Source organism: Tamandua tetradactyla, chromosome 14 (genome assembly GCF_023851605.1).
Source record: "Tamandua tetradactyla isolate mTamTet1 chromosome 14, mTamTet1.pri, whole genome shotgun sequence".
Classification (NCBI taxonomy): Eukaryota; Metazoa; Chordata; class Mammalia; order Pilosa; family Myrmecophagidae; genus Tamandua; species Tamandua tetradactyla.
The window spans coordinates 59,626,649-59,756,203 of record NC_135340.1 but is presented as its reverse complement, the minus strand read 5'-3'; the positions used below and the strand labels follow the sequence as shown (position 1 = coordinate 59,756,203).

The 129,555-nt window shown below is 40.1% G+C and overlaps 2 protein-coding genes, 2 long non-coding RNA genes and 2 pseudogenes across 13 annotated transcripts; 4 read left to right on the top strand and 2 right to left on the bottom strand.

Moving 5' to 3' along the window:
* The first annotated feature begins 4,703 nt into the window (after nucleotides 1–4,703).
* LOC143655133 (uncharacterized) lies at nucleotides 4,704–19,014 on the top strand. The gene is made up of 4 exons (XR_013162057.1): nucleotides 4,704–5,121; nucleotides 15,182–15,243; nucleotides 17,675–17,750; nucleotides 18,626–19,014. It is a non-coding gene; the product is annotated as an uncharacterized LOC143655133 (long non-coding RNA).
* Nucleotides 19,015–33,165: 14,151 nt separating this feature from the next.
* Nucleotides 33,166–74,634, bottom strand: COXFA4L3 (cytochrome c oxidase associated subunit FA4L3). 7 transcript variants are annotated; one of them, XR_013162382.1, is made up of 8 exons: nucleotides 73,950–74,001; nucleotides 72,968–73,028; nucleotides 70,670–70,721; nucleotides 55,872–56,008; nucleotides 55,179–55,220; nucleotides 52,132–52,297; nucleotides 51,222–51,380; nucleotides 33,166–33,515 (listed from the first exon to the last, which is right to left on the bottom strand). XR_013162382.1 is itself a non-coding variant. In XM_077127767.1 (5 exons), the coding sequence occupies exons 2-5, from the start codon at nucleotides 74,257–74,259 to the stop codon at nucleotides 64,253–64,255; spliced, it is 228 nt and encodes a 75-aa protein (XP_076983882.1). In that variant the 5' UTR covers nucleotides 74,260–74,285; nucleotides 74,427–74,634; the 3' UTR covers nucleotides 64,169–64,252. The 7 variants fall into 7 exon arrangements, 3 of the variants coding, with proteins under 3 accessions (XP_076983879.1, XP_076983882.1, XP_076983880.1); XR_013162383.1 differs by lacking the exons at nucleotides 33,166–33,515; nucleotides 51,222–51,380; nucleotides 52,132–52,297; nucleotides 70,670–70,721 and adding exons at nucleotides 59,479–59,606; nucleotides 64,169–64,297; nucleotides 74,224–74,285; nucleotides 74,427–74,633 and having other exon boundaries at nucleotides 73,950–74,035; XR_013162380.1 differs by having other exon boundaries at nucleotides 55,179–56,008.
* LOC143656059 (uncharacterized) lies at nucleotides 36,066–85,126 on the top strand. Its single transcript, XR_013162384.1, has 3 exons — nucleotides 36,066–36,512; nucleotides 70,378–70,478; nucleotides 84,578–85,126. It is a non-coding gene; the product is annotated as an uncharacterized LOC143656059 (long non-coding RNA).
* Nucleotides 64,646–68,799, top strand: LOC143656512 (stress-induced-phosphoprotein 1 pseudogene; annotated as a pseudogene).
* AFG2B (AAA ATPase AFG2B) lies at nucleotides 78,732–99,240 on the bottom strand. Of its 4 annotated transcripts, XM_077127761.1 has the most exons (8): nucleotides 98,112–99,240; nucleotides 93,268–93,453; nucleotides 88,146–88,304; nucleotides 85,238–85,447; nucleotides 84,503–84,727; nucleotides 82,425–82,559; nucleotides 81,540–81,665; nucleotides 78,732–79,775 (listed from the first exon to the last, which is right to left on the bottom strand). In XM_077127761.1, exons 1-8 carry the CDS (start codon nucleotides 99,204–99,206, stop codon nucleotides 79,608–79,610), a joined length of 2,304 nt encoding a protein of 767 aa, XP_076983876.1. In that variant the 5' UTR covers nucleotides 99,207–99,240; the 3' UTR covers nucleotides 78,732–79,607. The 4 variants fall into 4 exon arrangements, 3 of the variants coding, with proteins under 3 accessions (XP_076983876.1, XP_076983877.1, XP_076983878.1); XM_077127762.1 differs by lacking the exon at nucleotides 85,238–85,447; XR_013162379.1 differs by lacking the exon at nucleotides 78,732–79,775 and having other exon boundaries at nucleotides 81,555–81,665; nucleotides 82,425–82,513.
* Nucleotides 99,241–118,469: 19,229 nt separating this feature from the next.
* On the top strand, nucleotides 118,470–120,953 carry LOC143655459 (eukaryotic translation initiation factor 4 gamma 2 pseudogene; annotated as a pseudogene).
* The last annotated feature ends 8,602 nt before the right edge of the window (nucleotides 120,954–129,555 follow it).

Genomic DNA, 129,555 nt, shown 5'->3' with positions numbered 1-129,555 from the left:
CCTACGGGAAGATTCTCCCACGTCAAGACAGTTTTATTCCCCCATTTGCTTCACTCTTACCAGTAGCACAACTTGGGCATTTCTGTGTCTGGTAAATCTGAGGGTCATATGAGTCACCAAAGATTCTTCCCCTTCCTTGATCTTTTTCCTTCTTCTATTCCCATTTGGGTATGGGGCAGAAACATACGGAAGGAGTAGAAAGTTCTCAAATATTCCCCATGAATGATGTGTTCTATCTAGCATTCATAAGCAAAGCAGTTTTGCACATAGAACACTGTCATCACCAGACTCAATTAAAAATACTTTTCAACCTGAAAGCTTGCATCAGTCACTTGATTTTTGAGTTTTTAATTTTTTTTAAGTTATCACCAAAAATGTAGGAAGTAAAAATGTTTGCCTGTTGAGTACCTTATGTAGTTTTCTGTCAGTTGGGAACTCACAGAAAAAAAATTATCTTGAAGACTTCCTCTTGGTATAAAATCAACAATAACCTCCTAAATAAGTTGAAAACTTGGTTGTCAGACTTTTAGAATAATCTTCTTAAGTTTTCCTGTTATCTAGGAAAAGACTATGTTTGAAAAGAGTAATAAAATATGGTTGTATGTAAGTTATACTAATAAATACTGAAATGTTACATGTTATCACTAATATACCTCACTGTACTTCTACCTTGATGAATCCTTTCTTCAGTCCATGTCAGTTGGTAAGATAAACTCCACTTTGGGGCAGTATCCTTCCAAGCTATTTTTTATGCTAAACAAGTATTTACTATAGCAGAATAATATTCTTTTGGTTATATTTCAACTCCAATTTTGATCTATCCTATTAGCTGTAAACTATGAAATAGGCTAAGCATTTCATAGAAGCCATATGGCTGAATATAATCTCTACGTGAATCATGTGTTTAAGATTAAGAGGTTTAAAAATCTAACCTCAGTGGCATACCACCAAAAATCTCATCATATTTTCAAGCAGCATTCTGGCTTAACAGGCACTTGTGACCTTTACACAGCACAGCAATCTGTAAAGTTTGGCTCATGGGTATTCCCTAATAAACCTGAATATGATATCTATTATTTACTAAATATCTTCAGTAGTCTCCTATTCTGGACTTTTGTGTTCTGGTTTGGCTTTCAAAGTCCTGTTGTCTGTGTTTCACTTGCCAGTTTTTGAATATTGATTTGTGAGTTTTTTGTTTTGTTTTTTAACATTTTTGTTCACATTAACAAAATGCTGATGCAATGAGGAAAAAATGTGTGTGGGTTGGTTCTTCCCCAAAATATTTTGAGCTATTTCTTAGTAAGAGAGTAGGGTTGGGTATCCCTAGAGCAAAAGGGACCATGTCTGTTCCCTTAACTCTTAACTAGAATTTGGAGCTCTGACCTCACCCCGCTCCATCATCTTTCCCACATTTCCCTTCCAGAGGAAACCAGCTAACAGCTTAGATATTAGAGAGATATGTGCCTCTAAGCAGAGATCACACTGAGTGTTTGGCCTTAGTCGGGAATTGAAGAAAAACTGGAATGAAAGTTTCCTGGTTAATCTATCATATTCACCTTTAAAGGCTACAGGGAAAAGCCTGGTTCCAATAGGCTCTTAATCAGCATACAGCTTGACTGGAGTTTCAGTATTATCAGAATACAAGCCCATTACATCCTCTCTCTGCTTCTTGATGTAAGAATATTTTCCAAAGTCCAGGATATTTTTAAAACCCCTAACAATAAAAAATGTTATATGATTTACAATGTTTTAGCCATTTACATATATTTGATTCCAGTAGCAGTTCTCATATTTAAGATAAATATGAGAAATTCAGACATCTCAGAGTTGGCTCTCATCTTTACGATACTATGATATTGAAACTACTTTCAAATGCCATCCATTTTATAGTCATTTAACCACGAATTGATCTTCGAAGGCCACTGTCCTGCCATTATTATGGAATAGAACACAAAATTTCTATGCATTTTTTTAAACAGCTTTCTTGAGATATAATTCACATCACACAATTCACCAATTTAAAATGTACAACTCAGTGGATTTTAGTATATTCAGTTATGTGCAATTATCACCATAGTCAATTTTGCAACATTCCATCACCTCAAAAAGAAATCCTGTACCTTTCAGCTACCACCTCCCATCACTCCTTCCAGCCCTAAGCAATAACGAATTCACTTTCTATCTCTACAGCTTTATACATTCTGGGCATTTCTATACATTGAATCATATAATATGTATTTTTTTGTGACTGGCTTCTTTCACTCAGCATAATGTTTTCAAGGTTCGTCCATGCCGTGGCATGTGTCAAGTGTTCATTTCTTGGCATGGGCAGGCTCCAGGAATCAAACCTGGATCTCCGGCATGGCAGGCGAGAATTCTGCCACTTGAGCCACCATTGCTCACCCAAGTCTTCATCTCTTTTTATTGCCAAATAATGTTGTGTTGTTATCTGTTCATCAGGTGATGGACATTTGAGCGTTTTTCACCTTTTGGCTATTATGAATAATGCTGCTATAAACATTCAAGCATAAGTTTTTATGTGGACATATGTTTTCATTTATCTTGGCTACATACCTAGCTTTTGAATTGCTAGGTACTGTGGATGTTTAAAACGAAATGAAACAATGTTTTGTTTTAGGAGGGCATTTTGGGCCATATCACACTCATCTGATGGTTCAAAAAACCTATCTGTAGGATAAAGTCCATCTTCTTGGTAATGACACTGATCTGGTCATTAGAAGGAAAGCCAGAGGATGAAGCACGAGACTGTGTAACATAGTGAACCCTCTTCAGGGTGAAAATTTTCTAGAATTGACTGCGGTGGTGAATGCACAATTCTGTGACTATATGGGAAGACACTGACTGTATATTTTAGATAGAATATCTGGTATCTGAATTTTTTTTAATAAAACTACTTAAAAAAATTACATCTAGATTTTAGACCACAGATAGATAGAAGTAACAGAAGTATAATAGGTTAGGAGCACTCAACATTATATAAATATAATACATGCTTGTTTAAAATGTAGCCAAAATTTACTCTGCTCCTTGATTGGGTTGTTGGTTTTTTGAGCACCGAATCAGGCCTCAGCTGCGGGTTCCTCTCGTTATTCCCAGTCCTTACAGGCCTGACTGAGGTGGGTTGGAATCCAAGCCTCAGATGCTGAGCTCCTCTCGGGATTCCCTCTGTCGTCAGCCACTGCATTGCTGCCAAGATGGGGCACTTCTCTGTCCACACCTGGCCTTGTTTGTGAAGGGGAAGTCAGTTCCATGGAACAGCCCCATACTATGGCACCCACTAGTCACAGCAGTCCCCAAATCTTGGGAGAGGAGTCCAGTTGATACCTGGGTTCCAAAACAAATAGGTGCTTCCATTTTGAAACCACACAGAGCAGGCTGCCTGGGTTGCCATCCTGACCCTTCCCTAGGAGCAAGACCTTGCCAGAGTTACTGAATTTCTCTGTGCCTCCATTTCTTCTTCTGAAAGATGGGGATAATAATTTTCCCTAACTCGTGTGACTTTTATGAAGATTAAATAAGCTGTGTAAAGGAAAGTTGCGAAGACACAAAACTCAAGTCAGTTAGTGTTATTATAATTGAGTTAATGTTTTATGTACACATTACTGCTTATTTTTTACTTGACTAATTGAGCATTACCAGTCTTGCAGCTTCCCGAACAAGCCAAACTTTTTATCCTTTGCTCCTTTGCCTCTTTCTTTGCTTGGAAGATCTTTCTCTCCACTTTTTTACCTGGCTCAGCCTAGCTCATCCTTAAAGACCCTTCACAGGTATCATCTCCAAGAATTGTTCCTTGCCCTCCCTATCCGAATAAGAACCCTCACTGTGCTCACCAGGGATAGTCATCTCTCTTAATATCCACCAGCCCTTCAAGGCAGGACCTAGGTTTTCTTTTTACTCTCCAGTATGAGAGACACAGGAGAGTTGCTGAATGTTCCCATGGTTGGAAATCATTCATTCATTAAATATCTATCTATGCACAGATTTTTTTTTTTATTGCAGGACTCTAAGAACTCCCACAGACAAAGCTTTAGCCTCTTTTCTATAATATAACTGAAACTCTATCAAAAAACTAACTGATCTTCTGTAAAAATATTCCAGATTGGCCACCTCCCAATTACAAATAATTAGGTTTTTTTTTTTGTTTTTTTTTTTTTTTTTTGCCATTCTATTGTTCTATCAATCCAGCTGCTTCTGGATGATGGGAATTAGGTTTTTATACTTACTGCATGTGTTATTATACTACACATACAGCTATGCAGTATCTGGGGTGGGCAGAGGTTTACTCTCTCTGTTTTAAGATTACCAAAAAAAAAAAAAAAAGGACACTTTTCTAAAATACCCCAGGAAATTACATAATTAATTGCAACTCAATTGGTGAAAACAACCAGCAGTTATTATCACTTCGAGAACATGATAATCTCTTTTGGAGCCCAGTGGCAGCACAGAGCTGGCTCCTGTTGGTTCTAGCTGGCTGATAACAGCTTGCTTATACGTTTTCATAAGAGATTCTTTCTTTTTAAAAAATGAATAAAGTAAGGCGACTATTTTCAGCTTGAAATTGGGAAGCCACTGATGCTCCTTTCAAAGTAGTGATGGATTTTAAGTCAGCAATCTTTATTCTCACTGTTCAAACATTTAACCAATGTACACAAAGGGCACTGTCCGAGGAGTCAGAAGAACTCTAGTTCCGGTCCCGGTCTGGCTGTGCGCATGCTAAGGGCAACCCCAGAGTGTTAAGCATTGTGCATGCCAGGCACTGTTCTAAAAGCTTTTCTGGTGTTAACTCACTGAATCCTACTAAACAGTGTTACCTGTTAGCTGATATCATCACCCCCTTTAGAGACAAGGACGCTCGCCCAAGGTTAGCTAGTAAGTGGCGGAGGAGGAAATCAAATCCAGACACTCAGGTTACAGCAATGCCCGCTTTTAGCCTTGATGACGGTGTTAGAGTGGGAAACACCTTATCAGTTACCTAGTGCAGTACTGCGCATGCTCTCAGAGAGCCTCTGGCTAGTCTGGGGCCGCCGCCCTGAGCCACTGCAAGTATTGTCTGCATGAGCAACCGTGCAGGTGGGAATGCACGTGAGTGAGGAGGGAACGGTAAGAATGTGCTTGCTCTGGTAATAACTGCCCAACTGGATGAACAGGTTGCTTTAACGCCTGTCCCCACCTCTCCAATGCCTGAGGCTCTTGGACTGTTTTTTACTAAAAAAGACCCTGGGTTGGGACCAAGGTGGGGGTGGGGTGTGTGGCAACAGCAGCTATGCTTTTACCGCCCTGCTCTTGTATACTTTGATGCTGAAACACTAAGGAGAGACACGTGGTGCAATGGATAGGAGAGGGGGTAGATCTACCTGTAGGAGGTTCAAGTTCAGCTCTGTAAATTAATAATAGCTGTATGATCCTGGCAAGTGCCTAAATCTCTCTGAGCCTCCTTTTCTTCAACTGTAAAAGAGAATAATTCCCTGGATCTCATAGGTTGTTTTAGGGTTTAACTAAAATTTTGTACGTAGAAGTCTAGTACAGTGTTGATGCTCAATAAATTGGCACCTCTTTCCTCCTTCCCTAACCCCATGATGAGAAATTGGGAGGGTCTCTGCAATCTCTAGTTAACCAGGCTAATTCAGGTAGATTATCTTATTCAGGAATAATCTAAGAATGGAAAGCAAGTAATTGTTATCAGAGGCTTTATGGCAGGTCATTTCATACATGTAAGCTCTTAAGTGGGGAAGAACTGACCCCGAGTTTGAATCCAGGCTCAGTGACTGTGACCTTGGATAAATTACTTGGCTTCTTTGGGCTCAGTTTTTTTATTGGTAAAGAGGATCACAATATTACCTGTGATCTCACAAAGTCTTGTGATAAATAAAATAATGCATGCAAAGCACCCGGCAAATGCTACATGCTCGGTAAACGGTGGCTACAGCTATAAGCGTTCCTATTGTGGCTTCCTGAGCTTCCCTGCCTTCACTAGATGCTTCCCTGACACCCTATAAATAGGTTCAAAATCATGGACTTGAATATACAAGTAAGATGCAGAGTCTGTTTCATAAGTGAGTCACTCATAATCATTCCAGTACAGAACACACCATCAGCTCCAAGATGACATCTATCACAGTCCCCTCCCTCTCCCTTCCATCCAATTCCTGCCCTTGGGGCTGCTTGTGGGGTATTGGTAATGCATACAGAGGCAGAATCCGATGAGTCACCAGCAAAAGGACTCAGTCCTAAAAATTCTAGGAAGCTTCTTGTTTCAATACGCCCACACCCACCAAGTGATCACCTAAAAATAGTTTTTTCTCTAGAGAGACCTAACTAGAGATGTATCTATATTGTGTCACAGTGAGATAATGTTTCCATGAGTTGAATCTCTCCCTAGTGTGCCACCACCATGTCCCCAGGACAGGTAGAACTGGGATCAGCACAGTGTCTGGCCCTGCCCCACCATCCCCTCCACAGTAAATACCACCACCACCCATGCCTAAAGTACCAGATTCACCAACAACTACACCCCTATCCGCCATACCCACCACTGTATTGGGTACTCATTTTTATAGTTTGCATCAGCAGGAAAGGGAGAATGCCAATCCCTCATCTTTGGGGTTAGGGGTTTGCTCTAATCCCAAGCCCCTCCTGGGGCCACCCCAACAGGCTAAGTAGACTTGAACTACTCAACTTTGTAATCACATTGGATACTGCCTCCCATTCCCCAGTGGAACCCAATGCCAAGTATACCCATCACCCAACCAAACTGAGTCCACTAGACTCTAAGCACCTTAGGTCAGTGTTCGCATCCATCTTTCTCCATCTCATCCTTAGTCTCTAGCACAATGCATGGCACAAAGTAAACTTCAGTAAACTTTGGCTGAATGGATGATGAATGAATGAATTCAGATTTTAGAGAAGCAGTGGAAGTCTCTCACTGGTACAGAATCACAGCAGTAATGGATAGTCTAGAACTGCACTTTTCGATATTACAGCCATCAGCCATATTTGGCTATTTGAATTAATTTAAATTAAACAAATGTATAAAGTTAAATATACTCCATTTCATTCCTAGGTAATTGCCTAACAAGAGAAGTAAAACCATGTATCCATACAAAGACTTGTATATGAATATTCTTAACTGCTTTATTCATAATGACTAAAAGCTGGGAAAAAATGTTCATCAACAGATGAATGGATAAACAAATTGTGGTAAATTCATACATTGAGATACTACTGGGCAACAAAAAGGAATGGACTATTGACGCACACAACATCGTGGATGAATCTTAATTCTGCTGTGTGAAAGAAGCCAGATAAACAGGAGTCTATACTGTATGTTTTGGTTTGCTAGAGCTGCCAGAATGCAATATACCAGAAATGGGTATAATGCATTCTGGCAGCTTTAGCAAGCCAAAGGGATTTGTTAGGTTACAAATCTATAGTTCTAAGGCCATTAAAATGTCTGAATTAAAGCATCAAGAGGAAGATACCTTCTCTAAGGAAAGGCTGCTGGCATACAAGTTTCCTCTGTCGCATGGAAAGGCCCAGGGTGATGTTTGCTGGTGCTTCTCTCTTGGATTCTGGTTTCAAAATGGCTCTCCCAGCTACAGTGGGTCCTTCTTGTTTCTCCTGGGGTATTTTCTTTCTCTGGTTCTCTCTCTCCTTGAGCTCTTTTAAAGGATGCCAGTATAGGATTAAGACCCACCTTGAAAGGGCTGGGCCACATCTCCATAGCAGCAACCTAATCAAAATGTCCCACCCACAGTAGGTCTGCACCCACAGGGATGAATTAAAATAACATAGGCTTTTCTGGGGTACATAACAAATTCAAACCAGCAAAGCCTCTGGACCTCAAAAAGGTATGTTCTTCCATATGCAAAATACATGAATTCCATCACAATATCACAAAAGCCTTAAACCATTTAAGTAACCATAAATAAGTATGGAGCCCTATCACAACCAGTTACAGGCATGGTCTATCCAAAGGCAAAATTCTCCTCTGGCTGTGGATTTGGGAAATTCACAAGAAGTTATCTGCTTCCAATATACAAAGGAACGACAGTCATAAGATAAATATTCCCATTTCCATGGGGACGAATTGGAAGGGAAACAGGGGTAAAAGTTCCCAAACAGTTCTGAAAACCTGAAGGGCAAACTCCATTAGATTTCAAAGTCTGAGAGTCATCTATAGAAGAACATTTTATCCACAGGGCTTGAGAAAGCAGCAGCCCCTCTTCAAGAGCTTGCACAGAGGCTCTGCTCTCTCCAAACAGCTGGTGTGAGGGTTCCAGTGTCTCCAAGCATTGGAGACACCACCTTGTCCTCAGGCATCTGGATGGTAGCCAGACTCTCTGCCATCTTCAGAACACACGCACAACAGTGGGATGGTGGCCAGGCTCTCCCCCATCTCTGGGGAAAGTGCTCCACCCTCTCTGAGGCCCGGGGCAGCAGCATGCTTCCTAAACAATGGGGTGGCCTACCTCCCCTCAATTCTCCAGGCATCTGAGAGCCCTGGGGTGGTAACAGTCTCCCTGAGAGCAGGGCAGAAGGCCCACCTTCTGCAAACTCACCCCTTCCACATGCATGGGTGGATTTACTCTTTTGCACTGAGTTTTCTTGGCTCCAGACCTCAACTTCCATGGTTCTGCCTTTAAGGTAATTTCCCTTCAATCTGTGCCTTTTAGTCCAAACTGGCAGTGGGTCCATTTATACAGATCCGGCAACAAACTCGTCAGTTTCCCATGCAGCAAACAGAAGTCCCAGCCATCAGCAATAGGGCTTTCCAAAAATCCCTTCTGGGTAACTGCATTTCCAGTTCTGACTCCCACTGACATGGCTGACTGGTTCTTCCATGTTCACTTAAATCCTCACATGGGGCACTAGCTTCTGAGGTCTCACTTTCTGGAAGCCCAAAATTATCCAGACCATCAGTTTCTGGTTGGTTTGTACCCAAGAATTCAGTTCTCAGCTTATCCCTTTCCTCTCACATTTTACTCTAAGCTACAAGGAGAAGTCAGGCTTTATTTTCCACACTTAAATTGGAAATTTCTTCAGCTAAGTATCTCAGCTTATCACTTTCAAATTCTTCTTTCCATCCAACACCAGGACTCAATTTTGCCAAATTCTCTGTCACTTTAAAACAAGAGTCACCTTCCTTCCAGTTTACAACACATTAATCATTTCTGTCTAAGGCTTCATTAGAAGTCCATATTTTATAGTCCATATTTCTACCAACAGTCTCTTCAAAGCAATCTAGGCCTTTCCTATCAAGCATCTCACAATTCTTCCAGAATCTTCCCCTTATCCATTTATAAAGCCATCCCAGCATTTTTTGGTATTTGCAAAGCAGCCCCCAACTTCTCTAGAACCAAAATCTGTTTCAGTTTGCTAAAGCTGCTGGAATGCAATATACCAGGAATGGGTTGGCTTTTACAAAGGGGATGTATTAGGTTACAAGTTTACAGTTCTGAAGCCATGGAAATGTCTGAATTAAGGCATCAAGAGGGAGACAGTTTTTCTAAGGAAAGACTGTGGCTTTCAGCGTTCCTCTGTCACATGGGAAGGTACATGGCAAAGTTTGCTGGTCCTTCTCTCCTGGATTCTGGTTTCAAAACGTCTCTCTCAGCTTCTGTGGGTCCTTCTTGCTTCTCCTGGGGCATTTTCTTTATCTTTTAACTCCTCCCAGGGCATTTTCTTTCTCTGCTTCTCTCTCTCTCTGTGAGCTCTTAAAGGACTCCAGGAAAGGATTAAGACCCACCTTGAATGGGGTGGGTCATATCTCCATGGAAACAACCTAATCCAAAGGTCCCACCCACAACAGTTCTGCAGCCACAGGGATGGATAAAAGAACATAGGCTTTTCTGGGGGTGCATAACAGATTCAAACCAGCACACTGTATGATTCCATTTATATAAAATTCTTAAAAATGCAAACTGTTCCATAGTGACTGAAAGCAGATCGCTGGTTGCCTAGGGATGTGGGGAGGGGCTCAGGGAAGGGAAGGAGGAGGCGATTATAAAGGTGAAGGAGGAAATGATGGGAGGTGATGAATATGTTTACTGCCTTGATTATAGCCATGGTTTCATGGGTGTGTATATGCACGTGTGTGTGTATATATATGTGTGTATATATATATATACCAAAACTTATGAATTATTTCCTTTAAATAAGTGTAGTGCATTCTATGTCAATTATAACTCAAAAAAAGTAAAAAAATAAATAAATAAAATTAAAAATTCAGTTCCTAAGTCATCTGAGCCACATCTCCAATGCAGATATGGAGCATTCCCATCATTGTAGAATGCACTATTGGACAGCCTTGCTCTAGAATCACAGAAAAGCAGAGTCTCGGGGCCTCAGAGTCCATCTGCACAACCTGCCACCAAAGCATGAATCAGTTCCAAAAGACCTGGGCTGCCACTGTGCCCTCCCAAGTGCACAGGCCAGGGCTGGCGGAGCTGAGCCGCACCGACCCCCACCCCACCCCCACCACACAGGGCTTGCCAGCCTGCTCTTCCCTCTGTGCCCCACCTGCCTCCTCCTCAACCATCCCTTTTCAACCTTCCCTCCCCTGGAATCCCTTCCCTTACACCCTAAGTACCTTAAATCCCTCCCAAGATAAAACAACAACCTAAGCCTCCATCCATCCTGAGTCTGCCTCTGGCTACTGCCCCTTGGTCTGTCCCTCCCTTCGTGGGAAAGATCCTTAAAAGCATGTAGCTTGTCTCTCTCTACTTCCTCTCCTCCCTTTTCCCCCTAAATTTAATACTTTGGATTTCACTGCCTCTGCTTGATCAAAATATCCCAGCTGAAATTACCCTTGTTTTGTCAAGTAGCAAAGCCAGTAAATGTGTTTCACCTTTTGAAGTTACCAGATTTTTAAATCCTTTCATTTTAAATATATAAACCTTCACATGGTTCAAAAAATTAAAGCAATATAAAAAGATATACGTGAAAATAAAAGATAAAAGTGAAGACGTCACTCTCCTACCACCTCCACTCTTCTCACTGCCTGTCCCCCAATATGTAATCACTTGTACTAGCATCTCAGGTGTCTCCTTCCAGAGTTTACTGGAAGTTTACTTCCTCCCCCTCCCGTCCCCACCCCTGCACACACACCCAGAGGAGTGCACCCAGACACTGTCCTGCCCTTTGGTCTTCCACTTAAGAGTATTATCTCAGTGACCTTTCCACGCAGTGCCCGGATCGCGCCCTTAGTCTCCTGTTTAGCTGAGTTCTCACTGGCTCTGCAGGTTTTGATCCTGGTAACCTGTCTCTGCTGGAGACTCACCTCCTTGGTTCTGGGCCCACACTCTCTCCTGGTTCTCCTCTCACCTCCTGACACCTCCTTCACTTATTTCTCGTGCCCCTGCTCAGGCTGGGAAAGCTCCTACATTTCTGGCTTCACCCCCCAGCGAAGCAAGAATTAAAGGTGGGGCGAACTGAGGAGCAGAAGGAATGAGACTCTTTCCACCAAGGAGGAGCCATCTGCCCCCACAGCTGCCACTGTGGCCAGTTTTCCCTTCACGAGAACCTGACAGAGGAGAACCTCAGCAATACAAAGCATGTCACTGTTCTTAAAAGAGAACTTCGGTTCACACCTTCCACTTTTCTGGGCATGCTCACATCCCCTTTACCCACAAGGTTTTGAGAAGCGGAGCCTTTGCTTTTTCTGCTAATCTGAACTATGAAGGTAAATAGCTACAGACAAAAGAACCACGGGAGAAGAGATCATCCACAAATGCGGCAGGTGGTGGATACCGCCAGGAGCACAGGGCAGCAGCTGCGGCGGCAGCGGAGGCACCCTGACCAGCCTCTATCTGGAGCAGCCTCAGTTTCTTCATCTGCACAATGGGCTGCTGTTGAGTAAAGCCCAGAGCAAAATGGACAATGCAACTGACACATAGTAAGTTTTCAATAATGTCCAATGTCCACTACACAATTGCCCCCTCCTTGCCTAAGACTGGCTGTCCAGGTGGCATCCTCATGTCAGAGACGGGTCCAGGGAATCTCAGAGTTTCCAGTGACTTGGCACACTCTTTTCTTGCTGTGCCTTTTGCTGGCCGGCAGCTGCCTAGGGAAACTGAGGCTCAAGGCACCGCTTCATCTCAGCAAGAATTAAAGGTGGGGCGAACTGAGAGTTCTTGTCCCTTTTGGATCCAATTCACCAAACATTATTCATCATAAAGACCCAGCTTAGAAATATAAACCAATGAAGCAAAACAAGTATGTGAGGAATCCCAAATTATAGAGAAAATTAAATTCAATGAATGAGGGCGACAAAACCACAGAAAGAGGAATTATATTTAATAAATTTCGCTAAAGAATATGGATAAATTGATTAGGAAAAATGAAAGTAGATTCATGTCTTTCACTTCATGCTGTCATGAGTTCCAAAACAGCACATTCTATGGAATGTCATAAAAGGTTAATAGGTGATGCAAAGAGTTTTGCTCAAATACATTGGACAAAATCTGCATACTATGTCCTTCTGAAAATGCACGATGTGCATTTGTCTCTTTTGTTCATAACTGTATTCCCAGCCCTTACGATGCCTTATAGTAGACATCCTAAATAAAATAATTACATTTTGTTCAGTGAATAAATTACCATATTAAAGGTCCAATAAGTGTTGTAATTAAGGAAACTTTCATTTTTGTATAATTCATTGTTTTCCAAATTTATTTGACCATGGAATCCTTTCAGAAAATATATTAATGTCCAGAGAAATGAGGAATCCAGCTTAGGAAATACTGTTTAGAAGGAAACATATTTATCCCAACGCAGGAAGGAATATTTATATTACTATTAGAGCAATAGAAAAAAATTTTAGAGTAAAAAATGGAAAGACTTGACCACAGGAACATTCAAGTATATATTAAAAGAAAATAATAAAAACTAAGCTAAAAAGGAAACCTCTAGAATGGGGGAAATTGTGACAACTATGACATAAAAAATTTAGTAATAAAAACTATGAAGATCAAAAACAGATCTATAAAGAGAATGAAGAATCTTGACTGGACAAATGATCAGAGGATGTGTTGGCCAGGGAATCTATGTAAGGGGATGTTATTGTGAAACATTTTAGAAGAAAATGTTTAGTTCCGCCAATAATTTTTGAAAAATGCAAATTTTGTTTTTAATGCAAAATTTTGCAAATGTTAAATCAGCAAGTTCCCAAAAGCCTATTTTAAGAATCTACCATTGGAAGGCTTCCAGGAAGCAGGCAATTTGATGCTATAAAGTTTTGGGGGGTGTGCTGGGGTGCTATATATTGGTAGTTTTTCTGGAGGTCAATCTATCCAAGTTTCTAACGTAGTAGAAACCCCTGTCCTTTAACCAAATTGTTCCGCTGGTGGAAATTTCCCCTACAGAAATAATTCAAAGAAAAAAAAAAGTCAAAAGAAAATGTTTATGTAGGGCAAGAATTCCCAAGGCGAAAAGAGGGAAGCACACCCCCTCGTGGAGAGAATTTGAATTATTTGGAAATTTTTTGCAAACTTGGTACCGCCTCCCGCCCCGTTCCCCAGAGTTTCCGACGTCTTCTCCAGGCTCCCTTGCCTATGTTTTCCTCCTGAGAATCCCCCTTTATCCTTCCACCTTTAACTTTTATTTTAAAACTTTAAAATTGAAATCGAAAATGTGTTTTTTAAGTGCTTAAACCAAAGATAAGTTCGAGAAATACATCACCCGTCCTCCAAGCCCTTCTTATGCCGGTCCCAGGCTCTGCCTTTATCACTCACCATTATCTTGACTTTTAACAACACCGCAGCATGCTTTGCCTATTTGTTTTTTGTTGTTGTCGTTTTGTTTTGTTTGTTTACCTTTACATAAATACTATCATACAGTATGCATTATTTCATGCTGGACTTCTTTCACTCAATATTATGTTCATAAAATCCATGCATGTTGTGGTTGTGTGCAGCTGCAGTTCTTTTTTTTTCCTTTTTTTTTTTTTTTTTTTTGCTGTTCGATATTTCACTGCGTTAATATGATACAATTTCTCTATCCAGCCTATTCTCGGTGGACATTTGAATTGTTTCCGGTATTTGGCTATTCCAATAATACTGTTATAAACAAAAGGTGATAAACACTTTTTGGTGTACATGTGCGCACATTTTTGTTGGGCACATACCAAGGAGTCAAGTTATTATGTCCTAGGGTTTGCCTATGTTGCTGAATAATTTTCCAAAGTGGTTGTACCAATTTGCACTCCCACCAGCAGTGCATGAGAAGAGCCGATGCCCTACATTTTTTAAAACTTGGCACGCTCAGCCTTTTCGTATTAACCGTTCTGGTGGGTGTAAATGGTATCTCATTGTGGTCAATTTGAATTTCCGCGATTATTAGTGAAGATACGCCCCCTAGTGGGTGAATTCTGAATTATCTGGGAGTTTTCTTTCAGAGTCAACAGGCAGCCCCTATGGCTGGCTGCATCTTCCTGTGCCTCCCCCCCACCCAAGTTCATTGTCCATTTGGAAATCTTCTTTTATGAAGCACCCCCTTTCAATCTCTTGCTCATTCTTCTATTTTGTTTTTAATAGTTGCTTGTAAGAGTTCTCTATAGATTTTTACTCAAAACCTTTGTCAGTTACATGTATTTTTTTTTTTTTTACTTTTTATAAAGCTTTATTTGTAATTGCCCCAAACCTGAGACAACCAAAATGTCCTCCAATAAGTGAATGGTTAAACAAACCGTGGTACATTCAAACAAGTGGAACATTACTCAACAACGAAAAGCAACAAACTATTGATAACGCGCCACAGCTTTGATGGATCTCAAAGGCCTTATGCAAAATGAAAAAGCCAATCCCGGAGAGTCACACTCTGCGTGGTTCCATTTTATATAGTGGCAAAATCATGGAGATGCAAAACAAAATAGCGGCAGCCAGGTCTTAGGGATGAGGAGAGGGAGGGGATAGTGGATGTGATCATAAAAGGGTTGTGTAAAGGGGGAGCTCTTTGGGGCGATGGTTACACAAATTCACGCCCAGTTACATGTATTTATACATACACCTTTTCGTCTTAGTTTTCAAAATTCAGCTAATTTTCACCTGTACAAACAGGAGGCCCAATGCCAATTGAACTCTTTTTTCAATGCACTGCAGTTTCAGTCACTCTTCAACGCATTTCAATGCTAACAGATTTTAAAATTTTTTATCCATTTTTTTAGGAAATGAAGGGGAGGACAGAAAGAGAAAGAACTAGAGAGGAAAGGAGGAGACAGGGAGAAGGGTAGAAGGAGAGGGGAGGAGGGAGAGTAATGCGGAAAGAAGAGCGCCGAGTTCCCCATCTGTTCCCCAAATCTTCATCCACATCATGACCAAAAGCAACCTGTGCGGGTTTAACGTTGTCATGTTCAGAAACTACCAGTAGAGGGCGCCGTAGCCTGGCCCTTGAGCTGTCCATAAGCCGTGCTGGAATTTCAACTTAACAAGTAAGCCATGCAAAAGAGCGAGAACTTAAACTTTAAACCATTAGGAGCATTTAGAATACAACTATAACTGGATTTCTTGGTGGGCGCAACGCATTAATCCCTTTGGGAAAACTGACCACTTAAAATAAACGAGTAAAAAGGTTTTATCACAAGGCTAAGGCAGGGAAGGGGGGGGGGAGCGGTGATTTCCCTTGATGCAGTCAGTTGACCAGGATGGAAATACCTGTGGGAGGTACCGGGCAGGTAAATTAATAAAGAAGTCACCACGCATGGCATTTGGGCACCGTTTGGCCGTCAGGACGGGCACGGATGTGCACAACATCTGAGAGGAAGTTTCCGCGATTTTGCCCGGGGGGGAGGGATAGCCCAGAGGCCAGGTCGGCCAGAGCAGCCTGCCCCCGTCAGGTGTCCTCTCTCTGCTCCTCATGGGTGCTTCCTGGCCCCAGAGCTCACGCAGGGCCCCCCCACCCCCACTCGTGTTTGCTTGGGTTTTTTTTTTATTTGTATGCTGTATGGCAGAGTCACATTTCATTATTTTTCCATGTGAATCCCGCTATTGCAGCACCGACTGTTGAATTTTTGTTTGCTTGGGTTTTTTGTTTGCTTGCTTGTTTTTGGGGGGAGGTGCATGGACAGGGAATTGAACCCAGGTCTCCCGCATGGCAGGCGACAACTCTACCATGGAACCCTTGCATTGTCCCCGACCCCCACCCCAATTTCGTTACATGCAAGCCTTCCATCCTCCCTCCTCTGCAGCCACCTCCCCCCATGAATATATTAATGAATGAATGAGGAGGGCGCAAATGCTGACCCCCTAGGGAGAACAGTAGAGACCTACAAATGAAGGAGATTCCTTCCAGGTGAGCACCGGAGGGACCTGGTAGGCCAAGGAGGCTTTGATGGGCAGTGATTATGAGAGAGAGAGAAGCACCTTTAGCTGAGGGACACACCTAAACCAGGGTCTGAGGCACATTTGGGATGTGGCGAGGTGACTCCTTTTTTCCGGTCTTCCTAAGCTCCCATCAGGAGACGGCAGGTCAGACATTGCAAGTAGGGCATCCAGCAACACAGGACATCATGTCAGATTCAACTCATTTCCTGGGGTAGCCGGGACAGGTGTTCACCGCTGTGTCCCCAAGGTCTGACGCCGAGACTGGCACGGCACACTCAGAATCTGTGGGGTGGGTTCATCGGTGCTTTTCGTTCTCACTGTTGAGCAATGACTACAGACTGAGCTGCAATCCCCAGGCTCTCTTCTGCCCCACCTCCGTTCCCACCCAGTGCAGCCCTCCCTTTGCAGTGCGTGGAACCACAGCGGCTCAGCAAGAAGCTTCAGCTGTCAGCTCTCCTTTGTTTTCTTCATTGGGGATGATTGGGCAAGGCTGATTTCTGAGCAATGGAAATTCCAACCCTCACAGGATTTCACACTTTGAAGCGGGGAGGATATTGCACCATTAAAACCTCCTGACTCTGGGGGCTGCCAGAGGCGAACAGAGGCTGGGGCCTGGGCAGGTGCGGGCCCCTGGGTCCATGGGGAAAGTACACGTAGGCTCTGTTCCTCATAGGTCCAGCTATAAATGGGAATGCCAAGGCCTGCTGCCCGCCACCTGCCTCCCAACCAATGGTGCCCACCAGGCCTGGGCAGGGAGAGGGGGGTGACAGGATGCCAGGAGGGAGCACACACCTGGCCACAGCATTGCTGTTGTAGCCTGGGTAAATGGTGCCTCTAAACTTTGGAGGTTGAAGTCTCCCTCTTATCTCCAGGCCCAGATGATGCTCAGTGGCTTACTGGAGCCATTTCATCCTGCTTGTGAGTTCATGCTGATTGTTAACGTTTCAGGAATTTTGTAAACCAGTGGTTAAGCACAGCCATTATTTTAAAATCAAGTCATAAAAACTTATGAGGAAATAAATAATAAAAGCAAAGGTAATAAATAGGCAAAGGTCATCCCTTTGTACTTATTTTATTACATTTTGCAATTAGGTAGCCTGTATGGTGGAAACACTATATGCTGTTGTGTCTTTGTGTCTCTTCCTACCCCACCTTTTGTGCATCGTGCTGGTAGCCTGAGATTGGCCACAGTAGGAGTACAAAGCGGGGCTTTGGGCCCTGAATGTGTGTTGTTAAATATTTTCCAGCACACGACTGCCCCTCGTCCACAGTGGCAGGAAAAAGGACCAGCCCTGGGTTTTCTACCCAGCTGCTGTCAGCTCTGGGACTTTTTGCAGGCACCAGAGCTTCAGGCCGGAGCCAGACCAGTGGAAGATGTGAGAAGCAAGGGGGAAGCAGGGAGGAAGCAGACGGGTAAGGAGACATCGTACTCAGGAAACCAGGGAAACACGCTTGACCCTACCCGGGGCACTGATGGGAAGAGCCTGATTCATTCGTTGGGGTCGCCTGTCGGTGGGCAGGATGGATCCAGGGGCAGAACTTCAGGGAAGGAAAGCTGGGGGGAGGGGGCGGGGGGGGGGAAGGGTAGCAAGGCTAGTTCGCAGAAATGAAATAAGTTAAATGACTACATTGAGGAGAAAGTACAGCCAGCAGGGAGATGTTGTGAAGACACAGAGAGGGAAGCCACAGGATTTTGCATTCTCATGACCGCAAAAGGGAGGTGAGCCAAGAACATGGCAGAAGTTGAACCCCAGAGAGCTGAGACGTCGGTAAAGGCTCCACAATGCTGTCCACAGCTCCACTCAGCTGATGGCATAACAGCGAGGACGGTGGTGGGGATGCAGCAGCTAGTCCACAGGAGTCCTGAAGGTGGCAGCCCCAGGTGCTCCTCTGACCTTTCCTTCAACGCTGGTTTTCTCCAGGTCACCCTCAGCCCTCCTGTCCATGACCTGCCACACTTTCACTCTGTGTCTTCTCATCACACGTACAGCTTCTAGCATCTTCGGTCGCTGGAGACACCACATTAATATCTCAAACTAGATGTTCCACAGCCACTCCATTTGAGCATGACCAAATTCATCACCTTGTCCTCTAAACCTGCTCCTTCCTTCCAGGATTCCTTCCCATCTAAGCAAGGGGTGCAGCTGCCATAGCTAGAAGCTGGGGCATCCTCGGGGGTGCCTGCTTCCCCTCACTTCCTACCTCCAGTCTCTCAACAAACTCAACAAATTCAGGTCTGTCATCTGGCACTATGTGAAATGGACATGGGTTTTGGATTTGGCCCTCAGGTGGCTGGCAGGTGACTGTGTCCCATCAAGGAGGAAATGAGACAGGACTGAGGAATGAGCCTCTCCCACTCCTCCCAAGGGCCTAGGAGGTGGAAAAGCAAACCAGGGAGCATTCCTGGGAGAGATGGGCATTGCACTGGGGTTGTGCCCCTTTTACCGACAATCCATCAGCGAAGACTTCCTGAACAGCGGGTAAGAGCATCATGTCTTTTTAATCTCTGTCAAATTTGCATAATCCTCCCATCTCCACAAGTACCACTTGAGTTTCAGTCACCACCCTCTGCTACCTGGACTCTCCGGCTCCAAACATACTCGAAAACAAAGTCAAAACGGGTTTCCAAAGCTGACTATGTCACTCGCCTATTTCGAAACTTCCGTGGCTCCCTATTGTCCTTACAATAAATGTTCAAACTTAATAGCATGGCTTCACAGCTCTTTCTGATCTCACTCACAGAAACATGAGACTTATTTCTCATTTACTCACTCACGTAATACCAATTTAATTGAACACTTACTATGCACTGGGTGTTGGGCTGCTTTCCAGGCCCCTGGAGTAAACAGAATGTACATCCTTCCCCCTCCTGGAGTTTGTGATCTAGCGGGGGGGTGGGGGAGATATTAAACAAATATTTGTACAAGTAATTGTAATTATGATGGGTGCGAGAAAAGCAACATTTCCCTGCTTTGATCACAACAAACTACTTGCAGTTCCTGGCCATTGCCTATGGCTTCCTGAAACGCCCTCTCCCCTTCAGTTGACTAAACTCTCTGGTCCTCCAGGAGCTCAAGACGCACAGATCCTCTAAGGTCCTGGGGGTTGCCTGGAATCTCCACACCTGTGAGAATGAAGCACCTGTGAACTCACGAGACCAGCACAGGGTTTGACCCAGTAAATGTTTGTTGTGCGAATGACTGAGAGTTCCTCTTACTCCTCATGTGAGCATTGGCATTTTACAAAACGTAGTCACACAATTGTTTACCTTGATGTCACATATTCGGAAAAAGTTGGTGCTCAGTGCTGTGAAAGGTACAGGGAAATGTTGCTTGAAACAAGGATGCTTCTGAACCCAAGGGCTTTCTGGTTACTGTGACTGAGCATGCGTGGAGGTGGGGGATGAGGGGGTCTCCAGGAGGCTGCAGGCTGGTAGGGGGCGAGGGGCCCGGGCCACCCAGCCTCATGCAGTCTTTGCTGCGGCCCCATCTGCCCTCCAGGTGCTTGGCCAGGGACCTGGCTGCATCCCCACTGTCACCAGCACCCTGCCCCACGTGCCACATGCCTGCCACCAGACTTAGCTCCTGCGGGCTACACGCTACTGGTAGGGAGAGGGGTGGCTAGGAAAAGAGGGGAGCCCCCAAGGGGACTGGGGCAGCTGCAGGCAGCATCCTAGCACTTCTCCAGCGCAGCCAGGTGGGGTTTCTCTGGTCCTCTCTGTGGGTCTAGGGGAGGGACTCCAGCCCCCTCCCCACCCCCACCTGCCGCAGCCTGCAGAACTGGCAGGGCCCTGAGGCTGAGGCCCCCTCTGAAAAGGCTCCTTCCCCTCTAGAAGAGGCTTATGTTCTGTTTGGGAGTCTCCACTCTTGGTAATTTACACATAGAATCCCACATTGCTCCCCTGAGCTTCCTACTTCCTTGGTATGAACTTTAGGAAGTTGGGAGATCACCTGGTCTACCCCTTCATTTAACAGATGAGGAAACTGAGGTCCCAAGAGGGGAGCGAAGTACCCAAGGTCTCACAGCAGGTGGAGGAAGAGCCAGGATTTAAAATGAACAGGCAGAAAAAGCAGGTCTGCTGCCTGCCAGCCAGCCAGGGCCCCTCCCACTGAGCTCTGAGGCCCGACCTGTTTCTCAGAGGCTCCCTGACTTTACCAGCTGGTTGCAGCCCAGAAGTTAGGCCTCCGAGAAATGAAACTCACAGGGATCAATCTACCCACACCCACAGCTCCTCCACACCCACTCTCCTCCGGCTGCCCTACTGACCCAGAACTGGAGGCAAAACTTGAGCCAACCTATAGGCCCTCGTCCCAGGCAGGGACCCCGAGAAGGAACAGCCAAGCAGACCCACCTGCTGCTGCTGCTCCCCAGGATAGCAGAGACTGCCAAGATGGCCTGCCAGAACCAGCGCAGGTGTCTTCTGTTTACCTTCCCAGCTTGCAAACCTGAGGGGACCCGCCCTGGCTGGCAGGATGAAGTCCCATCCCCTTTGACCAGCCCTCCAGGCTCTCCCACTCCATCCACAGCCTCCTTCCAGCCTCATCCCCCAGCACACGGCCCTGTGCTCTTTCCTGCCACATCACACAGTCCTAGGGCTGCACCTCACGTCACGGGCCTCTTGGCTTTGCAACCGCTGTTCCCTCTGCCTCAAATGCCCTTCCCTGCTTCTCCACCCGGGAAGCGCCTTCTCACTGTTAAGAGAGGGATAGCAATTTTGTCTTTATTTTCACGTTCTTAGAGCCCAGCACAAAGCCCAGCACATAGCTGACATCTGAGAAAGGAATAAATTCCCAAACAACGTCAATATGTGGACTTCAGGTTTATTCCAGGAATAAACAAGTCTTATAAACAAGGAAGCAAGTCTGAGCATTACAATTCAGTTATTCAACACACATTTACGGAGCATCTGTGAAATGTAAAGCCCTGAGGTAGACACAGACTCTGCCCTCAAGGAGTTTACATTTTGGAGGTACAAACAAGGCAGGGGAAAATATGAGTTATATTTTAAAAAGCAACTCGCACTTACTGAACACCATATGCTTTACCTCGATAACTTTGCCTATTTTTCTCATTTTAAAGATGAGGAAATTAAGACTTCCAGAGGATAAGAGACTTGTGACAGCACATCTAGTATGTGCTAAAGGCAGGATTCAAACCTAGGCAGTCCCAGCTACCAGAGCGCAATGTTTTAGCAGGATCAGTAATAGGTGGGGAACAATTAACTTGGGCTTGGGAAGTGGGGAGGCATCACCGGGGCAGGAGATGTGAGCTGTGTCTTGTTTCTGCAGTTAGAGGAGCTGGGCAGCAGGCCCCAAGCTGCAGAAAGAGCTGGTGGAAGATGGTTTTTTTGTTGTTTTTTTTTTTAGTTAGTGTTTCTCAACCTTGGTTACCCAATGCAAATACCTGGAGAGCTTAAAATAAGAACTGATGCCTGAAACCCACCCCAAGAGAGTCTGAGCATTGCTCTGGGGTGCTGCCTCAGTATCAGGGGGCTCCAATGTGTGACCAGCGCTGAGAAGAACTGCTCTAAATGGGGAGACCTGGTGTCAAGTGTGGGGCGTGGAACGCACCTGCAGTTGAGATGCTCTCTGGAGTAGCAGGGTCCTGTCTGCGGAGACGGCAGAGCTTTCCTGTCCCCCGGAGAGGGGCCCCAGTCAGTCTGGGCAGGTCTTGTGCCTCCTCCCTTGCATTCGCTCTGCGTCTCACCAGATGGGAACTTCCGGTGGCCTGGAGTTGCCAAAGACTCCTTGCTGGGGAAATTCCATGGTTTCCATGCGAGTGGGCATGGGTTCCTGCCAATACCACCAGCTCGCCCTACGGAACAGCCAAGATCTGCGGGGCACAATGAAGGCAGTTGATGTGCGGACCCTGGGTGGGTGGTTACTGGGCTGCAGACCTGACACGGACTGGGAGGGACTCAGAAAACACCCCACACCCCTCAGATCCCAAGAGGCAGGCTCCAAGGGGCAAGGGCAGGCTGACTGCCGCCCTCAGCAGCCGCTGGATCCCACACGCCCCAGGCTCTGGGAGAACAGAGAGGCTGCCCCAGGCCAGCAAGTCCAGGCTGCGTGGCTGCAGTCGGCAGAAGCTGGATTTCCCCTTCTCGGACCTGGGGAGTGACTCAGGTATGAGTACTGAAAGCAGACAGTGACCTCAGCTCCCTCGCCAACTGGGGAGGCTGACCTCGCCCCGGGGCCCCCAAGGCGGGGGAGGTTGGCAGTCTGGGGAGGTGGCGGGTGTACATAGGACACTTCCCCTCATTAGCAGGCTGCTCCTGAACCTCGTGTTCCTCAAAACTGTTGTGTCAAAAGAGCTAATGTTCAATTCGGTGCATAAAGGAGAGCCCCTTAGCACCTGCTGTCACTATGGGCCTTAGGCAGCCTGCCAGCGCCCCACCCCCACCCCACCCCACCCCCAGCCAGAGCCTTAGAAGGGGTCTCAGGGCGGGGGGGTGGGAAAGGGAGCTTGCTGGGGAGTGTGAAGTCAGCACTGGAGACAAAAGGCCTCTTTCCACTAGGATAGGGGACTCCCCACCCAGCCACCCAGAAAGGAGTCACCTGGGGACAGGTGTCGCCACCCTTTCAGGGATGGAGAATCTTTCTGCTAGCTAAACTGTCCTAACGCTCTGCCCTTTCCCTTAGGAAAGCTTCTTTCCGACTAACCTGATCCTCCCAGCTGCACTCTGACAAACAAATAGGTGGGAGATGAGCTCCCAGGAGCTGTTTCTCTTGCTCTTTTGTGAAGAGTTATTCCACTCTTACAACTGTAGAAAAATGGATCTCATCCATCTGAAACTTGCCCTCATTTTAGGGAATACACCCGGAAGCACTGGAAGACAATGCGGTATGTGTCCGCTTAGGTTCCCAATCGGTTCAGAAAAAAAATTCGTAGATGCTCTAGATCTAGACCTACAGCGCTATCTACTGATCAATCTATAGAGAGAGTGGGAATGATATAAAGAAAATATGGTAACATTAATGGTTGGAAATCTGTGTGAGGGATATGGAAGTTCTTTGAACTATTTTCAATTTCTTTGTAACTTTGAAATTATTTCAAAATAAAATATTTATATGATAAAAAATTTCAAGCTATTTCTATCTCTCTGAACTTACTCCTGATCCTCATTAATCAATTTTACAGTCATAATTCTCATGCATATTCTATATTATATCCTGCTTTCTTCAGTTAACCTTTCAAATACACATTTCCATATGTCAGGGCCCTTCACGTCTTTTTCTTTTTTCTTTCTTTTTGCATGGGCAGGCAGCGGAAACCGATCCCAGGTCTCCAGCATGGCAGGCGAGAACTCTGCCTGCTGAGCCACCATGGCCCAGCCACGTCCTTTTCATTTTTAATGGATGCCTCATGTTTCATTTTATTATTGCTTTGTGCATTTGTGTTATAGTTCCGTTCATTAAAGTGTTCCCTTTCATTAGATACTACCTTGTTTCCTTAAGGAAAAATTGTTGTTATTATAAATAACACACATATTTTCTTTTGGAATATTTCCTATGGCAATGTGTCTGAAAGTCTGGATACATATTTCCAGGTTGTTCTTGAGAAAAGTTGAACTAACTTAAAGTGCTGTAGAAATATATAATTTATACCTATTTCTCTATAGCTTTGCCAGCACAAGTTTTCATATTTTTAAATTATTTTCAGTAACTGAATGGGTGAGTAGTGTGGCTTAAAGAAACCTGAGTAGAGAGGCTTAAAAAAAATGGATGACAGAGTGATTTGAACAGTGAATAAAAAAGTATTTGCAAAGTCCCCTTTGGGGAATGGTGAGAAAGGGGGAAAACTCAACTTCCCCAAGTTCAATTCTTGATATTCTCACAAGCAGTGTGGACAACCAAAGTTATAGGCTGAGCCCCCAATCTTGGGGTGTGTTCATATGAAACTTAACCCCACAAAGGATAGGTCAAGCCTACTTAAAATTAGGCCTAACAGTCACCCACCAAGAGAACCTCTTTTGTTGCTCAGATGTGGCCTCTCTCTACAGCCAACACAACAAGCAAACTCAACACCCTCCCCCTGTCTACATGGGACATGACTCCCAGGGGTGTGGATCTTCCTGGCAGCGTGGGACAGAAATCCTGGAATGAGCTGAGACTCAGCATCAAGGGATTGAGAAAACCCCCAGAATGAGCTGAGTCTCAGCATCAAGGGATTGAGAAAACCTTCTCGACCAAAAGGGGGAAGAGTGAAATGAGACAAAATAAAGTGTCAATGGCTGAAAGATTCCAAACAGAGTCAAGAGGTTATCCTGGAGGTTATTCTTATGCATTAAATAGATATCACCTTGTTACTCAAGAGGTAATGGAGAGGCTGGAGGGAAGTGCCTGAAAATGTGGAGCTGTGTTCCAGTAGCCATGTTTTTTGAAGATGAGTATATAATGATATAGCTTTCACAATGTGGCTGTGTAATTGTGAAAACCTTGTGTCTGATGCTCCTTTTATCTACCTTATCAACAGATGAGTAAAACGTATGGAATAAAGATGAATAATAGGGAGAACAAATGTTAAAATAAATTTAGATTGAAATGCTGGTGATTGGTGAGGGAGAGGGGTAGGGGTGTGGTATGTATGAATTTTTTTCTGTTTTCTTTTTATTTCTTTTTCAGAATAGATGCAAATGTTCTGAGAAATGATCATGATGATGAATATGCAATTATGTGATGAAATTGTGAATTTCTGATTATATATGTAGAACGGAATGAGCAAAAGTTAGAATGTTTGTGTTTGTTTGGTGTTTTTTGGCATTTGAAAAAAAAATTTTAATTAATTTAAAAAATGGGTGTGTGGCTTAAAACTCCATCATTGAATAGAGGGCCCACCTGCCTATTAGATTATGAGCTCCCTCTGGAACACAGTTTATAATAGAAGTGGGAGAAAGGGGGTTTGATGTGCAAACCGAAGGCTTCCCTGAACTCCAGGCAGGGACTCTTGCCTATGCTCCCACAATTCCGTGTCCTTTTCCTCCAGAAAATTCATTATAGCTGTCATTTCATGTGCATCTGAGAAATTAATTTATTTCTTCCCTCATAAGACTGGCGCCCCATGAGCTGTAATTCAATCCCTGTTAGATCCCTGGCACCTGGCATGTGCCTGATCTATAGTAGATGCTTGTTTTTCTTTAATAAATTAATATTTTAAAAGCTTCAGATTAAATAAAGATTAATTAGGGTATGAGTCTTTGCAAAAGGATTCATCCCTGGATTTAAAAATTGAGGAAATAGGATGGGCCACGGTGGCTCAGCAGGCAGTTCTCACCTGCCATGCCGGAGACCCGGGTTCGATTCCCGGTGCCCGCCCACGCAAAAAAATAAAAATAAAAATTGAGGAAATAGCTAAGGGGCACATCATTACCATGTACTGTGTGAGGTAAATGTAGGGAGGGGTGAACAAAATAAAGAAAACAGGGTCTTTGCTCTCAAAAAAAGTGAGACCCACCCATCTGCAGTGGCTGCCTCGTTATCCCTTGACGGGATGCTGCAGGAGGCAGGTGGGGCAGTTTCTCACACGGTCACAGTGCGGTGAGGCCGTAGGGGACAACCTCGCGCCCGAGATGAGCAGAGCAGGCCTGGCCACCCCAAGTGACGGCCCCGCCTGGCTAGACTGTCCGTGAATCCATTTAGACTTAGAACTAGAGACCTGGGAAGTCTCCACCCTGGGAGAGCTTTTGGAGCTGGCCTAGGAAGTCTCTGCTCATCCTGGACCCCCATACATGAATCCCAGCTCTGATGAGGACAGGACCCTGCGTTCAGGACCAAGTGCTGGACCCCTCTGCAGCTGAGAAACCCGGGCAAGGACGGCACCTACCTCGCGGGCTGGGGTGGGGGTTCAACAAAACAATGTAGGCTGGGTGCAAAGAAAGGTGCCCGGCCAGCGCCCAGTGAGCCAGCTAAGGGATTTCTCCGACGGCCACCCAGAAGCCTGCACCTCCTGACTACCCCGTCCTCAAGGTCACGCTTGGAAAGCTTTGAGACGCAAGTTTTCCAGTCAAAGAGGAAACAGATTTTTTACTTTTTATGCAAAGCAGTTTAAACCGAAACTGACCTCCCCGTGACCGTAGGAGGTTGTTTTGGGGAGGGAGGGCGGGCGGAGGCACACCCGGCTTGCCAGCACTGCAGGGCCCGCGGCGCCCTGAGGGGGCGCCCTCCTCAGGACCAGCTCCTTCCTAGGCAAAGGGCTGCCGGGGACGGAGCAGGCGGGACCCTCCCCATGGTCAGCAGAGGACCTGGCCAAGCTGAAGCAAGGCCTGGTGGAGGGGCCCAAGGCCAGTGGGCGGGGCACGCAGCTCATACCGCCCACCAGCAACCAGGAAAGGGATGGCTGCTTACTTTCCCCTTGGGTGCTTTTTTGGGGGGTGGGGGTGGGGGAATGCCGGGGGTGCGGTGCATGGTCCAAGAATCGAACCCTGGTCTCCTGCATGGAAGGCGAGCATTCTGAACCACCCGTACACCCTCCCCTCTAATTTTTTTTTTTTTGCCTCTGAAGCTGCCCCTTACCCCTTTTCCGGCCCCTTAAAAACTCATAAAATACTCCCAGGGGTGTGGACCTTCCTGGCAACGTGGGACAGAAATCCTAGAATGAGCTGAGATTCAGCACCAGGGGATTGGGAAAAACCCTAGAATGAGCAGAGACTTAGCATCAAAGAATTGAGTAAACCTTCTGGACCAAAAGGGTTTTGGAAGAGTGAAATCAGACAAAGTGTCAATGGCTGAGAGATTCCAAACAGAGTGGAGAGGTTATCCTGGAGGTTATTCTTACACATTAAGTAGATATCACCTTGTTATTCAAGATGTAATGGAGAGGCTGGAGGGAACTGCCTGAAAATGTAGAGCTGTGTTCCAGGAGCCATGTTTCTTGATGATGATTGAATAATGATATAGCTCTCACAGTGTGACTATTTCACTATTGTGAAAACCTTGTTTCTGATGCTCCTTTTATCTACCTTATCAACAGATGTGTAGAACATATGGAATAAAAATAAATAATAGGGAGAAAAATGCTAAAATTAAAAAAAAAATGCTAAAATTAAAAAAAAACTCATAAATTTACGATCCCTGGATAAGTGCTGTCTCTTTCACCGTGGCTTCTTTGGCGCTTTCTGCACAGTTCTCCTTTCTCTGGTGACTGGCTTCCTTCCTGTGTCTACTGTCTCAGTAGCTTGCATCACGAGTGACCTTATGATGGCCACCTCACCCTGGCTTTTCTTCTTTTGTGTGCACCACTGACTGTAACTCAGACGAGAGAGAGAGAGAGAGAGAGAGAGAGAGAGAGAGAGAGAGAGTGAAGGACCTCGCAAACCTACTCAGACCAGGCTTTTGAGGAGGGGGCTGGAAATGCTGCAAGTCCCCTAAGATCTAACCTCATGCCCATCTGATCCTTTTTTCCTTCCTGCTGGGCAAACAGCTTTGCCTTTTGTATGTAGAGATGTCTCCTGCATCATCACAAATCATCCCCTACTCCATGGTTTATAGCATAAACTCTATGTTCAGCTTCCCATGCTTTGCCCTCCTCAGAAAAGTCCCTTCTCTCCCAACATACTACATCCAACACATGCGTACTGGCTTTCAGACTAGTGACCCAGCCCTGTATTTTGAAGGCTTTACATTGAAATTTATGTGTTCTAGAAACACAAAATTTCTTTGTTCAAACTTTAGCCATGGATAAGAATAACCTGAAATGGTTTTGTGTTAAAACTCTGAGATTCCTGGACCTCACTCACAGAGACATATTTAGCATCTTGGGTGTGGGCCAAGAATTTGCATCACTCCCAGGTGACACTGAAGCTGCCAGTCACTTTAAGGAGGAAGGTACTGGAATCTTCAGTCCTCACCCCGAGGTAAAGAATGTCTCAAGCTTAAAGTTGAAAAGGAACCATGGGGGCGGGGGGAAATAAGGGAAAGAAATATCTCAGTTAAAACATTTCTAAATATTGATCGACCACACAGCTTTACCTCTTGAGATGAATTCCCTTTGCAAAATGAGGTTCTGAGGGACTTAGGGAATTTGATTGGCACAGATCTTGATTGGCAGAGCCTGGACTCAGGTGCCCACCTGCCCACCTCCTCCAGCCCACTGCATTAACTGTGAAGCTGAATTAGTTAAGGTTTTATTGTCAGTGGCAGAACCACCCCCAATGGTCTGATGTGGGTGGCCAGTAACGTCATCTCTGCATACAAACGCTGATGCTCACAGATGCACTTTCCTCTACCCACAGGCTTGATAAATCCACCCTTCCTCAGATTAGGGTGCTGAGGTCAGGAGTCTGGGAACAGGTGGCCTGGGAAGCCTGGCCGGGAGAGGTGTTCCCACCCTCAGGACGAGTCTTGGTAACTACTTGGGAATTCTCACCTAATGTTATCAGGAGCAGGGAGTTCGAGTGCAATCGTTAGCGAAAGTATGGTCCCTGGATGTTGGTTGTCTCTTGTTTCTTAGTAATGAAAAAACTCTGAAATCCTTTGCACTGAGGAATGCACAACTACGTGATGATACGGTGAACCACTGATTGTACACTTTGGATGAACTGTATGGTGTGTGAGTGCACCTCTCAATAAAACTGATGAAAGAAAGAAAAAGAATAATTGTGATCCCTGGATCAGCAGCATCAGCATCTCTTTGGAACTTGCTAGAAATGCAGATTCTCAGGCTCCACCCAAGCCCGACTGAAGCTTTGTAACTTTGGCTGTGGGGCCCAGAAATCTGCATTTTCACGTGCTGTCCAGGCAACTCTGATGCACAGCCAGCGTTTAGAATCACTGTTTTAGTGAGAGGATTAGCAGATCCCTAGGGTGGTGTGAAGATCTGGAAGGATGTGGTTTGGTGATGCGGAGGGTTCCCTGCTCTCCAGGTAAGGTTTGACATATTCCAGTGGAAGAGGAGTTGGTGAAGCATACGTAAATCCTGGGAAGCCAGCGATCACCTTTGCCACCTCACCTGGTTGCAGTCTTGCCCTCGAAAGGATTTATTGCAGGAAAATCTCATTGCTACAGTAATTCTTGTACTCTGCCTGGGTCTCCTCTAGGACCGGTAATATTTGCATCACGTTGACACTAGGTAAACCCAGTGTCCTGACTCTGCTCCCCAGGTCTCCCACAGCAGATCCCAGGAAGCCTATTTGCTGTCCCTGTAGGGACAGACAGGAATACAAGCCCTGGCCCAAGTGGTCCTGATGTGTTTCTATTTTTTTTTTAATTTACTTATTTTTTCTTTATGATACATAACCACATACAAACACAAACATTCTTATCATACTATCATTCCGTTCTTGCTATATAATCAGTAACTCACACTATCATCACATGGTTGTATATTCAACATCACGATCATTTCTTAGAACTTGATGTGTATCTTAATGGCGTTTAGCAACTTTCAATTTCCTCTTTCAGGAGAAAAGGCAAATCAGATGTTAGAACATTGGGGAGGGAGTTACTTATATGGTGGAAATAATTGTGCCAGTCTCTGTTATTTTTTGAGGTGAGGCAGCAAGTAGATGTAGGGCAGGTATTTTTTTCCTTTTTCAGAGATAAAATTCACATGCCATATTATTCACCCTTTAAACATGTACAATTTGGTGGGTTTTAAGTATAGTCATAAGATTGGGCAGCCATCATCAATACTATCCATACCCATTAACAGACACTCCCCATTCCCCATTCCACCAGCCCATGCTGACCAATTTATTTCGGTCTTTATGGATTTGCCTCTTCTAGCCATCTCATGTAAATGGAATCATATTTGTCTTTTTGTGACTGGCTTCTTTCACTCAGTACAATGTGTTCAAGGTTCAACCATGTTGTAGCATTTATCAATGCTTCCTTCCTTTTTTATGGCTGAATAAATAATCCATTGTATGGCTAGACAATATTTTATTTGTTCAACACGTGGGTTGTTTTCACTTTCTGGCCATTATGAATAATACTGCAATGAACATTTGTGCATGAATTTTTGTGTAGATATTTGTTTTCACTTCCTGTGGGTGCATAACTAGGAGTGGAATTGTTGGGTCAGATGGTAACTATGTTTACCTTTCTGAGGAACTGTCAAACTATATACCAAAGTGGCCAAACCATTTTACATTTCCATCAGCAATGTCCGAGGAGTCCAGTTTCTCCACATCCTGACCAATACTGGAAGATTCTTAAAGAAAAATTACTTGAGCGGATATATTAGTTTGCAAGCTACCAGGATGCGATATACCAGAACTGGAATGGCTTTTAAAACATAAAATTTAATAAGTTACAAGAATACAGTTCTAAGGAAATGAAAGCATCCAAATTAAGGTGCCCAACAAGAGGCTATCTTTACTAAAGAAAGGCTAAAGGATCTAGGACACCTCTGTCAGCTGGGAAGTCATGTGACTGGCATCTGCTGGTTCCTTGCTTCAGGGCTCTGTTGCTTTCAGCCTCTGTTCCTGTGGGGGTTCCTCACTTTGCTTCTCAGGGGCTGGCTTTCATCTCTTGGCTTCCCTTGGCTCTCTCCAGGTTCTTGCTTGCTTAACATCTCATGACGACGTCTGCTAGGCTCCAAGCATCTCCAAACATCCATGTCTCTGTTCTCCAAGTTTTGGCATCTGTGTCAGCTCTGCTCTGAAGTTTCTGTTGTCACTGTCATTTCTGTCAGTTCTAACCTCTTTCCAAAATGTTTCCTCTTTTAAAGGACTCCAGTAAACTAATCAAGCCCCACCTGGGATGGGTGGAGTCACATCTCCATCTAATCAAAAGGTCACACCCACAATTGGGAGCGCCACACCTCTGTGGAGATAATCTAATCAAAAGTTTCCACCCACCAGTATTGAATCAGGATTAAAAGAAAAAGCTGCCCCCGCACCCCGCAAGATTGAATCAGGATTAAAACATGGCTTTTCTGGGGTACATAATATTTGCAAACCAGCACAGTGGACTTCCTTAGTTATGTAAAGGTAGGTACCTGTGGTCTTGGGGAAAACAACTGCAGGATCTTGAGGGATGAGATAGCAAAATTTGCTCGAGGACCAACTTTCCTCTTAGGAAAAAAGGATATGAAAATCAAACACTTTCTTTTTTGAGATGCAATAGTAATAGGACCGCTTTGGTTGAATTGAGATGATCCCAGCCAAGGCACATTGAGAGAAGACCTGGAGGGTCCCAAATAGAGTCCCCATGTGGAGCTAGATGGTGATGCAGACCTGGGTTACGTGTGCAAGGTTTCCAGGTGGCATGAGGCTGAGACTAGAAGCGTCATCAGGTCTATCCCCCACACTTGGGGTCCTGCTTTGAGAAGTGTGTCCATGAGTGTAAGCTAAGAGCCAACACCTTGAAAACCCAGATCGATGCCCCACATAGAAAGGGCTTCTCCAGAGGCATGGGGCTGGTGTGGCAGACCCTAAATGGATCAGACTTTCTTGTACTTTCTCTCTGCAGAACTGGGTAACCCACAAATTCTTGGAACATTCAAGGCAAAATTTCAGCAGATGAGGCTGAAATTTAAATGGAAGATCACAAGGTGTGTAACTGCTTGAATGCCTTAACCTGATGACCCACAACAAACCAAACATAATTACTTTTGAATGAGCCTCTCTTTACAGGAAATGGGAGGCCAAACCAAGAATAAGTGTTATTAAATAGGCTCCAGGCAGCCAGCCGGGTACATCCAGCAGGGCTTTATGGCAGGCTGTGAGTTATGTCTGGCTCCCTGCCCTTGGTATGCCTGGAAGGGCTAGAACAGTATTTCTTAAACTTGAGAAGCAAACAAGGCCAACAGATTCTCCTGGACCTCTGGGAGAAATCCAAAGCCTGGGCTGGAGGTAAAAATTTCTTTGATATCTTGGTTCTTCTGAAAAATCCATAGTTTGCCCTCTACTCCATGGTATATGCATTTTACATATAATATAAAAAAGAATGAGCCACCCCCCCCCCACCAAACCCACCGCAGATACATGAATAAAACTGGCACTCGAAGAAATCGTGGCACCTTTATCCCACATACATCAAGCAGGCCACTGGCTCTCCCTCCACCACTCCACTTCCAGCGTGTGCAGCTAGGGGTGGGGAACCTGCCATTACCAGAGCTGACCTGGACCCTGTACAAAAAGACTAAGTGACTCAGTCTCACTGTGTGGCCTTATGACAAGGCCTTCTGTGGGAACAGGGCCTGGACTCAGCAAATGCAGCCCCCTCCCTTCTAGCGCATCAGCCTACAGAGAGAGGAACTGTTATGGCCAACACCCTTGTCCCCAGACCTTCTAAACAGGCACTACAAAGGCCTCCCTTATTTTGCCTCATAAGAAAAGAAGTTATGCAGACTTTCAAGATAACTTTTAACTTTAGCAACAACAACTTTTGGGGTTTTTTTTCTTTTAAAATAGATTTTTAGGGTGCATAGGTGGTTCAGTGGTAGAAATGTTCCTTGCCTTCCATGTGGGAGATCCAGGTTTGATTTCCGGATTATGTACCCCCTCCCTTCAAAAAAAAAGATTTTTAAAATGTAACCCAGGATAATAATTACAAATGCTTTACACAGTAATTCCAAGTAGTGAAAGGTAATTTCCTTAAAAAAAAAAAAAAAGCAAACAGTCCATACTATGTTTTTTTTTTTTTTTTTTTTTTTTTTTTTTTTTAGGAAGGAAGGGAAGGAAAGACAGAGAGAAGGAAGGGAGGAAGAAAGGGAAACATCTTTAAACATTTTCTTGTTTTTATTGTATTTTGTTTGTTTGTTTGTTTTTTACATGGGCTGGGGCCGGGAATCGAACCGAGGTCCTCCGGCATGGCAGGCAAGCACTTTGCCCGCTGAGCCACCGCGGCCCGCCCCCATACTATGTTTTGCTGCTTTATACACCCGAATGATTTATTTTATATATTAGTCAGTTGCAATATTAGCCTATACAATTTAAAACCACTCATAATTTGTCTCAAAGGCAGAGGGAACTTCGTAATGATGTACTTTCACATTAACCAGATGACAAAACATAAGAAACTTAGGAGCATGCCAACAATTCAAAATAAAACTTATAGCACAAGCACTCTGAAGTCAGCTACTTAGTGTAACTTTCACAGTTAATGATGCCTGTACATGTCTTATTTCATCAAAGGCCATCCAGTGTTTCTCTGATGCAGAAGCATACACATTTAGGCTCCAAATGCTGTGTTCTGGTTGTAATATGCATGACAGACCCTCAATCAGAAAAATCTTCTGAAAGAAAATAAATACAAAAGCAGTCAGGAATGAGTGCATTTACAAGCATGTAAATAAGGCCTTCAAAATGTGAAATCTCACATTTCTCAGAGAAGGGGTTAAGAGGCTGAAAGATATATCTGTGAGGGTAAGGATGCTGGAGGTTGGCATGTTCACATCGCAAGAGCTCTCTCTCTTCTATCTCGCAAGAGGAGGAGGAGGAGGAGGAGGAAGTGGGGGAGGGGGAAGGGAAGGGTGGGGGGAGGGGAGGGGGAAGAAGGACTGGGCAGAACTAGACCATCTCAATCCAATCCTTGGGAAATCCAGAAGGGGAAAGAAAGACCTCAAACAATGAGGTCAGGAGCAAAACACCAAAACCAAACCAGAACAACAGAAAAAAAAAAAAAAAAAAAAAACAAAGGAAAAGAGAAAAGTAGTAAATACAAGGAGAACCAAAGAGGAGAAATCACATGCTGGAAAAAAAAGTTTACTCTACTCATGACAAAACTAACAGAACATAAAAGCAAAAACCAAGACCATTATTCAAATTAAGATTGCTTAAGCAAGTGTAGAAACTTGAAAGAAACACAATATTAAAATGTTTTTGAAAAATCATCACTATGAATTTTATAAATAAAGACATTAATTTTATATACTTCAAACATTTTCTAATCTATCAGGAACACATTTGATGCTATCCTGTAAATTTAAAAATCTAATAAGCTCTTCTGTCCAATGCTTTCATTTGTAGCAGCACCAGGCATACCTTTCTCTGTTCATGCATGATGCTGAGAACCAGTTCAGAAATACTTCACATAGTATGGCTAACTATTGCAACATATTTTTTAAAAAATACAATCACTGAACATACTGTGTAGTTCTTCTGCAAAAACTTTAGAATAAGTAGAGAATTTTCATAAGTAAAGGGGTTCAAAGAATGTCATATTGGTATTCTGTCATTTTATCACTTCCCCATAATACATATTTTAGCAAACTTAATTTACAGTTTTGTCATCAAGGTCAGAGCTCTAGGATATGAATATGAATATATTCATATTCATATGAATATGAATATTTTGAGGATATGAATTAATAGAAACAGCTAAGTAAGCTAAGAAAATCCTGGGACATGGAAGGTTGAAGTCCATTTGCATGCACAATTTTAGCAAAATATTCATTGTTTTTCAAATTATAGTTGTGAGAGCTGAGCCAGAGGAACAAGCAAGGAGGGACTTTTCGGCACTCCTCTGGGAACTTTACAAACTAGCATTTCTCACCTTCCAGCAGCAGCCTCCTTATATAAATTCCCTTATTCAAGCTTCACAGTTACATTATTGAGATAAACTCCCTCGCTGGATGTCTGCCCTCCAGCAGTTACAACCTTGCAGAACTAAGGCAGTGTTTTCACCAGTGGAAAACCACCAAACTCTGGAGGACCCACTTGTGAGAAACCCACCTAGCCCAGCCTGGGACTTTAGAGGGGTTCCTCCCTATCCCCCAACCCTCCACATGGGGGGATTGGGTTCCCCCTTCCACCCATCCTGGGTGAAGAGCTATTCTCAAATCCATCCATCTCATCCCTCTCTCCCTCCTTGATCAAGCTCGCCCTTGTCTCTGTCCTACTTGCAATGTCTCTCTTATCTGGTGGCATCCTCAATTTTGAGCACTGTGGAGAGAGGCCCTCACTGTCTGCCCCCTGCTTCCACCCATCCCGGGGACAAGGTGCAGAGATGCTATCACAACACCACTGAATTTAGAACATCTCAACCCTGCCATTGATTAACCTCGCACACAACACTGGTCACAGCCAATTTCCTGGGTGAGTGTCAATCCTGTTGGGGAACTCTGCAGGACTGGTCCTCTCCTTACTCAGCCTATACTCTGCAGGTTACTTCCCTCCTCTTCCTCTTTCACAGGCTCCTTCAGGCCCACCCCCCTAATCTCATCACCACACAAAGCACACCCTTTCTCCCTCTCAGTCCTAGGGCAAACGAAGCAATGCCTCGGGTCCTTCTTAGCCAACCCTACCAAATTCATTAAAGAATTCCAATACCTGACTCAACCCTATAGTTAAACCTGTCAGGACACCTATGTAATCCTTACTGCATCTACCACCCTAGGGGAAAAAAGGCAAGTCCTAGCTACAGCCACAGCATGAGCTGATAGCCTCCATGCCCCAAACCCTACCCATTCTGGCAGGCCCCATAGCAATTCCTTCCATGCCTCTGGACTTGACCTATCAACCCCAGTCTCTGGACCTTGTGAAAATGGCCCGTTTTTTTACTTGCTTAATTGAAGGTATGAAAAAGACCGCCCTCAAGGCAGTTAAGTATAATAAAGCTCAGGAAATAACCCAAGGACCCAATAAAAACCTGACAGCCTTCACAAGTCTCCTTACAGAAGCAGCACTCAAATATAATAATCTAAATCCCAACTCAAAAGCTGACAGTCTATATCTTCACACTCACTTCATATTTCAGTCCGCCCCTAATATTAAAAGGAAAACTTCAAAAGCTAGAGGACAGCCCCAGACTCCACAGTGGGACTTAATGAAGGCAATCTTCTGGGTACTTAGCAATAGAGAGGATGAACAGAAACAGGAGGAAGAACAAAAAGAGCAGGTACTAGAGAAAAAAATCAGGCCAAATTCCTAATGCCAGCCACTGCCCTGCAAAGAGGTCAGCCGGAAAGGAAAGGGACTAACCTCATCAGAGCCGCCCGCACCCACGGACCTTGTTACAGATGTTGCAAAAGGAACCCTGGGCCAAGGCCTGTCCTAGCCGACCCTGCCTTAAATGCAGGAAGGACACTGGGCCAAAGCCTGTGCTAATCCCGACCTCCGCTGGGACCCTGTCCTCTGTGCAAGCAGATTGGTTGGGCATTGGAGGGTGGCTTGCTCGTTGGTCTCTAACTGAGGGATAAAACAACCTCCCCAGACGCACATCCCAGCGGCAGACCCAGAGCAAAATTTTGCTGTTGCCGACCTTCTCGGACTTGCCACGGACAGCTAACCAGGTGGGTTCAGAAGCCCCAACGCTTCCCATCACCGCGGCCGAACCCAGGTAACAGCGCCTATAGCAGGTGAGCCAATCTCTTTTCTCTCAGTCGCTGGAGCCACGTACCCCGTGTTACCAAAATTTGCCAAGCCTGTCTCTCCTTCCTCCATCTCTATTGCTAAAATAAATAGAATACATTCCAAACCCAGCACTATCCCTTCCCTAACTTGCATTTTAAACCAGTACACTTTTACTCATCCCTTTTTAATAATACCCCCTGCCCTGTTCCCCTACTCAGTAGGGTTACACTGTTACACGCGGTCCTGCGTCTCCCACCCGTAACTCCAAGCAGCCAGAGTTACAGGCAGCCACGGTCCTGCTGCTCTCCTTAAAAACCTCCTGTCCTTCCTCTCCCCCAAACCTCCCCCTTCCGCTTTTCACAGCCGGTATAAATCCCCACCAAAATAAATTAAATTTTAATACACAATTCGTGAGTTTATTTAACAATTCTGTTTTAGCAAACTGCAGAATTAATGCTAATGTAGCCAAGTTATGAAACCAAGGTTTAAATTGTGCTGAATTAACTGGAGAAATGGAACCATGTATGTTACAACATTCCTCTAATCTCTATACTTGCATTCTACTTCCACAAGCTAACTTTTCAGTTCTCTATGCACAGCACACATGTATCATAAATAATAATGTAACTAAATTGGCCATGATGGAATTAATTGTCCCCTGCTCTAAATGTCTGTAGCATTTAGAGATCTTTTAGTAGCAGGGTAAAGTATTTTATTTATCCCCTAATCATGTGAAAAATGTTTCTCTCTCTTAAATACCCAAATCCTTCCTTTACCTAATGTTTGTTTCATTAAATTCCTTGTAAATATAATTAAAAATTTGTTAAAAGCTTCTCATGTTATATTACTAATACTAATCATCATTAATATGATTCCTTATTCTACTCTGTAACTGCACAAAAATACTGAAACACTATAATTCACCCTAGCCTAATTATTACTATGATTTTAATTATATTATTATTTATAATTGTTACTTGTACCAAAAATATATGCAAAATATATTTGACAATGACCCCCAAAGTGTTAACAAATTTACAGCAAACATTTCAGATTCTAAAGCCGATTGAAGGGTTAAAAAGGAAAAATCTCCAATGTCCCTGCAGTGACCTTGTAACTATGTGATTAAAGGCTGTTTATGCACATTCCTTGTTGGAGAATCAGTTCTTCTCCCAGGCAGGGGTGTACTTGATAAAAATATTTAAGTTCCAGAAAATATCCTTGGGAGCCTAACTCCCTCCCTGGTATTAAGTACTGGAGGACAGTCACATAGGATATTGGCAATCTGCCGCCTTTATTCCAAAATGGTATTTAAGAGCCTAAGAATGAGTCTTTAAATTTCAATAGCATCTTGTAATTAAATTCATTTTGTAAGAGAAGTCACAAATAAAATGAGGTGCCTTGTATTCAAGCTTTAAAAAAAATTATATAATAATCAAAAAACTTTGAAAAAGTGAAAATTCCTGTTAAAAATTATAAAATTACTTTTCAAAAATGCATTGTCTAAAATGTTTCAAGTATTTGACATTATTCTGACAAGTTTGATTTTAATGGTAATTGTATGTGGAGAAATGCTTATTTGAAAGCAGTTTCTAAAATCATTTTAAGTATAAAAGATATAAAAAAAGTGTTTTTATTAAAAAGAAAAAAAGAGCAGCTTTATCCTAAGATAAAATAAATGGTTGTTACAGAATAAGGGAAATGTAGGACAAAGCCTGAACAGATAAAGTAAGATGCCAAAGATTTGTGAAAAAGGAAATTATGGTCAAAGTTGGGGTTAAAAAAATTGATGGGTTTATCTATAAAATTTTCAAAAACTTTAGTAACCAATAATATACTGATGCAAGAGCAAAATTTAATTTTCTGTCTGTTAAAGTGACAGAGTTTTTGTAGACTGTTACTCTAGTTTAGTAAAAAGTTATAAAAGTCTTTTCTAAGTGATCAATGTAAAAAGCAGAGTGTCTGTGTTTTATCAAAATAACTTCTTGTACTTTATGTTGACTTTATCATGTCCAAGGCTGTGTAAGATAAATGAATCATCTCACTGTTTGAAAAGGCTGTTTTTTTCCTCAGCTTTAGTTAATTTAAGTAAGTCACCAAATATTGTTTCAAACTCAACAACTGTTAGCATTTTGCTTTCTCAAAGTCGAACCCTGAAAGAATATAATTGTATTCCAAACAGTTGCAAGAAATTTCTTCTTTAATTTTAAAAAAATGAAGTGCTAAAAATAAAGTTCATTTCATATGTTTTGGGTTGCATTAAAAAAAATGTGTAAAAATGTTATAAGGGGGTGTGAGGGTAGCGCAGTGGTAGAATTCTCGCCTGCCATGCAGGAGACTGGGAAGTGATTCCTGGCCCATGTATTCCCCAGCCCCCCACCCCCCAGAAAAACAAGCAAACAAACAAACGAAAAACCAAACAAAAGCAAAAACTCAACAAGTGGTGCAGCAATAAGGGGGTACTCACATGGAAAAAGAATAAAAAGTGACCCTCCCCTCCCCATATAGCATACAAAGAAAAAAAAGTTATAAAAATTAAGACATTTTCTAACCTTCGTCACTAACTAACATACTTAATATTACACAACAGTATAATGTTGCTAAGTGTATTTCAGTTTAACCAGACCTTCTCGGTTCTGCCTACAGAAATCAGATAACAGAACAGCATCAAGGACACCCTGTGGCCCAGTGAATCATCGACTTCCTCTTTTTCATCTGGGAAATCTGGTTACTGGGTAGCCTACAGGACTTCAGCCCTAAAAAATTTCAGTCCCATACTTTCATCCTTTCAACATGTGTCATAAATCTACTTCCTTACACACCGCTCCCTCTGTCATCCTCTTCCTTTTTCTCTCCCTACCTCGTCTTTACCCTTTGTGTTATGCTGCCACACCGATCTGGCAACTGTCATCATCCTAACACCTCAAATCCACACTCCACCTCATACAAAAACTTCTTTAAAAAGGTAAATTTGTCACTTGCTTATAACTGCTGGCTCTGTCTCTCTGTCTTTCAGCATCAGCATACCGTCCCTATCCCTTTCTCTCTGGAGTGCCACCCAAGCAAAGACATCCTTCCCGATTCCCACACCTATCTCCTATCAGTAGGCCCATCCTTCTGCCCCTCCCAACTTCCCTCCCATTAATACTCCTTTTCCTATCTCTAGGACCCTATGCTTTCAAACTCTTTACCCAATTTCTGCAAAGAACTGTTAAATCTATAACTCAAACCCAAATCAATCATGTTCTCCTTGTCCAACATTCCGGGTATCAGCGTCTCAGTAACACTGGTGAACAATATAACCAGTTAAAACCAAATCTCCACTCCCCCTGTGAGGAGGTAAACAAGACCACCCCATCCGGTGCCCTCCAACAGCAGGAAGTAGCCAAATCTGACTCCTTCACACACACACCCCCTTCCACCACACCACCTCCACCTCTTCCCAACCTCCCCTAATTTTTCTTTATATAATCAAAGAGGCTGGAATATGTGAGAGCTGAGCCAGAGGAAGAAGCAAGGACAGATTTGTTGGAACTCCTCTGGGAACTTTCCACACTGACATTGCTCACCCTCCAGCAGCAGCCTCCTGGTGATAAACTCCCTTGTTCAACCTTCACGGTTACATTATTGGGATAAACTCCCTCTCTCGAAATCTGCCCTCCGGCAGTTATAACCTTGCAGAAGTAAGGCAGGAAAGCCACCAAGCTCTCAAGGACCCACCTGTGAAAAACCAACCTAACCCAGCCCAGGACTTTAAATAGTATGTTTCCACATTTTAACTAGGAGGAAAACTTAAGCCATGGAATCACACCATAAAAATATACACACACATATTAGAAACATTTATCTCTTTAATAAATCTAATTAAAAACTTACAAAGATGGTTTCATTTGACTACCAAATTATAAATGAAGCAATACCAAATCCTTAACTTGGCTACAAATTCTACAGTCAAATTACTTTGATTTCACTACTACAAATACTACTTCTCTTACTCCTTTACCAATTTTTTTAAAGCATTACAAAGAAATGACAGAATGGTACTGAATAATATTATATAGAATTTATATATATATATATAATTCTACAAAAGGTAAACAACTAGCACTCAGAGCAATCTTATGAAAATTATTTATTCGGCTGCAAATTGAAATGGTAAAAATTCATCTTTTTAACCTACTGCTTCAGAAAACAAAAGGAACAAGTATGTATTCTCCGGATGGGATCAAGTGATGCTTTTCCCTCTTCCCAAAGCCTTTTCATTTTTAAACTCCTGTTAGTTTCAGGAACATTTAAAATTAAAACAATTAAAAAATGGTGACATTGTCTCAATGAAAAGCCTCTCCATTTATATTTCAAAAGTTTCAAACAGTGTCAATAAACTGGCAAGTACAAAAAAATGAAATACATGTTTTTTAAAAGGCTTTTTGTACTGCATTTAGTAGTAAGCAGGCTGCTAGAGTGTCTCGGGAGAGGTCAAAGGCATTAGGGAAGGGGGAAAAGGAGCTCACTCGTCATTTCCATGTGCATGCAACAAGCAGGAAACAGCAAAATTACACAGTTAACTGTACTCAGCTGTGCTTTCTGTCAGCAGAAGATACATTTATTGAATTTTGGAGATTTGGAATATTTGAACATAGGGAAGGGTTTGAGTTTTCCAACTGAGAACTCCTATTGACTTGGTTACCCTTATCGTTCAAGATATCAGGACGCCTCCAATTGTCCATATAATTAGCTTCCTGCAATGATACACAGCCATCATCTCCCATCTCCTCAAGACGCTAGTGCTGTTCCCTTAGATTCCAGCTTACTCTCCAGACCTGAGAATTATGATTATCAGACTGAGCCACTATATGGATCTCGAATTTTGTTGACCCGCCAGAGGAAGTAAGTTCTTTTCTCATAGGTTTTAAAGTAAAAATTCTCACTTTTTTCGGTTGCATCAGCCAGAATATGAAAAGCCTTCCCAGATTTGGAGCAAACACAGTAGTATCAGTGATGGGTAAGAAGAGTTCCTGCTTTTGCATACTTCCTGGTGTTTTCATTATATTAAAAAATCTGCACCTTGGGCATTGCATTTTGCCCTGGTCATGAGAGCAGGTCTCCATGCGGCGTCCGCAGGAGTCGAAAGCCCCATGGTGAGTGGGTGCCGGGTGACCCACCGCGACGCTGCGCGCCACGGACATCATCCCCGCCAGGTCTGCGCTGCTCGCGCTGGCCCTGGTGTCCCCCACGCCCTCCAGTATGGGGTTTTTATTTTAAACTTACTATTTTGATGGGATTTATTGGAAAAGTAATACATGGTCAGAGAGGGGGAAATTACTTTAAAGGGTGTGAAGTTGAAAGTAAAGAATTGGCTTCTGCTTCTGGGAAGGTGGATAGCATACTCTTTCCTTTTCCTCCTGCTAAGTACAACAAAGAACCCTGGATGTCGCAGGTAAAACAGATATCTGAAAGGTAGAGAGAAGAATGCAGACTGCCCAAAAAACCTCAGACCTGAGGAATACATGGTGGCAGGCCCCCTAGGTTTTCGTTTTGCCTTGTATATCCTAGACTAGGTGTGGGAGATGGTGGCCACCCAGAAGCTATAGTGCAGACAACATAAAGAACAAAGGCCTGCTCTCTCCTGCCAAAGGACCAGGAAAGGGGCAGCAGAGGAAGACAGAAAATTTATGGAAAATAACCACTCTACTGAGGTGGATAACACAGAAAAGGCTGTGTTCCCTCCCCCCACCCCCACTCCCACTCATGCTAGCAAAGCCAGAGTGGGGAGCCATGACTTCTCCCCTCTACAGGCTGTGATAACCCAGCCTGTGTACCCCAGAACAACATGTTCTTAAATTTAATTCATTCCTGTGAGTGTGAACCCATTGTAAGTAGGACCTTTGGATGAGGTTACTTAGTTAAGGTGTGACCCAATTCAATTAGGGTGGGTCTTAATTCTATGACTGGAGTCCTTTATAAAAGGGATGAAATCTGGATAGATAGAAAGCCACAGAGGGGGCAGCTAGAAGCAGAACATCAACTGGTCCTGGAAGAGAAAGGAGAGACTGGGACAGGCCGCTGTGCTGGTTTGAAAGGATGTATGCCCCCTAGAAAAGCGATGTTTTCATCAAAATCCCATTTCATAAAAGTAGAATAATCCTTGTTCAATACTGTATGTTTGAAACTATGCTTGGATTGTCTCCCTGGATGGTGTAATTTAGTCAAGAGTGGTTGTTAAACTAGATTAGGTGACGACATGTCTCCACCCATTTGGGTGGTCTTGATTGGTTTACTGGAGTCCTATAAAAGTGGAAACATTTTGGAGAAAGAGATTCAGAGACAGCAGAGCAGAATGACATAGCCATGAGAGCAGAGAGTCCACAAGCCAGTGACCTTTGGAGATGAAGAAGGAAAACACCTCCAAGGGAGCTTCATGAAATAGGAAACCAGGAGAGAAAGTAGCAGATGATGCCATGCTCGCCATGTGCCCTTCCAGCTGAGAGAGAAACTGTGAGTGTGTTCACCATGTGCCCTTCCAGATGAGAGAGAAACTCTGAACGTCATCGGCATTCTTGAACCAAGGTATCTTTCCCTGGATGCCTTAAATTGGACATTTCTATAGACTTGCTTTAACTGGGACATTTTCTTGGCCTTAGAACTGTAAACTAGCAACTCATTAAATTCCCCCTTTTAAAAGCTGCTCTGTTTCTGGTATATTGCATCCCAGCAGCTAATAAACTAGAACAGCCACCATGTGGACTATCACATTAACAGAGGAGCCCGGGGCCAAGGATGGCCAGCAGTCAGCTCCAGGGTGCCAGTCTTCAGGGAGAAAGGTTACCTGGACGATGCCTTGGTTTGGATTTCTCCAAGCCTCAAAAGCTAATAAATTCCTATCCTTTGAGCCAACCTATTTCATGGTATTTTCTTGAGCAGTAAGGAAAGTAAAGTAGTGTCTGATCCCTAATAACATACACTACCTGATCTGAACAACAGAGAGAAAATGAAACTGAAACCTACAGATTTCAAGAAGATCAAGCAAATTCCAAACAGAATAAACCCAAAGATATCCACAGTACAACACACCAAATCAAACTTCTGAAAATTAAAGACAAAGAAAAAATCTTGAAAGCAGTGACAGAAATGACATCTTATATATAGGGGGGGAAATAATTCAAATTAAAAAGCTTTTCATCAGAAACCAAGGAGTCCAGAGATATATGTTACAAGTACTGAAAGAAAGGAACTGTCAACCCAGAGACATCTATCCAATGAAAGTATTTCTTAAGGTATGAAGGAGAAATCAAGACGTTCTCAGATGAAGAAAAACTAAGAATCTGTCACTAGCAGATATATCCTAAAAGAATGGCAAAAGAAGATCTCTGAACATAAAGGAAATGATGAGAGGACTGTTGGAACCCCAGTGTGCTGGTTTGAAAGGATTATGAACCCTAGAGAAGCCGCGTTTTAATTCTGATCCATCTGGTGGAGGCAGCAGCTTCTTTTAATCCCTATTCAGCACGGTAGGTTGGAAACTTGATTAGATCATCACCACGGAGATGTGACTCGCCCAATTGTGGGTTTTAACCTTTGATTAGAGGGAGATGGGACTGCACCCATTCCAGGTGGGTCTTGTTTATTGAAATCCGTTAAAAGAGGAAAACATTTTGGAGAGAGAGCCTCAGAGCCACAGGAGAGCCGTGAGAACCATGCGAGTCCACGCAGCCAGAGACCTTTGGGTATGAAGAAGGAAAACACCCCCAGGAGAGCTTCAATGAATAAGAGAAAGCTAGCAGATGTCACTGTGTTCACCATGTGCCTTTCCAGTTGAGAGAGAAACTGGAATGAGGGTAATCTCTTGGACATTTTTATAGACTTGCATCAATTGGGACATTTTCACAGCCTTAGAACTGTCAACCTGCAACTTAATAAATTCCCCCTTTTAATAGCCGTTCTGTTTCTGATATATCGCATTCTGGCAGCTAGCAAGCTAGAACACTCAGAAAGGAAGAAAAAAAAATGCAGTAAAGCAAAATAGGGGTAAATACAATAGATTATCCTTCTCCTGAGTTTTTTTTTGAACGAATACACCAAACATGTTAGCATATATTTTCTTTTTAGTTTAAGTAATGACAAAGACCCAGTTTACCAGCTTTACATTTTATAAAGCTAAGCTTAACATTACATATTTAAATAATTGTCAGAATTTGCTAAGTTGCTAGCATTCATGCATGACTAGAAAACATCCTTAGTTTATATTAAATATTTATATTAAACCAGAAATGTATCACCATTACAGTACACCATAGTGTATTAATATCTTTCGCTACCAAATACTGAAAAAAAGTGAAATTATTTTTGTAGACGATTCATCCTGGCAATGTTAACTTCACAGCAGACTGAAACTACTTGGCTCACATTTCAAACACAATAGAAAGAGCAAGATCCACGCTGGTGTTAGTGTACAATTTTGTCTTAGTGTTACTAAAGAATCACGGTTCACCTTGGATTAAGTTTAATAAAGAAGCAAAGTGCAGGCAGAAATATACAAAAATTTTAAAGACAAAAAGGAAAAAGTGGTCCTATTAAAATAGTCCCAACAATAAACTCAAAAGTCTATGACAAATAGGTGCTTCAATGAGCTGTTAATAAATACTTTAGGTTAGGTGCAGTTATACTGAAAGTAGTGTTCGTGTGAAGTCTTCAAAAAAATATTCCTGTTAATCCTCAAATGGTTCTCATTATACTTTAGCATTTCTGTTAAACGTGTTGTTCTAGTTTGTTAGCTGCCGGAATGCAACACACCAGAGACGGATTGGCTTTTAATAAAAGGGGATTTATTTTGTTGGTTCTTCAGAGGAAAGGCAGCTAACTTTCCACTGAGGTTCTTTCTTACGTGGAAGGCACAGGATGGTCTCTGCTGGTCTTCTCTCCAGGCCCCTGGGTTCCAACAACTTTCCCCAGGGTGATTTCTTTCTCCATCTCCAAGGGCCCAGGCTGAGCTGCAAGTGCTGAGATGAGGAATGCCAAGCTGCTAGGCTGTGCTACGTTGTGATCTCTCATTTAAGCACCAGCCAATTAAGTCAAACGTCACTCATTGCAGCAGACACGCCTCCTAGCCGACTGCAGATGTAATTGGCAACAGATGAGGTTCATGTACCGTTGGCTTATGTCCGCAGCAACAAGATTAGGTATGCTCACCTGGCCAAGTTGACAACTGAATCTAACTAACACACGTGTCCATTGAATTAATTGTTATCCAAGCGTAATGGCTGCTCCTTATCATTTATTGTTAAGGACTTTAACTGGCCATCTTCTTCAACTTCCACTCTTTGTTAACCATTCTCAGTAATCCTCTGTGTAGAGATTTTTCTGCCATTACCTATTTTAGTTGAAGTTGATAAAAAATTGAAGTTGCTCATTGAATTAGTTTGCTAGCTGCCGGAAAGCGATACACCAAACCTGAAACAGCTTTTAAAAAGTGGAATTTAATAAGTTACAAGTTTATAGCCTATAAAATTGTCCAAACTTAGGCATCAACATGAAGTTATCTTCACTCAAGAAAGGTCAATGGGTCAGGACCCCTCTGTCAGCTGGGTGGTCACATGGCTGGCATCTGCTGGACCCTTGCTCCTGGGCTCCATTGCCTTCAGCCTCTGCTCCTGTGAGGGGTCCTCATATTGCTTTTCCAGGACTGGCTTTCATCCTTTGGCTTCCCTTGGCTCTCTCCAGGTTCTGGCTTGCTTAAAATCTCATGGTGATGTCTGCTGGGCTCCAACCATCTCCAAACATCCGTATCTCTGTTCTCTGAAGCAACTGTTCTCCAAGCATCTACATTTGCTCTCTCTGTTCACTCTGAGGCTTCTTTCATTTCTGTAAGCTCTTTTGTTGCTCTCTCCAAAATCTTCCACTTTTAAAGGATTCCAGTAAACTACTCAAGACCCGCCTGGAATGGGTGGAGTATATCTCCATCTACTGAAAGGTGACACCCACATTTGGACATGTCATATCTCCATGGAGATAATCTTTTCAAAAGTTTCCAGCCTACAGATCAATGAAAAGGAATGGTAAGGGGTTGTGTTAGTTAGATTCAGTTGTCAACTTGGCCAAGTGAGCATACCTAGTCTTGCTGCTGCGGTTTGCAAATACCAGACATGTTGGAACGGTGTTTTGGATGGCTAAGGGGAAGACTTTGGAGGAACTGTGAGGAGATTGATGATGAAGTCCTGGAGTGTTTGAAGAGACTGTTGGTGTAAATGGAACTACTACCAATCTTGACAAAGGAGAACACAAAAGGGAAAAAATTGGAGTTTGCAGAGTGAGAACCATGGAAGCTCAGGTCTGAAGCCAAGAAACCTCGGCCAGGAGAGTGGACCCACCCATCTACAGGGAGAGGGTGAGTTTACCCTGAAGGGCGAGGATGAGTCTCCCCTCTCGTTGCAGTGGAGGAGTTGTGTAGCCTCAGGCCTTGGAAAAGGCGTAGCACACTCCTTGGGAGACTGGGAGAGCCTGGCTGCCACCATGTGGAGGGGCTGAGCGTGTGCCCCAGAAATGGCAGAGAGCCGAGGGGGTGGCCCTGATGCCTGGAGAGAGGGGAGCCCAGAGGTGGTCTCCTTGATGTTCCCTGAGGTTGATTTGGAAAGAGGCGGGCCACTGCATAGGCTCTCGGAAAGGGTGGGATTGCCACTTTCTACAGCCAAAGGATAAATGACTTTCAGACTTTGAAATCCAATGGTGTTTGCCTGCAGGTTTTCCTTCCAGTTTCTCCCTATGGATCTGGTGTTTATCCTCCTTTGCATATTGGCATCAGATAACTTGTTTTGAGATTCACAGGCCCACAGCAAGAAGAGAAGTTTTTGCACCTGTTTAAGGTGATGCTTGAAGTTGCCAGTGACAAGGGGTGGACATGTGTCAGATTCAGTTGTCAACTTGGCCAGGTGAGCATACCTAGTCTTGTTGCTGCGGACATAAGCCAATGGTACATGAGCCTCATCTGTTGCTAATTACATCTGCAGTCGGCTAGGAGGCGTGTCTGCTGCAGTGAGTGATGTTTGACTTAATTGGCTGGTGCTTAAATGAGAGATTGCAATGTAGCACTGCTAAGCAGCTCGGCATTCCTTATCTTAGCACTCACAGTTCAGCCCAGGCCTTTGGAGATGCAGAAAGAAGTCACGCTGGGGAAAGTTGTTGGAACCCAGGGGCCTGGAGAGAAGACCAGCAGAGACCATCCTGTGCCTTTCACATAAGAAAGAACCTCTGTGGAAAGTTAGCTGCCTTTCCTCTGAAGAACCAATAAAATAAATCCCCTTTTATTAAAAGCCAATCCATCTCTGGTGTGTTGCATTCCGGCAGCTAGCAAACTAGAACAGGGGTATAGAAAAGAAGTAGGGACACAAAGGCTAAAATATATTGGGTAGATGGAAATGCTAACAGTCAATGAGAGGGAGGGGTAAGGGATATGGTATGTATGAATTTTTTTCTTTTTTCTTTTTATTTCTTTTTCTGAATTGATGCAAATGTTCTAAGAAATGATCATGGTGATGATATTGTGAGTTTTTGATTATATACCAGGAATGGAATGATCATATGGTAAGAATGTTCGTGTTTGTATGTTGTTATGTTTTTTAAAAAAATAAAAATTAAAAAAAAGAGTTTCTAACCTCCAGTATTGAATCAGGATTAAAAGAAATGACCACTCCCACAAGAATGGATCAGGATTAAAACACGGCTTTTCTGGGGTGCATAATATTTTCAAACGAGCACACCCATCCTACTACCACCAAAGGATGCTGAAGAAAATGAAGTAAGGTTCCCATGCTTCAATGAGCCAAATGAAGCAAATCCTAGGTCAAAAGAAGAAAATCTACCTCCAAAAGATGGAAACTGACTGAAGGCAGAGAAAAAACATCCTGTGCCCATTTCTGATTAAAACTTCACAAATAGGTCTAAGAAAAGTCAAATGAAAATGGGTCCTTTCCACCAACAATTCTCCGGAGATATCATCTAGATTACGGGATGTAACGTCAAACTCAAATAGACCGTCAAAATGACTTCCACCCCACCACCACCATTTAATCCTTCTTTGCCATATTTGTCATAGATGTCCCATTTTTTAGCCTCTGATAACACCTCATATGCTTCAGCTACTTGTTTGAATTTTCTCTCTGAGTCTTCTTTATTCTCAAGCTTTTTATTAGGGTGCCACTTGAGTGCTAATTTACAATATGCCTTTTCAATATCCTCGGGTGAGGCAGGTCTCTGCATGCTAGAACTTCATAGTAACCCATCATGTTTTAATAGATTGTTGGAACAGGTCCTGAGGAGGGACAGCCAGCGACAGGAAGGAGGAGAGGCTGGGCGGAGGGGCCCATGGTCTCCTCTCAGCTTTGAAAATTGTTTAACAATTGGATTAAAAATCACAGCAACGTCTGATGTGGCTCCAAATGTATGTAGAGGAAGTATTTAAGACAATTATATTATAAATGGGGAAAGGTAATGGGGTGTAGAGGAAAGTCATTTTTTTCTACATTTCACTCAAACTGGTAAAATTATACCAGTAAGCTGTGACAAGATACACTGAAAAACATTATAGATAAATCAAAATTAATTCTAAAAAACTTTCAAATAACCCACAGGAAGGCAGGAAAAAGAAAACAAGAGAAACAAAAAAATGTAGAGGCAAAAACAAAAGTAAGATGGCAGTCTTAAGCGCTAACATATGAATAATTACATTAAATATAAATGACCTAGGAAACTTATGGGGAAGATGGACTCAGTCCTCCCACCGAAACCACTATTGGACAGGCAGGAACTGTCCAAAATGACTCCTAAACAACTCTGCCTTTGCTAGGTATAATCGATATACTAATAATTTAACCTATAATTTATTGTAAAAATCAGTGCCTCTCATAAAGCTTATTTTATAGTCTAACACTTCCCTGTTAAAATGAAATTATCTTAAAGCTGTATTGAGGACGGAAAAAGCTGTATCGGGGGCCTGTTTGATTCTTGAAATCTGAATTGGGATGGCAAAGAGAATTAATATAAGTAGTTTTAAAATACAAGAAAAAGTAAAAGTTGCATTGTTTTGCTCAGTTTGAAAAAAAAAATCAATATAATTACTATAAAAAATGCCTGTGCGACCTATGTGGCTATGGAATTTTTTCCTAGAAAGTGTTTGCAGGTTACTTATGGGGGATAGAAGATATTTTGCTTCCAATATAAGGATTTAATACCTAGATTAATCTAGGTTTTCATTAAAGGAATTCAAAAATTACTTGCATGAATTGAATAAACCTCTCTATATCATTGATCTGTTTAATAGAGTCTCTGATACAGCTGTGTGATACCCTCCTTCACTATGTTTAAATTCTAGGCCACAAAAATTAAGGACATCATTTCCATACCTAATCCAATATTAACTGCTTGATTCCTCCTTGTGCATCTTGGCTTTGAGCTCAACTTCCTGAAATAATGTAACCAACTCTTAATTACTTATGTTAATAGAAGGATAACACAGGTCAGTCAGATCCTGGATAAGTGAACAGAACACCAAAGATGAAAGGTTTTTCCTCTTGCTGTGATCTACTTCCCAGGTCCATTATGGCAAAGTCTTTAAGGCAGAAAGGGCAGGAACAGCTTAAGATGGAGAAAAATCCAATAGCATTCCATCTTTCTGCCCTTGCCCACTGAACTTTGCAGGCTTGCCCTTATATCCTAACAGTCTGTTCTCTAAGCTGCCTGAGAGTCATTCTCTGGCACAGATACTGATGTATACACTGACTCATATGGCTCGCAAATCATTGAAAATTGGTTTTGGTTTAAGCAATTGCTGTAATGGCTCAGGTGGCTAGACCAGCAGATGGGATGCACGCAAAGCTGAGCAAGACACCCGAGCCACTGCACTTCCTTAGACCCCACATGGCACCTCCCTTTCTCTGGGACCTGTGAGTAACACACTCTCTTTTCCACGTACTATGGGCTCAGTTTTCCTTTGTATCACACCTGACATTCACTGAGACTCAATTTTTTTTTAATAATTAAAAAAAAAATTTTTTTTAGTCGACATGCCAAAACAACATACAAACACGAACGTTCTTAACATACAAACACGAACATTCCATACATGGTGTACAATCAATGGCTCACAATGTCATCACATAGTTGTATATTCATCACCATGATCATTTTTTAGAACATCTGCATCTCTCCAGAAAAGGAAATAAAAAGAAAAAACTCATACATACCATACCCTTTACCCCTCCCTCTCATTGACCACTAACTAGTATTTCCATCCACCCAATATATTTTAACCTTCGTTCCCCCTATTTTTTTTCTATACCCCTTACCACTCCCTTTCATTGATCACTAGTATTTCCATGTACTCACTTTGTTTTAACATTTATTCCCCCATTATTTATTTATTTTTAATCCATATTTTTTTACTTATCTGACCATACCGTAGATAAAAGGAGCATTAGACACAAGGTTTTCACAATTGCACAGTCACATTGCAACAGCTATATCATTATGCATTCATCTTCAAGAAACATGCCACTGGAACACAGATCTACAGTTTCAGGCACTTCCCTCTAGCGTCTCTAATACACCGTAAACTAAAAAGGGGATATCTATATAATGCGTAAGAATAACCTCCAGGATACCTTCTCGACTCTGTTTGAAATCTCTCAGCCACTGACACTTTATTTTGTCTCATTTCTCCCCTCTTTCTCTCCGTCTGCTCTGAAATCCTTAGCATGTTGATTTTTCCTTTCATGCTTGGCATCTCAAGGGTTTAAGAATCTGCTGCACTTGGGTACCATCTGCAAATTCCAGGCAGAAATAAAGGAATAAAGAAGCAGTCTCAGCTACCTATGTACTTTTTTAATCAGGAAAGTAAGCGTTTTCCCAGAAGGCACAAAAAAGACTTTCTCTTACATTTCACTGGCCATAATTCAGAAATATGAACACCCCTTGCCACAAAGAAAGAAGGGAAATTGAGTCTGTATAACTGGAGGCAGGCAAGAGAAAAGGAAAACAGGGAGACTGTTAGCCAAGAATTCTGGAGTAGGGTGGGCCACAGTGGCTTGGGTGGGCCATGGTGGCTCAGCAGGCAGACTTCTCGCCTGCCATGCCGGAGACCCAGGTTGGATTTCTAATGCCTGCCCATGCAAAAAAAAAAAAAAAAAATTCTGGAGTATCTACTACATTGATTGTTTTTTCCTGTTACAAATCAACTAATAATGAGGAGGAGATATAACATGGTTAAACTTCAAGAGAGAAGATCTAGAAATGTTGACTTGAAGTCTAATCCAAACAGTTTGATTATTTGTTTGTTTGACCTGATTTGACAATATGGCAAACAGATTGGTTATAAATATAACCCTGTTATAAAGAAAGACATCCCCTTATTTGGTATAAACATACACTTCCTTTCATGTTAATGCAATGCCTGCCCATTTTCACAATCTAACCTTTTCTATAAAATCTGTTGACACCAAAAACAAACAAAAAAACACCCAAAAATGAAATAGCTGTAACTTGGAAACAGATTGCGTAATGTTAGCTAGATACCTGGAAATATGGATTCTCATTTCTAGTCCTTTGTTTCTGTCACATGCATTTAATTAATATTACTCCTGGGATTTTAATCTATATGAACCATCCACTTAATTAGTAATGAAAGTTCTTATCATAGTTGTGTCTTTTTTTTTTTTGCCTGTAAAATTTCTGTACATTTCTGAAAAGAGAGTGTGCTGAATATAAGTATTCTTGTTAGTGTAACTAGTAATTTATGTTACTCTATGTAATTCTTAATTTCTACATATGGCTTTTTTTTGAGAACACTATTAAATCATTACTTAGCTTTGTAAACATTCACTTCAACTAATGGCTAAAATCCTTTAAAAATAACCTGGAAAAATAAAGATAAAGCATCACATTTTAAAATCAACTTTGGCTCTTTAAATATTCCACAAATGTTATTAAGAGTTTATGTTCCTTTTGAGTCATCCAATATATATATATTTTTTATTTTTTTATTGTATACTATAGCATATAAACAAAGCAAAGAAAGGAAAAAGCAATAGTTTTCAAAGCACTCTTCAACAAGTAGTTACAGGACAAATCCTGAAGTTTGCAATGGGGTACCATACCATCATCTCAGATTTTTCCTTCTAGCTGCTCCAGAACATTGGAGGCTAGAAGGAATAAATATTTTTTATCATAACAATCAACTTTTCTTCTTTTTTTTGTGAAAAATTACATGCAATAAATTTCAAAGCACAGCACAAGAATTAGTTGTAGAACATATTTCAGACTTTGACATGGATTACAATTCCACAATTTTAGGTTTTTACTTCTAGCTGCTCATTCAGTGTTCTTTTATATAAAATGATTTTTTTTCCTTATGGAAAAAGTTAATATTGGAAATGTTTATAGTAAAATATTTTATCACTTATCTATCTAACATCAATCCCATGGTCAGTAAATCATATTTTGAGTACAGCTATTTCATGTTACTTTTTGTTTTTGTAATATGTGATGTGATAGTGTTTATGGAATTATAGATACCTTACATTTTCAAAGAAACTGTGGAAGTCTATCACTCTAGATGGAAATCTGTCACTTTAAATAAATATTGTGCTATAATTTGATTAGCTCAGCTTAAGACACAACCAAGCAACTTGAAGAAGGGAAAATGAAGAGTTTACAGTTAATGGATTAAATTTTTGTTGTTGCAATAGTAGGTTTAGTCTTAACATTACAATATTTCTAAATGAAAAATCAAAGTATTTGTTAACATGTCTGATGATTACTTTGTTAAAAGGAAAAGTAGTCATATGATGTACTAAATGTTAATTGCTGTTTTTAAATGTTTAAATCATGCTTAAGAAATCGTTTACTGAGTACTTGATTGGGATAAAAGGCTTGTATTATACACTTTTTATTAATGAAATAAATAGAGAACGTTAGTTACAAAAAAATAGCAAATGTGTTCGGGAGAAAATCAGGAGTGAACTTAGGAACTATCTTGAGGTGAATGAAAATGAAAATACAATATACTAAAACTTATGGCAAAGGCAGTGCTGCAAGGAAATGTATAGTTCTAGATACTTACGTAAAAAAGAAGAAAAACTTCAAATCAGAGACCTACCTCAAAACTAGAAAAACCAGAAAAAAAGAGCACAAACTAAACCCAAAGAGATCAGAAGGAAGGAAATAACAAAGATTGAAGAGGAGATAAATGAAATAGAAAACAAAAACAATGGAAAGAAGAAACAAAACCAAACTGACTCTTTGGAAAGATCAATAAAATTGACAAACCATTAGTTAGATTGACAAAGAAAAAAAGAGAGAGAATATAAATAATTAAAATCAGAAATGAAAAGGGGTACATTACTACCCAGCCCAGAAATACAAAGGACTATAAAAGATACTACAAACAACAGTACACAAATAAATTAGATAACCTAGATGAAATGGCAAATTCTTAGAAACACGTAAACTGCCTACGTCGACTCAAAAAGAAATAGAATATCTCAAAAAACCAATTACTAGCAAAGAAATTGAATAAGTCATGAGAAACCTACCAACAAAGAAAAGCCCAGGACCAGAGGGCGTCACAGGGGAATTCTGCCAAACGCGCCAAGAAGAATTAACTCCAATTCTGGTCAAACTTTTCCAAAAAAAGCTCAAAGAAGAGCAAACACTCCCTAATTCATTCTGTAAGACCAGCATCACCCTTATACCAAAGTCAGATAAAGATACCAGAAGAAAAGAAAACTACAGACCAATTTCTCTTGTGAACGTAGACATAAAAAAAATCCTCAAAAAAAAAAAAAACCCCAGCAAATTGAATCCAATAGCATATTAAAATAATTGCACACCATGATTGGAGTGGCTAGAAGGAAGTACCTGAAACTGTAGAGCTATGTTCCAGTAGCCAGGTTTCTTAAAGATGATAGTATAATGTATTGCTTTTACAGTGTGACTGTGTGATTGTGAAAACCTTGTGCCTGATTCTCCTTTGATCTAGGGTATGGACAGATGAGTAAAAAATATGGATTACAAAATAAACAAAAAATAGGGGGAAGAAAGGTTAAAATATATGGAGTAGATTGAAATACTAGTAGTCACTCAGAGGGAACGATAAGGGGTATGGTATTATGAGTTTTTTCTTTTGCTGGAGGGATGCACATGCTCAAAAAAAATGATCATGGTGATGAATATACGACTATGTGATGATATCGTGAGCCACTGATTGTACACCATGTACAGAACATCTGTATGTCAAGAATGTTTGTATGTTTGTTTGTTAAGGTCTGACAATAAAAATATTAGAAAAAATGAAAATAATCTCATACCCAATAATAAGATCATACTTTTAAAAGATGGTATAAAAATCTTCTTGATGAGATTTTACACCCATTAAGAAGCATATTCTGTCATTATGCCATGCATGGGGAAACATTTATGATAAATTTTAAACGAAGAAAGTAAGTCATGAAATGGTGTGCAAAGGAAGATTTTACATTTTCATGTATGTACATGTGTATACCTGTGTAATCTGTAATATTAAAGAAAATACTCCAAATTAAAAAATAATAATAATTACACACCATGACCGAGGGGGATTTATCCCTTGCATACCAGGCAGCCACCTGCAAGGATGATTCAACATAAGAAAATCAGTTAATGTAATATACCACATTAACAGAAAGAAGGAAAACAAACACATGATCTCTTAATCAAAGCAGAAAAGGCATTTGACAAAACACAGTAGTACACTTTTGCCCCGATTAGGAAAGATCCTTTTATTGAGTTGGACACGGAGCATGCGCTAGTCCAGGATCAAATGATGTGGGAGGAAAACCGGAAGGGCGGAGCTGCTCCCCCTCGCCCTGGTCCCGAGGGCGTGTGGGCGCTGCAGTCTCCCGGTGGGAGCCAAACCAGGCCGGGGATCCTCTGCTCGGTCCGCCGATCGGCCGCCCAGCCCCCGCCCGTCCCGGTCCCGACCGCAGCCACACCCCGGTGTGCAAAAGGAGACGAGGGCGTGGGGTGCGGGGAGGGGGCGCAAGGGTGCGGATTATTTTTAGAAAGCATCTACTGACTGTCAGTACTGGGCCAGATGTCCACTGTAACCACCCTCCGTACACTTCACAGCATAAATTAAGACTCAAGGAAAATAAATACGTGGCTCCTGGGGCATGGGAGGCTGCGGGTGCGGGAGGGGCGGGCCTTACGCGCAGCCCAGGGCGGACACAGACGGGAGGCGCCTGTGACCCGAGTCTGTGATTCCCGGGCATACCGACCTTGCGGGGCTGGGCGGTGCCGAGCTCTTGCTTTGGTTGTAGACAGGGAATCCTTTCAAAAACTCTGCCACCCTCTGTTCCCTGCTCAGCTGCCGCCGCCGTCGCCACTACAGCCACTTTTTCAGCTGCCAGCACCCCTTTTTGGTAAAAGACAAACAAACAAACAAACAAAAAAAAAAAACGTAGAACACTAGGAATAGTAGGACAGCTTCCTCAATCTGATAAAGGGCGTATATGAAAAGCCCACAGGTAACATCCTACTTAATGATGAGAGATTGAAAAGCTTTCCCTTTAAGATCAGGAACAAGATAAGGATGTCCACTGTCACCGCTGTTATTCAAAATTTCCGTTTCTGGTATATTGCATTCTGGCAGATTAACAAACCAAACAGATGTCAATATTACACAAAGAAATTTATAGATTCAGTGCAATCCCAAGCAAAATCCCAACAACCTTCTTTGCAGAAACAGAAAAGCCAATTATCAAATTTATATAGAAAACTAAGGGGCCCTGAATAGAGAAAGCCATCCTGAAAAAAGAAGAATGAAGTTGGAGGACTCATAGTTACCCATCTTAAACTTATTACAAAGTCACAGTAGTCAAAACAGCACCATGTAGCTTTTACAATGTGACTGTGTAACTGTGAAAACTTTATGTCCGATGCTCCTTTTATCCAGGGTATGGTAAGATGAAAAGGAGGATAAAAATAAATAAATAATAGGGGAGTAAGGGGTAAAAAAAGATTAGGTAAATTGAAATACAAGTGGTCAATGAGAGAGGGGTATGGGGTGCATGAGTTTTTTCTTTTTATTTCTTTTTCTGAGGGATGCAAATGTTCTAAAAATGATCATGGTGATGAATACACAACTTGGTGATGATATTGTGAGCCATTGATTGTATACTTTGGATGGACTATACGGGTGTAAAGATATCTCAATAAAATATGTATTTTTAAAAAACAGCATGGTAGAGTCACAAAGACAGACATTAGACCAATAGAATCAAATCGAGAGCTCAGAATCAACCTTCACATTTATGGCCAAATAATTTTTGACCAGTAGGCAAAGACAACTCAATTAGGAAAGAAGAGTCTCGTTAACAAATGGTGCTGGGAAAACTCCATCTCCATTTGCAAAGAAAGAAAAAGGAAAAGGGAAAAAGGAACCTCACACCATGTACAAAAATCAACTCAAAATGGATCAAATACTTAAATATAAGAACTTGAACTATCAAACTCCCAGAAGAAAATATAGGGAAACATTTTCAGGACCTTGTATTAGGCAATGGTTTCTTAGACTTTATGCCCAAACATAAGCAACAAAAGAAAAAAAATCAATAAATTGGACCTCATCAAAATTGAAAACTTTTGAACCTCAAAAGACTTTGTCATGAAAGTAAAAATGACAACCTAGACAATGGAAGAAAATATTTGGAAATCACATAGCTGATAAAGGTTTAATATTCAGAAAATATAAAGAAATCTTTCTCTTATCAAAAAAAGATAAAAAACCCAATTTAAAAAATGGACAGGACTTGAACAGACATCTCTCCAAAAAAGATATACAAATGGCCGGAAAGCACATGAAAAGATGCTCAACATCATTAGCCATCAGGGAAATGCAGATCATAACTACAGTGAGATATCATTTCACAGCTATTAGAATGGCTATTATTAAAATAGAAAATTATAAGTGTTGGAGAGGATATGAAGAAATAGGGGCACTCATTCATTGCTATTGGCAATGTAAAATGGTGCAACTACTGTGAAAGACAGTTTGGTGGTTTCTCAGAAAGCTAAGCATAGAACTATCACATGGCCCAAAAATCCTGCTACTCGGTATATACCCAAAAGAATTGAACGCAGGGACTCAAATAGATATTTTCATACCAATATTCATAGCAGCATTATCCACAATTGTGAAAAGATGGAAGAAAACCAAGTGTCTATTAGCTGATGAATGGATAAATAAAATGTGGTATATACATGCAATGGAATATTATTCAGCTACTGAATTTAGGATGACCACAGTTTTTTATGACATTGAGTACTATGTTTTAGATTTTCTTCCTTCCAGTATGAGATTTGGATTTTATTGATTGTATAAATAAATTTATGGAGAACTGAGTCTTTCAATTTATGAGAAGGACAGTTAGATCTTTTACAAAATTTTTCTCAGTAATGTTTTGTAGTTTTCTTATAGAGAATTAGGTTAGTTTCTAGAAGGTCAGGTTCTCTGGAAGGAAACACTGAAATGGAGCTTGGGTTGCAAGATGTTTATTAGGAATCAACACCTGTGGTGGGAAGGGGGAAGAAGCAGGATTAGACAGAAAAAGAAATTGAACTGTGCCTGTGATGCAGGTCTGACAAAGTCTCAGCCAACCCAGACAGGAGCTGTGGGGCCAACACTGTCAATCAGAGCCATACCACTTCTTGCCAAAAGGAAAAATGACTCTAAATCCAGCATGGGGAAAGAGGGAGATAACCTAAGCACAATCCACCCCATCCTTCCTTCTGGTTCTTAGCGACTTTTACATACTGCTGCTTTGCATGGGCAGGTGATTTGGGCATTTTCCAGTTTAGAAGTGAAGAATATGCATAACATTACGTAGTTCTATCCTTTTCCTTCTCCATCCCCCATGTTACAATCCAAAGAGTGTGGACTCAGGTAGCTGCCTTGTAAACAATTCCCACAAAAAAACCATACAAATAATTTGGTTTTCAAATCCAGATTAATGAAGCTCTCTCCTAAGTAGTACTTCTACTCGGGCATAGATGTAATTTTGTAATAGGCATAAGTCGTTGTCATTGACATTTTATTTGGATTATGACAATTTATTAAATGGATACACCACAATTTATTTATTTACTCACCAGCTGAAAGTCACTTCGATTGTTTCTGGTCTCTAGCTCTCACAAATAAACCTATTATGCATATTCATGTAGATAACAGGTTTTTATTTGTTTTTGGTAAACACCTAGGAGTAGGAGTAGGATTGCTGAATCATATGGGAAGTGTATCCTTAACTTTATGAGATACTGTCAAACTGTTTTCCACAGTGGCTGTATTAATGATCTATTGTTGTGTAACAAGTGACCTAAAATCCAGCAGTTTAAAACAACAGTTACTCTCTCATAGTTCCTATGAGTTAGGAATTTGGGAGTGGATTAGCTGGGTGGTTCTGACTCAGGATTTCTCATGAGGGTGAAGTCAACATTGGCGCAGGCTACAGTCATCTGAAGGCTTGACTCGGTCTGGAGGCTCTCCTTCCAAGATAGCTCACTCAGGTGACTGCTGGCAGGAGCCTCAGCAACTCACTGACTATTTGTAAGAGGTTTTCAATTCCTCGCCAGGTGGGCCTTTCCATAGGGCTACTTGAAATGTCTTCACAACATGGCATCTAGCTTCTCCAGAGCAAGAGATCTGACAGCAAGACCTAGCCTTGAAAGTCACGTATCATCGCTTCTCCTACTCACTACTTTACAGAGACCCAGGGCATGTATACCAGGTGGCAGAGATCACTGGGCGGCACTTTGGACACTGCTATAGTGGCTGTACCATTTTGTATTCAATTTTGTATGAAATTTCCAGCTGTTTCATATTCTTACCAACAGTTGACATTATCAGTTTTTTTTCATTTTAGACTGTCTACTGGGTGTGTCCTGGTGTTCTCATTGTGGTTTGATTTGCATTCCCTTAATAATTAATGATGTTGAGCATCTTTTCTTGTACTTATCTGCCAACAAAAGAGATTAATAAAAGTGGTTATCTGAACAGGGCTGGACAGGAGGAAAGGGGTAGTTGGGGACAGGGGACTAAGACTTGTCAATGTATGCACACATATATTTTTTTAATACTTTATTGAAATATAATTCATATACCATACAATTCATCCATTTAGAATGTGTACAGTTCGGTGGTTTTTAGTGTATTCACAGAATTGTACAGCCATCATCATCATCTAATTTTATAACATTTCATTTCCTCAAAAGGAAACCCTGTAGTAAGAACTGGCAGAAACATCGTTCTCAAAGCTCCAGAAAACAATTAAAGGACTGCAGTAACAGGACAAGTCAAGGAAAAGACTACTCAAAAGCAGGATCTCATAGTGCCAAGCTGGGCTCTCCCTCACCCTCACCAACTCAGCACAGAGCTGGCCCATACTCTCGTGCAGATTCCTGTTCCCAGTTCTGGAGGGAATGAGTAGCCCTCATGCACATACTGGGAACATATGTGTGGTCCAGTATGTCCAGTGATGGCCTGAGGGGCTTGTCACTCCACAACTTGCCCTGTATATAGAAGCAGCTCACACAGTTCTCTTACAGAATGCTGTGGGAGAGCAGTCAAGTTGTATTGTGTAGGACAAGGGATTGCTGGCTGTAGGACATACAGTGCAGTGCCTGGGACCATGAAAAAACTTTTTTTCCAGGGAAGATGGGACATTCAGAACCTAGGGGAGTTCCTAAGGCCATATATGCATGCACAAGACAAGTCCCAGGCCCAAAAGTATCAAGGAGGACTCTACCTTCTGGCCTGGAGCTATTCTCTAAACTCATTGTATGGATAAAAGAGAGCACTTACACTGATCAATCTGTGAGAATTGGGAAATTTTCTTATTCTCTTCCTTCCTCCCTCCTCCCTCCTCCCTCCTCCTTCTTTTTTGTAAGCTCCTAGCATTCAAAGCTCTGTCATAACGCTAGCTGGATAAATGCTTAAGGAACAAATGCCTCAAAATCTAAATTCCAGCAATGTCACATTAAAATATCAAATGTCCAGGTTTCAACAGAAGGTTACAAAACGTATGGAGAAACAAGAAATGATGGCCCAGACAAAGGGGAAGCTTAAAGCATTATGAACCATCAATGAAAACAAACAGACCTGGAACCTGGGACATGAAAAACAAGGACTAAAATAAAACAAATATCCCTTATATGCTCAAAGAGTCAAAGGAAAACATGGACAAAGAACTAAAGGAAATCAGGAAAACAGTAGATGAACACTAAGAGAATACCTCTAGAGAGATGGAAATTGTGAAAAGGAAGCAAGTAGTGCTAAAGACCACAATAACAGAAACTATAAATCCCATAGCAGGGTTCAGCAGCAGATTGGAGCTGGCAGAAGAAAGAATCAGAGAACCTGAAGATGATGCAACTGAAATCATGAAGACCAAGAAGCAGAGGGAAGAAAGAATGAATAAAAGCAAACATAGCCTGAGAAACCTGTGGGGCACCGGTAAACATACCAACATACACATTGTGGGAGTCCCAGAGGAGAAGAAAGAAAGTTGCAGAGAGGCTATTCAAAGAAATAATGGCAGAAAACTTCCCAAATTTAATGAAAGACATGAATATACACATTCAAGATGTTCAGTGAATTACACAATAGGATAAAACCAAGTAGACTCACACTGTGGCATATTATAATCAAACTGTTGAATGCCAAAGATCATAATAATTCTCAGATTCTCAGATGCAAGAGAGAAGCAATGGGTCATCTATAAGAAAGCCTCAACAAGATTAAGTGCTGATTTCTCATTAGAAACCATGGAGGCAAGAAGGCAGTGGGATGACATTTAAAGTGCTGACAGTAAAAAATTGCCAACCAAGAATTCTTTATCTAGTAAAACTGTCTTTCAAACATAAGAGAAATATTAAGACATTCCCAGATAAACAAAAGCTGAGGGAGACAATCACCACGAAACTGGCCCTACAAGACATGTTAAAGAGAGTTCTGCAGGTTGATAGGAAAGTACAACAAACCACAGATCAAAGTCATGTGAAAAAATAAAGATCTCACATAAGGATGACATCATGGGTTGCTATTAATGCCAGTATTATTGTATTTTTAGTTTATAACTCCACTTTTTACTTCCCATAGGATCTTAAAGGCATAAAAAGTAATGATAAGTCAGTGGTTTTGAACTCATAGTGTACAAACATGTAATGTGTGACAAGAAGTACATAAATGGGAGGGGGCAGAACTTTGCATAGGAACATAGTTTGTATGTCTATTGAAGTTAAGTCGGCATCAAAGCAAAGGAGATTATAGAGCTAGAAGGTGAAATTTAAACCCATGATAACTACAAGTAAAAACCAGAGAATATGCAAGCTCATAGAGACAGAATTAAGCATACAGATTGGGGGTGGGCAGGGAAACAGAAGGGATATAGAGTGTTGTTTGGAGATATGGGGGAGTTTTGTAATGGAAGGTGGTGAGAGCACTGCACCATTTGTGAAGGTGATCGATCTCATTGAATGGTGTGCTTGGAGGTGTTTGACATGAGAAAGTTTATGTTGTATGCATCTTCCCACAATTAAAACAAAAGGTGATAAAGAGCAACTAAGGACACAATGACACAATTAAATGCAATACATGATACTGGATGGAATCTAGTAAGGGAGGAAAAAAGGCTCAAGGGGACATTCTTGGGACATGAAAAACTTGGAATATAGACTGTATGCTCTGTATCAATGTGAAATTTCTTGGACTTGATAATTGCACTTGACATGGTTACATAAGTGAATATCCTTGTTCTCAGGAAATGCAGCTGGCAGTATTAAGTGTTCAAAGAGCATAGTGCATATATATACAATAGAATGATACAACAAATGTGACAAAATGTTAAAATTTGTGGTGTGAGTATCTGAGAGATTAAGGGCATGTTGGAGTTCTCTGTACAAGCTTTGTATTATTTGTAACTGTAATTTAAGTTTGAAAGTATTTCAAAATAAAAAGTTAAAAAAAGAAAGGAATCTCTGTATGCATGAGCAATCACTTCCCCAGTCCTGACCCTCCCACCCCTAACTGACTCTGTCTACACCATTCTACCCTCCACTACACGAACCATGATTGCTTTGCACAACTGCACTGCCTTTTTAGGAAAACAAAACACACAAAGCTTCCTCTTTACATTTCTTCAAGATTGAAATGATCATTCTCGTGAATCTGAAGTAGTATTTCGCTGTGGCTTTGATTATGCAATTTTGATTTACATTTCTGGAATGACAAATACTGAACATCTTTTCACATCCATTGGCCACTTGCATATGTTTTTGGAGAAATGTCTATTCAGATTCTTAGCCCTCTTTTAAATTGGGTCATTTGTCTTATTATTGAGTTGTAAGCATTCTTTATATATTCTGGACACAAGTCCCTTATCAGATATATGATTTGTAAATATACGATTTGTAAATATTTTCTTCCTTTCTATGGGTAATCTCTTCACTTTCTTTATGGGTCCTTTGCAGCCCGAAATATTTTAATTCTGATGAAGTTCAATTTACCTAGCTTTCCTTTTGCTGCTTGTGCTTTGGTGTTATATATATATTTGCATAATTTTTATTTTTGAACCATATGAATTTATTTCCTAGTTAAAAGAAGTGTTTCATTGAAAAAGTAAATTGTGCCACAAGGGAATTTTCTGGTATGACAAAAACATTAGACACCTTGTTTTGTATGGGGGTTATATGGGGGCATACAATTGTCAAGACTCTTTGAACTGAACAGTTAAGACCCATTCATTTTACTGTCTGTAAACTTTATTTCAATTTAAAAATGATAATTTAACAAGTAAAGGTACCCCTTTAAAAAACTCTGAAACAATTAGAATTGAGGAGTGTTTAGTGGTTGACCCAATAAAATTGTCTCTGAAATAATAAGAAAACACTAAGCTCCCATTCACCTTTGATATTAATCCATTTATTATTTATGTTAATAAGGATATTTCAGGAAAGCGAAGGAATTGTAGAATAAAATAAAGCAGTTTAACTTGCCTGAGACAATATAGTCTTAACAAATACCAAGAAATAATATTGGCTTTGTGATACTAAGCAGAAGGAAAGTCACATACATTACTTGGCGTAAGTATAAAAATAGAGTTTACGGCAGTGCGACTGTGGCTCAGTGGCAGAATTCTCGCCTGCCATGCGGGGACGTGGGTTTGATTCCCAGCCCATGCACTTCCCAATACAAATAAACAAGCAAACAAAGATGAGTAATAAATAAACAAAAATTCAACAAATGGTGTTGCAATAATGGGATACTCAAATGGAAAAAGAATGAAATGTGACCCCCCCCCATAAGCATACCAAATATATATATATATTTTAAACATATATATATATTTTGCATGGCCAGACACCAGGAAGCAAACCCAGGTCTCCGCATGGCAGGTGAGAATTCTGCCACTGAACTACCCTTGCACCTCCCCCACCACTGAGTTTAGTTTTTTTTTAAACTGTATACCCACTATCCAAATAAACAGCATTTTATTACTACTCTATTATAACTCATACTTACCAGGTGAATGAGTAAGTTGTTTTTCATGTGTCTGTAAAAGTTGTAAAATTGGAGTTTTCCCTCAATTTTAGTCTGATTTTCATTTTAAAGCTTAGTAATATGAACACAGGCAGATGGTATAGTATAACACTACCAAAACAGAAAAACAAACAACAACAAAAAAACAGGCTTAGTTTCTAGAGAAAAATTATATATCATCACCTGAGGTCACTTTCCAAATATGAGGAAAAGATATAAGGAATAGTTATCAGAAAGACAAATTCCATTCTTATCACTGTCTTTGATACACGCACCCAATTTCACCCTCCTTCCTTCAGCCCTCACCTGCTCTCACCTAACTACTTACCCAAACCACATTTTGAACGTGCAAATATATGCGGTGTGCTTGTGTGAATACAGCACCACAGAAGATGAACATTTGCTTCTAAGCATGTAAAGTATATTGCATATTTTGTCTTTTCTGGATGTGGGGACTACATGGCGTATATGTACATAGGGCCCGGGGTTCTTATCTTTAGCCAAATATCTGCGTAGGTGAGAGTGGACTTGAGACACACTTATCTGTGGGTGTGTCCCTACTCTCTTAAAGGTTTAGAACTGGGGCGTTGTGAATCAAAGGTGGGTCTGCGGTCACCACAAGTGGGTATGTGTGAATTTCAAACAGGTAATGCTCTCACAGAATACAAGTTTAAACATATTAAGAGCTTCGTCCTTTGTAGTGACAGCCATAAAAAAATAAAAAATAAAAATAAAAAGGGAAGGGAATTAATACTTACAGAACCCTAATACATGTTAAACACCATGGTAGGTATTTTAGAGCTATCATCTCACATAATCTTCACAACTATCCTAGGCAGGTGCAAATTATTCCAGTTTTAGAATTGACCAATCTGAGGCTTGTCAACAGCAGCATAGCAAATAAGGGCGGCAGTGCCTGATTTCAGAGGCTGTATATGCATTCTCTACCACAAAGCCTCAATCACAGTGTGAGAGAATTTCTCTGGAAAATAACAAATGACGATGAATGAGTATTTGATTAAATCTCATTCCAGTTTTTAACTGATGTGAAATGTGATCTTCCTTATTCAGAAGTCTTACTTCACAGTTTCTTTTTATACACAAGAATTATTGTTGTTTGCTTAAGGCTCAAGGACTCTGGACTTTGCTTTTACTGCTGGTTTTATAACTGTAACAATCTTCTGATGGGGCAGAGCACTCTCTTCTCTCTAGGATCGAAGACTTCTTCCTTGGTTCTCCTCTCCTTTCCCTACCATTTCTCCTCAGTACGCTTCAGGGACAAGGTTCTCCTTCTCTGCCCGCATCCTACATGATGGCACATTCCTCTCAGTTCCATCTTCATTTCACTCCATGTCCTCTGTAGGCAATCTCATCCATGCCCATGGCTTTACCACCCCTTCCCGTGTCTCCAGCCCATATCTCCTCTTTTCTGCTCTCCAGATCTGTCTACTTATAGTCCATGGGGCTCTCCAACGCAACAATTCCAAAGCCTAACTCACTATCTTCATTATGACGTTCCATTTTTTTCCCTGTGTTCTCTATCTTGACACTTTTGCCCATCTAACTACTCAGGTGAGAAGCCTCGGAATCATTTGGACACTTCCCAGACACCTCCAACAAGTCTGGCAATCTCATTTTTTTCCTCCTCATGGCTCTCAAATGTGTTCTCTTTCTCTACTCCCTCGGCCATTGCCTTGGTCAGTCATAGACTTCACCATTCGTCCCCTGGACCGTGGACAGCAGGTGGCCTCTGGCCTCCCACCAAAATCTCCTTCAGGGCCCTCCACCTCCAGCTGCTACAGTCAGTCATCTCACCAACTGGTAAACTCCATTATCTCCTTCACCAACCTAGAGCCCATTTCCGGTTCCTCTAAGCCTATCGGACAATAACATGAAAGGTCCTACGCATTCCACCTACTTTCCTTTTTTCCAGGTACTTCTCCAATATCAAATTCCATGCATTGGGCGGGCCACGGTGGCTCAGCAGGTAAGAGTGCTTGCCTGCCATGCCCGAGGACCCGGGTTTGATTCCTGGTGCCTGCTCATGTTAAAAAAAAAAAAAAAATTCCATGCATTAAACTATCTCAAGTTTAATCATTCTAATGATTGCATTAGTGTAATGATTGGTCTTCCAGGAATCCACCTTCTCTAGGAAGTTTTTCTTTGTTCCAGGTGCTCATTTCCATTCTTATTATCACTCAGTGTTTTGTTCATGATGTGTCTCCCTTTCCTACACCATCAGATCCAGCAGTCAGCACAGTGCTTAGCATGTAGTAAATATTCAATAATTGTGCAGCTTCTTAAATACTTAAATTACACCAAAATATGTCACAGTTACACTTCAAATAAAAACTTTTAGAAGTCCACATCCAAGAAAATGTTATCCCAATCAAACTTTATAGAGATAGTAGTTTTACACAAGTTCCTCTGGGGTCATTTCAATGACTGCATATTTTTTTCAAGTATTCAATACAATAACCAAATGCAATTAGTGAATCTTGAATGAGATCCAGGATTTCAATATATAGCTATAAAGGATATTTTTGAGACAACTAGATAAAACGGAAAATGGATCATGTGCTAGGTGATATTGAATTAAAGTTAATTCTCTTAAAGATGACAATGGTATTATAGTCAGTTAGGCAGTGGATGCTGAAGTCCTAGGGGTAAAGCTTTATGATGTCTCTTTGCACCTTATTTTCAGAGTTCATTTGAATATATATACACAGAATCCTTAGACGCAGAGGAGGCAGGCTGAGATTACTCTTCAACTGCCCAAGGAATGGAAACCAGGATGATGGGCGGAACTTCAAGCCAATAGTGGAGGAGCACAGGGAGCTCCCTGCCCCTCGGAGGAGCTCAACCAGTGAGCAGGCGAGGAAGGGGTGGGAGCTGGGGGTCCGGCCGCTTCTAGTAAACGAGCTCAAAGAGAAGGTCAAGGCCCTGAGTGCTGCGAACACTGATGATGCATTCCAGTGCCACTCTGAAGCAAACAAGTTGATCCCCAGAACCATGTACTCCAGAGCAGTCGGTCTGGTAGCCTGTGCCAAGAAAGGAAACTACCAGAAGGCTTATGAGGATGGGTGCATAACTGTTGACTTAAAGCTTGACTAGGGCAAGGACTATTGGTGAAAAGCAGCAGCTCTTGAGTTCCTAAACCGGTTTGAAGAAGCCAAACGAACCTATGAGGGGGGTTTAAAGCATGAAGCAAATAACCCTCAGCTCAGAGAGGGCTTACAGAATATGGAGGCCCAGCTGGCAGAGAGGAAATTCATACACCCTTTCAAAAGGCCTAATCTGTACCGGAAGCTGGAAAGTGACCCCAGGACAAGGACGCGCCTCAGTGATCCAACCTACTGGGACCTGATAGAGCAACTACGAAATAAGCTGTCTGACCTGGGTACGAAACTACAAGATCCACGGATCATGACCACTCAGTGTCCTCCTTGGAGTTGATCTGGGCAGTGTGAATGAGGAAGAAGAGGTTGCCACGCCTCCAGCCACTTCCCCCCAAAAAAGAAACCAAACCAGAGCCAATGGAAGAAGACCTTCCAGAGAATAAGAAGCAGGCACTGAAAGAAAAAGAGTTGGGAGACCATGCCTACGAGAAAAGCTTTGATACAGCCTTGGAGCATTGTGACAGAGCCAGGGATCTGGACCGCACCAGGATGATTTACATTACCAATCAAGCAGTGGTATACTTTGAAAAGGGTGATTCCAATAAAGGTTGGGAGCTGTGTGAGAAGGCCATTGAAGTGGGGAGAGAAAACTGAGAAGACTATCGACAGATTGCCAAAGTTTACCCCCAAATTGGCAACTCCTACTCAAAGAAGAAAAGTATGGAGATGCCATCCGTTTCTACAACAACTCTTTAGCAGCACACTGGACCCCAGATGTGCTCAAGAAATGCCAGCAGGCAGAGAAAATCCTGAAGGAGCAGGAGCCGTTGGCCTACATTAACCCTCACCTGGCTTTGGAGGAGAACAAAGGCAGTGAACGTTTTCTGAAAGGGCATGAAGCATTATACAGAAGCCACCAAACATAACCCTCGAGATGCCAAATTATACACCAGTTGAGCTGCCTACCACGCCAAACTCCTTGGGTTTCACCTGGCACTCAAGGACTGTGAGGAGTGTATCCAACTAGAGTCAACCTTCATCAAGGGCTATACATGGAAAGCAGCTGCCCTGGAAGCAATGAAGGACTACACAAAAGCCATGGATGTCTATCAGAAGGCGCTGGAACTGGACTCCAACTGTAAAGAGGCCGCAGATGGTTACCAATGCTGTGTAATGGCCCAGTATAACCGCCATGGCAGCCTGAGGATGGGAAGCATCAGTCCATGGCCGACCCTGAGGTGCAGCAGATAATGAGTGACCCAGCCATGTGGCTCATCCTGGAGCAGATGCAGAAGGACCCCCAGGCACTCAGTGAACACTTCAAGAATTCTTTAATAGCTCAGAAGATAACAGAAGCTGATGGATGTGGGTCTGATCACAATCCGGTGATGACTTGTTCCTTCCCCTTCCCTTCACCCTCACACGGACAGAGGAGCTGGGCACCGCGGCAAGTGGCATGGAGCGGAAGGGAGAGAAGAGGGGAAAAAAGGATAACTTATCTCTCTATATTTATACATACCTATGTGGAAGATACAGAGGCTTGTACTCAGTTGCTCAGGAGCCGCTGCCTCTGGGCCTTCCCAGCACACACAGGGTCTGATCACTGCTGCCCTCGAGTTCTGTGTCTCCTTCCCCTTCCCCCTCAACCGCTGTCTCAGCTGCTACCATAGTTGGTTATTTTTTATTTCGGGCACTGGGCATGTATGGGGAGGGGAGGGTGTTCTTCCCAACCTCTAGTCCCAGCTCTCTTCACATTGTTATCTCCACGTCCCCTTCTCCAATAAAACAAGCCAGTCGGGGGTGGTTATAGCAAATGGGTCCAAATGTCGATAAAAAGTATAAGTATATTCTTTGTTAAATTTTTGGCTTCTCCACATATTTGAAAATTTCAAAGTAAAATATTTGAGAACAAATGCTAAGAACACAACAATAACAACAAAATCAATAAATCTTTTGAAATGTGTCTACATGGCTCTTGATCTTTCTCCCTCCCTACCTGCCATACAGTACTTCCACTGCCACGTTGACCCCCTAAAGGCACTGCATTTCAATCAGGTATGCGTTTTAAAGTTGAAAGGCACAGTCAGCCTTCAGAAAACACTTTTGCAATTTGTTTTCCTGGCTTTCATTTTTATTTGCTTAAATAGTAGCATATTCTGTGTTAGAAGCTTAAGCAAATAAAAGTATGTTTCCAGTTGGTACGTGCAATTCCCTGAGATAAACCATCAAAGATTTTTATCTGGGAAAACTTGAGGTGATAAGGATATAGCAAAGGTTGGAGGAAGTAATCTTGCTTTAGTCCTTTCAGAGGTGCTGAGTCTCTAGCAAGGGCTATTTATTTATTTATTTATTTATTTTTGCATGGGCAGGCACCGGAAATCGAACGCGGGTCTCCGGCATGGCAGGTGAGAACTCTGCCTGCTGAGCCACCGTGGCCTGCCCACAAGGGCTTATTATTTATTGCTTTATAGGTGTCCAGAATTTAGCCTGTCTCTCAAATTTCCATTATATTCACATGGAAATTAAGAGGCAAATGTTTATCACTTTTGAGTTAATGAAACTAGGTATATTCCCAAGAGAATTGAAAACAAATGTCCACACAAAAACTTGCCCTTGACTATCATAGCAGAAAACAACCCAAATGTCCACCAACTGATGGACATACAAAATGTGCGATATCCATACAATGGAATATTATGTGGGTATAAAAAGGAAATAAATACTGATTCGTGATACAATGTGGAAGAACCTTAAAATTTATGCTAAGTGAAAAAAGATATACACGGGGCCACATATTATGTGGTTCCATTTATATAAAATGTCTAGAATAGGCGAATCCATAAAGCCAACGTTTTTTTGGTTTCCAGGAGCTGGGGGGAGGGGGATTGAGGAGTGGCTACTAATGAGTAGAGTGTTCTGGGGGTTGATGAAAATGTTTCGGAATTAGATAGTGGAGGTAGTTGTGAATATAATAAAAGCCATGACATTGTACTCTTTGAAAGGGTGAATTCACTATGATATGTGAAATATATCTCAATTTGCAAAAATAGTGAAAAGCAACTTTCTCTTTAGTTGCTTTTTCAAGGACAAATAGAGAAGAGCTCAGAGGTGACTGCACCTACCCCAGCCTCCATCCAAGTCATCAATGGCCAGAGTGAAATCAGACTCTCCAGGTACTGGCAAAGCACACCCTTCCCTGCTCCCTAGTCCTCACCGAGGCAGCATGGCTATCTGGCTTGGCATCTTTAGGGCTCATCTCAGTTTGCCCCTCATTCCTTTTCACCACCAAAATCCTAGCACTTCTTCTAAGACCAATCCGCACATCCCCATCTGCACTTCCTTTTCTTCCATTCATTGAACTTACAGCTTTTACGTCTCTCCTTCCATATTTTCATTTTGTCATTGCATTATCTTGTCTGTAAAAGAACAGTGCCTATTATATAGTAAGTGCTCAGTAAGTTTCATGTGAATGAATGAACTTGGAAGAATTGTTTAAACAGATATTTACACATGGTGCTATTTAAAAACCAAAGTTTCGTGTTCCAAAAATGCATTTTTCCCCCATAAAAAAGATTTTCTCCTCTACTTAAACAGTTATATAATCTTTAAGAAATATTACACAAATGGTGTTTTATTAAGATCACAATCTAATTTACAAATCTTTATACATTTCAAGGAAAACATTCAGGCATAAACAAACATTTCAATATGCAAAGTTTGAATTTACAATAAGAAATTAAACACAGAAACTTATTTTTGGGTTAGACAGTGATGGCTGCACTTCCTTTAATTCCTTATTGAGAGTCCAAAAATGTAGGCAAACTCTAAAAATGCAGCAGAAGCATTTCCGCACACTGGTATCCAAATCTAGTTTGTGCAGAAGTGTTTCCACTAGATTCATAGAGTACTCTTTGGAAGAAAGACGTAATGACTGGTCATTTAGTTGCTCTTCGGACCTTCTGCAATTCTTCAATGGGCTTCCAAGTTTGGTTGATTGTTACAAGCTTCATGGGGAGAAAAAGCAAAACAAAAATGTTTTGTTGATAATCTGCCTTTTCTTTTCAGGTCCCCTTTTGGGATTTGTCCATGCACCCCTTTAGAAAAAGCATCAGCCCAGCATTTGTAGTCAAAGAACCACTTCTTCCCATTTCTAAAGTAAGCGTAATAAGCTGGGGGCTAGTTTCTATCACTCCATTTTTCTAAACAGCCCTTGGGTTCCTTTCTGTTATGGGCTCAGAGAGAAGGGCCATCCATATTTACCCCACTCTCTTTTAACAAGACACACATTCTTTTAGGTTTCCATGGTTTTATGTGAGTCCTAAGTTCAAAAAGTGTGTCTGCTCCTCATGTATAAGACTCCCTCCCTACCGCCCTCCAAAACAGGGGTTGGCACATAACAGGCTCTTACAACTTCCTCCTCGTAATTACTCAATGAGAATGATTTTCTAGTCATTATCTTGAGTTATTAAAAAAAAAAAAAAAAGGAAAAAGGGTCATAGCTATAGATTAGATCTTGATTTCCAGAGAATTCACATTCAGATTCCCATTTATCAGGGAAAGTGTTCCATTACCCCAGGACCTAAGAGACGCTGGTAATTTCAAAGAGCCCAAATGTCCCTTACAAGGTCAAACTGTGTTACTTGAGAGTTTTGTAAAAACAAATAAACAAAAACAGAAAAGGCTTCCTGACAAACTTAACTACCATTCATTCCAACAGACTCAATGTTTCATGACTCCAAAATATTTAAAATGTAAAAAAACACAAAAAGTAAATAAAATAAAATTTTTGCTAGGTTACCAGGGGTTGGGGTGGGGATAGGGCATAAGGAGTTAAGGCTTAAAATGTACAGAGTTCCTGATTTGGAATGATGGAAATGTTTTCATAATGGACAGTGGTGATGGTAGCACAACATTGTGAACTCAATTAACAGCACTGAAATATATATCTGTATGTGGTTAAAAGGGGAAATGTTAGGTTGTATATATGGTACTGGAATAAAATTTTTTTAAAAATCCATGAAACTGTACAACACAAACAATGAACCCTGAGTTAAACCATGGGCAATACTTAATAGAACAATTATAAAAATATGCTTTCATCAGTTGTAACAAATGTACCACACCAATGCAAGGTGTTATTAATATGCAAGGCCTGTATTTTATGCATGATTGTTCTGTAAACCCACAACTTCTCTAATAAATTTTTAAAATCTTTGCAATGGTCCTGAAAAAATAAGTGAATAGTACTTATTTTTCTTCAAGAGAATGCCACTCCTGTTTTCAGGAGCTCCTACCTTGTATTAACTTAAATAATGGGCAAAATGAGATATTATATAACATAAAGTGATATCTGAGTGCTTCCTATGGGACAGGTACTATACTAGAGGGCTTCCTATATTTTATCTTCTTTAGTTTTCTTAACAACTCTGAGGTACAGTCCTATTACTGTGCCCATTTTATAGATTCTCAGAGCCTCAGAGAGGCCAAATTGTCTCAAGTCACTTGTTACTAATAGAGCAAGGATTTGCACTAGACCTCTCAAATTTTATTGCACCCTCTTAAAAACGACACTAAATGGCACCCTAATAGCTTAAGATATTAAATCTATTTTGTTGAGAAAGGGTGCTAAGGTACTATTGGTAAATCATTTTGCTTTATTTACCTTTTGAGGTGTACTGGGATCCACAGATTCCCAAGGTTCTGGATTTCGTTTTCGATCAAGGCTAAAAATAAAAGAAAGGCTAATTAAACATCAAAGCCAGTGAACTATTTAAAATCACTGATATTGGGTCTATAAACATGCTAGGGCCAGGCCCAGTCTGAATCCTAAGGCATTTATCTGTTTCCAGGTAACTCTCAGGAATCATCAGCTGTAACTGAAATTGATGGCAGAAGAAAGTTTCATGTTTGGCTTGAATATTAAGGATCAATCCCACTAAGCAGTGCGGGAAATCTGTATACCCTTTACTAGACTGCACAGCTGAATAACAATGGGGATGGAACTGCCAGGTTAAGGACAGCAAAAATGTTCTTGCCCGGAGTCTCGGACTTGAGCTCTGCAGGTGGGGAAGGCAGGCGGGCCAGACCCTCTGCCAGCCGCCCAGAGTTCCTGCTCTCTCCAGCCCTGTAATGAGCCAACATCAGTTTCAAGTTTATGCCTTCCTTATATTCCAGGACACATGGTGTTTGACCTTCTTCTATCCAAAGTCAAGATTAAGTTCATCATAGACAACTGAATCGATCAATTCTACCACATTAGAAAATATGTTATAATATAAATAAAATGATTATTTACCTTTGAAGATGTACAACCCCGAAGACCACTTTAAGAATTTTAAGTTTCAAATTTATTATTTCTTTAGTTTTTTACTTTTATCCTTCTAAGTTTCAAATTTTAAGTTAAAATTTACTTCACTGCAGCACAGGTGTAAGAAAGATATGAAACACATGGAGCAAGCTAATTTATTCATATTATCATTTAAAAATCTTCTGATATCACGATGCTTTCTAACCTAACTCCGAGTTAATGGTTGAGCATTTCTTACGCTGGGGAAAAAAACCACAGAAATTGATATCATGCACTTCATAAACTGAAGGTCAACCTAACAAAACCAAAAACGACCTTATACAAGATGCTGACTTACATCACATCGGTTTTCCCAAGGGAATATATAGCAAAAGCTGAGGCTCCGCTCGCGGCAAACGTCATGAACATCACCAACGGAATAAGCTAACGGAAAAAAAGGTTGCGGGTCAACATTCAGATATTTCAATGTGAAAACATTTTAAATAGCATGAGAAAGAAAGCAAGAAAGAATACATCATTTTATTCTTTCTTCAAAATCTGCGCCATATTTTCATCTCTTAAAATTAACATTTCCAGCCACAGTTTTTACCGTAATCGCTTTCAAAACTTACTTCCTTCTTTTTCATCAGGAGTTGGAAAAAGTTCATGATGACTTCAGTGTAGAATATCAAATCTAGAATTAAAAAAAAAAAAAAAGATAATGATCAAAATTTCCGCCACTGGCATCCAATCGGTGGGTGTCAAAACGTCCAACGCCCTCCAAAAAGCCGCGCTAAGGCTCGCGCATCACCGCGGTCTCCAAAAGGTGGCTCACCTGGTGGGCGGGGCAGCGCGCGCCGACGACGGTACCGTCCAGAACTGACCGTGGGCTCGGCCTCTCCACCTTATATAGCGACCGTGACCGCCGGGAAGGGCCGGGTCAAGGCGCGCTGGTCACCGGCGGGGCGGGGAGCTTGCGGGACCTGAAGTCGCTTTCCCCTCCCGGCGCCGGGCTCTCGGGCGTCCCCTCCTGGACGCGGTGCGCTCAGGGAGAGCGAAAACGAGCGCGGGCGCTGGCGCCCCCTCCTGCCCGCTGCGGTCCTTACCAGCCGCCCGGGGTGTTGCGGGGCTCAGCCTCTGCACTCTGGGTAGCCCCGGCGCCGGGTTGAGGGCTTGGGCATGGGAGGTGGAACCTGAGGGCAAGGAGAGGGTTGATGGCCAAGGCCTGGGTAAAAACCAACCCTAAAAGGATGTCCAGTAAAAGGAGCCGCTGTACCAGGGGGAGGCGTCCAGGTGCAGGCAGGTAAATTAGAATGACTGCGACCACTCTAAAAACCCCAAGCTTTGATGCAGCGCACGTGCGGAAAAAATTATAAATTGTAAAGTCTATTTCAGAATAACTTCCACTGTGTCCTAATTTTCTCCTTTGAAAAATTGAGGGAGTGGGGGAGGAAAAAAATCAAAGGAATCAGGTGGGAAAGGTTTCCAGAGATGTCTATCTGCGGAGAGCCGGATGGCCGGCTTCGCCCTTAGGTCCTGTTCTAACTCGCGCGGAAACCAGCATCTCCTAAAGAGCCCGCCGGCGTCTGAAAAAACACCGAAGTGATAATTACGCCAAACCTGGAGCTGTGCGTCACACAGTGCCAGGTTCCTCGCAGCAATTTTGCATGATGGATAAACTCGGAGAGGCTCGAATCACACAGCTGATAAACGGCAGGGATTAACGCTGCGCTGTCTCGGCACCCCGCCCTGAGCTGCTGCAATTAAGCCAAGGGTGTAAACTCAGTTATTTAAAGCAGTTTGAAGTTCAAGCTGCGAGTTACAGTTTAAATGAAAATCTGTTAGTATTCCCTGGAAATGGCCAGACCCAGCTCTATTTCAACCTTTTTGGTTCCAGAACATGGGCTTTGCAGCTAAATAGACCTGAGTTCACCCCTGCCACACTTACTAGCAGGCTAAGTTCGAGTACACTACTTAAACCTTTTTAAGCCTCCATTTATATAACTGTATGATGGGGATAACCCTAGTTCAGGAAGATGTTAATATAGTTAGAATGTATGTAAAGCACCTGGCTACCTTGCCTATAGCAAGCATTCAATTGATAGTAATTATTATTTGTGAAAATTTGTTTTATAAAGCAGATCATACATTGGCTTCCCAATTATTCTGAGAAGGGTTTTTAATGTATAACTCCAGAGCAGTAATTGAGACATTTGCCAACTGGTTAGATACTGCAAACAGATTTTTTCAACATCATTTCCCCATGGTTTATGTTGTACAGAATCAGAGAAAACGTTGTTTAATGCTCCTGCAGGATTTCTAAAGCCACTTTCAACAGGTAATTCTTATAAAGGCCTCATTTTATAAAAGATTAAAGGTAATTCTATTCAAAGAAGGAAGAGAGAGTAAGATGCAGAAAGGAAAAGAGGGAGGAAAGGAAGCAAAAAGGAAGGGAACAAGAAAAGGGAGGGGGGAAGAAATCCTACTGTAATGTTTGACAGCTCCCAAATTAAAATTAAAATCTACAGACCTTGCCTACAGGTAACCTTAAATTCAGGGCCCTGCTCTGCCAATTGTTGATTCTTTACAAACTTTACTGATATTTTATAGTAGTCTGAGGCATTATTTTGGGGGAAGGGGCACAATAGAATTAAAAAGATTAATAAACTACAAGTTCCTTATTTCAAGGTGGTTACAATTTACCACCCATAAATACATAAAAATGTAACTCCAGGTATGAGCTGATGCTCAGGTGATAAATTCTGAGTCTGAGAAAGTTTGCCAAAGATGGGGATATTTATTTGAACATTCAAATGCACAAACCAACTGTAAAGTTGTTTTGGGGGTAATGGGGGAAGCAAATATAAACCAGATATGAAATATTAGAGCACTCTCGTTAATTTTGTAGGTATGATAACAGTATTGTATTCTTGAGGAAAATGTTACTTTTTAGAGTGTGCATATGGAAAATTTTAACGGAGAAATATGTCTGGAATTTTCTTCAGAGTTAAAAAACAAATGAAGCAAATTTAGCAAAATCTTAATAACTATTCAATCTACATATGTATGTGGGGGGATTGTTACACTATTCAATTTTTATATATGTTCAAAAATGTTCAGAATAAAGTTTAAAAATTCAAATTGCCTAGATATAAAGTGCTCATATTTTAAATTCTGCTTATTTTTATTTGCAACGAGAAACCCAGAAAGACACATTTTTCTCCCTTTTGGTTAATTCTTAAGTATATGGAGCTTTTGAGAAATACAGGGTCAATGTGTAGCTGGGTCTTTCCCTAGGTTCAAGGAAGTACATTTGCTTTGGGTGGCTTGTTTATATTTTAGTCAACTAGACATAATTATTAAGGCAAATACAGCAATTTTTAAGTTATTCAATAAATGGTTTGCAAAAACAAGTATGACACTAAAGAACTTCAGTATTTTTTGCCTGTCTGAGGTTAAGTGAGCAAAATTGCCCAGAAAATAACTTACCTAGGTGTGCCATCCCGTTCCTTAAGAACACTTCCCACCCCAAGATACATATTCTAGCTTCACCACCACCACGAGTAGGGATGAAATTAATGTTTTCCCTGCACCAAGCCCCCTGCATGCTGGTCTGGGCACCCATAAACTATTAGGTGACTGGTGTGATTAGCACTCTGGCAGCCCAAGGGAACCCTCTGTGGACACTCAACAGTATCACCGTTGGTGCCTGTGCAAGGTCCACAATCCCTTTGGCATTCCCTCCCTACCCCCAATTGCCAGAAACTTCCAGTACCTTTTTTAACTGCTGCCACCCAGGCCTGCAGGGGCATTGAGCCAGGGCTGCTTGGCTCCCCAGTAGAATTTAGATTTCAATCAAGTGAAACTCAGTTCTGGCTCTCTAGGAAAATAGAATATCCTTTTATTAAATATTTTTGTTGAAAATCTTAGTACCCATTCTTGAGAGTGGACTATGTTAATCCTGACTCTTCATCTTCAGTGACTGGCTTGTTACTAGGTTTATAATACTTGGATTTGCTAATTTTTTGGTGGTGGGAATGGCCCCAGAAAGGAGTTTGAGTTTAGTGTATAGGAAAAGCTGTTCCCTTACCATTAAACTAGATAGAAGGTGCTTAGAAGTTGAAATGCTTTAACTTTCTCAGATTTAAGAACTTTGGGAAGTTGCTCAAAGCCATCCTCACAGCACATTAGAACTGAGTCAAAGAAATCGATCTGACATTTTTTGAGAACTATATTTCAGTGAAAAGAGACAAATAATGGCCTTTGTCCTTAGAGGGCTCCCAAAGTTCTGTTAAGTTAATAATTTTCCAATAAAAACTCAGCTTCTAACAAAAGTGTAGGTACTGAATTTCTCAGACTGACTTCTAGAAACTTTTTTTCTAGGAAAGAATAAGGGGCCTACAGCTAGATGTCTGAGATGGGTTCAGGGCCAAGTGATGGCAAAGACTTAATGACTGCCTTTTCTTATGAAATCAATAAGTGATAAAGGACATGAATGAAAATAGAATTCAAGTGAAGTCTTCTAGGTATCTGTTCTACTACTCAAAAGCAAGGGATCCATTTAAGAATAATTTTTTTAAAAATTTTTATTTACACTCTATATCTACCAGGCAAAAACCTCTTAGAGTCACCTTGAGTCATACTTTATACCTCGAAGTCAAATGGGTCTTTCTCTTATTGTTCCCAAATAGTAAGGTTTTACCAAATCAAGTCCTGGCTCCATTCAGAAACAGGAAATTTTCAACTATTTAATGTTTGACTTCATGTATTTCATGCACTATACTCTCATAGCATCTTATAGTTCTTTTAAAGCACTTCTCACTGTTCTAATTAGTTCATTGCATAATTTGTCTAATGTCCACGTTGTCAGCTGGGCTGTCAGTAAAATGTCTGTCTCATTAACTGTATGTTCTAGCACCTAGCATAGTATGTCGTGAGTGAAGGAACGGCCTAATAATTATACTAGATATCATTAAATGAAAAAATATGTATATATGAGTTACACAGTATCATTCCTTTTTGGTTTTAAAACATAAAATAAAATACTGGAAGGTTCAACCCCAAAATGTTTTCTTCTTTGTGCTTATCTGTATTTTCTGGTATTCCAAATTACTTTTATAAATAAAAACGAAAACAAAAATTTACACATAATCTTTCTCCTTAAAAACTACTTAAAACTACAAAAGGAAAAAGTGTAGCTAAATGATGGAGGAACTGGACAATATTGTAAACACGTGATCAATATTAACATCACTAATAACGTGCAGATACTTTGGACTCCAGATGTGACATACTACAAAGCTGCAAGACCCCTTATTTAGTGTTCCACTGCTAAGAGGGAACCTGAATCTATCATGATGGAACATAAGACAAACAAATTGAGAAACCAATTATTCTATATTCTTGAAAAATGTCAAGGTCATGAAAGATGGGCTAAAGGAACTGTTTCAGATTAAGAGGGCTAGATTGGATCCTGTAATGGGAAGAAAAAATTACTATATAGGATATTATTGGAACATCTGATGAAACTGGGACATAGATAATAGACCAGAGTATCAATGGTAAAATTCCTGAAAACATGATTACTGTACTGTGGTCATGTAAGAAGATATACTTATTTATAAGAAATACACATTGACAGATACAGAAATAGACACAGATAAAATAAATGTTAGCAAAATGTTAAAAACTGGTGAGTGTGGATTAACATATAAAGGTTCTTTGTACTATTCTTGCAACTTTTCTGTGTTTTAAATTATTTTAAAATTAAGTTTAAAAAGCAATCAACCAAAAAAAAAAAAAAAACACCACAGCGCAAAATCAACACAACCACACACATATTTTCTTCCTAAATTATGTTTCAGTATACCTTTTAGAGGTAAGATTAACTTATCAAGCACAGCTTTTTGTTTACATGATATAACAAACACAAAAAATACTCTAAAAAATGTGAAGCTGCAAACCATATGGCAAGCTTACATTTACATAAATCTTGAACAAGGATGTAAAGTAAGTTTTAAATATCCCCTAAGTTAGAAAATTCTTGTTTCTGAAATAAGCTTTCATATGAAGTGAAATCCTTGCAACTTAAGGATGGTTTTACAGTCCTAAGTGATTTTAAAAAGTGCTCTTGTTTCACTGTGGTTGCTTCTAGCCCATTTTCTTGCAGGGCCAACAAGGCAGCCTATAAGAGACAAGCAATAGGAAACAATTAGTTTACTTCATTTTTTTCTTTTTTTACAATATATGGTAGTACTTTTAAATCTAAATACAAACCTTCAATGTCACTTAACTGACTCACAATATTCATGATACTAAAAACACTAAACTAGAAGGCTAGAGGAGGTGATTGAGAATCCATTTAGTGGATCATTTCTTCTACATTAAACTCTAGATTTAAAGGGGGAAGGGAGAAAGTTGCAGAACAAAATAAATGTTATGAGTGCATAGATATTTTTTTACAATTATATATCTTCCTGACCTCGGTAGAAAAATTCTGTGACCATGAGACAGCACTGATAACACAGGAAAAGATCAATAATGGACTACATTAAAATCAAGACATCATTAAGAAAGGAAACTGTAATACAGACTGAGAGATGTTATCTGCAGTATATATATTAATAAAGTATTCACACAGGATACATAAACAACACCTACAAATCAATAAGATAGTACTATATCCATCAGACTGGCCAAAATTTAAAAGTCTGATAATATCAAGGGCTGGTAATGATAAGTAATCCACTGGAACTCTCTTACACAGCTTGCTGGTAGGAGTATAAATTGATACTTTCAAAACTGTTTAGCACTATCTCCTAAAGTGGAACTAACACAGACTCTATAATCCAGCAATTTCTCTCCAAGATGTATACATATACAAAATAGGCACACGTGCACATGTGCACCAACAGACATGCACAAGACTGTTCACAGAAGTATAATTCAGAATACAAAAAAAGTGGAAACTCAGATGTCCAAAATAACATGGATAAATAAATGCAGTATATTCTTAGACTAGATTGTAAAGCAATGAAAATTAACAGACTACTGTTACACATAAAACTACGGCTGAACTTCACACACATAATCTTGAGTTAAAGAAAAACAGATGCCAAAATATATTCTGTATGGTTCAATTTATATCAATTTATTTGGAAGCATGAAAACTCTGGTGTTGGAAGTCAGGAGAATGGTTTCTTCCTTTTGAGAGAAGACTGGGGACAGAAATTGAAAAGGCCCAAGGAAAGCTTCTGGGTTGTTAGTAATGTTCGGCTTCTTAAATCAAGTGGTAGTTGTACAAATGTGTTCACTTCATTTTGTCAATTAGCTGTATATTTTTGTATATTTAATAAAAGTTTATGGAAAAAGAACGTACAGTGGCTTCTTATGCCCTCAAAATAAAGTCTCAGCACCTTAAAGTAGCTTACAAGGCACTCATGTCTTCTTTTTCTCTCGTCATTCTCTACTTTTTGATTCAGTAATGTCATCTCTCCCCTCCAATCCTCTGCACATTATATTCCCTCTGCCTCAAATATTCTTCCTTTCCCTCTTTGCCTGGCTAACTGCCTAATCATACTAGATCAACCAGATTTTGATTTACACATCCCCTTTCTTAGAAAGCCTGCTCTGATGCCCCCAAGTTTAGATTGATGTCCTTCCCAGGTACTCCCACAGCACCCTAAACCTCCCCGACTCACTATGTATTTTCAACTGACAATTCAGTATTATAGATTTGCTTCTCTATATCTCCCACCAATCTGTAAGCTTTGTAAGGGCTTACATCTGTTTGTTTCACCTCATATGGTGCCTGCACAAAAAAATACTACTGAGTACTGGTGTCAGAATTGGTGCCTGTACTATGAGTACTGCTGAGTATTGGTGAATGAAGATCCGAATACACAAAGAAAAGTTTTTGAACCACAGGTTTCTTCACTAATTAACTCACTTCTTTGCAGAGGTTTCTAAGATCTGCTCCAGAGAAAAAACAGGTTTCTGCTGCTAGCTTTTCTAAAGAAACATCAGGCCCCACGGGTATGCTTTTTGTACAGACTTTCAAAATAGAAAGCCTCCCCTGGAACAAAATAAAAAATATGTTTATAATCTTAGAACATTCATGTTTGACACATTATATTAAAACATTTCAAGTTAAGAGTTTTTATCATATTAAAATATATATACATATAGGAATCAAATAATTTTTAAAAATCACTCTTGCTTCTGAAGAGGTAAGAGAAACTAACTCATCAATGACTCATGACAGTGGTAAAATTAATTAATGAAATAACGATAAATTTGTAATACTTTTATAATTAATTTTTAAAACTGCCAAACATAGATACACCTCTTTAAGAGACACGATGAGTCTCTCTTTTGGGTACAAACAGTGCCACAAGACATGGTGTAAGAAGCAAATAATTAATATCAGACTCAATTTAAAGATATAATAGACATTTAAATACTTTTTTCATCCCTTCAAAACTTGATAAAAGCCTAAGAAAGGAAGTTTTTACCACTCCTTGTTAGTGGCTCTGGATATTAAGAGGCAAAGGATTTATGAATTCTTTGGATACATCATATAATCTGTAGTCTCAGGCTTTGTCTTTTCCACTGTAAATTAAAGATAAACAATGTCTGGGATAATTTGACCCAGATAATTTCTAAAACCCTTTTAATCTCTTTTAACACTTTTGGGTAAAGAAGAATGCAGAAGCTGGTACCATGTATACCTACATTCAGTTTTGCAATCTGATTTTGCTGAGTTCCTCAGAGCTCAGGCATTGAGGTGTTGTTACAGATGCTCTCACACAGTAAATACATGTGCAATGATTACCTTTTCATCTGGAGGTGGAATATAAATGATCTTATCTAATCTTCCAGGTCGTAACAAGGCATCATCTAACACATCAGGTCTATTTGTTGCTGCAACAATCATGACATTTTGATTAAAAACTTCTTGAAACTCTAACTGAGGGAAAACACAACACAGAATAATATCACTAAGTCATTATTATATGTTTTTTAAAAATTATAAATGAGAAAGACAATTTGTTTAAAAAAAGAGAATATCCTTTTCTTAAGATTAGAATGCTTACACCTCCTTATCCAGACCACCTTCCTGATATCAAGGTATCCCAGAAACAATTTATTATTTAAAGACCTACTTTATTATATTAAAGAGCAAAAGGAGTGGTTAATCCTGAGGGACATTCCTTCAGGCCACTGGAGTATCGATGAAAAATCTTACATCACAGCAAGGAAAAACTCTTTATTGTCTTGAATGCACCTGAGACCGCAATTAATAATTATACATTAAATGTTCTTCCTGAGAAAATTGCCAACAGAAGCATATGACTAATGTGTCGAAATGCATAACTATGATAATGTATAACTCTTTTAACACTTTTGGGTAAAGAAGAATGCAGAAGCTGGTATGAGGAAGACACCATGTATACCTACATCCAGTTTTGGACTCTGATTTTGCTGAGTTCCTCAGAGCTCAGGCATTGAGGTGTTGTTACAGATGCTCTCACACAGTAAATATATGTGCAATGATTACCTTTTCATCTGGAGGTGGAATATAAATCATCTTATCTAATCTGAAAAGTCTAGGCTATTATATCCCTGAAGAGGAAGATTTTCTTTACTGTTTCTTTAGTTTTCTTTCCAGAGGGCAGAAATATGACAACATAAGTTAGTTATGTAAATTTTGGGTGAAAACAAGAAATGTCCAAAAGCAGCCAAGACAAGGCCTTGTACACTACAGAAAGCTAAACACTCCATTATTTTATTGAACAAAATAATCAGAACAATTCTCAAGTGATACGATCTCTCAAAGTACCAAGTTCCCTATACCTGCAAGTATTTTTGCCATAGGACATCAGATGCAACATTAGAAGGAAAATTTGATTAGATAAACTTATGGGTCCCTTCTAATTCAAGTATGCTGTGTTCCTAAGAATCTTAAGGATTTTCCTTTTGTGGAGCAATTTTTAAAATAGGAAATGAGTAAAAACAAGAAAATAATAAAAGAAAAGAAAAATTATCTGCCAGGAGCAATTAAACAATACTAAAAATTCCATTTAGAGAAGAGACTCAGAAAGGAAGGCACTTAGAAAGGTCATTGTAACTTCATTATAATCAAGGAACATCATTCTTCAAGAAAACGAAGATTTTAATTCCTAAAATTGTTGGAAATAATTTTTATTTTACATATTTTTTAAAAACCATCAGCACTGGTTCTTCAGGATTAAGAAATAAGAATAAACTCCCTTCAGCATTAGTGATAAGGAAAATTATGTTTCTTAATCTTAGGAAAAGTAAAATTCATATTCATCAATGAATGAATGAATGAGTAAGTGGGTGATCAAATGCACTGCTGAATATTTATTATGCCTTGGAGTTGACTAAATATTTTAGAGGATTTCTCATTTGCGCTTATTCAATATTGTACATTTGGAAATATATATATATCTTATGTGCCTTATTTTGTGATTTAGAATAGTACCTGAATTGTTGTAAATGCTATTGTCATCTGGATATATTTGTAACAATTTTCTTCAAAAGTCACAAGTTGTATGAACTGTGATGCCTTGTCTTTACATGTTTATATGTGCATTGCCAAAATGTGTATAATATGATGGAATTTGAATAAATCATGAAAAGAGGAAAAAAAATTCATATTCATACAAGATCCAAGATAATTTATTATAAAATTTATCTAACCTTTCCTAGCAGAATCACAGTTTTTACCAGCTCTATAAAATCTTTGACAGAGTAAAATTGCAATTATATAATTCCATCCATAAAATGAATTAATCATAGGAAAAGACACAGTGTATATGAATTCTATTTAATGTTGGCCTGGATTGTCTTGTGTATTATTTACTAATAAATTCTGAAAATAAATACCTCTTCATTTTTTTTCAGGTCCTTGCATTTGCTCCGCTGACCTAATTTATTGCCTCTTCTCTCTATTGTCTTAAGGCCAACACCATCCAGTTCATTCAGGAGAACAGAAAGAACTCGCTCTTGAACATCACATCCTTTTTTGCTGGCTGATCGAGAGCCCAAGATTGAATCAATTTCATCTAAAAACACAATTGCTGGGGTATTTGCTCTTGCTTGTCTAAACACCTTTTATTGGGAAAACAAAAATATTAGAAAACTAAACTTTTTATATTATTCATGTAAAATGTATGTTCTCTGCATTACTATTTATAATTTAAAAATTACAAAGAATGGAAAGATTCTAAAGGCTTTACAATTAGGGCCTCAATAAATAAAACAGGGAACAATGTAGAGGTTAAAAATCATATTTTCAAAGCATATTTAAAATTATGCAATTACAAAAAAGATAATGTTAAATCAAGTAGGATGAAGTTGTATATATAATCTGTCCTTCACTTTGTTTAAAAAAAAATAAAGAGAAAGGAAATTCACCAAAATGTGACAGAAGCATTATGAAGGATTTCTTATTTATCCTTTTCTATATTTTTCTACAAACAAATATGTATAACTTTCGTAACTGGTTAAAAAAAACCACCAAGTTTTGTTGAAAAAAAAAAGTTTGTCTACAAGGCATGGAATAAAAAATCCAAAAGTAAACAACCACAGGGGAAACAACAAACAAACAAACAAACAAACCTGAGACAAGACTTTTTCTGAATCTCCAACAAAAGGTGAAAACAGATCAGCTCCACTCACGGAAACAAAAGAACAATGACAGCTTGTGGCCAGAGCCCTCACCAGGGTGGTTTTAGCACATCCGGGGGGACCATATAGGAGAACCCCCTTTGGTTGTGTCAGGCCCATCCTAACAAACTCCTGAGGGAATTTCAGAGGCCACTCAATGCTCTGCAAGTACACAGAAAGAGAATGATTGTTTTAGTACAACAATAAAATGTCAAGTAATTAAAATGTCTCAAACGTAACCAGTAAATTCGTTTATTCATTCAACAATCCTCAGCTACCTTTTATAAGCTGGAAACAGCCCTTTTTCTACACAGAGGCCAGCAATCTTATAACCTAAGTCAGATCACATCACTTCTTCCTTAAAGTCCCTCAACAACTTCCTATCAGAATTAGTATAAAATCCAAATCCAAACCTTCCTTTACTGTGGCTTATATAACCTCATATAACCTGACCCCTCTTTACCATGGCCCATGTATACTAGACTACCTATTTTCTAAATACTCCAGTTTGTTCCCATCTCAGGACCTTTACATTTGCTATTCTCTCTGCCTAAATATTCCCCATATAAGATCTTTGTGTAACAGCTATTTCCTCATCATTCAGGTCTCAGTTCAAATGTCATTTCCTTGGAACTGTCTTCCCTGGCCAACCCAATTTAAGCAGAATCTCTCCTTAGCCACCCTCTCTGCTACCGACCATTTTTTACTTTTACAGCTCTTAATAGTTCACTATCTGAAATTTTTATGTTTCTGAATTGGGTCTGTCATGCTGCTTATGACTGAATGTAAGCGAAGTTCACCTCTAAGTCTCCAGCACCTAAAATGACACCTTCACTTAGTAGGCACTCAATACATGATTCTTCATCACTTCTAGGTAGATGGTTTTATCATCATTATAATTTTACAAGTTCAGAAACTGAGAATTTAAGTAACTTGCCCGGCTTTTATGGCTCATGAGGCAACAGGACTAAGACATGCCCCAGGCAGAATAACTCAAGAGCATTAAGCTCTTAACTTCTGATATATTGCCTCTCACACAAAAAAGGGTACAAGCTCCCTGTACCTAAGGTATTCGTACTCCAGTGGAAGCAACAGGCCTAAAAATTAATACTATGCCAGAAAAGGGAATTACAAGAAGAAAGAACAATACCTACACAACAGAGAAGTGTGAAACCGTCCTAATTCATTCCCTAAACTGTAAGCAGGAACAGAGGAGAGGAATGGGGGATGCAAGGAGGAATGAAACTGAAGGAATTAGAAATCAGATTATTATAATGAGCCTTGCAAATTTTAGTTGACACCAAGGAAGTAGTATGGAGAAGGACTGAAAGGAAATGAAACTAGAGGCAGGGAGACCAGTAAGAAGTCTCTCGCAATGACTCAGAATACAAAAATACTAAAACACAATGTGTCACAGGCAGAGTCATGGTGTGGAGGGGATGGAATTAAAATGTAAAATTGAGTTATATTTCACACGAGGACTAATTTTAAGTTCAGAATGGAAGTTATATGCATGTTATCACCTTATGAATTTAGAAGATGAGAGGATGGAATGGTTTGTTATATTCACTGAAGTAAGAAATCCAGGTAAGGCAATAGAGTTGATTAGCTGAATTTTGGACATACTGAGTTTGAAATCACTGAGAGTTATTCAGTAGCCAATTGCTAAGTACTTCTAATGATCTGAAGAAACAACTCTGATAGACATTTAGATTTTTGAGTCAACAGTTTACAAGAGATAGTTAAAGCTTGGACATGGAGATCACGAACTCACTCACAGACTGCAGAGTGAGAAGCACCAACATTCAAAGGAGGGGAGAGAAGCGCTTGGAAAAGTAGGAAAGCTTAATATCTCAAAACAAAGGAAAGAAAGACCAGCAGCCAACTTCTCCTATGTGTTTTGTAAAGAGTGAGGAAACATCCTTAAAAAGAAATTAGGGCGCATTATAAATGTTCTTTTCCATGGACACAAGCCTCTAGTATTCATTGTAGACACAGTTCCTGGTTAAGATGAATATATTAAAAACCACTCCTGTATGTGTGTGTGTGTATGTGTATGGTTACAGAAACCTACTTCTTTAGAAGAGGGCTACCCCTAGGTGACCTGGCAAAAATCAAGTTCTGAACTGCTAGATAAGAGAATGTAGAGAGTGGCACCCCTGAATATCCACTGTGAGAATCAATATCAACTAGCCACACAGGGCATATTGACTGTTCATCAGAATGTTGTGCTTTTAGCAGTCTCTGTACTATGTCCATTAATATATTCTTCTAGATCTGGGGTTGGAGAAAATTAAGGTCCATATGCCAAATCTGGCCTACCAGTTATACTTGTATGGTCCATGGGCTGAGAATGGTTTTCTCGTTTTTTAATGGTTGAAAAAAATCAAAAGAATAAGATTTCATGACATATGAAAATACAGAAATTGAAATTCAAAAATAAAGCTTTACTGGAACACAGTTACTCATTTATATATTATCTACTCTGTTTTCGTGGTAAAATGGCAGAGTTGAATGGTTGTGACAGAGACCACACGATCTGTAAAGCCTTAAATAATACTTACTATCTGGCCTTTTACAAAGTTTGATGACTCTCATTCTAAATTATATACTCTTCAAAGCAAAGAAACAAAATAATAATAATAAAAAAAAGGGTGAGGTGGGTATGTATGAAAAAATAGCATTTGATACTAAAGAACTCCAGTTAAATAAAGACTGACTGAAAAGTGACCATTTGATTTACGTGTTAGGATCTCATTAGTGATCGCAGTAAGAGCAGTTTTAGTGGAGTGTCATCATCATAAATGCCATTAACTTAAGCTATAGTATTCTGCTGGCTTAAATAGATCCTCTATCTTACCTGTTTCAACTTTAATTTTACATCTTCAAGGCCACCAATCTCCTCCCAGTACACAGGCTTGATGTCCATCAGTCCAATTGCACTTCGAAATGATGAGGGTTGAATCTTTTTTAAAGCTTCAAGGAAGTCTGTTTCATCAATCAGAGGATTGTCCTGGTTCTGAAGAAATGCACACAAAAAAGAAAAACCAAACCAAAAATTATATGGGCTTTTTTGGTGGTATACAAGCAAAATTGTTATTATTTTTAATTCTCTTTCAAATTTGCAAAACTATTTTGCTAGCATTATAGAATAAATTCATATATATGGTGCAAAAATTAAACATTCCCAAAGGATGTTAACAGTTTCCTGTGTGTTTTTCTACAATGTTTCATGACACTAAACATATGTGTATTTTTGAACAGATAAAGAAATATACACAAATAGGATATACCTGCATTTTTCTTTTCTCATTTATTGTAGAAATAGTTTCATGTCAACTCAAATACAGCTACCTTACTCTTTCTGAGGATGGAATAACATGCTATTGTATGAGAGCACAATAATGTAACCACATCCTTCTGATGAATATTAAGTTGTTCACAGTCTTTTGTTATTAAAAACTATGCTGTAACTGATAGTCTTTGTACACACGTTCAAGTACTTTACAATAATTTCCCAGAAGTAGAATTACTGGAATTAAGAATATACACATCTACAATTTTGACAGCTATTGTTAAAACAATCCTCAAAGGAAAATGCACCAGTTTATTCTCCTGTAATAATAACAATATGAAGTTGCTGTGCTCCCTATACCTCTCCAACAGTGAATATCACCAAACTTTTAAATTCTGCCAATCTGACAAAAGAAAATGGCATGCACTATTGTTTCCATTAAATTTATTCAATTAAGAGTGAGGTTGAAATACCAGAATGATAAAGCTAGAAAATCAGCTTTTTGCAATCATAGTAAAGCCTGGTCTAAACAAAAATTATCAATGTATCCTATTATATAGGGAGGGAAGTTTGATAAGAAGCAGGATATTTGCATGGTTTCAAAGTGACTATCTACAGATTGGTTATTAGTTGCAAAGGGAAAATATAACTATACAGCAGAAAAACTGGCAAACACCTTGCTTCACTGGTTGATCAAATTAACCAATATGAGGCAAATGGACATCATGCGCCTTCTGATGTGACATGTTGAGAAGGATACAATATCACTTATATAGCATTCCTACCGGGATGCATAACCTGAATCTGGCCATGAAGAAACACTGGACAAATGCAAATTGAGTGCCAGTCTATTAAAATCTTGACTTGCATCCTTAAAAAATGTTAATGTCAAATGTCTCAGATGAAAAAAAGAAAAAGCTAAGGAAATGTACAAGACAAAAAAAAACAGAAAAGACAAGATAACTAAAGACAACACATTATCCTGGACTAGATCCTGTACTGGAGGAAAAAGAATGCTAAAAAGAAGATTATTTTATCAATGCTAAATCCCCTGAATATAACGACCATCTCCATTCTTAAGAAATAGACATTAAAATATGAAAGATAAAGGGTCATGATGGACATATAACCCATTCTCAAATGGTCTGAAAAAATTAAAATACATACATATGCACAAAGAGAGAGAGAACAAGAAAGAGGGAGATAATGATAAAGCTAATGTGAGAAAATGTTTAAAAATTGGTGTATTTGGATAAAGGGTTTAATGGGAGTTCTCTGTACCATATCGTAACTTTCTTGAAAGATTTAAATTGTTCCAAAATTAAGTTAAAAAGAAAAAACTCAAAGATGAGTAAATTTTATAAAACTAAGTTTTCAGATTTTTCATGTTTATTGGCTATTGGTGTTCCTTTTATTGTCAAATACCTGTTCATTTCTTTTTTTACCCATATTCTATTGGGTTGTTGGTCTTTAACTTATTGATTTGTAAGCGTTGTTTCTATATCAAGGAAATTGGCCTTTTGTCATGGATGAAAACTATCTTCCCAGGCTGCCTCATGTTTGACTTTGCTTATAATATTGGTTTGCCATCCCCAAATGATCGAATTAGTAAATTACTTCCTTCTTTTGGCTTTTAGGTTTTAAGTTGTGCATAGTAGAGCCTTCCTTGCTTTGTGCTTATGTTTTGGAGAATCCTTTTTGCAATTCCCTTGATCATTCTAGTGAAGCAAATTTTTTTGTTAAAGAGTTAAAAACTCCTTATATTTCTATTTGTGACATCTTTATTATATACACTGAACTATATGCCTACACACTAAATTCTAAAAATTTATTTTTTTCCACAAGTTCTCATTTTTAATAAGAACATTATTACATGGTTTTTAAAATTGCTTTTTTTTTTCTGGCTGGAAGTATCAGATCTTAGGTACTCGAATACTAATTAGTTTTTAGGTAATACCAACTAACTTTTATAAATCCTTTTTATAGTTTATGCTTACTTGTATATATACTATTTCATTTAATTCTTATAACAACCCTTTCAGGCAGATAAAATTCTTTCCTCTCTGTGTGTATGTTAAATCCTATTTCTAATCCTTTAGAAGGAACATCACTTCACAGGAAGTTTAGCAAACTTTACTGTATCCCTTGTCTGCCCTGGCACAGATAGCGGCAAAAATAGCCCCATGGCAACTTGGTAGTGAAAAGAAGAAAAAGATAGAGCTAATCCAGATCCCTCTGTACTTTCTTCCACACTTCCCCTGAGTTGTTTCTGAGCTCAGCCATCACCTGTGGTAACTACCCCTGGGTACTCCTAGGACAGCAGCAGCTGACTGTCCTCCTCTTTCCTAAGCCAGAGGTGCTGAAGAGTCAAACCTGGAACTTCAAAGCAGAGGGAATCCTAAATGTACATCTCCTTTGCTCATCTCCTGGTACTTATCCCCCCAGCCCCTCACCTTCACCTCACCCCCAAAAGACATATATTCTCACAAGTTTACACATGGAACCTGTCATTAAAACTTCACGCAGTTTTGGTTCTAAATCCAGAAGATGAGGACTTAAGAGGAGTTCAAGTTACTCCTTACCTTTAGTGTAAGAGCAGAAATAAAGTAAAAGGAAGAAGGGGATGAATTGTCTAGATAAAAATTTTTTTCAAAATTTAAGATGATAAATCATCCTTTCATAGTTTACACAAATTTAAGATTGGTTTTTAAAAATTACAAAATCAAAAAGCAATTTTAATGTTACAACTAAAATTAAAAACTTTGTCCCAGAATATTCAGCCTGCTGAAATTAATTTTTTTCCCTGAAGGGGTTTAAGGATTTATGATTACTTATATACAAAATGACCTGACTTTCGCAATCAGTAGTATTAAAATGATTATATTTAAGCCAATACTCTAAATATTTTTGAGAAAAGTAGTAATGAATTTAAGTCTTCAATGTTAAAGACAAATTTAAATAAAATTACAGGTGCCTGATCTTCTGAGTTAGAAACATTTTCCCTCCGCAAGATACTCATTAATAACAAAGGGAAAACATAGAAGTTTAACAAAAGAGAAACATTACAGATATCATCTTATCCAAGTGACCTATATATGTTTTTCCTTCCTTTCTCTGTCTCTGTCTCTCTCTTTCTTTCTAAAGTTTGATATGAAGGAAATTAGTGGGACAAATGGTGAAATTTAGATCAGGTTTATATAGAATATGCAGAAATATTGTATAAGTACTAATTTCTCATTTTGATAACTATACTACAGTTGTGTAAGAAAAATTCTGTTTTTAGGAAATATACACTTAAGTTTTCAGAGGCAAAAAGGTATCATGACTGTAGCATTATTCTCAATGTTCCAGAAAAAAATATATAAATATACACATAAAGAAACAATAACGCAAACATGGTAAAATGCTAACACTTGGAGAATTTGGGTTAAAGGGACAGACATATTCTTTGTACCATTTTTGCTTAAGTCTGAAATTGTTTCAAAACTTATAATTTTCAAAATTAAAAAAAAAGTTTGATTTTCTTGGGGCCACTGACTTTGCTGGCTGCTATGGAAACCGTTGGTTACAGCACGACGGAGTTACAATGAAAGCAGGGAAAAAATTTACTGGGTAACACTCAGTCTTTTCTCCCCGTCTATCATATATTATTTATATGTAGTTGAGATATAAAAATATATTGAAGAAATGACTGTGGAAGCAGTGGGGACAACCAAAGCAATAGGCTGAGCCCTCAATCTTGGGGTTTGTTCATATGAAGCTTAACCCCACAAAGGATAGGTCAAGCCTACTTAAAATTAGGCCTAAGAGTCACCCTCAAGAGAATCTTTGTTGCTCAGATGTGGCCTCTCTCTCCAGCCAACACAACAAGCAAACTCACCACCCTCCCCCCCTCTACGTGGGACATGACTCCCAGGGGTGTGGACCTTCCTGGCAACATGGGACAGAAATCCTAGAATGAGCTGAGACTCAGCATCAAGGGATTGAGAAAACGTTCTCGACCAAAAGTGGGGGAGGAGTGAAATGAGACAAAATAAAGTGTCAATGGCTGACAGATTGCAAACAGAGTTGAGAGGTTATCCTGGAGGTAATTCTGAAGCAATAAATAGATATCACCTTGTTAGTCAAGATGTAATGGAGAGGCTGGAGGGAAATGCCTGAAAATGTGGAGCTGTGTTCCAGTAGCCATGTTTCTTAAAGATGACTGTATAATGATATAGCTTTCACAATGTGACTGTGTGATTGTGAAAACCTTGTGTCTGATGCTCCGTTTATCTACCTTATCAACAGACGAGTAAAACAAATGAAATAAAAATAAATAATGGGGGACCAAATGTTAAAATAAATTTAGATTGAAATACTAGTGATCAATGAAAGGGAGGGGTAAGGGATATGGTATGTATGAATTTTTTTCTGTTGTCTTATTTCTTTTTCTGAATTGATGCAAATGTTCTAAGAAATGATCATGATGATGAATATGCAACTACATGATGATACTGTGAATTACGGATTATATATGTAGAATGGAATGATCACAAAAAAATAAAAAGAAAAAAGAAATGACTGTGGAAGCTATCAAAATTTCCAAGAAAAAGTACTTGCCCTTTTTTTCTAATCCTCAAATTAATCTGTTAAACGAACAAAAAGACCAAGGTAGGCAAAAGGTCATAAATCAATTATTTCTTACCTTATTGCAATGAAGCATGGCGTGCATGGCAGCCTCTCTACACAGTGCTGTCAGGTCTGCACCAACATAGCCAACTGTCATTTCTGCAAGGAGGCCCAAATCAACATGACTGCAGGTGGGCATCTTTGAGGTAATCACTTGCAGAATTTCCTTTCTTTGCTTAAGAGTAGGAGTGCCAATAACAACCTACATGAAAAGCAAAAACAGAAAAATTAAAATGGATACAGATTAAAATATTAGATTTTTTTAATCCTCACAAATGTGTGCAATAATTTAGTATCTAAGGATACCTTTGGTTCTGAATATACAAAAAATTAGGACTCTACGCATTAATTTTCCAAAGGACTAACACTGACTAAAAACATGCACAATGAAAACAGTATATATCATATAACAAATTTTTATTCTTTATGACACCCTACCATGTTCTAGGAGACAGAAATAGAACAGTAAATCACATAGTCTAGGTCTCTGACCAATAAGAACTTATTCAGAAGACAGGTACCAAATAATGCAAGGAAATCCACTTAAGTCTTATCAGGTGAGACTAAAAGTGTGCAATTGTTATCAGTCTGCTTAGCATCCTACCAAAAAGTTCAACTAACCAATGAATTTCAAACTATCAGAATTCAAGAATCATTTTAGGGCCCACACACTACTGAGCCTGAAAAGTCCACTGCCACCTACTTTGGGCACAGAACATCAGTCATGGATAAAAAAGAGCTGGTGCAGAAGGCCAAACTAGCTGAGGAGATTGAGTTATACGATGACAGGGCAGCCTGCGTGAAGTCTGTCACTGAGCAAGGAGCTGAATTATCCAATTAAGAGAGAAATCTTCTTTCATTTGCTTATAAAAATGTTGTAGGTGCTCGCAGGTCATCTTGAAAGGTCATCTCAGGTATTGAGCAAAAGACATCAAGTGCTGAGAAAAAACAGCATATGGTTCAAAAATAGAGAAAACTGAGACCAAGCTAAGTAAAATCTGCAATGATACACTGTCGTTTTTGCAAAAGTTCTTGATCCGCAATGCCTCACAAACAGAAAGCTAAGTTTTCTATTTAAAAATGAAAGGAGCCTATTACTGTTACTTGGCCAACTCTGCTGCTGATGGCAAGAAAGGGATGGCGGATCATTCACAAATATACCAAGAAGCATTTGAAATCAGCAAGAAGGAAATGCAACCAATGCATCCTATCAGATTGGGTCCTGTCCTTAACTATTCTGTGTTCTCTTAGGATATTATGAACTCCCTGGAGAAAGCCTGCTCTCTTGCAAAGACAGCTTTTGATGAAGCCATTGCTGAATTTGACATATTAAGAATTATACAAAGATAGTATGCTAATAATGTAATTACTGAGAGACAACATAACACAATGTAGACATAGGATACCCAAGGAGACAAAGCTGAAGTAGAAGGGAAAATGAACCGGCATTTCAACTTTTGTCTGTCTCATTTTAAAATTTACAGTTGACTGTCACCCTTGCTATCCCACAATTCTTTATAATTTATGACATATTTATGTTACTTCTACTTGAATTTCTGTATTTCCCATGTGGTTTTTACGTTTAATATTAGGAGAGTAGAGCCAGTTAACATTTAAAGAGTTATCTGTTTTCATCTTGAAGTGGCCAATATTGGGAAGTGGAATTGTTACACAAGTTATGTTAGGCATGGTACTTTTGGTACATTGCGGCTTCACAATGTCTGCCAATTGTTAAAACTGCCTACACATTGGAGGATAAAAAGGACAATTGGTTCCATCACAAGTATACCTACTGTGGGTACTTTCAAGTTTGGAGCACATTCAAAGCTGTGGTAGAAACAGACACCCTATCAATATTACATGTTGAACCATGTATATCTGTGGGCTCCACAATCTCAATGTGCATACCTTTGACTACAGCTGCAGGAAGCATTCCTTTAGAGAAAGTTGTGACCCAATTTACTCTGGAGAAGGGCAGAATCGGTTCACATTCCATTATTTGTAAAGTTACTTATTTGCTTTCATTTTTTTAAAAATGCAAACATTCCTATTTTGATCATTCTGTTCTACATATATAATAATTCACAATATCATTACATAGTTGCATATTTATCAGCATCATTTCTTGGAACATTTGCATCTATTCAGAAAAAGAAATAAAACGAAAACAGAAAAAAAATTTATACATACCATACCCCTTACCCCTCCCTCTTATTGATCACTAGCATTTCAAACTAAATTTATTTTAACATTTGTTCTCCCTATTATTTATTTTTATTCCATATGTTCTACTCGTCTGTTGATAAGGTAGATAAAAGGAGCATCAGACACAAGGTTTTCACAATCACACAGTCACATTGTGAAAGCTATATCATTATTCAATCATCCTCAAGAAACATGGCTACTGGAACACAGCTCTACATTTTCAGGCAGTTCCCTCCAGCCTCTCCATTACATCTTGAATAACAAGGTGATATCTGGTTAATGCGTAAGAATAACCTCCAGGATAATCTCTCAACTCTGTTTGGAGTCTCTCAGCCATTGACACTTTGTCTCATTTCACTTTTCCCCCTTTTGGTCAAGTACGTTTTCTCAATTCCTTGACGCTGAGTCTCAGCTCATTCTAGGATTTCTGTTTCACGTTGCCAGGAAGGTCCACACCCCTGGGAGTCATGTCCCACGCAGACAGGGGGAGGGTGGTGAGTTTGCTTGTTGTTTTGGCTGGAGAGAGAGGCCACATCTGAGCAACAAAAGAGGCTCTCTTGGGGGTGACTCTTAGGCCTAATTTTAAGTAGGCTTGACCTATCCTTTGTGGGGTTAAGTTTCATATGAACAAACCCCAAGACTGGGGGCTCAGCCTATAGCTTTGGTTGTCCACACTGCTTGTGAGACTATCAAGAATTCAACTTGGGGAAGTTGAATTTTTCTCTGTTTTCACCATTCCCCGAAGGGGACTTTGCGAATACTTTTCCACTCCCTGATCAAATCACTCTGGGATTCATCGGGGTACCACTCTAGACAAACCAACAAAATCTCATGTTCTACCCAAGGTTCTAAGTACTTAGGGTGTTCAATCAAGTTATCTACATAAGTTATATTAGGAAATGCACTAGTCAAAATATAAATTTTGTACCAAATAAACATTTTTAGCTTTAGTCTCACACATAAGTTGAAATTTTAAAATATTAACTACCATCTATTTTCAGCACTCTGAAGTAATGACATTCCTTTGTTCTTCCTCATGCGAAAACATTTTTAAAATTAGTACATTTAATCACTATCATTATGCAAATGTTCTAAGAAATGATGAATATGCAACTGTGATGATATTAAGAATTACTGATTGTACATGTAGAATGGAATGATATCTTAATGTTTTGTTTGTTAATTTCTTTAATTAATTTAAAAAAGTTAAAAAAAATAAAATAAAAATAATCACTATCATTATACACTCTAGGTATTCCTAGACTATATCATCTCAATTTTTATCGTCTTTCTTTCTGATTTCATTTATTATTTGCTATGCTCATTTTATTTGTATGAAATGTTTCAGGCAACCTAAGAACCGTACAAGTAATGATGCAGCAAAAATGAGTTGCTTTGACATCCATTACTTCATGTATATAAAGCAGAGCCATTAAAACCAAAAGCCCAAGTACTTAACTTTTTTAAGGTTTTTTGCTTTTGTGAATTTTTTTTTTTTTTTGATACTTGCCTAACATGCATGTGCTGTAAAAATAGTTACAGGGAAATACCTTGATGAGGACTAGCTTTGTTTAATATCTTACAAAATTTTCATGGACAACCCAAGCATAATCATTAAGAATTAAATGTATTAAGTTGATGTGTTTACTACAGCAAATCTCTCCTTAGCTGATGAGATTGTGTTTACCTCCCTTAAATCTTTTGTCATTGTCTGCCTTTAAATCCTTCTTCTATTCTCCAAATAATGATAGAGATAAGTTATACTTAAACCTCACCCTATAGACTATTTCTTCAGTATCTTGCAGAAAACATCAAACAAAAAAACAATTTTAAAAGAGCCGTACTTTTTCCTTTTAGAAGGTAAGCTCCTTAAGACCAGGGACAATGTTTTTGCATGTTTTACTGTGCCTGTTCACTGTAAATAAACAATAAATATTGATGATGGGAGGCAGTGAGTCAATGACAAAGGAGAGAAACTGAAATTCCAAATACTGTTTCGTTGAGGGGCTATTATGACCTCAGATTAAACTGAGAAATACTGGCCCTTTTGGAAAATTGTCCCAAAGATTACATTCAAATAAAAGTTCAATGGAGAAAGAAAGAATCAATTTAAGACCAAAGCTTATTAAAAGGTCAGCTTTGAATACTCAATTTCTCGACAACTCCAGAGCAACAGTGGGTACTTTCTCTGTGGTGAGACAAGAATTCCTTCTTGAGAAGGAATTAATAAATCCAAAAGACTTCATTTACTTCCCCACTGCCCTCCCCATTTTTATTTCAATATACTTATTACTTGAGACTATCCTTGTGCTTTAAATTCTCATTTCAATTCCATATGAGTTTAATATGCTCGTGGCAGACCTAGTTCCCTTAAGAATTAACATAATTGACTATAGCGCTCATCTCCAAGATCTCTACAACAAAAACCATGAGTATTTGTGAACTCTCCTTGCTTCCCAGAACAATATGAATCTGGGGGAAAACACGCCCTAGCTTACAGACGATATAGGCTCGGAAAACACGTCTCCTGCATTAAAAGCGCCCCGGTCCCACTTCAGTAACTTCCAAATCTAAGTGGGAAACGCCTCGAGACAGCCAACCAGGAACAGAGGCTAAAGTTCCAGGGACAAAGGGGTAGCCGGCGGGTCTGTTCACCTCTCGATCAAATCTCCCAGGTCTCCGCAGGGCTGGGTCTAGCGCGTCTGGCCGGCTCGTGGCTCCTACAACCACCACCTCTCGGTCCCCACTGATGCCGTCCAGCAGCGTCAACACCTGGGCTACCACGCGGTTCTCCGGAGCCCCGTAGGGGCCGCCCCGTCGGGGGCACAGGGCGTCCACCTCATCCAGAAAGAGGAGGCAGGGCCCGCAGCTGGCCAACTCCTGGGCGCGCTGGAAGACCCGTCGCACGTTCTCTTCTGTCTGCCCGGGCCGGGCGCCCTGAAGCGTTGGAGCGCTCACTGCCAGCAGCTCGGCGCCCGTTTCCCGGGCCACGGCCCGCACCAACTGGGTCTTGCCCACTCCAGGAGGGCCTGCCAGGAGCACCCCGCGAGGCACGTCTAGACCCAGGGCGGCCAGGGTGCGAGGGTAGCGGAGCGGCAGGCTAAGGAGCTCTCGGAGTGAGTCGGCCGCCTCGGACAGGCCTCCCAGGGGCACCTCCGGCCGCTGCTCGGATTCCGACGGCGGCGCCCTGCTGAGGACGACGCGGGTGCGAGGGGTGACCAGCCCGGCCGGATCCGGGCTGGGTGTCCCGCCGACAACGTGCAGGGCGGCCAAAGGACCGGGTGCGCCCGGCGGCACGGACACCACGTGGCCCCGTGAGACCGGTCGGTTCCTCAGCAGCTCCTGAGCGGCCTCCAGCACGTCGGCAGGACTCGCGGCGTCCGGCGTGCCAGTTCGGTCGCGCAACACCGGCCACACGGTGAGGCGCCGCAGGAGCGGGCAAGGCACCAGGCGGAGGCGGCTCAGACTTAAGGTTCCCAAGGTCCCCGACGCCCCCCCTGCCGCCCCGGGGCTCGCACACTGCAGGTCCAGCTGCACAAAGCCGTCCGCTCTGTCGCGTCGCGGCCAAACTGTACAGAGACAGGAGCCGCCGACTGGAAGCGAGATCTTCACCGCCGACCCTAAGCGTGCGCCCAAGGCACGGAGGGCTGCCGGGCCCAGGCGACAGCGCTGGGTGCCCCGATCCTTAGCTTCTAAAGGTAACAGCCGTAAAAGCGGCCCTTCTGGAAAGGAACCGGAGTCCGGAGCCATTGTGTGCGCAGGAGCAGAGGCCGAGGTTTAAAAAAAAAAAAAAAAAAAAAAGTCTGAATTCCACCCGGACTGGAAAAGCTGGCACACCCCGCTCCCCACCGGAATTAGGTGACGCGCATGCGCTAAGGGAGGCTGCTGAGTGGCGACGGGAAGGGCCAGTCGGAAAGTTAGATGGAGCTCCGGCCCTAGGTTTAAGGTTGTTGCGCTGTCCGCATTGATCAAACCGAGTCGCCCCTCCCAGAGTTTAGAGAGATGATCTTCGCTGCTGATGTTTACGAGGCAGCGTAAGCTTACCTTGATCAGCTCATTAAGCATGTACCTGGGCGGTTTGGGTGCATACTCTTTCCTTGGTCTAGCAAGAACTTCCACTTTTGGAGTGTCAGCTTACGGGCACAGTATTGTTGGGTGCTTTCATGCTAATATCTTCAGAGACTTGAGATAGCTGAGAATACAGACTTGACGCCTTCGATAATCAGGATCCCAACCTGTCTATGAGATTGACGCGCGGCCTTCCTCTAGAAAAGCGTCAGCATTGAAAAAGAGACACTTTGTGGCATTTTAAATCCCTTGGAGAGGGGAAAGAAGGAAAACTAGGACAGCGGTTATATTTGTGGCAGTCCAACACATTTTACTCTGATTCGAGATTCCCTTCTTTGAATGTTCTTTGACAAAAACAAAGGATAGGTAATCACAACCTCTTCTGTTCATGAGATAAGTGCTTACTTTCTATTTGGGGCATAGCAGTAGTAAGTCCTGTATCAGAGGCGAGGCCTATCTACGCCATTAAAACTACTGCCTGTTATTTTTCCATGTGCTTTTCATATTTCTTCCCTCCCCACAGGGAATTATTTTTTCATAATAATGGAATACATTTCCTATCCCTTCTATCTGTGCTCATCAAAAAGAACTGCAGATATCGAAGTCAAGAAAATATGCCTTGCTTTTATTCTATTCACATCTTTGTATGGTTTATGAGAAGATCAAAATTGAAGTTGCAAATAGAGTGCTTAACATCACTGGGATGTTTATTTTTACCTCCCTATCTATGCAAATAAGCTATTGCAGACTGTATAACAGTGCTCTCAATGGAAAGTATTGTCAGATTTGGTGGTCTTAAAATCAGTGCCTTTCCTGGTCTCATTCTGTCCAAACTTCAGGGCAGACGCTATGACATAACTTCTGGATTCCGCAATAATTTGATCAGTCTCTTCTGTACCTTTTCAAATCCAGTGCCGGAGCAACTTAAAGAAATCAGAAAGTAACAGCAGCAGGAAGAGGTCCTGAAATGGGTAAACCCACATTACTTCCTATTTTCATCCTTCTCTTAATCTTACTGTCTTCTGAAATAAGCCATTATTTTTACTCATTCCTGAAAGTGTCAGTGAAGTATACATCAAGTTTTCCTATACTGATGTCTGTACTTCTGCTCATGGAGGTCACTTTTATTTTAGGTTCCAGAAGCTCCGAGGATCTAGAAAAGGAGAGGAGACTTAATATGATAACTGTCCTAAATGTGTAAAAGGTTGTCATGTGAAAGAGTTGGTAGATTTTGTTTATATCTATAGTGCATAATTGACCAGGAGGTGAAAGTTTCATGGAGTAAACTTAAGAGACTTTGTCTTCATAGTTTGAGTATGGTCATGTGGAAGAGGTCCAAGATTTTCTTGTAAGATATAGTCAAAGAGGCATAATCAAAGCCAACTGATAAAAAAGGATGCAAATAAAGTTAAATAAGTCATAGCATTTTCTGCATTGCTTTAAAGCAGTTGAGAGTAGAGGCTGCAATTTTAGTGACATAATGATGAGGAAATTACTTGTTGTTTTGGTTGGTCTAGAGTTTGACTTTACATGAGGTCAAACTGGAATTTTCTGACCCTGTAGGACCCATGTCCCCAGGAAACATTTACTTCACCCTCTCCTTATAAGGCTCAGCCCTCATCTTAAGTTGCAAGCGGAAGCAATCAGGATTCCTGTTCCTGGCCCTTCAACTCTTACCCACTCACTCCCAGCAGAACTCTTATTATAACTGACTTTTCCAGTTAACCAGCGGAATTCATTCTGTTCCTTTTTGGTCAGACTATTTGCAACACTATTATTTCAACCATTTTAACATCCATAATTTTCATATCATTCAATGACATCATCTTCTCCATGTGGAAAATCGGGGTTATGTGGTTCTTATGGTTGTTTTTAATATAACCCCAAAGTTGGTAATTCTTTGAATTATAGAGTACCAATTAAAGCGTCAAAAGGTTGAACAGTAGAGGGAGTCCAGAACCAAATAAGCCTGAAGGGTACAAGGTTGTTGAGTTTGAAGTATGAGTTAGGATTAAGTGGCTTAGATTTTCCCAAGACTCATACCCTGGTATATGAAACAGTCATGTTGTCTCTATATACTGTTACTAATTTTAACATAATTTACTAATTTTAACATAATTTTGTATACATCAGACCAGAACTCAGTTTCCAAGTTAAAATTTAATTTTTTTAAATATCAAAATGAGACTTTCCATAAATGCAAAATTTAGTGGTAGATCAAAATCCAAATAAGCCAAGTTCATCTTGCTACACCCTAGAAACAGTTCTAGCTTTGAATTGTTTCAGAGTGCCCCGCTAAACATACTACCTTTTGTGAAATTTTTCCTCAAGAGATGCATTTAATAAATAGTTTGTTTTGATTTCAGTTGCTACGTTCAAGGTTACAGTCTGCCTAATATTAGATTAACAGTGAGTTTTCTTTTTAACAATATTTTTAGAATGCAAAAGAAATAATTGGAACTTATTTCTCTTTTTAGAATAATAATTATACAATATTTTGGTACTTTCAGCATCAATAATATTATCTACAAAATATTATTTTTCAGAATATGAAATACATACTAATTTTGAAAACTCTAAAGTAAATGCTTGGTTGAGCCAGTAGCATGAGCCACCTATAGATTAGTGAATGCCAATATTTCTTGTGTTTCCAGTTTATGTTGTATGCAATCCTAATATATTTGAGTATTAGCAATGATTATGAGCTGTAACAGATATAGTTATTCATTTAACCACACTTGAAAATGCATAATTTGTAAATTTTCATTTCAAAATCTCCATGTAGATATAGCAAGTGACTTATTTCCACAGACACCTAATATGCCAAACAAGTTTTGTCATTTTAAATTATGTAATGAAAGCCTTCCCCATATATTTAACAACATCCCCATATAGGATATTGTTAAAATTGTTCTTTAAAAATTTCAATTTTTAGTGGCAGAGGCTCATGTATGCAGGCTACAATTATTCTTTAAAAGATACAGACGCAGGGTAAGGGGTGGGGGTGGGGGTGTGATTAGAACCAAGAGAAACTTTTTTTGGACTATGCCCCCATTCTGGCAATTGTTCACAGAACACCATTCCAAAACGCCATTCTTCAGATTTTCAGGATATTGTTTGCTTCATTCATTATTTTTTGAAAGTTAAATCTTGAAGATAATTTTTCCCCATGATGTTAGTTCAAACTGTTCAACTAATAAAAATATAAAATCCATAAATTTATTCAACAGATATTTATTGCACATCTACATTGTGCTAATTACTGTACCTGAGGCTAAATATTTGGTGGTGAAAACAAAAAACAAAAACATATCTTTGCCTTCTCAAAGTTTATGGTCTAGTGGGGAACTCAGACTTTAAAGGAATAAATATGTGACTAAACCAGATAATTAGATGAAAGAAAGGAAATAAACAGAAAAAGACTACTTTAGATGGGGAAGTCAGGAAGGCTTCTCTGAAAAAGCAACATTTAAGCTGAGGCTAAAGGATGCTTAGCAAGCAAAGCAGAAGACTGGGGGTCAGGGGTTTCATATAGAGGGCTAGAAGAGTGTATCAGGCACCAGAAAAACCTGTGCTAATGCTCTGAAGTTGACATATGTTTTCTGTGTTTAAGATATTAAAAGAGGACAGTTTTGTCTTTACCATACTTTTGGCGCTTACTTTCTAATTTTTTTTTTCTAATTGTGTTATTCTGAGTTAGTAAATTGTTTACATTTGGGAGCTAACTCAAAAAGTATATATATCTGTGGTATACTTAAGAATTTAATAGTATGCTGGCATGTAGTTGGTACTCAATAAATACTTGTTGAATTGAGTTTTTTATTGATTTTAGGGACTACAGTCTGGTGATTCATACTGTGTGTGTATTTATATCTTTTTCTACCCTGATTTACTAGATACTGAATAGAACTCAAGGAAGTGTCCCTACTCCTGACTAAGACCAGCCCTTCCTGCCATTTCTATCATTGAACCTTCCCTCTTTTGCACACTTTTTTTTTTGCACACTTAATTTTGACTAGATAAAGCATTTTAAGAGTTTGTTACAATTCAGGATTGCCTCCATAATTATTGTTAACATTCAAATGCTGTATTTTAGGGTTGATTATAATATGTAATTGGAAATCCATGTGCTATAGGCTTACCTAAAAACATCCATCCCCCCCTTTTCTATTCCTGCTATCAGTTAGGAATACTTACCAGTTTTCATGGATTATTGTAGTAGCCTCCAAACTAAACTCCATCCATTTAGCCACTATATTAATCCAGCCAGAAAACTATTATACTTTGATCAGTTTGGGTATTATATCTGAGGTCTATTAGAACTGAGAAATTTAGTCTACCCTAACGAATCCTAGAGCTCTCAAACACTCAGACTTGTCTAAGAATTGACCTAATATTGTCTGCATATGATCTAATCTTTGTGACTAAACCAAAAAAAAAGGCCAGCCTACAGAAATTGGGAAAGCACCATCTATGGTGATTTGAAGCAGTCTGTACCCCAGAAAACCATGTTCTTAAATTTAGTCCATTCCTGTGGATGTAAACATATTGTAAGTAGTACCTGTTGATCAGACTGCTTCAGTTAATTGTGGCCCACATGATTCAGGATGGAACTTAATCCTATTACTGGAATCCTTTATAAATGGAATGAATACAGAAAGAGAACATCACAGAAGCAAGAAGCTGAAAGCAATGAAACCTGGAAAAGAAGGCAGAGACCAGCAGATGCCGCCATGAACCTTGCCATGTGGCTGAGGACCAAGGATCACTGGTAGCCAATCTTCAGGAAGAAAGCATCACTTTGATGATATCTTGATATGGACATTTTCTTGCTTCAAAACTGTAAGCTAATAAATTCCTACTGTTCAAGGCAAACCACTTCATGGAATTTGCTTTAAGCAGCCTAAGAATCTAAAACATGCCAAAAAAAAAAAAAAGCCAGCTACAGGAATTGGGAAAACAACATCTAAAGATGGTTTATTCATAGTGATTTCACAGGTGACTTCATCAAAATTTTCCTCCTAGTGCTTTGTTATACTCCTTCTAAGAATGGAATGAAATCTTTAATTTCTAATTTCTAAGGCATAAAGATAGGCAGGTGTTCTAATTTGCAAGCTGCTGGAATGCAATATACCAGAAACGGAACAGCTTTTAAGAAGGGGAATTTAATAAGTTGCTGGTTTACAGTTCTAAGGCCGAGAAAATGTCCCAATTAAAAAAAGTCTATAGAAGTGTCCAATCAAAGGCTTCCAGGAAAAGATACCTTGGTTCAAGAAGGCCGATGAAGTTCAGGGTTTCTCTCTCAAGTGAGAAGGCACATGGCGAACACAGTCAGGGCTTCTCTCTCAGCTCGAAGGGCATATGGCGGACATAGCATCATCTACTAACTTTCTCTCCTGGCTTTCAGTTTCATGAAGCTCCCCGGGAGGAGTTTTCCTTCTTCATCTCCAAAGGTCGCTGGCTGGTGGACTCTCTGCTTCATGGTGCTGTAGCATTCTCTGCTATCTCTCATTCTCCAAAATATTTCCTCTTTTATAGGATTCCAATAAACCAATCAAGACCCACCCAAATGGGTGGAGACATGTCGTCCCCTAATCCAGTTTAAGAACCACTCTTGACTAAATCCCATCATCCAGGGAGATGATCTGATTATAGTTTCAAACATACAGTATTGAATAGAGATTATTCTACCTTTATGAAATGATATTTTGATTAAAACATGGCTTTTGTAGGGGGCATACTTCCTTTCAAACCAGCACAGCAGGGGATCAGAAAATATCTTTGCTGCCCCATTTTGTCTTATGAATTGGAAGCATCTTGTTGGAAAAATCCAAGCTCTGAGAGAGAAAGAGTAGAGATCTTGTGACCTTTTGGCTTAAAAATGGAGAGCTGACTGCACAAAAGAAACTGATCTACTAGGTTCCAAAACAGCAAACTGAAAACAAAGGGAGGAAGGTACACATTCTGAATCCTCTCAGATAGAGAAGTTTCTTTAGAATAATCACATTGTCCTTAGTACTGAATGGTTCATTTGTCTAGTGAAATGAAGGTCACTGCTTCCCCACACACACACACAAAATGTGTGGGAGTGGCCATGAATGCCTAGGCATTTTTCAGAATTTTCTTGGGGTTATTTCTGTGTTGCCCTTCTACTCCCAGACCTCCAAACTCTTCTGACTTCGAGTAAACTCAGTGTGTTTGAGAACCATGATACAGTGCCTGACATGCTCTAGTGCTGGTGGATTGGAATTTTGGCCAAAAACACGCCCAACCAGAATTAATTCATTTTTCCTTTGGTATTTTTCTTCAGGTAATCTGCACTCCTTTTACTAGTTGGCTTCATTCTGCCTTGAATGAGTTAGTTATTTTCCTATCTGTGTTTGCTCTGTTCCCTCATGATTTTACACATTAATGCTATGTCTTAGTCATCTTTCACTTTACCGTCTCCTAATGTGGGCTAGCATTGTTTCTTTCTTTTTTTTTTTTAACATGGGCAGGCACTGGGAATCGAACCCAGGTCCTCTGGCATGGCAGGCGAGCATTCTTGCCTGCTGAGCCACTGTGGCCCGCCCAACTAACATTGTTCTGAACCAGTGGAGACAAAAAGAGATACCAATTTAATGATTCAGCATTCATATTCATTTGTTAAATTCTATCTTCTCAGTATAACTCCACCATCATCTTTGATCTTTCCTCCCCTCTCTTTAGGAGTGTTTGGGCTATGGCAATTCTAAATTTTTCTTATCAGAAGGGTCTGTCACTAATATGGAGTAGGGAGATGGGAAGTTTCTTTTGAAAAGTAAAATGCTCTGTTGGCATATATTGTAAGGCTCTCCTAAACAATAATAGTTTATATATCAGCAGGCACAGTTCTAAGTGCTTTACATGTATTATCTCAGTTAATCCTCATAATAACTGAGGGAGGTTGGAACTGTTATTTCTGTTTTACAGATGAGGAAACTGAGGTAGAGAAAAGTAACTTCCCCAGGGTCACACAGCTGGTAAGTAGCAGAGCCAGGATTTTGAACTAGGCAGTTTGGCTGGCTCCAAAGTTCCCACTCTGAACCACTACACGATACTATACTATAACCAAATTTGGGTTTGCAGACCAAGTCTACTAGTTATTTAATAGCTATGTGACCTTAGGCAAAACTTAAAAAGTTGGAACCTAATTTTCCTCACTTGTAAAATGGGGGTAAAAGTAATACCTACCTTATAGGTTCATTTACTCAAATATTTATTGAGCCCCTACTGTTTGTTATATGCTGGGCATATTGCAATATTGTGATGATTAAATATTTCACATAAAGCACTTGGCATACTTCCAGTACATAGTACATGGTAAATTTTCAGTATTATTTTAATGAATAATAATAATAATAAGCCAATAATTTCTCTGAGAGACATTTGCCACTATTTGGCTAGAAATTATGTTCTATGTCATCATCATATAGCCATTTTCTATTGTTCCCCTAATTATATTTGAAATATTTTTGTGGGACTGATCTATGGGATATTACCTTGCTAGTTTAACAAAACCAGACAAAACAAAAAAACAGTCCAAACACCTCTTAATCTAAACAGAGAAAGTGCTTTTAGTGATGACTTTGAAGCGGATCTGATTTAAAGGCTAGATATGACATGCAAAGTGTGCTCGCTATCAAGGAACATGAAGTATATTTGGTGAATGTAAAGATATACAGGTGATCAAATGTAATGGTTTCATGTAATATATAGTGAGGCCATCTAAGGAAACAAAATGACCCTGTATTACATTTCTGGTTTCATATAAAAGAGCCCAGCTTTTATATGAATAATAAGCCCAGCTTTTTAGAATCCACATAGGAATGGATGGCCTGCTGCACTCTGCTGTTCTGTGCTTTGTTGCTGCTTTGGTGCAACTTTGGCATTCTCCATCTTCTGAGCCCCCCCACATTCTCTGAGAGTCAGAACCTGTTTGCTAAGTTACATAAAAGACACTACATCCCTGGACTGTTGACAATCAAATGAGATTAAATCACTTTGAAATTGTGTGTGTGTGTGTGTGTGTGTATATATATATACAGTGATGGGTTCTATACAAGAGTGTTGCATTCCCTGCAGAAAGTGCTCAGTGTAGGACCTGTGGTAGTTAGATTCAGTTGTCAACTTGGCCAGGTGTTCTGTTGCTGTGGACATGAGCCAATGGTACATGAACCTCATCTATTGTTCATATATCTGCAGTTGGCTAGGAGGCATGCCTGCTGCAAAGAATGATGTTTGATTTAATTGGCTGGTACTTAAATGAGAGAGCACAACGTAGCACAGCCCAAGCAGCTCAGCATACCTCATCTCAGCACTCGCAGCTCAGCCCAGGCCTTTGGAGATGCAGAAAGAAATCACCCCAGGGAAAGTTGTTGGAATCCAGAGGCCTGGAGAGAAGGCCAGCAGAGGACACCCTGTGGCTTCCTGTAAGAAAGAACCTCAGTTGAAAGTTAGCTGCCTTTCCTCGTAAGAACTAGTGAAATAAATCCCCTTTTATTAAAAGCCAGTCCATCTCTGGTGTGTTGCATTCTGGCAGCTAGAAAACTAGAACAGATTTTGGTACTGGAGAGTGGGGTGCTACTGCAGTTTGCAAATACCAGATATGTTGGGAGGGTTTTTTTGGATGGCTAAGGGGAAGATTTTGGAGGAACTGTGATGAGAATGATGGAGAAGTCCTGGGGTGCTTGAAGAGACTGTTGTGTAAACAGAACCACTGCCAATCTGGGCAAAGGGGGACACAAAGGAACAAACTGGAGTTTGCAGAGTGAGAATCATGGAAGTTCGGGTCTGAAGCCAAGAAACCTCTGCCAGGAGAGTAGACCCACCCATATACATGGAGAGGGTGAGTTTGCCCTGTGGGCAGAGGATGAGCCTCCCATCTCGTTGCAGTGGAAAAGTTGTGCCACCTCAGGCCTTTGAGAAGGTACAGCACACTCCTTGTGGACTGGAGAGAGCCTGGCTGCCACCACATGGAGGGGTTGAGCATGTGCCCGGAAATGGAGAGCCCAGGTGTGGCCCTGATGCCTGGAGAGAGTGGAGCCGAGAAAAAGGTGGTCTCCTCAATGTCCCCTGAGGTTGATTTGGAAAGAGGCAGGCCACTGCGTAGGCCGTTAGAAAGGGTGGGACTGCCACTTTCTAAAGCTGAAGGATAAATGATTTTCAGACTTTGAAATCCAATGGTGTTTGCCCTGCAGGTTTTCCTTCCAGTTTCTCCCTATGGATCCTGTGACTGTCCCTCCTTTGCATACTGGCACCAGACAACTTGTTTTGAGATTCACAGGTTCACAGTCAGAAGAGAATTTTCTGCACCTTAATATTTAAGGTGATGTGTATAGTTGCCAATTTGACAAGGGATAGACATGTGGTAGTTAGATTCAGTTGTCAACTTGGCCAGGTGAAGGCACCTAGTTCTGTTGCTGTGGATGTGAGCCAGTGGTACGTGAACCTCATCTATTGTTCATACATCTGCAGTTGGCTAGGAGGCATGCCTGCTGCAATGAATGATGTTTGATTTAATTGGCTGGTGCTTAAATAAGAGAGCGCAACATAGCATAGCCCAAGCAGCTCAGCATACCTCATCTCAGCACTCGCAGCTCAGCCCAGGCCTTTGGAGATGCAGATAGAAATCACCCTGGGGAAAGTTGTTGGAACCCAGAGGCCTGGAGAGAAGGCCAGCAGAGATCACCCTGTGCCTCCCTGTAAGAAAGAACCTCAGTTGAAAATTAGCTGCCTTTTCTCTGAAGAACTAACGAAATAAATCCCTTTTATTAAAAGCCAGTCCATCTCTGGTATGTTGCATTCTGGCAGCTAGCAAACTAGAACAGAACCAGATGTAGAAAGTATTTTCTTCCCCATTTCTGAACTTGTATTCAGGATCTTTTCTATCTTAATCTGACTGTGCTAGTTTGAAACTGGCAAAGCCATGTTTTAATCGTTACCAAATTTGACCCCAGGGAAGCTATTTCTTTTAATCCTGATTCAATACTGTGGGGTGGAACCTCTTGATGAGATTATCTCCAAGGAGATGTGACATGCCCAATTTGGGTGTAACCTTTTAATTAGATAGAGATATGACTCCACCCATTCAAGGTGGGTCTTGATTCCTTTACTGGAGTCCATTGAAAGGGGGAACATTTTGAAGAAATGACAGAGATTCGAGTCAATGCAGATGCTTGGAGAACAGTTGCCTCAGAGCTGACAGAGCCAATATGAGACCCAGATGTTTAGAGATACAGAGACCAGCAGACATCGCCATGTGCCTTCCAATGAGATGCTAAGCAAGCCAGAACCCAGAGTTGTGTTCCAGAGAAACTAAGTGAAGGCCCATAGATGCCAAGTGAAGAATCCCCACAGGAAACAGGCTGTAAGCAACAGAGCCCAGGAGCAAGGGACCAGCAGATGCCAGCCACATGCCTTCCCAGATGACAGAGGTGTTCCAGACAGCATCAGCCTTTCTTGAGTGAAGGTAACCTCTTGTTGGTGCCTTAGTTTGGACATTTTCTAAGCACTAGAACTGTAAACTTGTGACTTATTAAATTCCCTTTTTAAAAGCCATTCCATTTCTGATACACTGCTTTCTAGCAGCTTTAGCAAACTAATACAATGACTAAGCTCCCTTCCTGTTCTGACTAGTTCCTCTTCTCCCCAAGGTCAATTCCTAATGATAATAGTAACTAACATGTAATGAGTAGTGTTTTAGGTGCTTTGCATATATTGATTCATTTCATCATCACAACAGGGCTATAAATTACGTACTGTTATATCTATTATGTTTGAGAAAATCGAGGTAGAAGGGGATTAAATAACTCACACAGGGCCATATGGCTAGTGAGTTGTAGAGCTAAACTTCAAGCATAGGCAGTATAGTGCCAAAGTCCGTGCTCTGTACTGCTGTGCTGTGCAGAGTCTCACCCTACCACAATGCCTGCTGCCGTTGAGGGGACACATTTGCCAAGCTAAAACTCCAAGCAGCAGCCAGCATTTTTCCTCTTTACCTTTTATTATTCAGTCAATGAAACCAGAGTCATTTTTAGACTAAAATCAACTTTAATATGTTTGCTACCCAGTTATGAAAATGTAGATTCTTACCAACTGCTGACATTTCATGCTATGAATTCAGCAATAACTCTGCATATTAACTGAACCATGAGTGATCTTACAGCCACAAACATATCTGTCTCAAAGAATGAGGTTAAAACCTCAGCTATATTTCCTGTGATGATTCTTGTGATAGCATCAAAGCCAGTACTTCCTTGAAGGTTATGCACAAAGTTGACAGAATCAGCTTTATTAATGGCATTGTAAAAAGGCATGAGCACTGTTTTGAAATGTACACAGAATACCTTTCTAGGTATGAGAATGGAGTGATGAAAAATCAGGACTTGAGGAAACCTCAAGATTGCCTCATTTGTACACTGAAGTCTAGAGAGGTTAAGTGATTTGTCCAAGGATATACAAATAGTTAATGATTGAGCAGGAGCTAGATTTTAGATCTCCAGACCAGCATGTATAGTGATTATTGCATTTCTGACTGGGACTACTGAAGATAAGCAACTGTCATGTATAAGAGCTGACAGGAAAGACTTCTTTTAGTTGAGAAACACTATTGTTACCCTAATAAAAGCATTATATTTCACTCAGGAATTATATACTACATCTTATATTTGAATAAGTAGATGCTTTATGTCATATTAGCTTAATTTGAACTTAGCTAAGGGTTTGACTGTTCTGTCTTAGATCCTTCTGCTTGTGAGAAAATAGCAGCAGAAGCAATCTTATAAAATTTACATTGACGCTGTCCTAAAATCCTCAAGTGTGATTTTCTAATAAGAACACTTAAATTCTAAAAGTGGACCTTCTCTCCGCAAAATTGATGTTTATATAAAACCAGCTTAATGTCTTTTTGATGTGGTCTTCACCATCAAAGGAACCACAGACTTAAGGTTCTCTATGGTTCTCAAAAGTTCTCTTAAGGAAAAGAATATGTCTTACTGCCTGTGATTTCTATTAAAGGAATGAGATCCTTGTTTTTGTCACCTAGCTTCTTCTTTTTCTAAGCTTTGACCAGATTTAATGAATGATCCAAGTCTGTTCAAAGCACTTTGCCATGTGAGGGAAAAGATCTATCTGCACTGCTATAGGAACTCACTGGTCTTAGAGAGCCCTGTCAGCAGCCAGACTTTATGATGTTTGGCATGAGGGGTTCTTTGGGTCTTTACTACTCAAAGTGTGATCTGTGGACTAACAACATTAGTATCCCCTGATAGGCTGTTAAAAAAGGCCAAATCTCAGACCTGAATCAAAATCTACCTTTTATCACCCTCCCCGCTACACACACAACCCCGCATGTGATTTGTATATGCTTCCCTGGAAGCTTTTGTGTGAATAACTTGCTTCTTTCTCCTCTACAAGTAAGGCTGAGACCACTGTATACCCCACGTGTGCTGGTTTGAAAAGATTTATGTACCCCAGAAAAGTCATGTTTTAATCCTAATCAGTCTTGTGGGAGCAACAATTTCTTTTAATCCCTATTCAGTACAATAGCTTGGAAACTTGATTAGGTTATCTCGATGGAGATGTGTCTCTGCTCATTCTACATGGGCTTCGATTAGTTTACTCAAATCCTTTAAAAGAAGAAGCATTTTGGAGAAAGCTTCAGAATGCCACAGAACCACAAAGCAGAGAGTCTACCAGCCATTGACCTTTGGAGATGAAGAACCCCTCCCAGGGAGCTTCATAAAGCAAGAAGCCTGGAGAGAAAGTCAGCAAATGCTGCCATGTTTGCTATGTGCCCTTCCAGCTGAGACAGAAATGCTGAACGTCATCAGTCTTCTTGAACCAAGGTATCTTTTAACTGGATGCCTTACACTGGACATTTCTATAGACTTGTTTTCATTGGGACATTTTCTTGGCCTTAGAACTGTAAACTAGCAACTTATTAAATTCCTGTTTTTAAAAGCTGTTCCATTTCTGTTGTATTGCATTCCAGCAGCTAGCATACTAGAACACCATTGAGGGACACAGTTTCATGAATTTTATTTGATAGATTTTAAGCCACAAAAACTGGAATTGCAAGAACTCTTAGGAATCATCTAGCTCAACTATCATTACTGCTGTCAGTTTTAGCATAATGATCAATTTTCATTAGAGGTTAAATTGTGTTGAGGAAATTCTGTTTAAGAAGGTAAAAGCCTATGATATGTCTTAGAAAAGCAGCCATAAGAATGGGTGAAATCTACATATTAAAAAAAAGGCTTTTGGATGGGCCATGGTGGCTCAGCAGGCAGAGTTCTTACCTGCCATGTCGGAGACCTGGGTTTGTTTCCCAGTGCCTGCCCATGCAAAAAAAAAGCTTTTGCTGATTAAAGGAAAATAGGCTCCATTTATCTGGAAAGTTCATTGGTACAAAATGTCTCAGCCACAGTGGTATCCTCCATCAAAAGAGGTATTTATCTTTTAAACTCTTATTCCAATACCATATGCTTATTAAATATCTGCCAACAGTTACTGTATTGTCTTACACAACTATAATTTTAATTTAACTTCTAACAAATTCAAGAAATTATCCTTATATATCAAACTAAAATTTCCATAAATAAAAAGGGGTGAAGAGATAAATCTCCCTTACAGAAGAATTTCAAATAATAAATGTAGATAAACATGCCCTCCCTTCCAGGCTGGTCTTAGTGGCTCATTTCCAAAGAATAGAGTGCAGAAAGAAAAACAATGCTTACTTCACAGTGGGGAAACCTGTTAAACCAAATGATCAGGGTTAATGTCACCAGTGATGTCATGTAGGAATCATATACTGATTCCTAAGATGTGATGAGAAGAGTACTTCATCTCTGGTATTCTTTCCCAAAACCCATAACTTCAGTCTAATCTTGAGAAAAACAAAAGACAAACCCAATCTGAGGGACATTTTACAAAATACATGACCAGTATTTAAACCTTTCAAGGATACGAGAAACAAAAGATAAGGAAACTGTTACAGACCAGAGAAAACATGATAACTAAATGTTATGTGGTATCCAGAACTGAATCCTAGAACAGAAAAAGAACTCTTGTAGGAAAACTGGTAGAATCTGAATAAAGTCTGAAATTTAGTTAGTAGTAAGATGCTTGTGTTGTATCCTTAGTTTTGACAAATGTACCATAGTACTATAAGATGATAACATTAGTGGAAATTGAAACTGGGTGAGAAGTATACAGGAACTCTTCTCTACTATCTTTGTAACTTTTCCATAAATCAAAAAACTGCAATAGAAAATAAAAATAAAATTTCTCAAAAACTGGGCCACAGTGACTCAGCAGGCAGAGTTCTTGCCTGCCATGCCACAGGTCCTGGGTTCGATTCCCGGTGTCTGCCCATGTTAAAAAAAAAAATTTTCTCAAAAACTCATGAAAATAGTTTTAATAGTTTTAACATATTAAAGATTTCTCTTGACTGTTAGGCTTCCACAAGTGTAGAAGGCAGACCATCTATCTATAGTGTCCACACATAAAACCTTCCTTGACATTAGAAACTAAAACAATCAAATATCTAGGAATAAATTTAACTAAGGATGTAAAGGACCTATAGTCAGAAAACTACACAACATTACTAAAAGAAATCAAAGAAGACCTAAATAAATGGAAGGGCATTCTGTGTTCATGGATTTAAAAAGCTAGATGTCATTAAAATATCAGTTCTACCCAAATTGACTTATAGGTCAATGCTATCCCAATCAAATTTCCAACAGCCTACTTTGCAGAAATGGAAAAATAATCATCAAATTTATCTGGAAGGGTAAGGTGCTCCAAATAGCCACAAACATCTTGAAAAAGAAGAACAAAGTTAGAGGACTCATACTTCCTGACTTTAAAGCATATTACAAAGCTACAGTGGTCAAAACAGCATGGTACTGGCATGAAGAGACATATATTGATCAATGGTATCGAATTGAGAGTTCAGAAATAGATCCTCACATCTATGATCATTTTTGACAAGGCTACCAAGTTCACTCAACTGGGACAGTTTCTTCAATAAATGGTGCTGGGAGAACTGGCTATCCAAGTCTAAAAGAATGAAAGAGTACTGTATCTCACACTTTATACAAAAATTAACTCAAAATGGGTCAAAGATCTAAATATAAGAAACAGGACCCTAAAATTCCTAGAAGAATGTAGGGAAGCATCTTCAAGATCAGGTGGCAGGAGGTGGTTTCTTAGACCTTACACCCAAAGCACAAATGAAAGAAAAAATAGATAAGTGTGACCTCATCAAAATTGAATAGTTCTTTGTTTCAAAGGACTTTGTTAATAAGGTGAAAAGTCAGCCTACTCAATGGAAGTAAATATTGTATCTAGTAAGGGTTTAATACCCAAAATATATAAAGAAATCCTACAACTCAGCAATAAAAAGACAGAATCCCAATTTTTAAAAATGGGCAAAAGTCATAAATAGACATTTTTGCAAAGAGGACATGCAGATGGCTAGTAAGCACATGAAAAGATGCTTAACTTCAGTAGCTATTAGGGAAATACAAATCAAAACCACAATGCGATACTGTTTCACCCTACTAAAATGGCTATGCTACCATTTTAAAAAAATGGAAAATTACAGGTGTTGGAGAAGATGTGGAGAAATAGGAACACTTATTCATTGTCAATGGGTATCTAAAATGGTGCAGCTGCCATGGGAGACAGTTTGGCGGTACCTCAGGAAGCTAAGTATAGAACTGCCACATGACCCAACAATCCTACTACTAGGTATATAATCAGAAGAGCTAAAAGCAGGAACACCAACAAACATTTGCACACTGATGTTCAGAGCGGCATTATTCATAATTGCTAAAAGATAGAAGCAACCCAAGTGTCAATGGGTGATGAATGGATAAACAAAATGTGGTATGTACATACAATGGAATATTATTCAGCTGAAAAGAGAATGAAGTCCTGATGCATGTGACAATATGGATGAACCTTGAGGCCATGTTGAATGAAATGAGCCAGACAAATATGGTATGATCTCATTAATATGAAATAAATATAAAGAGCAAACTCCTGGAGTTAATATCTAGGATATAGGTTACCAAATTATAGAATGAGGCTAGAGAATGGGGGAACTGATGCTTAATTTGTACAGAAATTTTGGGGAATAATGAAAATGTGCAGAATGTTCAAAATAAAGTTGGCTGTAAATGTTTGGAAATGGGTAGTGATGTTAGCACATTATCACATGTGTACATAACAGCCCTGACCTGGGTATGTGATTGTGGTTGAAAGGGGAGGTTTAGGGTCTTGTATATCACTGGAAGGAAAGACAGAAGATGAAACAAGGGACCATATACCATACTTAACTCTGTTGTAGATGATGAAAGTGGTCAGTTGTACAAATATAAGAATGTTCTTGCATGAATTAAAACAAAGGTGTGTCACAATTACAGTGCATTAAAAATAGGATGGTATGGAGGAAAAATAGCTTAATGTTCTTCTATCAAGTGTAGCAAAGGTCTACAACAAAGCTACATGTTGTTAATAGGGGAGTATAAGGGGGCTGAGGAGGGTGTTTCTTTCTGGAGCTATGACAATGTTCTAAAATTACTTGTGGCAATGAAAGCATAGCTCTGTAATTATACAGTGAGTCACTAACTGTGCACTTTGGATGGATGGTATGGTGTGAATAAAACTTTACATTTTTTTTAAAAGTAAATAATGAAATACCAAAAATACAACAACAAAAAAAGTAGGTTATTCTTGGTCATAAGAGATATAACAACCAAATGCAATGTGTGAATCCTGATAGTTTGTTTTCCAAAGTCTACAAAAGACAGTGAGAAGGGAGAACAACAGCTGGAGAAAACTGAATATGGACTGGATACAAAAAAATACTAAAGAATTACTGTCAGTTTTCTTAGGTGTGATAATATTCTGCATAGGACAAAATCTTATTCTTAGAAATGCATCTTGAAGTATTTAAGAGTAAAAATATATCTGCAGCGTACCTTCAAATGATTCAGGAAGAAATGTACACACACAGATACCATGGGAGAGAAAAGCATATAGGGCAAATTATTAGCAATTGCTGGATCTAGATATTTTTCATCTTTTCCTGGATGTTTGAGATTTTTCATTATAAAAAAAATTGAGGTTTAGAGATCTAGAGAGTAACAAAAATGGAGAGTGGGGGTGGGTATCAGGCTGGCCTCAGTCCTCTGCATTCAACCTTCAGTTCCAGAAGAAAATGAAGCAGTGTCTGTAAGTTTTGAGGGGGAAGAAAAGTATAACATCAGAATTAATACAGCTAAACTGATTTCATATATAAACACAATAGGCAGACCTCAAACACTGAAGAACATAAAATCAATTTATAGTACTTGTGACAGTTACAATGAAGTTTAACTGCAAATGACTTAAAATACCTTAAATAATCAAGGTTTCACAGAAGATAGAAATTTTGCTCTCACGTAAAACGTCTGGATATAAGCAGTTCAGGCCTTGTAAAGCAGCTTTAAGAAATTGTCAGGTACCCGGTATTCTATCTTGTTACTATAGTACATTCACCATACATCTGCCACTTCATGGTCTAAGATAACAGCTCAAACTTCAGTGATTGCAGGGAGAAGAAGACGGGCATACCTCCTCACTTTAAAAATATTTTCTGTGAATTTTATACAATTTTGCTTACATCATTTGGCCAGAACCTAGGTACTGATGCATCTAGCTGCAAGGGAAACTCGGGTTGCATACTATATTCCAGGGGTGTACATTTAAAATCAAGAGTTTCTTTACGAAGAAAGGAAAAGTAATGGTGTTGGCCAGAAGTTTCTGCTGTAACACTCATGAACTCTTTTTGAAAAAACTACTAACGATAATTCAGTCACCCAAGAAGTAAAGCAAATGAATCAAATGAAGAAGTCACGGTAAAGAGATGGAAGATGAGCACTGAATCAATTTAATGTGGAAGCAGATTATCTCCAGTTACTTGATTCTTAAGTTTCATTTCAGTTTTTTTTTTAAATCAAGTAAAATTAGTTGAGACTTCCTATTTTTTAAAAAAAAAATGAGTATATCTCACTCTCATAAAACTATTTCTATTCACTCAATCTTTCTATCTATGCATCCAACTATATCTATGCATAGAGATACTGTAGAGTAGTTCACCAAAAGCCAACCTCATTGTCTTTGAAGCAGTGAGATTTGTTGCTTTCTCCTTTGTATTTTTTTTAAATTTAAGATCAAGAGTATGGCCTATTGATTTGGGTGTCTCTAAAGTTTGACACAATCTCAGGGGACTTGCTGATGGTAAAGTTTAATAGTTCCATATTTTTTCTCCCATCCCTCAAGGGACTTTGACAATTTTTTATTATCTGCTTAATATATTCTAGGACATATCCAGGCATTACATTAGGCTAAACAGGATTAAAGGAACTCTTTCTTATAAAACAGCCTTTTGAAATCCAGAAATAATAATTACCACTCCAGACTCAATGTGTCTGCTATAAAAGCTTACAATGTAGGTCCCTGTTATCTAATAGGCATTTTTTGAAGGAGACCATATTATTGTTGTTCTTATGTTTCTGGCTTATATTACCTCACCGAATGTCCCACACATTCATTCACATTGTTGTTTGCCTCACAACTTTGTTCCTTTTTTGTAGCAGCACAACATTAGTTTATAAGTATCCATCTTCCTTCACCAATCCTTTGTATTTTTTCTGATAGTTCAAAAATGTTTTAGAATGAGCATGTACCATTTGTATTAAAACAGTAACTCATTGCTCTAAATATCTATTGGAGCAGTGAGTTGGAGCACTATGGAGGTGTTGGTGGGTACTGGGTGGAGAAACTCCTCTGACCTGAGAGTTTCAAGTGGTCCCTGACTCTGTCCTCTCCCTTTCCTCCCCACTTTTTTTTTTCTATTACCCTTCCTTGTCCCTGATGACGCATTGTGAGGAGGCAGGCTGTGGTGGCAGCTGCTGAGTTCTCAGTGAAGGTTTCAAATTTCTCCCCCAACCCATTCATAATATTATTATTTTGAAGATTCTTGGTTGGTAAGCCACCAAAGTGGAGAGTGTGATTGTAGAAGGGGGTACTTATTTGAGCGCTTTGAACAGGGGAGAAAGTAGAGGTGCACCTAAGCACTATCCCAAGACTGCTGGCAACAGCGAATTCCTGGGAAAAACCCCAGGGTAAAACGCTCAGAAATGGATTCCTGCACAAAGCCCTAGACGAGATGGCAACATAGCAAACAACTCCACAAACGAAAAGGAACAACATGGAATCTTCAGAAAAGTTACAGGCATACTAAATAAACTTATTCCTAAAACGTTTGACAAGCTATCCCTTGAGCTCCTTAGTGTGGGTGTACAGTCTAAATTCATCCTTAAAAGGGTCAGACTGCTGATTGTGGACATAGCCCTAGAAGAACCAAATTGTGATCACTGTATGTTCAGCTGTCTGTGATTGGCAGAAGATGCACCAAACTGTGATGGATCAGCAGCAGAGGGTCAACCAGGACAGAAGCAAAGTACAACATTCAGATGCCTCCTAATTTCCAAATTACAAAATGAATCTGAAAACTGAACCAGAAATGATGATGTCTGTGATAACTGTGAAAATCCCCTTCTCCCAGAGAGGAGGAACAGAAGGCCATTGCTAAAATCAAGATGTTGGAGAAATCAAATTCACTGGCGAACTTGGTAAACTTGATCTTATTGATGAGTCTATTCTTCACAAATGCATCAAAACACTTGGAAAAGAAGAGATTCCAGCTTAAAGATAAGGGAGAAGATTTGGAGTGCCTCTGTCAAATAATGAGGACTATGGGACCTAGATTAGATCATGAAGCTAAGTCTTTAATGGGTCAAAACTTTGCCCTAATGTGCTCCTTGATGTTAAGTAAAGAATTGCCAGTGAGGATTCGGTTCCTGCTGCAGGATTTAGTAGAGTTGCAAAAACACCATTTGGCTCCTCGCAAGGCTTTTCTTGACAATGGACCAAAAACGATCAATCAAATCTGTCAAGATGTAGTAAATGATTTAGGAGTGTTTATTCCTGCTCCCATGACTCAAGGGATGAGAAGTGACTTCTTTTCTGGAGGGACTGTTCATGCCACTCAGGATAAATATGGATAGGGACCCACTTGGAGGACTTGCTGATATGTTTGGACACATGCCAGGAAGCAGAATTGGTACTGGGTCAGGAGTTATCCAGGATAGATTTCATCATTCAAGTAAACTCTTCCATAGCCATGGGGAACACACTATGCCTCCCATACAGTGCAGTTTGGGGAGATAGGAGGCAAGTTTATGAAAAGCCAGGCGCTAAACAAACTCTACCATAACCAGAGTCAGGAATTCATATTCCAGTTGCAAGGACAGTCAAAGAATATGCCACCTCGGTTTCCTGAGAAAGGATGGCTTAATGCAAATGAGATTATCCTGAGGTCTGCTCAATCTTTCCTAATAAATAAAAATCAATTGCCAAAGCTTCAGCTCCAGGCAACCATGATTCCTCCTCATGCACAACCACCACACACTCAAACATCCCCTCTGGCACAGACACCTCAGCTTGGTCTCAAAACGAATCCACTTCTTGTCAAGGAAAAGCCTGCCAAGACCAGCTAAAAATCATGACCATCAAAGGAAGAACTACTTAAATTAACTGAAATTGTCATTACTGAGTAAATGAGGTGGTCAATGGAGTAAAAGAAATGAGGGCTGCTAAACACTTTCTTCCTGAGATATTGAGCAAAATAGTCATCCTATCACTAGATAGAAGTGAAGATAAAGAAAAAACAGTTTCTTCGATCAGTTTACTCAAACATCAAACGTGAGTAAACTGGCAATAACTTCATGCAGGGTTTCCTGAATGTATTGGACCAGTGTCACAAAATGGAGGTTGACATCCTCTTGGTGAAATCATATTTAGCAGTTTGTAGCAGTCACTGTTTCAGAGCTGATGAGCATTTCAGAACCAGCTCAACCTGGCACCCATTTCCTTTCTTCTTACTTTGCCTTCAGCAGTTAGCTAAGTTAGACAATCAGGAATGGTTTACAGAACTTCTTCAACAAAGCAAGTTCAATTTGCAGAAAATGCTCCTGGAAATTGATCAGAATAAGGACCACATATTGGAAATTTTGGAAAGGGGCTGAGCTTATTCTCACTTTTAAAACTAGAGAAGGAACTGCTCAAGCAAATAAAGTTGGATCCGTCTCCTCAAACCATAAATACGTGGATTAAAGATGACATCTCTCCTAAACTTTATGCAGATAAAGGATTTGTGAACGTTTGATGTCTAGTGTCTTACAGTATATTTCTAGTGAAGTAAGCACACCCAGTAATGAAATAGATTCTTCCTCTCCTCCTTCCAAAGAAAAGTTAAAACAGGAAAAACAACTGCTTCTTTATGGAAAAATTTGAACCCTCACATATTGCTAGTGGGAATGTAAAATAGTGCAACTGCTCTGAAAACTATCTTGCAGTTCCTCAAAAAGTTAAACGTGGAGTTTACCATATGACCTAGCAATTCCACTTCTAGGTATATACCCAACAAAAATAACATGTATCCATGCAAACTTGTGTGATTTCATTTCCAAATGGAATTTCCAGAATAGGCAACTCTATAGAGTCCGAAAGATTATTGGTTACCTAGGGCTAGAGGCAGTTAAGTGGGGGGATGGTTGGATTTTAGGAGAGTGATAAAAATGTTCTAAGATTAAATTGTATGCCAGTTGCATAACTCTGTGAATATACCAAAAACCACTGAATCGAACACTTTAAATGGGTAAATTGTATGGTATTAAATTATATCTCAAAGTTTTAAAATAAAAATAAAAGCAATGTTTTGCACATAAAAGAAAAAAAAACCCTCCTTGATTTGCACGCCAGTGTTCATAGTGATATTTGCAATTGCCAAAAAATGGAAGCAACCCAAATGTCCATCAACAGATGAATGGATGAAAAATATGAGGTATAGTCATACAATGGAATATTATTCAGCTATAAAAAAATTAAGTTTTGTGTGCCGCAACATGGGATAAACCTTGAAGATATCATGTTGAATGAAATAAACCAGACTCAAAAGGTCAAATATTGTATGATCTCACTTATATGAAATGATAAGAATATGCAAATTCATGGAGTCTGAAACTAGAATATAGGTAACAAGGGACTGGGGTGGTGGGGATAGGAAATGGGAGTTAATGCTTAATTGGTACAGTTTCTGTTTGAGGTGATGGAAGAGTTTTGGTAATGTATGGTTAATGTGATTAACACCACTAGACTGTATATTTGAAGGTGGTTAAAAGGGGAAATTTTAAGTTGTATATATGTTACTAGAAAAAAAAAGTTAAGAAACCATAGAACTGTAAAATATAAACAGTGAACCTTATGTAAACTACAGTCCACAGTTAATATTATAATTAAAATAGTATTGTTGGTGGTGTGACAGGAGCTCAGTGGCAGAATTCTCACCTGCCATGCCAGAGACCCGGGTTTGATTCCCAGTGCCTGCCCATGTGAAAAAAAATTCTAATAATAATAAAATAATATTGTTTCATCAGTTTTTTTTTTTCACATGGGCAGGCACTGGGAACCGAACCCGGGTCTCCAGCATGGCAGGTGAGAGCTCTGCCACTGAACCACCATTGCCCACCCTGTTTCATCAATTTTAATGAAACTGCCACACTAATGAAAATTGCTAATAATAGGGAAAACTTGGGGGAGGGGGCGGAGATAGAGGACCTCTGTACTTTCGGCATGATTTTTCTGTAAACTTCCAACTTTTCTAAAAAGAAAAAAAAAAACTCTGTTTTGCTAAACCTGGAAGTTGAAGATTTACAGATTTTAATTCCCAGAGGGTAGAATCTAGAATCAAAGTCCATTTAAGCTAAAGATCATTTAACTCCTGAAAAGAACAATGCTACTATTTGATATTTGGAAAGGTTATTTGGACTTTTTGGGCCATGGTTATGTAAATATAGCTCTCTCAAATATTTAAATATTGTTTTAAAGTGCAGTATTGATTCTAAGGAAAACTTTAACATTTTGGTTTGGCAATTAATTCCCAGACATTAATTAAGCGGCAATCAGCATTTGCTGTGCCAGGTACAGGAGTTATAGCCATTGCCCTCCAGAGCCTCTCAGTCTGCTGAAAGAAATCTGTAAACAAGCTGTTTCCACCAGGTGATAAGTGCTGTAGAAGAGGTATAAACAAAGTGCACTGGTCCACAGGGATAGATGGCTTCACTCTCCCTGTAGAACCTCTAGAAGGCTTTGAGCACAAGAAAATAGGGATGCCATGAAATATTACTATTTTATCTAACCAGAGTCAGAGAGGAATTTGTCCTGTAGTAGCAAACATTTATTTTAATTGACTGTGTATGACAATTTGGGGATTATTGGATTTTCCCCAAAATAAATGGGCTGCTAGGTCAAGAATCTGGTTACTACAGAGTTGGGCCAGAAAAGTATAAGTGTCTCACATTGCAGATGCACTCTTTTGGGCATGTTGATATGCATGAAATCTGTTCCCTGAGGTAACTTAATTGCTATCACATGAACAACATAACTTTCTAGAAAAGGCAGGGTCTTGGCTGTCATATTTTATCATTTCTAAATCAAGCCTTCATAAAAAATTTCATGCCTCTTCGACCATTCCATTTGTGTCTTCAGGGCAGATATTTCTGGCTCAAGCCTGCAGTCTTCAGTCTTGGTAGTTTTGCTTTTAAATTCTGAATAGCATTGTAGGGTTCCTACATAAAATTTCAAAATTGGTTACCACTTGAACCCTAAGTTGGCAGATTTTGAATAATTCAATTTGGGCAGCCCTTTCTTTAGTGGGAAGGAAATGACTGTGGAGAGAAGTTTTGCCACTTACGTGATCTTATGTGGAGAAAAGAGTGCTTTCTCCTGGCTTGTTGCCCAAGATAAATAGGAACACTAGAGAAGGGTGCATAAAACTGGGGAATGTTACTTCTTCATTTCCCAGGGCCTGACTGGAAAAGTACCTTTTCCTGGGAGAGATAATTCTGGAGAATTTCTCACTGGCAACAAGTGAGAAGACAAGAGCAAAATAGCAAGCACAGACCTGAGAGAAACTGGCAAAGAGAGACATTCAAAAGGGCCTTCCCACGCCTGTCTCTCCCCATCCTGCCAGGGCATTGCCCGTGTGAACCTGAGAAGAGCCAGACGGCTCTGGGAGGTTTTCTCCCAGAGCAGTGTGTACAGTTTTCTTGGGATGGAATTGCAAGGGGAAACATCTGTGACCAGAGATTTCTTTCTAAGCATACGTAGCAAGCACTCTTTGCTTCTTAAAAAAAAAAATAGCATTTACGGTTTGTTTGTTTGTTTGTTTGTTTGTTTGTTTTTATAAATGCAATACAGGCACATAGAGGAAAGCACAAAAATTGCAGATAGAAGAGTATAAAGATGACCTGTTACAGTTTTATACAAAGATAATCACTGTTGAAATTTTGGTGGATTTTCTTCAAGGATTTTATATACATGTATATTCACGATAATTAACACTGAATGTACACCTTCATATTCTGTTGTCTTTTAGCATCGTGACCTAAGACATCCTGGTTATTAAAATTATTTGTAAACATTCTTCTTAATGGCTATCTGATTTTTCATCCGATGATGAAATTTATTCATTTTAAATACTAAATTTATTCATTCGTTTAAGAAATAGTCAAGAAAAATTTATTCACTTAAGAGCTTGCCACTTTGCTAAATGCTGGATGTGTTATAATTTCCCCAACTATTCTCCAGTTGTTAGTCATTTAATCCATTTCCTATTTCATAATATTTTTTGAGGGTCTAGAACAGAAATGAAATAGGTAATAGTTTGAGAAGAAGCATGTTGAAAAAATACTGAGAGAGGGATTTGGGTTGCCAGAATTAGGCGAGGGAGAGGCTCTAGTGACAGCTGCCTTCCCATCACTAAAGTATCCAAAGGATATTTCTTGAAAAACCTGGAATTATTTATGGGCAGAGGCATCTTTGTGCTCTGCAAGGGCAACTTCGCTGACATTGTGTAGCATAGTGATGGCGATTAGCATCTGGTTCATTTCTGAAACTGGCCAGCCTTCTCACTCTCGGTGCCGATTAGATACGGTCCACCCCTACCTTGCACTGTCAGTGTTTGTGGCAGTTGGGCTAGGAAATGGAAGTGCCAACTCAGAGAGAAATATGAGGCAGGCTTTTCAGCAGAGTGGGCAAAGTTATTTTTAGCTCCTACTAAAAATCCTAAGGGTGGACTCAAGTAGGGGTGAATATGTGGTGTGCTTCCAGACCCATGCAAAGGGATAGACCCTTCTGGGGGTGTCCTTCCTTTCTGATGGTCTCCCTTCCTTGACTTGAGTGCAGGTGGGTACTCTGCACTCAAGTCAGAGTGAGAAGGTATTTTTGAATAGAGAAGGTATTTTAGAATAGAGAATAGCTATTCTAAAATACCTTCTCTTGCCTCTGATATTCTCAACAAAGTGTGTAAACCATTCCTGCGCTTGTTTGGAGCCTTCATAGTATGTTCTGGTCTTGATTCCATCTTCAACATTCAGCTATAGCTGACCTGAAGTTCATTTGCCAAACACTATTCCATGCAATTTTGATGCATACAGTATTTTCCCTAGAAAGACAATTATGTGATAAATAGCTCCCAGAAGAAACACTCAAAGATATCCTGAAAGATAAAAGGTTGCCTGTAAAACAAAATGAAGCTTACAGAAAACTACTAGGAAAACATTGGGCTACAGATATAGCTTTATGCAATGTGAGAATTTGTGAGACTATCAAAGAGCATAGAAGTTAAGGGTACAGCCTTTGGAATCTTAGAGGCCCAGTTTTGAGTCTTGGCTCTGTCAGCCATTTGACAGCTCTTCAACTTTGGAAATTTTATTTAACCTTTCTAAGGCTCAGTTTATTAATCTGAATGAAATTATTATAACAATACCTCTTCATAGAGGAGTAAATGAGATAATATGTGAAGCTTTTATTTAGCATATAGTAAGCACCCAGTAAATAGTAGTTATTATTAAGTAGAGAGGAAATTTAAAAATCATTTGCTAAAGTCAACAATTATTAATTGAACACTATAATCGGTCAGGGCAGGATGAGACACTCCTCTCCCTGACACTTTATATTTTATGTAAAATGAGTTCTGTGTGGGTTCATATGTATTAAAATGACAATTTTCCTTTTTTTTTTTAAAGAGTAAATTTGATTTGTAACTTTACTGACTTCTAAGCAAGCCGCAAAAACACCTCTGTGTCAATCAGTGTTCTCTAGAGAAACAGAAACAATTGGAGAGACTTGTAGATATGAGATTTATAAAGTTATCTCACGCACCCGTGGGAATGGAAGAGTCCAAAATCCATCAGGCGGGCTGTGAGATTGAAGGCTCCAATGAAGGGTCTGGACAAACTCCACAGGAGAGGCTCATGCTGAAGAAGCAATGAAAGAGTCTCTCTTCTTCCTTAAAAGCCTTCACTGGATTGGATTATCTCATTGTAAGAGGCACGCCTTAGTTGATCTCAGATGTAATTAGCCACAGATGCAATCAACTGACTGATGATTTAATCAGCCAATCACTAAATATCCTTGCAGCAGTGATCATGCCAGTGCTTGCCTGACCAGACAACTGGACATAATTATTTAGCCAAGTTGACAACAGAACCTAACCATCACAAACTCCTAAAGATGGTTCTTATCTGTTACAAACTGTGCTGGTTTGAAACTGTTGGCACCCCAGAAAAGCCATGTCCTTCAATCCCCATTCAATATTGCTGGGTGGAAGCTTTTGATTGTTTCCATGGAGATGTAACCCACCCAATTTTGTGTAGTAACTTTTGATTAAATGGTTTCTGTAGAGATGTGTCTCCACCCATTCAAAGTGGGGTTACTTACTGGAGCCCTTTAAGAGGGAACCATTTTGGAAAGAGCCAAAGAACCAAGAGAGCCCACACAGCCAGAGACCTTTGGAAATGCATAAAGAAAACACCCCCAGGGAAGTCATTGAAAAGTGTGGAGAGAAAGCTAGCAGACATGGATGGCCATGTGCCTTTCCAGCTGAAAGCCATTCTGTTTCTGGTATATTGCATTCCTGCAGCTTTTACAAACTAAAACACAAGTCTGATGTTTAATTCTTTAACTGGGAACTGTATTTGCTTCCTATTTAGCTACTAAAAGAGAAATTTCCTTTCAATCATTTAACTCTGAAGTTACTTCTCATAGTTTTTAAAGATAAGAGTGTTTTTAACCCCACTGTCCTATGTAATGTATTTAAAGAAGTAATCCCCCTTTGTATTTTTAAACAAATTGTTTTTCCTTGCTAGAAAGAAAAATTATTTCCTATAACTGTTCCTCCCTAAATCTTAAAAGTCTTTCAATTTTAACCTGTCCTAAGACTGAGGCAATCCATGGAAGTGTACAAATGACCTATGAAAAAGCCTATGAAAAGATGCTCAACATCATTAGTAATGAGGGGAATGCAAACCAAAACGACAAGATAGATACCACTTCACACACATTAGGATAGCTATCAATTTTTTAAAAAACAACAGACAATAACATGTAAAGATATAGAGAAATGGAAAACTCATACATTGTTGGTGGGATTGTAAACTGGTACAGCCTCTGTGGAACACAGTTTGGTAGTTCCTAAAAAAGTTAAACATAGAGATACCATATGACCTAGCAGTTCCACTCCCAGTAACTAAGTAAGAGAAAAGAAAATATGCATCGACACAAAAAAATTTTACACAGATGTTCATAGCAGCATTATTCCCAAAATAGCCCCCAAAATAGAAACAGCCAGATATCCTTCAGTGGATGAATAGATAAATAAAATATGGTATATCCATATGTTCTGGTGGCTAGCTGCCGGAATGCAATACACCAGAAATGAAATGGCTTTTATAAAGGGGAATTTAATAAGTTGCTAGTTCACAGTTCTTAGGCCAAGAAAATGTCCCAATTAAAGCAAGTCTATAAAAATGTCCAAATCAAGGCATCCAGGTAAAGATACCTTGGTTCAAGAAGGCCGATGATGTTCAGGGTTTCTCGTCCACTCAGCTGGAAGGGCACATGATGAAGTCTTCTGGCTTTCTCTCCAGGTCTCTTGTTACATGAAGCTCTCTGGGAGGCATTTTCCTTCTTCATTTCCAAAAGTCACTGGCTGGTGGATTCTCTGCTTTGTGGTTCTGCAGCATTCTCTGCTCTCTCAGAATCTCAAGCCTTTTCCAAAAATGCTTCCTCTTTTAAAGGATTCCAGGAAAATAATCAAGACCCACCTGGAAAGGGTGGACACACATCTCCACCTAATCAAGTTTAATACCTGCACTTAATTGAGTCACATCTCCATGGAGATAATCTAATTAAAGTTTAGGACATACGTACTGAATAGGGATTAGAGGAAACATTATCTTTGCAAGATGGGATTAGGATTAAAGTATGGCTTTTCTAGGGTGCATAAATCCTTTCAAACCAGCACACCATACAATGGAATATTATTGAGACATATAAAAGAATTAAGTACTGTTCCATGCTATAATATAGATGAACCTCGAAAACATTATGCCAGGTGAAACAAGCCAGACACAAAAGGCCAAATACTGTATGATTTTATTTATATGAAATTTCCAGAATAGGCAAAACCATAAAGACAGAAAGTTGATTAGTGGAGCCAGGGACTGTGGGGATAAAGGAGTAAGAGTGTCTGCTAATGAGTATGGGGTTTCTGTTTGAGGCCATGAAAATGTCTGGAATTAAAAAGCAATGATGGATATTTAGTCTGAATATACTAAAAACTGCTGAGTTGTACTCTTTAAAAGGGTGAACTTTGTGCTATGAGTTACATATCAACAAGCTGTTATTAAAAAAAAAGACTGAAGTGAGACTGGAATAGATGCAGTTGTCTTTATTTTAATAAAAAGTGCCTTCTGTATGCTCTGATATCAAAACATTAACCATATGGGAGGACCATTGCCTTTTAATTTGTGTTTAGTTATGGACCTAAAAGAGGAGTATGACATTTACTATTCTTAAATTCCAGAAGAGAATCTGAAGTCTGAAGTGAAAGAAATAAGATCCCTCAAAATACACTCCAGATGTTTCTTTATTTTACTTAAAGGCAGATGAATTTAAATGCATACTTAAGATGAGATTATTGCAAATACTTGGAGAGAGCTGGGGTTTAATTTGGCTAGAGCTACGTTTTCACAGTTGTCTTCTGATGAAAGAATTCACCTCACTGGTGTTCTAGTTTACAAGCTGCCAGAATGCAATAAACCAGAAACAGAATGACTTTTAAAAAGGGGAATTTATTAAGTTGCGAGTTTACAGTTCTAAGGCTGTGAAAATGTCCAAATTAAGGCAAAGCTATGAAAATGTCCAAATTAAGACACCAACAAGAGGTTATCTTCACTCAAGAAAGGCCAACGAAGTTTGGGGTTTCTCTCTTAGCTGGAAGGGCACATGGCCATGTCTGGTAGCTTCCTCTTCTGGCTTCCTGTTTCATGAAGCCCCCTCGGGGGCGTTTTCTTTCTTCATCTTCAAAGGTCTCTGTGTGGGCTCTAAAGCTTTTCCCAAAATGGTTGGCTCATAAAAGGCTCCAGTAAGCAACCCCACCTTGGAAACCAAAAGTTACCACTCACAACTGGGTGGGTCATATCTCCATAGAAACAATTAAAAGCTCCCACCCAGCAATACTGACTGAGGATTAAAGGACGTAGGTTTTCTTGGGGTTCGAAATAGGTTCAAACTGGCACACTGGGGATGCTGGGCAGTGTAGCACGGCTGTTCATGACTAATAAAACTCTCACAAAGATTTCTTGGGAGACAGTGCAGAGGCTGCCTTCATAAGGTCTTGCAACTCTTTGGATGTGGGGGACTAGTTTAGGGGAAGAAGGCAAAGATGTATGGAGAGTTTCAAGCCTAAATGAACAGAAAAGAATGGAACCTTTGACAGCACTTATGAGAGGGCTATTATGAGCTCAATTGTAGGAGAATTGAATCTGAGTTG

What these genes read in the sequence shown, in the direction of transcription:
- AFG2B (XM_077127761.1), bottom strand. Translation starts at nt 99,206, where the DNA reads ATGGCTCCGGACTCCGGTTCCTTTCCAGAAGGGCCGCTTTTACGGCTG. An exon ending in TAAAATTAAAGTTGAAACAG is followed by an intron (nt 85,448 to 88,145) that starts GTAAGATAGAGG and finishes GTGTACTTGCAG; the next exon opens with AGCATTGAGTGGCCTCTGAA. An exon ending in TTAGAAACCTCTGCAAAGAA is followed by an intron (nt 79,776 to 81,539) that starts GTGAGTTAATTA and finishes TGTCTCTTATAG; the next exon opens with GCTGCCTTGTTGGCCCTGCA.
- COXFA4L3 (XM_077127764.1), bottom strand. Translation starts at nt 70,700, where the DNA reads ATGAAAATATGGAAGGAGAGACGTAAAAGCT. An exon ending in GAAGGAGAGACGTAAAAGCT is followed by an intron (nt 56,009 to 70,669) that starts GTAAGTTCAATG and finishes TTTACCAAAAAG; the next exon opens with GGGTGCTGGCAGCTGAAAAA.